This window comes from Danio rerio, chromosome 21 (assembly GCF_052040795.2).
Source record: "Danio rerio strain M-AB ecotype USA chromosome 21, GRCz13ab, whole genome shotgun sequence".
In the NCBI taxonomy this organism is placed as follows: Eukaryota; Metazoa; Chordata; class Actinopteri; order Cypriniformes; family Danionidae; genus Danio; species Danio rerio.
The window spans coordinates 45,150,600-45,290,000 of NC_141041.1; the positions used below are offsets into that span (position 1 = coordinate 45,150,600).

The 139,401-nt window shown below is 36.4% G+C and overlaps 6 protein-coding genes, 1 long non-coding RNA gene, 2 other non-coding genes and 1 pseudogene across 17 annotated transcripts in view; 6 read left to right on the top strand and 4 right to left on the bottom strand.

Moving 5' to 3' along the window:
* The first annotated feature begins 2,562 nt into the window (after positions 1–2,562).
* On the top strand, positions 2,563–4,073 carry or70a14 (olfactory receptor, family 70, subfamily A, member 14). The gene is made up of 2 exons (XM_087302019.1): positions 2,563–2,767; positions 3,120–4,073. The coding sequence occupies exon 2, from the start codon at positions 3,135–3,137 to the stop codon at positions 4,071–4,073; it is 939 nt and encodes a 312-aa protein (XP_087158145.1). The 5' UTR covers positions 2,563–2,767; positions 3,120–3,134.
* Positions 7,659–8,587, top strand: or115-3p (odorant receptor, family F, subfamily 115, member 3, pseudogene; annotated as a pseudogene).
* or6at1 (odorant receptor, family 6, subfamily AT, member 1) lies at positions 13,934–19,048 on the bottom strand. Of its 3 annotated transcripts, none has more exons than XM_087301828.1 (2): positions 15,951–16,365; positions 13,934–15,602 (listed from the first exon to the last, which is right to left on the bottom strand). In XM_087301828.1, the coding sequence occupies exon 2, from the start codon at positions 15,551–15,553 to the stop codon at positions 14,603–14,605; it is 951 nt and encodes a 316-aa protein (XP_087157954.1). In that variant the 5' UTR covers positions 15,554–15,602; positions 15,951–16,365; the 3' UTR covers positions 13,934–14,602. The 3 variants fall into 3 exon arrangements, with proteins under 3 accessions (XP_087157954.1, XP_087157955.1, XP_087157953.1); XM_087301829.1 differs by lacking the exon at positions 15,951–16,365 and adding an exon at positions 18,081–19,048 and having other exon boundaries at positions 13,937–15,602; XM_087301827.1 differs by having other exon boundaries at positions 13,937–15,602; positions 15,956–16,187.
* Positions 19,049–30,745: 11,697 nt separating this feature from the next.
* LOC101882637 (neuronal acetylcholine receptor subunit alpha-10) lies at positions 30,746–53,511 on the bottom strand. Of its 2 annotated transcripts, none has more exons than XM_087301808.1 (5): positions 53,075–53,511; positions 48,898–49,043; positions 44,720–44,874; positions 41,611–42,143; positions 30,746–36,659 (listed from the first exon to the last, which is right to left on the bottom strand). In XM_087301808.1, the coding sequence occupies exons 1-5, from the start codon at positions 53,133–53,135 to the stop codon at positions 35,992–35,994; spliced, it is 1,563 nt and encodes a 520-aa protein (XP_087157934.1). In that variant the 5' UTR covers positions 53,136–53,511; the 3' UTR covers positions 30,746–35,991. The 2 variants fall into 2 exon arrangements, with proteins under 2 accessions (XP_087157934.1, XP_087157935.1); XM_087301809.1 differs by lacking the exon at positions 53,075–53,511 and adding an exon at positions 51,394–51,516 and having other exon boundaries at positions 35,756–36,659.
* Positions 53,512–55,050: 1,539 nt separating this feature from the next.
* nup98 (nucleoporin 98 and 96 precursor) lies at positions 55,051–99,746 on the bottom strand. Of its 2 annotated transcripts, none has more exons than XM_087300331.1 (33): positions 99,609–99,746; positions 97,581–97,687; positions 97,389–97,487; positions 92,934–93,116; positions 92,690–92,829; positions 92,473–92,580; positions 90,935–91,121; positions 90,699–90,853; positions 89,467–89,601; positions 88,781–88,913; positions 88,515–88,607; positions 88,288–88,428; positions 88,013–88,146; positions 86,967–87,154; positions 86,588–86,707; positions 86,222–86,505; positions 82,515–82,628; positions 82,271–82,409; positions 81,403–81,580; positions 77,994–78,146; positions 76,923–77,147; positions 76,655–76,781; positions 73,197–73,614; positions 71,143–71,375; positions 69,270–69,539; positions 69,015–69,172; positions 68,769–68,909; positions 65,581–65,735; positions 65,257–65,478; positions 64,910–65,151; positions 60,330–60,484; positions 60,122–60,233; positions 55,051–56,433 (listed from the first exon to the last, which is right to left on the bottom strand). In XM_087300331.1, exons 2-33 carry the CDS (start codon positions 97,657–97,659, stop codon positions 56,231–56,233), a joined length of 5,424 nt encoding a protein of 1,807 aa, XP_087156457.1. In that variant the 5' UTR covers positions 97,660–97,687; positions 99,609–99,746; the 3' UTR covers positions 55,051–56,230.
* Positions 99,747–101,664: 1,918 nt separating this feature from the next.
* LOC100534731 (uncharacterized) lies at positions 101,665–102,307 on the top strand. Its single transcript, NR_170089.1, is given in 3 exon segments — positions 101,665–101,763; positions 101,953–101,987; positions 102,190–102,307. It is a non-coding gene; the product is annotated as an uncharacterized LOC100534731 (long non-coding RNA).
* LOC137488888 (small nucleolar RNA SNORD65) lies at positions 101,810–101,884 on the top strand. The gene has a single exon (XR_015520954.1). It is a non-coding gene; the product is annotated as a small nucleolar RNA SNORD65 (small nucleolar RNA).
* LOC137488889 (small nucleolar RNA SNORD65) lies at positions 102,034–102,108 on the top strand. Its single transcript, XR_015520955.1, has one exon. It is a non-coding gene; the product is annotated as a small nucleolar RNA SNORD65 (small nucleolar RNA).
* Positions 102,308–103,691: 1,384 nt separating the features above from the next.
* Positions 103,692–121,415, bottom strand: nsrp1 (nuclear speckle splicing regulatory protein 1). The gene is given in 7 exon segments (NM_001077430.2): positions 103,692–104,799; positions 107,620–107,722; positions 107,827–108,034; positions 110,727–110,855; positions 119,730–119,786; positions 119,868–119,955; positions 121,382–121,415. Coding segments are annotated over 7 exon segments (1,551 nt in total). The 5' UTR covers positions 121,402–121,415; the 3' UTR covers positions 103,692–103,853.
* Positions 121,416–125,779: 4,364 nt separating this feature from the next.
* The window catches only part of ssh2b (slingshot protein phosphatase 2b), a 65,309-nt gene continuing 51,687 nt past the window's right edge, over positions 125,780–139,401 (top strand). For 4 of the 5 annotated variants that reach the window (XR_015519628.1, XM_087299934.1, XM_087299935.1 and 1 more), the window contains exons 1-2: positions 125,780–125,968; positions 134,062–134,105. Coding sequence is in view for 4 of the 5 variants with exons in the window: in XM_087299934.1 (XP_087156060.1) it covers positions 125,906–125,968; positions 134,062–134,105 (107 nt within the window). In the remaining variant the exon portion in view is untranslated. 5 annotated transcript variants of the gene reach the window in all.

A 139,401-nucleotide genomic window follows, 5' to 3' on the forward strand; every position in this document is an offset into this window, starting at 1 on the left:
AACAGTGGAACATCTAAGTAAATTAATATTTCACTTTTTTTTTCTTTTTCATTTTTGCGGACTTTTTGATGACATTGTCTCAGATCGAGGACCTTTTCACCTCAAGGGTATTGACAGCTTTCTTACAAAATTCAAAGCAAACATCAATCTTACATCAGGTTACCATAGACAATCAAATGCTCAGACAGAAAGACCAAATCAGAGCTGCTTTCTAACGTGGGCAGAATATATTCAGAACTCATTGCGCAAGCCTTCTACAGGTCTCCCCCCTTTTCAGCGTGTGACTGCAAAGGAACGAAGCTAAATGGAATTCAGCTCATATTCACTTACAAAATTAATCCAGAATCCTCCCAAATGCAGAATACACTCCTGGTCAATGTGTTTGGTTGTCCTTTGCTTACAACTCCCTTGGAAGACACTCATCCCCAGGTTTGTGGCTTCATTCAAGATCCACAGGCAAACTATTTGCTGGTCCAGCCTGGGAGTTGGCAGCCTGCGTTTAGACCCCATAGCCCATTATCATCAACGGCAGGGAGGTGTATCAGTTTCACAACATTCTGAATTCCAGATGAAGGACAAGAACACTTGAATACTTAGTGGGCTGGGAGGGATCCTGAAGAACAATACTGGGTAAGTCAGATGGACATTCTTGACCTCTCCCTTATTAAAGAATTTCACTCACTGCATCCATAAAAATTGACCCCTTGGTTCTGAGGAAGACCCTTGCTTTTGGAGCTGCTCATATGGTGGTGGGGGCTCTGTCAACAGTTTGATCCCAGTTATTCACCAGCAGAGATCCATCTCCCATAAGTACTGACTCACCCCGCACTATAATAGACCCTTTGCACAATGATGTCCTTTCACTTCTGCCTTTCTGCAATGCAGTGTATTGTAGTTCCAATTTACATTGATGGACATTGCACATTGTGATTTAAGACTATTAAAGTATTGGGCATGTGTCCAAATGTTTCTCTTTCAATACTGAACTGCTTTCTGAGTTTGAAAATTATGTTTCAGTTATTAAGAACAGGTTTAATCTATTTTTATAACCGTACGTTCACACCGAAAGCGGCGAGAGCATCCAAGGTCGCTCTTGCCGCCCTGGCGACAACGCTGTCTGCCTTCAGCTCCTGCGGCGAGAGCGTCAAAACTCGCTACATTGATCTCATATTTAAAGGAGCCATTGCAGCATATCAGTTACATTCCTGCATAAAACATGTTTCTAGCGTGAAAATGTTGCGCACTTCTTATCAAATTCATACAACAATGGAAGATAAAGTTGCGTGTGGTGTGGCTTTGCTCTTTTTATCCAATATGTGTCCAAACGTCTGAAATATCCTGAAGCAGCAGTACTGTTTTGTACTGTCACATCGCGTGAGATTCCCGCTTTTTTAAGATAAATATATAACATTAATGAACATCAGTAACTCGCCAGTAACTTATTTAATGTATGTTCCTGTAGGAAAAAATTGTAAATAATTGTAAATCCGGCGACCGCAATAATCAAACCCTTGGGAACAACTGTGGTCGGAACCAAAGTTCACAGGTCTGTGTTCTCTGAACTGCTATCAAGTCTTCATTCTGATTGCTTGCCGCCGAACCGCGTCATAGCTCATTACCATAAAGTTGACTTCATTTCAACTCTCCTCGACGCTCACGCCGGCGAAAACGCGTCGCGCTGCTCATCGCCGCGTATCGCCGCCGGCTCTCATTGAAAATGAATGACTTCCGGCTACTTTGACGCTCTCGCCGCTTTCGGTGTGAACGTACGGTAAGGGAAAAAAAAAAAATAATTAAAAAAAATAATAATAATATATATATATATATATATTCACTTTTTTATTTAGTTTATTTCAGCAATAATGAATTTATTTTTACGTTGATGGTACTATGAGTATACATTTACAATATATGTTATATGTAAACTGAATAGCGAATGTTCCAGCACAAGTAAAATTATTTATTAAATCTTCTCACACTACCTGCAAAGTATGTTGTCTAATAAATGCAGTTAGTTTAGTTATAAATACAATTAGTACATTAATGGCTTCTTTTTGTCTGTTTGAATGAACAATATGAATGTGTTTGTGAATCAGCTGTCCAATGTAAACAGCCTCAGTAAAACTCTGGTATTGGACATCCCAACTGTTTTATTTATTTTATTACATCATCTCTGACATTCTGTATTCAGTGAGTGCCTACTGTTTATCTCAGCCTCTTGCCTGTCTGAAATGGCTTTACATCAGGCCCATTATTACAATTATACTCACCACTACACTTGCCCATTGCATTCAGCAACTGTTTGTTATCTTGCTTGCTGCTATCGTGTCTATGCAGCAATGTCACTAAATAAATCTTCAGCACCCTCTGCTCTTTAAAACACGTATTGCAATTGATGCCTGAACCAGCTTGAATCATCACATATTCACGTACATTTTCAGCTGACGTGTCACTTTAAATCCCTAATATTCCTATTTTGAATTAGAATTTGTAAAATATGTCTACATTTGTTTTGACAACAAACTGAAATGAGTAGTGAGAATTATGAGATTGTATGACTTTGAATTATCAAAATATTAATAACAGTCATTATCACAGTGTAATTTGCTGGTTGACCATGTAAATAAGAGCTGCCAGAGTTCTCCTCTGGGAAGAAAGCAACGTCACATAAACCCCTTAAAACTACTAAATAAAAGCTGGAGGACAGAAAACGTCGTTGAAAAACTAGAAACTTGAGTCATCAGCCTTTATAGTAACAGCGTGTAAAGTAAGTATTGTTTTTACAAATCATCAATTTTGCTGCAATAATTAAAATGTTTTTTTTATTTATTCTTTTGCTGCTCAGTTTACTGTGTAGTGATAATACAAGTTATTTTTGTATTTATGAACAATCTATAAAGATTTACATACAGAAAAACAAACTAAAAATATATTTTAAAAATGCAAGCACTCATATATATATATATATATATATATATATATATATATATATATATATATATATATATATATATATATATATATATATAAACATTTGATGTACTTTGATGCAGTAATATTAAATTATACGTTGTTAATGACAATGTGATTAATAGTCTGTATGTTTTTCTACCCAAAAGTGTACATAGCAGCCAATGGATAATCTGACAATTACAAACAACATTCTTCTTGTGGAGGGACTGAAAGTTGCACCTCAGTCTTCCTATCCTGTTTTCATCCTTCTCCTTCTGGTTTATGTGTTTATAATGGTCTCCAACATTGGACTTATAGTTCTCATCTCAACTGAGAAGAATCTACATCATCCTATGCATTTTCTGTTTTGTAATTTGCCACTGAATGATATAATTGGTACAAATGTCATTTTGCCACGCTTAATGCAAGACATGTTAAGGGAGAGCTCAGAGCGTTATATATCATATGCGGAGTGTGTTGTTCAAGCTTATTTTGTCCATGTATTTGCTGTAGCATGTCATTATGTGCTGATGATCATGGCCTTTGACAGATATGTGGCTATATGTAATCCACTGCGATACACGGCTATAATGACCAATAAAATGGTGGTCAAACTTTCAGCATCAGCCTGGGGACTGTCAATATTTATAGTGTCCATTCTGTTAGGTCTCACTATACGCTTGTCTCGCTGCAGATCTTACATTGAAAACCCTTTTTGTGACAACGCCTCACTGTTTAAACTGTCCTGTGAAAGTGTGATTATCAATAATATCTTTGGAATGGTTTATACTGTGATTGTTTTTACCTTGTCGCTTGGTTCATTATTTGTAACGTATGGCAAGATTGCTTCTGTATGCATAACCAGTAAAAACAAATCACTCAACAGCAAAGCCATAAAAACATGCAGCACTCATATAGCTGTTTATTTAATCATGTTTATTTCTTGTGCCAGTTTTATATTTCTCCATCGTGTTCCTGAATATTCTGACACCAGAAAGCTAGCTAGTATAATGTTTCATATCGTACCCCCAGGTTTAAATCCTTTAGTATATGGTTTACAAACCAAAGAGATAAGACAGAAGTTTGTAAAATTTTGGGGTAGAAAAAAGGTGAATCCTTAATATTATAAAACTTATAAAATTGAAACAACATGAAAGATCATCTTAAATATACCTTACTGTATTGTGTAGATATATATTTTAAATACACATATTTCTCTCTTGAAAAATGTATTTTGTTTGTGATATATATATATATATATATATATTGTCTTCATTTTATATTTATATGTTTTTGTAGATTATGTTTGTGTATCAACTAGGGTACAAGTTAAGTCTTTATATTATCTTTCAAATTTTTAAGCAGCAATCTTATTTTTATGCACATAATAATATAATAAAATAATAAAATAGTTTTTTTTGTACACTTACTGATGAGCTTTAAATATATATATATATATATATATATATATATATATATATATATATATATATATATATATATATATATATAATAAGACTCATTTAGACCTATTAAGTAAAATTTTATAGCCTCATTGCTATATATTAGGTTCTCAAAATCTGAGTATATTAAAAACCTAATCAAATACTTAAAATATACCAAAATATGAATGTAAAACTTATTCCTTTTGATTCATCTATTTCTTCTCTTTTCCACCCCAATTTGTTCTTGATGTATTAATTTATCTTCCATCTCTCTCGTCCCCTCACCTCTTCTTCCTCTCTCTACAGTCTGCTTTTTTCTTACCCATCTTTTCTTCAATCTTATCACATTATTATTATTAATATTAATATTATTATTAATACTATGATTATTATTATTACCACCATTGATATTTCCCTCTTTTATTATACCGGTTTGTTTTTTATGTTGTACTTTACTGTATGTTCCACTAGTTATATTCTTCCTTAGCAAAAATTATGCACACATGTGCACTCTCATACACAGCTCTGGTTCTAGTTGGCTGACTTGAATGTTACGTTTGACCTTACATTTGTTTCATTGTGTTTTTGTACATTAATTGTCTCCTGTAATTTGTGTAATCCGTTTGTATAAAAAAAAGATCTGAGTAAATACTCTCATTGCCCAGGAACAGGACAGATGGTAGAACTAATAAATGCAAAACTTAAGCCATGTAAACTATTCTACTGCACTTATGGACAACATTATTACCTTTTTGTGAATTATTTACAATGGTACACTGGCCAATAACCAACACCTTATTTGAGATAAAGAGGTACATTTTAACTTGTGTCACGTTCTCTTGTCTTTTATTTTGTAGTTTAATCTCATCTTCCTGTTTCCAGCTTTGTTAACAGTTTTGTTCGATTGTCATATTTTTAAAAGATGATTTAGCCTCGTGTCTTGTTCCTCATTGGTTGTCCTAGTCATGTGTCTTTTTTCTCATTGGTTGTGTCTTTTCGTGCACTTTTAGGGCGTACTCACACTATGCTATCCGAACTGTGCCCAGACCCGTTTCCCGGATCGTTTGAGAAGTGTGAGTGCGCTGAATCGGGCTCAGGCACGGTTTACTTGGCCGGCCCTGACCCGGTTGAAAGAGGTGGGACTGAGCGCGGTTCACTTGGGCTTTGGCGCGGTACGCTTGTAGTATGAGTGCAAAATGCACCAAAGCCCGAAACTGAAACCAAGACGTGACTTTTGAGGGACTGTTTCATATGGATTTATTAATCAATTTTACTGTTCAATGAATACAAGTTTATTAAATACGCAAACCCTTCACTGCATGACAGCTGTGCACCTTCAGCAAACCTCCTCATTCCTGCAGCACGAGGGCTTTATGATTGTTTATGAGCGGCAAAAGTGGCGGATCTGTTCTGCAAAATATCTGACTGCGTGTCCCCGCATCCCTAAGGACTGTTTGGCGAAATATTTGACTGCATGTCACTGCATATCAAACGACTGAAACGATATAACTAGAGAAATCTCCACTGTGCTGATCGATGACGTAAGCTTGCCCAGGCCCGATTGTAATGTGAGTGCGGGCCGTCGGGGGAGACAGGAGGGGGGACAAGCGTGCTTTGGCCCAGTTCGAGGCAACTGTACATAGTGTGAGTACCCCCTTAGTTCGAGATATGTATACCCCTTATTTTTCATATGTTTCTCCTGTAGCATTGTTTGTGTAACCATACTTTATGTAAGTTTTCTTGTTTTGACAAGCCAAGCCATGCCAGGAGTAATGTTTACAGCATGTGTTTGTTATTTGTGTTTCAAAGCTTGCCTTCAGTTGGACATTTGTTACATGGATGAGCGCACAAATGTATAGTTTTATACAGTACTGTGGGCATAAATCTGGGGTTCGATATTAAGTTGATTTTGAAAAAAAAACTTGGTCACACTTTACAAAAAGGTTCATTAGTTAATGTTAATTAATGCATTTACTAACATAAACAGACAATGAACAATACATTTACAACATTATTTATTCATGATAATAAACGTTAGTTAATGAAAATACAGTAGTTCATTGTTAGATCATGTTAACTCATGGTGCATTAACTAATGTTAACAAGCATGGACTTGAATGTTAATAATGCATTAGTAAATGTTCAATTATGATTAATAAATGCTGTACATGTGTTGTTCATGATTAGTTCATGTTAGTAAATGCATTAACTAATGAATCTTATTGTAAAGTGTTACCAAAAACTTTAATTCAGCCATCTCTCATGAAGTCCTTAAAATTTTGCTAAGTCTGTCATTTTGTTACTAGGGTCTAACCAGGATGCCTTGGATTGAAATATGAGTGGTTTAATAATTCAACAGGTTATATACCCTGCAAACAAGCCTGTGCTAGTCCTAAATGGGTCCTATTAAGGCTAGCCTAAGATCTCCCAGTGGGTGGCGAGTGCAGGCTCTTATTAGCAAATTAGCAAAAGTGTATTCTGACACGAGAATATTCTGAGCCCAGAGTTGGAAACATATTAAAATTAATTTTAACAAATGAAAATATTTCTTTTCATATGTGCTAAAAAGGCTTACATGCATTTCACCATCAGCCATGCTGTTAGTTCCGTCATAGGACTAATAGATGGAGCTTACATTCGTAATTTTCCTGTTGATATGTTTCACAGAGTATCTGTGTTTCATACTTGTGAAATGGAAACAAACGTATTTTTTTAAAGTGAACTCGCTACTTTATAAATGGCTCTAAAGATAAGTGTTCATATCAAAATATACTTTCCTATATATGCCACCAATATTTGTATCAAGCTTCCAAAATACTTAAATATTATTCAAATTGCAGCAGCGATAAGTCCTCCTTAGAAGTATGCTATAATAATAATAATATTAGAAAAGAGTAAGGTAGGTTTTAGCATGCTGTTTACTGTATAATGTCATGTAAAAGGTTTATACTGACAGTAACCATGTTCCAAGTGGATGGGGGTCCTTTGGGATGATTAGGATCATAGCAACACACTTGAACCACTTATTTAAAGGTGAGGGCAAGCACATTTTTCTTCAAAGAAGTATGTTTTGCTGTAGACTATTATCCCTTTTTTTACATTGAAAACAGCATAGTTGAACTGGTGAACGCGATCAGTTGTAAGTACAAGTATGTATACACATGTGGTTAGTTAATCATGATATGCTTTTGATTGTGTTCAAATGCTTTTTTTATTAAATGCAATTTTTACCCTTCTGTCAGGTTTTGTGAAGAATTGATCATGGACTTAAACGAGACATTCAGACACAGCATTCTTCTAGTAGAGGGATTCAGAGTTACACCTCAATCCACCTATCCTGTCTTCATTCTTCTTCTCTTGGCTTATGTTTTTACAATGGTCTCCAACATTGGACTTATAGTTCTAATATCGACTGAGAAGAATCTTCATCATCCTATGCATTTTCTATTCTGTAATTTGCCTTTAAATGATATAATAGGCACTACCGTCATCATGCCTCGCTTAATGCTAGACATTTTAAAGGATACTTCAGAACGTTATATCACATACATGGAGTGTGTCACTCAAGCATATTTTGTACATATATTCATAGCAGCATGCCATTATGTGCTGATAATTATGGCCTTCGACAGATATGTGGCTATATGTAATCCACTTAGATATTCGGCTATAATGACCAATAAGATGGTTATTAAGCTCTCAGCATCAGCCTGGGGGCTGGCTATTCTTCTTGTGACAATTATGTTAGGCCTGACAATACGTCTCTCTCACTGCAGATCTTACATTGAAAACCCTTTCTGTGACAATGCCTCTCTTTTTAAACTGTCCTGTGAAAGTGTGGTCATAAATAATATTTATGGAATTGTTTACACTGTGGCTGTGCTCTGCTTTTCAGCAGTTTCTATATTTATAACATACGTCAAAATTGCTGCGGTATGCAAAACAAGCAAAAGCAAAGCACTCAACAGCAAAGCTGTAAAAACTTGCAGCACTCATTTAGCTGTTTATTTAATCATGTTCTTTTCTGGAGCCACCATGACTTTTCTCCATCGTTTTCCTGAATACTCAGACAACAGGAAACTAGCTAGTATAATGTTTCATATTATACCACCTGGATTAAATCCTTTAGTGTATGGTTTACAGACCAAAGAGATTAGACAAAAAATGACTAATCTGTGGTGGAGAAAAAAAGTTAATTCTGTATAGATTTGTATTGCTTTTCTAATTAAAGTTTGTAAGAGAAAAAATGTTTTCTGTTTAAAAGAAATCTGTAAATTTAATCTAATCTAGCTGTTGAAATTCTTGTAGGATACAAAGATTATTATTTGATGTATTATGAAAATTGCTATATCTATTTGTAAATAAACATTATTCTCTCTTTTTTTTTTTGCAATGCAACTATTAATAACATATTTTCCCTGCTATGTTTAATATGATTTTCTAAGATTAATGATTTAGTTCATTTTAATTTTATTTTAATCATTCTAATTTCATCAAAACTGTACTAATATTATTGGTAACACTTTACAATAAGGTTCATTAGTTAATGCATTTACTAACATGAACTAATCATGAACAACACATGTACAGCATTTATTAATCATAATTGAACATTTACTAATGCATTATTACCATTCAAGTCCATGCTTGATAACATTAGTTAATGCACCATGAGTTAACATGAACTAACAATGAACAACTGTATTTTCTTTAACGAACGTTAACTAACATGAACAAATACAGTAGTAAATGTATTGATTATTGTTTGTTCATGTTAGTAAATGCATTAACAATAACTAATGAACCTTATTGTAAAGTGTGACCCAGTTTTTTTGTTTAAACACAGTTACTTGTACTTCATACACAATGACTACAACATGTAACTGATGCACCAACCCCCTGAACCAATCCTGTTAAATTACAAGCACAATTCCTGCTTTACACTCAAATTGCAGGTTTAAAACACTTTATTTCAAAGAGTTACACACAATTAATTCTCTGTTTTTGGCACAATTTTCATGCAGAAAATCTTTTGTGTTTCACAAGGAACTTGTATGTCAAAATTGTAAAATCAGTTGCCCTACTTTGCATACTAGCTCATCACATAGGTAAACAGCTGTCACACAGAATTGCAATTTAGAAATCAGAGCTCATCTGGTTCATAACTGGTTCACTGCCCACCCACGTTTTTTAGTTGTTTACCTTTCTCTATATTCTCCATTCCTTAAACCTATTAAGGATTTTTTTTTCTGCCTGTGTATGGAAAGTGTATGACCGAAATACGCTTTCTTTTTTCATTTTTTAAGTTTTTTCCAATTGTTTACACACATTTATTGAAAGCATGTCTCATATTGTCAGAACTCTACACACAAATCAAAACACACACACACACATACACACACACATTGGGCAAAACCCTTCAATTCTCCTGCAAAATGAATCTTTAGATTTTAAACCATGTGATTCTTCTCAAAATGGTATTTTGTTTTCAAATGACACACACAGGCCATCACATGAATAGAGTATTAGAAGATTAAGAAGAACCAGTTGATCACTCATGTGCTTAATGTAAAACACTGACCACTTCTTCTGACCATTCATCATAATGACTTACTGTAAGCCTTTTTTGTTCAGTGTTACACTTACTACAGACAGTACAGGCCTACATAAGTGCATTGTAAAATTTTCAGAATATTGTTTTTACACAGAACACACAAATACACGGTACCAAATATATTTTACTGTATTTTTCCCACAAAAACAGTGTACACAGTGTTCATCCCAACCAACACGAAATTGCACTTAACGTGATCAACACATACCATCAACAGAAGGTTTTACAGAATACAGTTTTACTTGGTTTTACTTTCTTTAAACACGTACAGTAGAAGTTATTTTTGACCCTTTCAGAAGATTTATTGCTTGTAATAATACCTAAATATTTAATGGTTTGCTTGAACTTAATTCCACAAACATCTGAGACATTAGAAAGATGAATTGTCATAATTTTTTTCAGCATTCGAAAATAATTATAATGCCTGTGATATTTGAGGGACTTGTTTTATTTTTATTATGTAAAAAGATACATGCATCAGATATTATTAAAAAGTGTGGTCCAAAATCCTCAAATTAAAATACAGTAATTTACTGTAAATATTTTTCTTCAATATTTGTGCACTGTGAAATTATGAATTAAAATATGGGTAAAATCTTACTTGTAGTGAGTCAGTGAGGTCTCTGTGATTGTACTACACCCTTTAAAATCATAAAATTACAGTAAGGTGATTTACTGTAAATATTTTTCAAAAATATTTGTGTACTGTAAAATATGAATTAAAATATTGGTAAAATCTTACCTTTAGTAAGTCAGTCTTGTTTAAATCAATGTACTACACCCTTTAAAATCATAAAATTACTGTAGGGTGATTTACTGTAATTATTTTTTTTGTATTTGTGTACTGTAAAAATATGAATGAAAATATGGGTAAAATTTCACCTGTAGTAAGTCAGTCTGGTCTAAATGATTGTTCTACACCCTTTAAAATATTAAAAATACAATACAGTATATTACTGTAAATATTTTTTTTCAATATTTGTGTACTTTAATAGTATGAATTAATATATGGGTAAAATCTCACCTGTAGTAAATCAGTCTGGCCTGTATAAATCTACTACACACTTAAAATTCATAAAATTACTCTAGGGTAATTTACTGTAAATGTTTTTCTTCAATATTTGCGTAATGTAAAATTATGAATGAAAATATGGCTAAAATTTCACCTGTAGTAAGTTGGTTTGGCCTGTATGAATGTACTACACCCTTTAAAGTCATAGAATTACAGTAGGGTAATTTACTGTAAGCATTTTTCTTCAATATTTGTGTACTGTAAAATTATGAATGAAAATATGGGTAAACTCTCATTTGTAGTAAGTCAGTCTAGCCAACATGAATGTACTAGACCCTTTAAAATCATAACATTACAGTAGGGTGATTTACTGTACATATTTTTATTCATTATTTGTGTACTGTAAAGATATGAATGAAAATATGGGTAAAGTTTCACCTGTAGCACATTAGTCTGGCCTGTATGCATGTACTACACCGTTAAAAATCTTAAAATTACAGTAAGGTGATTTACTGTAAATATTTTTCTCCAATAATTATGTACTGTAAAAATATGAATGAAAATATGGGTAAACTCTCACCCGTAGTAAGTCGGTTTAGCCTATATGAATGTACTACACCCTTCAAAATCATAAAAGTACAGTAGAGTGATTTACTGTAAAAATGTCTTCAATAATTGTGTACTGTAATAATATGAATGAAAATATGGCTAAATTTTCACCTGTATTAAGTCAGTCTAGCCTATATGATTGCACTACACCTTTTAAAATCATAACATTACAATAGGGTGATTTACTGTAAACATTTTTCTTGAACAATTGTGTACTGTAATATCATAGATAAAAAATATGGGTAATTTTTCACCTTTAGTAAGTCCGTCCGGCCTTTATGAATGTACTACACCCTTTAAAGTCATAAAATTACAGTAGGGTGATTTACTATAAACATTTTTCCTCAATATCTGTGTATTGTGAATTTATGGATGAAAATATGAGTAAAATGTCCCCTGTAGTAAGTCAGTTTGGCCTGTGTGAATGTACTACACCCTTTAAAATCATGAAATTACAGTAGGGTGGCTTACTGTAAACATTTGTTTTCAATATTTGCATACTGTATATTTATATGAATAGAAATATGAATAAAACTGAAGTGTAGTAAAGTCTGTCTGGCCTTTGGTAATGTGCTACATCCTTTAAAATCGTAATATTACAGTAGGATGATTTACTGTACATTTACTGTTAAATGTTTTTCTAGATTATTTGCATACATATTTGCATATTTATATAAATATAAAATATGATTAAATCTCACTTGTAAGCCAGTCTGGCATGTGGAGATATTTTTTTCCAAAGTAGTAATGTACTGAACATATATTAATGGAAATATTTGGAACATCTCTCCTGTAGTAAGTCAATTTAGTCTCAAGGAATGTGAGCACACTTTAGAATGAGAATCTTACATCTAGGTGAAATACTGTAAATATTTTATATGCTCCCTTATAAAAGTATTTTGTATTTTTAAAATATAGTATTTTATTTTGATGCATTTCTGGCTGCTGTATTTTGTAGTTTGTGACTCTCTGGTCATTAAAAATCCCACTAAACTTTATGTAACGAGTGGGAATGTAACCCCAGTGTCCTGCCCAAATTTTTCTATCATGACCTGTTAATAACTGCAAATCCTCTGACTGTCATCACATGCTTTTTTTTCTTCTTTTTTTTAACAACTGGTGATTCGCTGGAATTTTGCCATTATGCACTATAAGTGGTCAGTTTATCTTTACGCTGATTCCACATCAATTATTGCCAGCATCTTACTGCTTAAGAAATGTGTCAACCTATAAGAAACAGTTTTAAGTGTCTATTTAAGAAGTCGACATTTATGTTCTAATATGGTCAATAAAAACAAATATTTGATTAGTTGTGTTGCTTTGAAAATGTGTGCGTGTGTGTGTGTGTGTGTGTGTGTGTGGGCGGGAGGATATGATGGGGTCTGAGTAAAAGAAGCATACAGAATTAAATTGTATGCAGAGTTTATTTTGTACAACATTTTCTACATGAAAACAAAGCATATATATATATATAGTTGAAGTCAGAATTATTAGCTCCCCTAAAGTGCTTGTTTATTTTTTTCCCAATTTTTGTTAAACGTAGAGCAGATTTGTTTAACACATTTCTAAATAAAATAGTTTTAATAACTCATTTCTAATAACTGATTTATTTTATCTTTTCCATGATGACAGTAAATAATATTTGACTAGATATTTTTCAAGACACTTTTATACAGCTTAAAGTGACATTTAAAGGCTTAACTAGGTTATTTAGGTTAACTAGGCAGGTTAGGTTTATTAGGCAAGTCATTGCACAACGATGGTTTGTTCTGGACTATCGAGAGAAAAAAATAGCGTGAAGAGGCTAATAATTTTGCTCTAAAAATGTTGTTTAAAAAAAAATAAAAACTGCTTTTATTCTAGTCGATATAAAACAAAAAAGACTTTCTCCAAAAGAAAAAATATTGTCAGACATAATGTGAACATTTCCTTGCTCTGCTCATCATTTGGAAAATATTTTAAAAAGAAGAAAAAAAATCAATTGGGGCTAATATTTCTGACTTCAACTGTATATATATATATATATATATATATATATATATATATATATATATATATATATTAGACATTTTACAATTCTGGCAAACATACACTGGATATAATAATTAATAACAAATCAAAACTTTGAATTTACACCGTATAACAGCACCGTATATAATGTGTATTGTATATTTTACAAGTGTGCTCTGACAATCCATATATGTGTATATATTTGCAACATTGTTATATTTGTACAACACTTGCATAACTAATCACAATAATAATATTCATAATAATAATAATAATAATAATAATGCAAAAGTAACCAGTGCATTTTTTATTAAACGCAAAACATTTCCTTCAGCTTTAAGACATGACAACAAATTATGTGTAATACATAATTCAAAACATGGGTGAAACACATGTAAAAATTATGAAGTATTCCTTATTAGTACCACAGTATGTTGGGCCATGGGTTTTCCTATGGCCTGGTTTAAACTTTCTCATGTGTGTTCGTCAGATTGTGGAAGACAGTGCTAGACATGCTTCATTATTATTCCTCAGCTGAATGTTTCTCATGTTCCCAGTGAAAGCACAATATGTTTAACAGTATCGTTTTTAGATGCTTGTCATGTGCATATTACAAAACAGCTGCATCTGTGTAATAACTGACGCATATTTCCAAATTAAGCATACAGTTCTGACATTATATTTTTGTAGTGAAAGAATAATGTATTACACATGTCCTATTTTTCTATTAGATGCATGTTAATTGTATATAATAGTCCAAACCATTTGGATTACATCATTTTAACATAGATCAAATGAATGTGATGCACGTTTGTCACATAGCAATGATGGTGTGTTTGCAACAGTGCTCATCTGAAAGGTTTCGAAGTTTCTTTCATACACTGCAACTATCCAATTGTCCTTGTTCAATAAGTTTTCAGCTGACAAAATTTCATTGCAATTTCCAGATTGATGTTTACTCTAAGCGACAGAAGGAACTGTTTTCCTAGCGACTTCTGAACGAACGGCACATTTACAAAATGCTCTCTTCATTGCATCTTGCAGCTCTTTATTCCTCAAGCTGTAAATGATGGGGTTCAGCAGGGGTGTCAGGACGGAATACAGCAAAGCAATCATTATGCGGACTTCAGGGTCAAATTTAGACACTCTGTATGAGATGTACACAAAGAAGGCAGAACAGTATGAGATAAACACCACTATCAAGTGTGACACACAAGTCGCCCCGGCTTTAAGCTTCTGTGCCATGCTCATCCTTCTCATAGCTTTCCCAATATACACATATGAAATTAAGATGAGAAGGAATGTGAGGAGAAGTCCAATTAGGGCAAGTGCAAGAGCGAAAAAGCTATTTCTGGTGGTGTCGACACAGGCGAGGGTCAGAACTGAAGAGTGATCGCAGAACATGTGCTTAACAACATTAGGTCCGCAGTACGGCAGCTGAGTTGCCCAAATAACTGGGGGCAGAACTATAAGTGCCCCATAAGTCCATGAAGCAAATATCAGCAGAACACACAGCTTTCTGGTCATGATAGTCGTGTAGCGTAGAGGGTTACAGATTGCTACGTAGCGGTCAAACGCCATCGCGGTCAGCATACCGCGGCCTGTCAGTCCCATCCAGAGAACAAATTGTATCTGCATAAAACATCCGGTTTTGGAAATGGTCTTGTCCCCTGTAAGGAAAACTGACAGCATTTTAGGAATGGTTACTGACGTGTACACAATATCAGAAAAGGACAAGTTGTGAAGGAAAAAATACATAGGAGTGTCGAGTTTCGGGTCAGTTCTAACAAGGTATATGATCATGCTGTTTCCACTCAGAACAGAAACGTAGACGGTGAAGAAGATGGGAAGCACGATTTTATCCTTGAGCCCATCCAGGATGAAATATTCCACCGAGCCGCTGGTGTTCATCCTGGTGATACACAGCCGTGCAGATCCTGACCTGGACAACTTATGTGCACTGTAAAAAAAAAAAAACAAGAGTTGAACATGTTATTACAAAGAAAGAGCAAGTAATGTAATCGCATTACATGTGTTTATCAGTCAAATGTATTTAAATATTGTTTAGTTAAATACAGTTTGAAAACTAAATGCTTTTTTTTTCCTTAAGGTTCCATAATTTACTACATGTTTAGTGATACATGCAATTCTCCTGATACATCTTTTTCCTTTACATATTAATATATTAAATACTTCAAATAACACATAATATTATGCTTCAGACATAATTTAAACACACACCATCAAGGTTCAGATTCTTAAATGCATAGAAAGGCATTTCAATGGTATGTGGAAGCATTCAACTGACCTTACATTAAAATATGAAGTGAAATGTCAATACTGTACATAACAGTCATTCATAACACAAGTCAATTCTGTTGTTTCTTGAGTCTCGAACAGCGTAGAGTCAGTCGGTGTTGTCACTCCTGTGTGTGATGAAAGTTATTCAGAAGACCCCTTAAATACAGTCTGTGTCACGAAGGAAACGACGTATAGTATGTGTGTGTGTGTGTGTGTGTGTGTGTGTGTGTGTGTGTGTGTGTGCATGTGTGTTTGTGTGTGTGTCTTAACTTATATATCTGACGACTATGATGTTGTGCAGGCGATTTCCCTGGTAACATCTCTCAAAGTGCATCATTAAGAGAAGAAACTGGCAAGCGAAATTCATGACAATTTCTAATTTAAAACACAAATATGGCTGTTGTAAGGTTCAGGTAATTACTGAAATAGATAAGTTGTGTGTTTTTATTAGCAAACCCAATAAGCAAAACTAATTTGCAAAAAAATAAATTTGCATTGTCTATTACCAGTCACAGTCACGCAAAATCATTACTGTGACTATCTGCAGCTTCCTGCCCCCACAATCTCAAACGAGCACCCAGTCTGATCTCTCTGCTCTTTCCTTTCCCCAGTAGCTCTTTATCAGATTTCTTCTCGATAATTAATAATAATGTGCTATTATTTACATTTGATCTAAAGTCTGACTCATATGTGCAATTTTCATTTATTCATTTCTTTTGCTTTGGCTTAGACCCTTTACTTTTACAGGGCTTGTCACAGCGGAATAAACCACCAACTTATCCAGCATATGTTTTACATGCTTCACGACACCACCGCAGAAAGTCTAGCATCAATTTGTGAACACTGTGAATGTTCTCTTCACAATGGGGTCCGTTACGTGGGGGACACTGTGCAATATAGGAGCACATCATTTCTCGTTTATATCAGTAGGTGCTGCCATTAATCTGTGGGTCACGTAATCAAAAAATTGGCTGCATGTTTACTTTTGGGTGGGTCACGGGTGGATAAAATCATTCGTTGATTATGCAAATTTTGACTACTTTTTCGAAAATATCAAGGGGTTTTAAGCTATTATATCTGACAGACTGGAACAAATACTCAGACATCATTCTCACAACAAGTTTCTGAGTACTTTCTGAGTAGATCCTTTTAACAGAGTTTGTTCTTCCGAGGTAATCTCATGTTCAGCACTGTGAATACATTGTAAAAGCATGTTCTGTTTGTTCAAAGTTTTAGTAACGGACTTATTTTAAAACCAGACATGTTATTTCGGTATCCTTGTTTATCTAGTAAATAACCGACCAACAAAAATACAATAAAATTGAGATACAAATTAAACTAAACAAAATTTGTTTTTAAAAAAAATTCCAAGACAAATATATAAAATATATTTTTGTTTGAAATCAAAATTGCATCGTGTGAGTTGGACACCTCTCATTTCCTGTCTCTGACCCCCACCAAGTGTACTGCAAAAAAATGCTTGTTTGTTTTTTTGAGTTTTTGTCTTGTTTATAGTCCAAAAATCTAAAAATTCTTATTTCAAGAAGCAATTTTAAGCAAGCTAATTTCATTTTTTAGAAATAATACGCCCAAATTAACTGCGTTTTTCATTAAAAAAAAAAACACCAAAAAAAAGTGAAAACGTCTTCTGTATATAAGGTCAAATTGATTGCCATGTTTGTGTGCGGGGGTGGTGCTAAGCTGGTCGAGGTTGAATGGTGCAAAGTTTCTAGAGAGAGCAGCCGGAGTGGCTGAATCCTGGGGGGACGAATCCAGGTCTCAGTCAAAGCCAGTATGTGAAGTGTAGACTTTTGCAAAAGCTGGAATGAAGTCTGCTTCATTGACAGCTGACTGATAATTCCACAGAGTGTAAATTGCTTGTGTCTTGGTGCCATCTGTGTGTGATGTGTTGCTCTGCAATAACACTACCGAAAATCTAGCTGGCAGTAGGTGTTTATGTTCGTCTGTGTTGAGTTTCTTCGCTGGTGTTTTGTTTTTTTGAAGCACTACCTTGATGTACAAGTGTCTCAAACTCACTCATTCAGAGGTTGGAATCGGCAGACGTGCAACAACTTAAATCATACGTTAAACACAAAACAACAGTTTCCATCCAGAGCTTTTTCACGGGACTTCACACCTGTAAACACTCGCTGCATCGGGCTTGCGCAGCTCTCACCTCCACCCACACTCGTCAGCACTACCAAGCTGACAATGACTAAGGCGAGGGCTATGCATCCATGCGTAGGCTGCGCCGTAGCATACGCAAGCGCTTGACGCAGAAGTATAAATCAGCCTTAAATAGACAGAAGCCTATGGAAAGTGCCGTGAGGGTGTCCCTGCTCAGTGGAGTCTTGTAGGTCGAGTAGATAGTCTTAATCCTTGTCAGTCTGCACAGAAGGAGGGTCAACACTGCCGCTGGAAGCATTGCTACCTAGGTATATATACACCTACTCTCGCTCTAGTGAATGAAGCTGAGATCAGCTCACCCTGTTTAGAGGCATGTACAGAAGCAGGGCTCAAGCTGATGACATTCTCTCTTCCTAAACCTTCTGGTCCATCCAACTCTGGAACAGTTCACAATCCTGCTGCTGTACCTGGAGGAGTACCTTATATATGTGCTCCTGATTGATTCTTGTCTCCTGTAGTGGATGGTTTTGTTCTTCATGGAGGCCTGAGAGCAACCTTTACAAACATTGAGCTTGATAGGAGCTGCATAACAGCGGCAGCAAAACTTCTTGTTTACTCGTGTGATGGTGTCAAATAATGAAACGAAAAACAGAGTAACAAACTTCTTTGTGGATATGTCATCCCTAGAAGGTCCCAGAGGTACTGAACTCAATTGCTGTTCACTTGTAGGCAGGCTGTCAGCAAACAAAAGCAACTTCATTGAGTTCTGACAGATGCAAGGCAAGCTGAATTCCACCTGATATAACCTCAAGGATTTCTCTGGATGGTTGCAAGGTAAAGCCCAACAGCAGCACATTAGACTAGTCAAACGCTATTACAAGGGGACATCCTCATCCACTTTTCAAGTTAAAGCTGTGATTCAGTTTACCATGGTCTCGAGGCATTAGAGCTTCTAAACACAAAAACCTCAGCTCTCTCAATGGTTTAAATCCAAAGTGTACTATCTGATCTACCAAAGCAAAGAGCAATGTTGGAAGTGAGGTCATTCTCATACTCCAGAAGACTGTAATCTTAAGGAACCCTGTGGTGTGATTAATCTAAGCAGATTTTGCCTGGCAAGGCAAAAGCAGATCTAGGCACTATTTTTCAAGTGGCTGACAGGAAACTCAAATATCTTTTAAGGATTTGGTTCGCTCCATTAAGAGTGGACTTCGAGTCACAGTGGGAATTTAATCTCTGTCAGAGGATATGCTTATCTCCATCCTAATTGAAATGGAAAGTATCCTTATTTCCAAGTTTCTTGGATGCATTTTAGTTGATGTTACCAGCCCTGATCCTCTAACCTTGAATTTGCCTGCCAACACATTAATCAAAATGGAGCAAGGAGCATTGTAATGATAATGACCCTAGTCTACCATGAGTCCATTGGCCTGTGGGTCAAGTCCTGAAGCTCATACCAAATAGAGTACAAACTTGAAATTAGATCCTCAACCATGAAGAATTCTACTAATGTACACATTTGCTGCTCAGATGTGGGGGCAGCTGTTCAGAATTCTCTAGCCTGCCCAAATGGCAGAGAAGGCACATATAACAGGTGATTTGTGGCATGAGGTGACACCACTTTCCTGGATGGAGAAATTCGATAAGCATTAAGTAGTGTTGCATCAGCCAATCTGATTGGAAAGTTAGCTTGTATTATTTGAATTTTGAGTGGTACACCGTGTAAGCTGTAATACCAGCTGGTTTTCCTTTTTCAGTCAGGTCAGGCTGGTGATGTTCAAATTATTAGGTACCACCTATAGCATGCAACCAGTCCCTGAAACTGTCTCATTTACTTTTTAGTACTGGGTCTCAGAGAGGATACAATTGCTATAATACGGACAAACCAGAAGCTCCCACCAGGTTAGCCTTGTCTTCACTCAGCTTGGCTCCACATTTGTTGCTCTGTTGGTGAACTTGGATTAAATTGCAAGTCTGAAAAGTTCCTATATTTGCTATTACATTATACTCCACATGTTGTTATTGAAATCAAATTACAAAATGTGAGTGTTAAATGGATGCTCAGCATTTTAAAACAGTGTCTTAAAGTCTTAAATCACTTTTCTGTAATTGAGGGCGCTTTCACACCTAAACTTTTGTTTCTGTCCCGTTTGCCCAGTTAGCGCGGTTCGTTTGGCATATGTGAAACCACCAATCGCTCTCAGATCCGCGCCAAATCAATCGCTCCGAGATCGCTTGATTGAGGTGGTCTCGGCTCGATTGAAACGAACTCTGGAGCAGATCGATTACAGTGAGAAAGCAAACGATCCGAGCGCGGTTATATCACCGTGTTTTATGGATATGTAATTGGTATACGGCTATAAGAAGAGAGAATTATGAGTAGGGCGGGAAGTTTTGCAAGTCTCCGGATGCCCGCAAACCTCGCGACTCCCTCCCGGTCCTTAAATTCGTTGCGCACTCTTCTCACCCCTCCCCACTGCATCTCTCCTCACTTTTCAGACAAGTCGGGCACACCTTTTCAAACACCACCAAACCACCAAATCCTGACACTCTGACCAATGTAAAGAGAGTTTACTCACACGTGACTTGTTTTAGCTCTTTTGGTCCGATTAGAAACTTTGCAGTGTGAAAGCGAACCGCTCCAAGAGCAAAGAGCAACAATGTAACATTTGTAATCTCTGTTTCGGAACAACTGAATCGATTCACAGGTGTGAAAGCACCCTAAGCCTAAGGTTTTCAAAAGGTCTTAAATCAGAGTGCCATACCTTGAATCCGTATGATCCTGGCATACATTTTTATGAGGAGTTGTTTCCTTGTGTTTCATATAAAAGAAATCAAAGGTGTTATTTCTTTGCTAGAGATGGTTAATTACAACAACAATATTGCTGTAAATTGATCGAAGCTGCTTCCCAGAGATGGAAGGGCATCCGCTGTGTAAAACATGTGCTGGATAAGTTGGTGAATCAATCATTGTGGCGACCCCAGATTAATGAAGGGACTAAGCCGAAAAGAAAATGAATGAATAAATGATCAAAGTTGCACTGTCATGATCATCAAGAAAACAGCCAATAACATGCCAACAACAAGTGTCAAGAATGTGTCCACACTAGGTAGGGGACAAAAACCAGTTTTAAAGTTTACTGCGATTTGGAAAGGTCAAGGTTTTCAAGCCACAAAAATGAAGGTAACCTAAAGTATATGTTTTTTGGATGTTTTTTTTTATGTCTTGTAATGAAATCTGTGTTTTTGAAACTAATAAAGAGAACAGAAGTCAATAATCAATTGTAAGTACTTAGCCTGACATGGTTACTGTTCCTAAATATTATAAACGTTTTCTAAAATAAAATGTATTTTGTTGAATGGGGGAATTTTTTTTGTTTGTTTTTTTACCCAGACATTAAAAAAGAACTCATTTTAGAGCAGTAATCACTATACTGTGATTCCATGGTATTATTATCCAAGATTATCATACCGTCAGAAACTTATACTAGCCCAAGCCTATAGTCCACACTTTTTTACTTGCATTTTCATTTTTAAATTCTTCATGTAAGTAAATATTTTAATATTTTACAAGAGAACACATTTGCCTTTAAAAGGTTTAATGGTTTGAAACCATTCAAAGGATAGACAGGCTAGTAGTAGGCCTATACAATGAATCATGTTGAATAAACTGATTGAAAGTAGAGGCATGCTGCAATTTATTACTCTATTTACCATCACTATAAGGCAGATTTTCACAAGTAAAAACCTGTTTAAAAAATAATTTAGGCAAACTTTAAACTGCTAAACATTTGAATTGAGACAAACAAAATACTTTGTGAAGTTCAGTTGAAGGTGTGTGGTCAAATATTCAAATTAAGAAGACAGTTTCCTTGAACTTTTTTTAGTTTTATCCTAAAAAAGGTCTTAAATTTACCCGCATAAAACTTGCAGAAACACTGCTAAACCTTTACTGATTACAAATTGTTGTTTTTATTAAATTAGCAAAGACAACATACAAACATTTCATGTTTTAATGTGTTTGTTCATCATTGAATCAGTCCTCTGCTCCACAATATCTGTTTGGTTTAGCTCAGCTACCAAATCTGGCCTCCGAAGACTATGCTGAATGGTTTGCACTGCTGAGCGAATCACTGCTACAACCCTCCCTACTCTCCAAAAACTGTACCTATTTAGAGCGAGCAGAAGAGCTGCCAAAATCACTCAGGACCCCTCACATCCATCACACTGCCTCACAGAACTTTTACCTTTCTGTTCGACTTTAGAGCACTGTGCACCAGAACAGCCCAACACAGAAACCCTACCCTCAGGCAATCTATCTCATAAACACTGTCTGGATCCAGCCCTGACTCCCCTGTCTGTGTTTAATGTCTCTTTGTTTGTTTTGTGTATTAGCACATGGTTGTCCCTTTTGTTGTGTTGGCCATGTGCTCCCCTTGTCCTGCCTCCTTGTTTTCCTATGCCTCGCCCCCTTGTTCAGTCCTTGTTTGTCTAATTATGTTCACCTGTTCCTCGTGCTCTCTACTCCCTTTATTCACCTTATTCTCAGCTGACAAGCGGGCGCTGCCATTTGAATCTTTTTGTCTCGCGACTTCCGGTCACATTCACTTCCATTCATTTTTTGACGTTAACAACTGCTCGTTACGCTGCTTGATGTTGCAATTTAATATTTTCTTATTATATTATGCTACTTGGTCTGTATAGTCATGCAAACATTTGTTTGTTGAGCAAGTAGTTTGGCCATTTTCTGCCGTTTATTATTCCTAGTCATTTCTCCCATAGGCGACTGAATCGGAAGTTCTAAGACAATCGCGAAAACAGGCGCAATTCCGCATTTTAGAATAAGGTCAATATTGAGTTCATTTTCCACTTGCCGGTTCGTCATACTATGTTTCGTGTGCGTGTCTAGCTTATCTTGTTTAGTGCATGATAGAGGCTTTTTTTTCATATAGTCTAGTTCTGTTTCTTTTGTCTAGTCCTAGTCAAGTCTTTTGATCTTTATCGTGAATTAATTTATCCTTTTGATTCGGTTTATTTATTTATTTTTTCTTCTTTCAGCAAGGTTGCTGTCATTTTCTATTTTTTTTCTGTTTGCAGCTCAAGACTAATTTCAAGTTTTCATTTTGCCATTTTTGTAATCCTTAGCCCCAGTCTAGCCCTAGTCTTTTATTAGTTCTTTATTTTTTAATTCCTGTTCCTGTGTTTTGCTTAGTTTTATTTTTTAGTTACAGCTTATTTCCCTCAGCCTTTTTAGTTTCCGTTTATTCATTTTATTTTTGAGCTCTATTTTCCCCCCTCTTAATTATTTCTTATATTTACTTAATTCAAATATTTATTTATTTATTTATTTATTTATTTTGCTTGCTCTTCTTTTTTTAAATTTCTTGTTTCCCCAGCCGTCGACTCCTGTTGTGTTGCTTGTGTCACTTGCCTCCTGAGTTGTCACTGGATGTGGATCCCCTGTCCTTGATGATCCATCTGTTTGCCACCCCAGTCCCTAACCAGAGGTTCGGCTAGCTGCCGATTGACTGCTTGGCCTGAAATTTGGAATTCCCCTTTCCTGACCAGCCTGTGGTACCCCCTAAGACACTCCCCTCTGTATTGTCCTGAGTCTCCTCTTCTCACCAGCCTGTTCTCCTGCCATCACCCTGCACTTTTGACTGTCCTTCTGCGTTGCCCTGTTTACCTCCTGTAAATAAACCTTTTGTTCGCCTGTCAATTCTGCGTTTGGGTCCCCCTTGCCAACCGTGACAGAAAACCTGATGATAAAATTTGTGAAACAAACAACACTTATTTACCAACATGCTTTACATGCCAATTTGCACAAAACAGCTGCACATATTACATTGTATAAAGTAATATACCTGTACATACACTTGTCAATTTGTATATTTGCTTGCTTCTATTTTCAAAATATATTATCTGTTGTTTGTCCTGTCTTTGTCATGAAAACAAATTCCTCGTATGTGTGAACATAATTGGCAATAAAGCTCTTTCTGATTGTTTCTGAAACCAGTTTCTCTGATAAACCAGTTTCATTTTGAAAACCTTTTGTAACCATCATACAACTCTTACAAGTGTCTGTAAATACATATTGTTATACAAATTGGTATATTTTTATTATATGAGTTAAGCACATGTATTTGCAGAAATAATTTCATCCTCCTTTTTTTCTGTGGAAGATGGAAAGAGAGGATATGCACTGTAGGTGTGTAGACAGTGAGTACAGGGGGTGTGTGACATGATCTTAGCACCATCTAGTGTTGAAGAAAGTAACTGTACTAATCTTTACAGTAGTGTTCAAAAGTTATATCTGGCCTAGGAAATCTGCTCATGTCAAAATGTGGAATGTTCAAGCATATTGGCTAATTGTGATTGCAGAGTGTAAAACCTTTGCATGTCCGATGCAATTTAATTATTTCAGTTGTTATTGCACAATGGATAATACTATCAATGGATTACACTGTAGTCAGCATACAGCAGGGATCACCAAACTTGTTCCTGGAGGGCCGGTGTCCTGCAGATTTGAGCTCCAACACTAATCAAACCCACTTGAATAAGCTAATCAAGGTCAGGGGTGTCCAAACTGGGTCCTGGAGGGCCGGTGTCCTGGAGAGTTTATCTCCAACTCGCTTCAACACACCTGCCAGGAAGTTTCTAGCATATCTAGGAAGAGCTTGATTAGCTGGTTCAGGTGTGTTTGATTAGGGTTGGAGCTAAACTCTCCAGGACACCGGCCCTCCAGAACCAGGTTTGGACATCCCCACAAGGTATAATTGAAACACCCAGGCAGGTGTGTTGAGGCAAGTTGGAGCTAAACCCTGCTGGGACCTCCAGGAACGAGATTGGTGACCCCTGGTATACAGTATACTTCATTTTTATGAGTTTTTTTCTCTTTTTCGCATCACAAAATAAAACCCATTTTCCGTGATCAGCATTAGTTGGCCTCTTTTGAAAATATTTTGACCAAATACACTAAAAAACAATGATTAATTAGATTTACTAAACTTTTTATAATAAGTGGTTGCAAGCTATTTAAATGGGCTGAATTTAACCCTCTACCGCACACATTATGATAAACCTGTAAAACAATTTTTTAACTGTTTTTATTTTCGGTAACACTTTACAATAAGGTTCATTAGTTAATGAATTTACTAACATGAACTAATCATGAACAACACATGTACAGCATTTATTAATCATAACTGAACATTTACTAATACATTATTAACATTCAAGTCCATGCTTGATAACATTAGTTAATGCACCATGAGTTAACATGAACTAACAATGAACTACTGTATTTTCATTAACTACTAGCATGAATAAATACTGTAGTAAATGTATTGTTCATTGTTTGTTCCTGTTAGTAAATGCATTATTTAACATTAACTAATGAACCTTATTGTAAAGTGTGACCTTGTTTTCTTAAAATGGCTTAACTTGAAGTGTTGAAAAAAATGTCTAAATTATTTTTATAAGGTACTTTATGAAATGTTGCCATCTGGCAACAACGTCCAACAGTGGATCTACCTGAGAAATTTCAAATTTAAAACTTTCCTTATAATTAATAATTGTTTTGTTTGAAATAATTTATTTGCTGTTGCAGCATTATGAGCTTTAACACAGAACTTATAAATTACACCTTATACATACTTTACCACAACTCATATTCCTACAGCTTTCATTCATTCCATTCTTTTTTTGCTGAATATTATTGAAAACAATCATAATATTGTATTATCATATATACAACATACGGTAAATATAAATATTTTCTCCAGTAAATATTATAACAAATAAATAACAAGTATATCCAGATGCATCAGAACAATGTAGCTACTAGCTAACAATGTTTATATATATATTATACTATATGCTATACTATGCCTGTCTTATCTGCATCTGAGCTAACTTACCTGAACTGTCTCTATCAACTGTCCAGTCTGCATCCTTCTCATGGTCACTAAAACCCATCTCACCCTTACTTTCATCTGCAGGAAGAGCCAGTTCTGTCCTTTTCTTCTTTAAATTACCATATAACATGGTGGTGCTCGCTAATACACTGTTCCCTGTATTGATTTCTGTTCAAAAGTAGTATTGTCATTAAAACTAGATTTTATCCATATGCAAATGTCATTAACATACAACTAATCAACATTATATTACTAGCATTCATGTTGTTATTGTTACAACTTAAAAGTTCAGAGCTGACCTTGCTAGCTAGCTAACCCATTGCAATATTGCATGCTCCACTATAGCACCGTGTTTCCATTTGGTAACACATTTGATCGATTTACAAAAAACTAATTTGATTCAAAAAAAATTTGAGTTGTGAATATCTCATCATAACTTACTGGAGGTGATGTTTCAGATTTTTTTTGTGGATCTGACATTTTTTTTATTGACGTTTACATTTGCTTTTAGCAACTACTCACAATAAACGCCAGTCTGTCAGAAATCGCGCTACAGAAAAACACTGCATGTCATGTGACCTAACCAAAGCACATCATTGGCTACTCTAAGGTCTTCTCTTTCCAACAACAAAAAATGATGTTGGTCTTAAAGAAACAGTGGCAGGGAAATGAACATGAGTGTCATGTTACCATATGGTTACGCCGTGCAGTAGAGGGTTAAACGTTAAACATTACTAAATTTAAATTGTTAGTTTAAATTCAGCCTATATAAATAGTTTGCAACCAGTTACTTTTAAAATTTTGTAAATGAATCATGTTTTCAGTGTAAAAACCTTAAGCAAGTATAATGTTTGTTCTTCGTGTTGCTCATATTGTGTGGTTTCAATCAATCTTAATAAAAGTAGTGCTACTTAGTGCTACTGTCACCACAGCATTTGGAGAACGGCACGCAAAGTCTTGCAAAGAAATTGAAGAGGTCTAGAACTGCATGTGCTAAAGCTGCTGAACCTGAAAGTGCTTTACCACAATGGATGCCAGCAGTGATTCATGCTTGACTCCAGGTTTGACCCTTTGAGTGACATATTGTAAATATAGCTGTCAGTTTGACTGCTTATTGAGAGGAATCCTCCATCTGACCTTCCACCAAATGATCCATAATGACACGCATGAACACTCTTGATTAGCTGAATCAAAGCTTCTCCTGAGTCAGCGAGAGCCGCAGCACAGCAATCAAGTCAAACTGCAAGGCCAGATATCAGCTTCCCCTGAAAAGCTTGGAGATTAGAAAACTCGCAAGGTGAAATTAAAGTCTTACCATTTAAATTAAATGCAAAGTGAGTCTTTCAGTGATTCGGAACTGCATATGCATTGTTAAAGGCACAATAGGGAATTTGTTTCATTAAAATGTCCAAAAAAAAAAAGTACAATCCTGAGGTTTTATGCTGGTTTAACTAAGATAACAACGTCAAGATGACAAAGTACAAGTAACATTTAAATCATTGTTATTTTTTTCACATAAGTCTTATCAGTGTTGTGTAAAAGGATTTGTGTATGACTAGAATGAGACTAAGGCCGTACTCACACTATGTACAGTTGCCTCGAACCGGGCCAAAGCACGCTTGTCCCCCCTCCCGTCTCCCCCGACGGCCCGCGCTCACACCACAAACGGGCTTCGGCACGCTTACGTCATCACTGCTGCGCTTTTCAGTGAGAAGCGCTCTCTCACTCAGCAGCACAGTGGAGATTTCTCTAGTTATATCGTTTCAGTTGTTTGATATGCCGTCAAACATTTTGCCAAACAGTCCTTAGGGATGCGGGGACACGCAGTCAGATATTTCGGCGAACAGATCTGCCAATTTTGGCGCTCATAAACAATCATAAAGCTCTCGTGCTGCAGGAATAAGGAGGTCTGCTGGAGGCGCGCAGCTGTCGTGCAGTAAGGGGTTTGCGTCTTTAATGGACTACGGCAGTTTGCGTTCAATGAACAGTAAGAATGATTAATAAATCCATATGAAACAGTGCCTTAAAAGTCAAGTCTCGCTTTCAGTTTTGGGCTTTGGCGCGTTTTGCACTCACACACAAGCGTACCGTGTCAATGCCCAAGTAAACCGGGCTCTACTATGAGTATTCCATTACAGTTACTATTTTTAAACAGGGTATTTGGAATACAGTTACTTTCCAAATACCATTGGAATACTTCGGGCGATGCGTGTCTGGTCCATATTAATATTACTGAATTGCCGCCAAAAATATAGAAACAGAAGCTACACCCCGGACTGCAATTACCAGCGTTAACTCAGTGAGACTCATGCAAATGACCCTGTTTTCATGCTCTGACGCCACACCTCCATTTGCTCACGCAGCAAAAAGGACGATCGCAAACACCACACAACCAGACAACTATGATTTTCAAATAAACTGCTGTTTTTGCCGTTATTGTTCGTGAATTCGCTGCTTGATGTTTCGTTTGCTCTTTCAGAGGCTTTGTTTACCTCTTAAATTTACGTTCGCTTTTCTGCCACAAATGTGGGCGGGACTTATGCCTAGTTCAGACAGCGTGATTTTAGCCCCGATTTTGGCTCGCCGACAGGTTTTGAGAAATCGCCGACAAATGCCTGAAATCACGGGCAAATCGCTGCTCGTGCACGCGAGTGACAATCACACAGTATGAACTTTCAAAGACGCGATCTGAGAGAATCGCCGATGAGTCGCCGATGCCTGTGAGATATTTGGCGTGCTAAATATCTGGAGCTGTCGGCGATTCAAATCATGCCGTGTGAATTGAGTTTTGACTGAAAATAACATCAGCGATCGCCTACAGCCAATGAGAGAGCAGCTTTCACTTGTGTGTGCGTGTGTGTATACCGGCTGCAGGCTAGCGGGAGGCTGGGGGAGGCATGATCATATTGTATTTTGCTAAAATAAGCCTAATCTAGAAGCATTTACCTTTCTTACAGCCACTTCTGATACCAAATAATCAACTAGAAGACAAGCTAATATTTGTCGTCCCTAAAACTTGGAAAGGCAACTTCTGTCAGGTGGACTAGGTTTAAATTAGTTCTTATGTCCAGTCATATTTATGACTATGATTTTTTTTATAGCACCATTGATATTCTACTGTATGTAAGTGAAATTACAAAAAAGATTGTGCCACCAGTAGGAGAATGTGACATGTTTTACACTGAATTTTGGAATTTCAACACTTGTTACTTGTGCATTCATTCATTCATTTTCTTGTCGGCTTAGTCCCTTTATTAATACGGGGTCGCCACAGCGGAATGAACCGCCAACTTATCCAGCAAGTTTTTACGCAGTGGATGCCCTTCCAGCTTCAACCCATCTCTGGGAAACATTCACACACACACTCATACACCACGGACAATTTAGCCTACCCAATTCACCTGTACCGCATGTCTTTGGACTGTGGGGGAAACCGGAGCACCCGGAGGAAACCCACGCGAAGGCAGGGAGAACATGCAAACTCCACACAGAAACACCCGAGGTTCGAACCAGCGACCCAGTGACCTTCTTGCTGTGAGGTGACAGCACTACCTAATGCGCCACTGCCTCGCCACTTGGCATTCAGCTTCACATAACTCATTCATTTATTTTCTTGTCGGCTCAATCCCTTTATCAATCCACAGCGGAATGAACCGCCAACTTATCCAGCACATGTTTTACACAACAGAAGCTCTTCCAGCTCCTACCCATCACTGGGAAACAACCATACACACTTATTCACACTCATAGACTACGGACAATTTAGCCTACCCAATTCACCTTTACTGCATGTCTTTGGACTGTGGGGAAAACCCGAGCACCCAGAGGAAACCCACGTGAATGCAGGGAGAACATGCAAACTCTACACAGAAACGCCAACTGAACTAGCTGAAGCTCGAACCAGCGACCTTCTTTCTGTGAGGCGTCAGCACTACTTTCTGCGCCGACCGCAAGAAGGTCGCTGGTTCAAGCCTTGGCTGGCTCAGTTGGCGTTTCTGTGTGGAGTTTGCATGTTCTCCCTGCATTCGCGTGGGTTTCCTTCGGGTGCTCCGGTTTCCCCCACAAGTCCAAAGACATGCGGTACAGGTAAATTGGGTGTGTTAAAATTGACCATAGTATATGAATGTGTGTGTGTGAATGAGTGTGTATGGGTTGCAGCTGGAAAAGCATGCGTAAAAACGTGCTGGATAATTTGTCAGATCAATCCGCTGTGGCGACCCTAGATTAATAAAGGGACTAAGCCGACAAGAAAATGAATGAATGAATATTTTCAATACAGAAAGCATGAAACAAACAGTCATTCATTTAATTACAACAAAATGACATCGACCCCAAAACTTTAAACTACAATATAGGGAGAAAATAGGGTTATGGGGTTACTTTCGATTCTTAAAGCATATTTGAAAAAGTTCACATCAGGTTGGATCTGTACTCAGAGTTATAGTTCAATAAGCTAAAATTTATTTGATGAATGTAGTTTTAATAGCTCTACCATCTCTCCTGAGGTCTGTTCTGAAGCCAAGAGCTAATTAACCCAACCGTTGCTGTGAAAGCACACAGAGCAAAAGGTTAAGTGGTGGGGTGCAAGAAATAATGAATATTTAATGCTGTGATTTGATCATTTATGGTAAAATTGGCCTCTACACAAAACCCATTATTTCTGACTTATCAATGGCATTACCACCTTAAAAAGGATTAAAATTGAGCCGAAGTGGTTCATTTCATAAATCACACTGTTAGCAAACCACTGGAGACGATGAAGGTTTAATTCAGTCCTTTATTGTGGTATGACATGAAATGTCCATGTCCATAAATCACAAGCGTTGGCTTCTGCTATTCATTTAATGGATTTACTTGTGTGAAGGTTACATTTTGCAGATTGAACTTTTGTAAAACACCACAAAAAGTTTGTGCTTCTGATTACATTTATATACATATTGTTATTGTATGTACTTAAATCAGGCACTCATACTATGGCTTACATGCAGTAACAGGCAAAACATTACAGCCTACATCTGAAACAGACGGGGTTACTTTGTTTTGGGTTCCATTTTTTTTAATTCTGCTCTCAATTTTGTACATTTCCATTTCTCCATGTCATTACCCATTATAAAAAGCAATCTATCTTTTATGTATCACACAATGTGATAGATTAGTTAAGATGATATGTCTGCAGAAATCTTTGTTAATATTAGAGCAGAAAAATAACACATTAAATTGGCACTGCATTCAACAAAGAAGAAAAATATTGTTTGAGCTTTTTAAACAAGCAAGATTGGATGGATGGATGGATGGATGGATGGATGGATGATTTAGTGTGTGGTGAAATGCTGCCTGAGCTTTTAAAATAAAAAATAAATAACCAAATAAATAAAGTACATACTTTACATTTTGCTTTTTGGCACAATGAATGTGATGCCCTAAGCAGGTAAAACAAGAGTAAATTCTGGTCGCCATACAAACATGAATATCTTAAGCTGAAATGTTTGTTATTATTTATTACGTGAACTATTTTAAGTAACTGCATTTCAAATCGATGCTAAAAAACACTTTTAATCATTTACAAGTAGCAAAACTGCTGTGCATTATAAATATCTGCATTGAAATACAGCCAGGCTTGTGCATTCTTGGCCGTGAAAAAAGCAATTATTGCATTCCTCTGATTTTGAGTATATCAGAGATTTGTTGAATGAATTTTAAATTACCGTGGCCACACAGTAGCTCATAATCAATAATCTGAATTCATCTACAACAATATAACAACAAAAGACACCCAGTATTTGTCATCACAATTACGGCCTGGTATACTTCAGACGAAATTGAAGAACGAACTGAAATTACGTCATTTTCAACAAAAGAGGGTTTCCATATTTTACAATAGCTCCTCAAAGCTAATCTTTTAGGGAGTTTGTTGTAACTTTCAAACACTTTTGAGCATACCTGTCAACCCTCCCGTTTTTCCCGGGATTCTCCTGTATTTTACTGTTTTATCCCGCTATCACCCAGTAAAGGTATTTTCCCGTATTTCTCCCGAATTTTCTGTCTTTCTTTGAACAGCCGAGCCTCACTTTACGCAACACATACCGCCGAACCACCAGGGGGCGCCCCATGCTCTAAAACAGGACTCTTCTCTGCTTTAGCTTTGTTTATGAACACACATTTACACACATTTAAGTAAATCAATAGACTCAATGATGGGCTAAAAAATATGCGGAAATTGCAGATTTTTGCATGCGCAGATTGCAAATGAGAGCACAGCAAAAACACGGTGTTCAAAATGGCAAAAATGTTGTCAAAGTGCCCTACGAAGGGAACGCAATTGTCAATATGAAGATCGCTAACACAGACCTGAAATTTTGAAATCAAATTACACCTCATAGAGATGACTTTAAAGAGCCCATATTAAACATGAAATAGGGTCATATTTTGGTTGTGTCTCCAACAACAGTCTAATATGCATGCAAGGTCAACAAACAATTTCATTATCTTGTAATCTGCATTTATTTTTTCCTAATTATCCCAGCGACTCCCATATGCATCGTTTAGTGATTCATTTGTTTCCAAACCCCTCCTTAGCGCGAAGCTAATCTGCGCTGATTGGACTGATGACAGCCTGTTGTGATAGAACGACACTGACTGCCTTTAGTGCGAGACAGAGTGAAATGCCCAGCAGCTAATCAACAATATAAAATTAGTCACAGTGCATACACGCTACATAGTGGTGGCGCGGATTATGGGTGTGGATTTGGCTGCCAGTGGGTGAATGTAAAAACTGACGATGGACTTGAAAATACAGACGACTAACTATTTTATTGAGCAAAAACTCCAAGAACTGGCGAGGAGATCTCCTAGTTTAGCTCACTCTGCTCTTTTCACACACACACTTTTTCTGTGTTAGAGGGCAGGGCCGCAAGTTTCAAATCTCCCGGGTTTGCACACGCAACTACTTGGTTCACTTAGAGCTGTACTACACACTACATGGAAGGGCATTTTCCAAAACCCATAATATGGGCTCTTTAATGCTTTTTTTAAATGTTGGAACATTCTAAAAGAAAAGGCATAGGGGGGATTACTGGAAATAGAACACAATCAGGAACTATGCATCTAACTACAGCTCTAGAGGTGTAGTTGTAAGCTTACAAGTTTGCTGTGCAGTGTGCGAATATTCGTTGGAACTACGGATTTGGGAAACGCCAAATCAACAAACTATCTTTGTTACGACGGAACTTGCGATCTTAGTACGCTAACAATGGTTTTTGGAAACCAGTACGATCACTTGCGGAGAAATTTGATAGATTCTGAGGGGGGTCACAAGATGGACAAGAAGCTCACCTCATTGCGCCATGTCTTTTATATAAGTTTGTGCATACTGGTGTCACCATTCCGTATGACACGTGTCGCAGTGGCAGATCTGGTGGAGAAGGTTATTTGCCAGATGTTTGTGAAATGATTCTTCTCTCATGTGCTATTGTTGTGTTTAGGGGTACACTCCAACGGCATGGCACATTTACAGCCCTGCCTAGATCGAGTGTGTTGGACTGTCAAAAAACTGTATACCGTTACTCAACTTTTTTTAAAGGGCACCCATGGTGATCTACTTTTTAAGCTGTTTGGACATACATGTGTGTAAGTATAGTGTATATACTGTCATATTGGGGTGAAATAAACACACCCAGTCCTTTTTTTTTTCAAATTTAACAACATAAAAACGGTGGATCAATTGGAGCGGTTTTCAGACCGACCGCAACTTTACGTAGGAGTGCGGTCCCCCCGCCCACCAATATCGGTTGACAGCTGCGCGCATTAACATGTCTCCGTAGTAATGCATATACTCATGTCGACAAGACAGGACGAGCGCAAAGCAACCGGGAATAAAAGGTCTGTTAAGTTTGCGAGGATCAGCAATCATCATCAGACGTGATCAAGACTGAGTTTTACAAGTTTAACATGTTTTAAAACGTGTGCACGTGTGTAATGAAGTACAGCCATTCACTTCAGATTCACTTCATCAGCACAGCAGCGTGTCTCTCTCACTGTCTCTCTGTGTGTGTGTGTGTCTGCCTGTGTCTCTACACTATGTATGTGCGTTTTTGTCTGCGCTACTTGTCTGTGTGTGTGTGTGTCTGCCTGCGTCTCTATACTATGTATGTGCGTGTGTGTCTGTGCTAGCCTACTTGTCTGTGCTATGTGTGTGTGTCTGCCTGCGTCTCTACGCTTTGTATCTGCGTGTGTGTCTTGCTTATTGTCTGTGCTATGTGTGTGTGTCTGCGTGTCTGCGCTGTGTGTGCGTAAACTCATTGTATCAACTCCACAAAAAAATGCATCAAATATTGATTGGTAAAGTTCTTAGGGTTCTTTCACACCTGTGAATCGATTCAGTTGTTCCGAAACAGAGATTAAAATTGTTACATTGTTGCTCTTTGCTCTTGGAGCGGTTCACTTTTACACTGTAAAGTTTCTAATCGGACCAAAAGAGCTAAAACAAGTCACGTGCGAGTAAACTCTCCTTACATTGGTCAGAGTGTCAGGGTTTATTTTGCAGCGTCCCGCTCAGCTGTCAGGAGAGGTGGTGGTTTGGTGGTGATTGACAGGGTGCACGCGCGTGACGTGTCTGAGGAGAGACGCGGTGGGGAGGGGTGGGGAGGGGTGAGAAGGGTGCGCGACGATGCCTATTTGAGGACTGGGAGAGAGACGCTGAGATTACCGGGAGATCATCACTCGTTTGCGGGCATCCGGAGACTCGTGAAACTTCCCGCCCTACTCATAATTCTCTCTTCATATAGCCGTAAGCCTATTACATATCCATAAAACACTGTGATATAACCGCGCTCGGATCGGATTGCTTTCTCACTGCAATCAAACCGCTCCAGGGTTCGTTTCAATCGAGCCGAGACCACCTCATTCAAGCGATCTCGGAGCGATTACTTTGGCGCGTAACAGAGCGCGATTGCCCTGTTCACATATGCCAATCGAACTGCGCTAACTGGGCAAACGAGATACGTTCCGAAACAAAAGTGTAGGTGTGAAAGCACCCTTACTGTAGTATTTCTCACAAACGTTACGTGAGATCTGCTTCCTGAGGCAGCCGAGGGCGGCGATTGAGGCATGCTGCTGACAAGCACGTGGGAACGGTGGGCGGGGATGACTCGCCTTAAAGGCCCAGTGCAAAAAAACAGCAACCTTTTCCCAGCTATAATACAGACACTTCAAACAGCTATAATAAATACTCTGATGCAGGGCCGGAGTGGGACTCCTTTTCAGCCCTGGAGTTTCAAGCCTCAGACCGGCCCACCTCAGTTCACGACTGACTATATTAAAATAAGGTCATTTCCAATTAAGTTGCTAATGACACTATCACGTCTTTTTTTGAGAAAACAGCTGCTTTAGAACTTCAAATGTTCAACAACACTAACAGTATTATATGTCTTAACAATAAAAATGAAAATAATAAATTACTCTAACGAGGATCCAACCCAGGTCTGCGGAGTCTTAACCTGACGTGCTAACCGCTGGACCACAACAGCTGTGTACAGTAAGGAGACACAACTAAGTTTTATCATCATTAAAATAGGTAAAAAGAGAAGAGTTGCGATAAAATAATGAATAAAAAGGCTGTGGTCAAGTAAATAAATAAATTTAAAAAGTGTGACTGCTGAGAGCAACAGATTCTGGAGCTAGGGACACCGGCCCTCGCGGCCATAAAACAGACCGGCCCACCGGGAATTCTCCCGGTCCTCCCGATTAGCCAATCCGGGCCTGCTCTGATGGGTGTTTTGAGCTGAAACTTTACAGACACATTCTGGGGACACAAAAGACTTATATTAAATATGAAAAAAGGGGTAACCTATGTGCCCTTTAACTCTCAAACAAAGAATTTTGTTTAAAGTATACTAGAGCCTTTAGAGTCCATGACATTATCTCAGTTTGTTTTCCATTTTAATACTCACAAATGTAGTATGCAGATGTTTATGCACAACACCCCCAGTTGTCTTTCATATCAAACATTCAGACAGCTTTCCCTATAATAAGCAAACTCATGAGGAAGACCATGATGAAGAATATCCACATAAAGAAGCGATCCATGACTTTAGCAACCTTCCGCCACTCCGCGTTTCGTCTTTGTGTGGCCTTTTGCTCTTGGTAAAAGTTGGCAATGTACTCAACGTTCCTCAGAAGGGCTTGCTGATGGCACAAACACTGACTTTCAACAAGTATCTCCCTCTTTTTCACTGATTCTTTCCTTGATGCTCCTGTCTCTCCTGTAGCTCCTGCAGACTCTCCATGCTCAATTTCCACAAAGGTACCAATTCTCCAGCCTGACTGGTGCTCTTTTCTTTGTTGTGGAGATAACGTTGGACTGGCATCTTCATTAAATTGATCTTTCACCTTTTGTGAACACCCTTCATGTAGCCGCAAAGCAAAGTCCTCCCCTCTAGCTTGGCCATTTATGGTGCAGTTGTTTCCCTTCTTCGCTGGTTGATCTGTGTGAACGGACACACAGCTCTGTCCCATATCGTAGACGAAGCAAAACCGAGCCAGGTAGTTAAGGATAAATCGGCGCGCCCATGAGGGAACTGGTTGGGCTTCTGGTCCACAGTGGTGGATGTTCATAATGAAGATGGTCAGGGCTGTAGAGGCTGTTATCATGGTCATTGTGGCGATGTAATATTTCCCTGTGGAAACATTAGGATTGATGAACGCATCCAGCAGAATTCATTACACAGCTATCACCAATGAATGCCTAAGCTTGAAAGTTATAATATTCTCGACTTCACTATTGTGATGTAAAGTCGAGTGAAGTGTCTTCACAGATGAGGGCAGAACTTGATTTTGGTAATTGGGGATGGACTCTTTTCACAAGACTGTTATGACGCATTTAACGGTCATCATAATCTGTAAATCTTGAAAGTTTTTTATATTTAGATTTTTTATTTAGAACGTACGAACATTTATATATGTCTTTATGTATGCATTATATCATCTTTGCTTCAAATTACAAAAAAACGAATTGCCGCTTATGTGAGGCGTTTCTAATGCAGCATTTATTGGGCTGAAAATAAATCTGACATTATTCTCTTGTTTGACTGCTGTCATAATTTTTTTCCTTTTTCTAAAAGTCTTGATAACACCATCGAGTTGTTGTTTTTTATTATTATTTCAGCAAATAGGACTGTAAAATATGATTTGTTGAATTCTCCTATCCTACACTGCAAAAAAAGCTTTTCTTTGCTTAGATTGTTTGTCTTGTTCTAGTCTAAATATCTAAAATTTCTTTATATCAAGAGGCATTTTCTAGACAAGCAAAACACACTGTCTTGTTTTGAGAAATAATATGCCAATAATAAGTGAGTTTTTCCTTAAAACAAGCAAAATAATCTGCCAATGGGGTAAGCAAAATAATCTTGTTTTTTCTTTTGACGTAAGATTATTTTGCTTACCCCATTGGCAGATTATTTTGCTTGTTTTAAGGAAAAACTCACTTATTATTGGCATATTATTTCTCAAAACAAGACAATATGTTTTGCTTGTCTGGAAAATTCTTCTTGGTTTAGGAATTTTCAGATATTTGGACTAGAAACAAGACAAAAAATCTAAGTAAGAAAAGCATTTTTTGCAGTGTAATCACTGCGCTCTAAATTTACCCAACTACTGTATGACGACTTCGGCTACTGAGAAACTCGTAAATGTGAAAAGAGTCTATTGGCTGCAATGTTGGTGGTTATTATTTATGGATGATAAATTTACACAGTAATAATAATAATAATAATAACAGCAATAATAATAATAATAATTCCTTCTGTAAATTATTATTATTTTTCTTAATATATTTAATCATGTATTATGTTGTGTCCGACTGTTGTTCACTAGACACTAGTGACTAGTGAACCTGTTCAACATATAAAGTGATCATGTTTCCTCTGAAGATTAATTTTTACAAATGTTTTGAAATGTCAAAGTTTTTGGTCAACAGATTTAATTGTTTGATATCAGATTTCTTGTCTTAATCTGTATTCTGAAGATAAATCAAAGTCTAAAATGTTTGCAATAATGTACTGTATTGTAATATTATTATACATCATTAATCCATTAAACTGTCAGTTTAGATTTGATGATAGCTTTAAAGCTCTGTGTGACGTGAGTATCATTGATTAACAGACCTCAAGCGGAAAGACTCTGTGAATAATTCCAGTGTTAAACACTGATTAGGCTATTCAGCTCCAATAATAAGTTAGCAATAAAAAGGCACAGTTGCAGATTCATTAGGAAGGCTCATTAAGATTATTGACCCATGGCGCATTGGTTATTGCTCTAGCAGCTTATTTGCATCTGATAACTCTTTTAGACCTTGTGGGTGGAGATGTTTTCTCTTTGGTGAATCTCCTAAATGCACACCAAGGACACCCAAGGAAATGATGTGCTAAATAAAGAAGATTAAACATTCATACAGCATGCACCCACTTTAATGGGTAGAAAATAAAAACCCCAGAACTGATTTACCGAACCGAAGGTGCTCTGGAAGTCCATGTGGAAAATTATAGTTGTAATTATAGATTAATTTAATGTTAACTGAAATGTCATGTTCCTGCAACACAGTAGTTAAAGCATGGGTACAGCTAAAATGCAGAGCGTCTCATCATTTACTCACCCTCATGTTGTTCCATTCTGTATAATGTACTGTAAAATATTTTAAGAGAGGTTTCAGTTGATTGTCGATACACTGAAAGTCCATTTTAGATACCCTAGACATCAATATATTTCGTTAATTTTCTCCATCATCAAATTAAATCAAAATGTATACTTATTATACTTATACTTAGTATATTTAATATATACTTACAGTACTTATTTTAATATATATACACTGTAAAATATAAACGTTATTTTACAGGTAATTGTCTGTAATTGTTTTACAGAATTTTTCAGTTTTTTCATTATACAGTGTATATGTATATGTTCTGTAATAAAAAATTCTAACATTCAATTTACAGTTGTTGCTGGTTATTTTGGATTACGTTATTTTTCAGCTTTTTTAAAAGAAATTTTATGTATTTTAACACAGTAACACGTAATGTTATGTTAATATTTACAGATTAGGGAATAGAAAAATTAAGTCAAATTGTTTTTAGTGAAATTGTTTTAGTTTATGGAGTTTAACCTACATATTCTTAAAATAACTGTTAAACTATATTAGAGTTTATAGTTATATTTACAGTGTTTTCTGACAACAACAATTATTTGTACCTAAGCTTTTTTTCCAATCATTCTTTAAAAGTTTTTTTCCAGTTTTAAAGGGATGTTAAAGTGGAAGATTTTATGAAATACTTGGAGATTTCATGCATAATTACATAAATCAATCTTTATAATTACATTAATAACCTGCAGGGTGAAGCAGTGGCGCAGTAGGTAGTGCTGTCGCCTCACAGAAAGAAGGCCGCTGGGTCACTGGTTCGAGCCTCGGCATTTTTGAGTTTGCATGTTCTCCCTGCGTTTGCGTGGGTTTCCTCCGGGTGCTCCGGTTTCCCCCACAGTCCAAAGACATGCGGTACAGGTGAATCAGGTAGGCTTAAATTGTCCGTAGTGTATGAGTGTGTGTGTGTGGATGTTTCCCAGAGTTGGGTTGCGGCTGGAAGGGCACCAGCTTTGTAAAAACTTGCTGGATATGTTGGCAGTTCATTCCGCTGTGCCGACCCCGGATTAATAAAGGGACTAAGCTGACAAGAAAATGAATGAATGAATGAATGAAAAATTTGTGAAATGCGAGGTCCTGGAACAGATCGGGGTAACGGATCTAGCATGTTACCCGAGGATGGAGAGGTGTCGGGCATGAAAATGAAGAGCAGGGCTGGAGCGGGGTCGTTGGATGGTGGAGGGGACTCCCAGAAGAAGGAAGAAAGTGAAGAGCGGGGGGTTGTCGCCGGACGAAAGTGAAGAGGGTTGGGGAGTTGTAGAAGAAAGTAAAAGTGAACAGCAGATGGGGGAGGAGGGCGGTTGAGGTGGGGGATCGGTAAAAATAGGTGCCGGATCAGATTTCAGAGGTGCCGGATCCGGCGTGTTCCCGCACAAATTAAGCCCTGACTTTATAATGTTGTGTCTTTTAATATAAAAACTACTTTTATTCCAGTAACATAAAGATTGGTAACACTTTATAATAACTACACACTATAAATCATTTAACAAGCATTAGCAAATAGTGAATTCATTGTCTGTTAAGCATTAACTCTACATTAATAAACGTTAGTAAGCAGTTTATAACTGCAGCTACAAATGCTCTATTTTTGACTTATAAGCACCTATATAATGTGTTTAATAATTGTATTTTCATACTTAGTTAATGATTTATTTTTCATTACTAAATTAAGTATCGAATTATTATAAACCATTTGTATTTAAGAGTAGTTGAGGGTTTTTAGGATCATTCAGAATGAGTTAGTAAATGATTAATAAACTATTGAAATCAAAGTTTATATATCTTATTATTCAGGCATATACTAATAGTTAACTAATATGTTAATAAATGCTTTATTAACTCAACATTATGCAGTTTTGTGACTTAATCTAAAGTGAGGACTATTTATGCTTTATAAATCCCTTATAAATGACAAATAAAGGCTCAGTATCAAATGAACGATAATCTGTGCAATCTTTCTAAAATGTAAAATTACTGTAAAGTTTAAACATAAAATAACAAATAACAAATAACAGGAGTGTCAAAATATGACATCCAACTGGATAAAACAACAACAATATAATAATTTAACAATATAATAAGATGCAATGTTTTAACTCTATAGTAATTTTATTTTAGATAAGGTTGCAAAGATTTATTTTTCATTTGAAGTACAGTTTCATTTGTGTATCTTTTAATGAAGAGGAGTGAATAATGTCATTCTTCCTGTTTAGAATTCAACTGAACCTTTATTTGTCATTTATTAGTGATTTATAAAGCATGAATAGTCCTCACTTTAGATTAGGTCACAAAACTGCATAATGTTGAGTTAATAAAGCATTCATTAAAATATATAGTAACCATTACTATATGCCTGAATAATAAGATACATAAACTTTGATTTCAATAGTTTATTAATCATTTACCAACTCATTCTGAATAATCCTAAAAACCCTCTACTACTCTTAAATACAAACGGTTTATAATAATTCGATACTTAATTTAGTAATGAAAAATAAATCATTAACTAAGTATGAAAATACAATTATTAAACACATTATATAGGTGCTTATAAGTCAAGAATAGAGCATTTGTAGCTGCAGTTATAAACTGCTTACTAATGTTTATTAATGTAGAGTTAATGCCTAACAAATAATGAATTCACTATTTGCTAATGCTTAATAAATGATTTATAGTGTGTAGTTATTATAAAGGGTTACCAAAAGATTTCTCCAAAATAAAAATATTATAGGAAACACTGTGCAACATTCCTTGCTCTGTTAAACATCAATTGGGAAATATTTGAAAAAGAAATTCTCAATTTTGCCCTCAACTGTTTATCACTGCTGCAACAGCATTGCATATGTCCCCAGTAACATACAGTTCTAAATAAAATATAAAGCTGCTTTGCATTTTAGAAAATTGATTTATAATTAGTATAAATCAAAGTGACTGACCTATAAGCGGCACATTCTCTGAAGGAGGCATGCTCTCTGCAACCAGAAGCTGGAAGACTGTAAGGGCCAGTAGCACTGTGACCCCTAAAGACACCTTCTCTCCAGAGTCTGCCGGCAAGTAGAAACCCAGCGGAGCCAAGAAGGAGATCATCATGCAGGGAATGAGCAGATTGAAGATGTAGAAGGAAGCTCTTCTCTTCAGATGAAGTGTGTAGGTGATGTCTGGATAGGGGTCCGAGCAGCAGCCATATAGAATCACGTTCTTTTTAGCAGGCATTCCCTGAACCTCCCACTCCACGTTCTCCACAAAATCAGCCAAGTCCGCACTGTCCAGGGCGTTATGAAGGTCCATCTGGTTACCGTTGTGAGTCCAAGAGCCGAAGGTGAGGCGGCAGTGTTGGACATCAAAGGGGAAAAACGAAACGTCCACTTTGCAGGAGCTCTTGGTTATTGCGGGCTGGTCCCACATAATCTGGCCATCATGGCGGATCACAACATTAGTCTCCATAGAGCTGGAGAACTGGTCATCTGCACTGAAGGTGGAAATCAGTTAAATTATTATTACTTATAGTACTTTTCTACAACCAAACATTAATCATTTTTATATTCTGAACAGAGAAGCACTTTACAATATTTGTAGCAGAAACTGAGTAGATAAAAGTGCAATACTTGTACATTTTTAAACATCATAATAGTTATGGCTCACCCCAAAATGAAAACATACTCAATATTTAATTTATTTATAAATAAATAATATTCTCTATATTTTAAAAAATGTCGAAAAGCAATTGACATCCATAGTAGGAAAAAATAAATATTATGGAAGTCAATAGATACCAATTTACAACATTCCTCAAATCAGCAATTTTTAATATTTAACAGAACAAACAGGTTTGGAACAAGTGGAGGTGAGCAAATAAAGAGAGAATCTTCATTTTTGGGTGAACTCTTCCTTTGATAAAGATTTTAAATTTGTTTGGAAACATATAATTCATGTTAACTATACTGTAAAAAAAAAACCCTAATTTTAAAGAAAATATCCCTAAATTTTTGACAGTAATTTTTTGTCATTTAAAATTATATGTAGAACTTAGTAAAATGACAAACAATCTCTCTAAATTCACAGTTTGACTTTCATTTTAGGTACTTTATTATTAAAGACAAATTACTGACATTTGTGTTTTTTATACAGGGAAATTACAGTATTATTTATACAGTGTTTTTTCTGTTATTTTAAATTATATTCAAAAATACGTAAAAATTACAAACAATATCTGTAAATTAACAGCTTGACTGTAATTTTATGTACTATATAATTAATGACAAATTACAGCAATGTGTCTGTTTTATACAATACAATTGTCATATTATTCACACACTGTTTTTTCCTGTTTTTTATGAAGTACATTTAAAATTACGAAAAATGAAAGTAATAAATTGTAATTACTTGCTTTGTAAAAAAAAATTAAAAATTGTAAAAAAAAAAAGTCAAATGACTGGCAGCTACGGCTGCCAAACAAAAAACATAAAATTACGGTAAAATGTCTTTGTTAAAATAAAGTGCAAAAAATAATAAATCTACAGATATTTTCATTAAAATGTTTACAGAGAAACACTGTTAATTTACAGACTTTTCCTAGATTATTACGATCAAATTCGTTCAATAAAGTTACACACTAAGTGCGCTCACATACACCTGTTCCGGATTCCGCTGATTGTACACACACAGTCGGAGGATCATTATGAACTGATTACATGCACTTTCAAAGCAGCATAGACCAATTGCTTAGTCTTGTTATACTGTTACTGTGAACATTATGACGCGTTTCTCTTCTTTTGCCTTGCTTTGTTTGTTAATTTTTTTACGTTGTTTGCTGCCGGGACTGACCATTTGCCTGTTATTTGACCATGACTCTGGATTCCCTGCATAATGTTACATCTGTTTGCCCCTGTGTGACTGTTGTTTGCCTGACCATCTCTGTGTAATAAACCTGCATTTGGATCTGCACTCCTTTGTCAACATCCCCTTCACGTTACAGTTCCATTTCATTTAAGATCTGTAACTGAATCATTCCATATAACTTAAACCTCTACATGTTTTACATAAACGCTATTCAATAAAATGTAACAACTGTAATTTTAAAGTTGTAAGAATTTTAATCCGTTATATCTCGTTTGTTGTTTTTTCCAAATTTTTTTGATCCAAAATAAAACTGTTAAATTACGATCATGAGCATGTCTTGGCATTTTATTAAAGGTGTTTAATCGTAATGATTTAGGGAAAATTCTTTTAAATAACATTGTTTTCTCTTGAACTTTTAGTGCAGTCACTTGGTGATGGTGTTTGATCATAATAATCTAGGAGAAGTCTGTATAATAAGTGTTTCTTTGTAAGACTCTTAGTGTGTAACTATATTGAACGAATTTGATCGTAATAATCTGGGAAAAGTTTGTAAAACCACAGTGTTTTTCTGTAAACATTTTAATGAAAATATCTGTAGATTTATTATTTTTTGCACTTTATTTCAACAAAGACATTTTACCGTAATTTTATGGTTTTTGTTTGGCAGCCGTAGCTGCCAGTCATTTGACCTTTTTTTAACGTTTTTTTTTCTTACAGTGAACATTGATGAGGATTAATAACCACTGTAGCAAATGTCTAATGTCAAATAATTAGTGTAAAACTCAGGCCATCTGTCATGCATTAAAATCAAAGCTTTTAAGACTTTAACTTTGAAAATGCTGCAATGTTATGGTTAAATATGGATCAGAAATATAGAACAATAACATAAATATAACTTATTAAAGGGTTGGTTCACCCCAAAAAAAATTTTAAATTGGAACAACGCAAGAGTGAATAATAAACAGAATATAGTTTTTTATGTGAACTAACCCTTTAACAGCAAATAATTAAATGTTAAGGCTTGGTATTACATAATAAATGATATAGTCAGGATGATTTGTTATGAGAAGAACTGGCTTTGCACTCTTATGAACAAGCCCTTCAGAAGAATCCACAGCCTGTGTTCTTTGCAACAACAAAGTGATGAGAGGACATGACATTCAATCGGTGGTTGAACTGATGAAACCCAATACCAATCCAACCTACTTGTTATATAGGACAACATCGGGTCTCCATACATAACTACTAGGTATGCGGATGGTATCAAGCCCATCGTAGTCTGTCGTATTCCAGGTGAGGTAGGCATCAAACCAGACCTGGCGAATCCACAGGTATGTTGTGAGGATCTGGTTTCGTTCATCCTAGGAAGCAAAAAAGATGGAACTTACAGCACTTATTAATCAATCTATGACACTTAGAGACATATAAATACCAAATTCACAAAAACAATTAGCATTGAATGATAATAAAAATCACATGCAGACATGAATCAATGTCAGTTTTTTAAATTAAATGTTAATTCTAGTTTATCACATGTCTAATTGTATGAGTACATGATAAAAATTTTGTCAAAACTGAACAATTTTTCTGTCCTTCACATAAAGGACATGAAATCCTTCACATTTATAAACAGTTTTGCACACAGACATGTCATCAAAAAGAGGCCAGCAAAAATGCTGGCTTGTATTTGGCAATGGCACATTATATATATATATATATATATATATATATATATATATATATATATATATATATATATATATATATATATATAGTTGAAGTTAGAATTATTAGCCCCCCTTTGAATTTTTTTTCTCTTTTTTAAATATTTCTCAAATGATGTTTAACAGAGCAAGGAAATTTTCACAGTATGTCTGATAATATTTTTTCTTCTGAAGAAAGTTTCATTTGTTTTATTTCGACTAGAATAAAAGCAGTTTGAAATTTTTTAAAAACAATTTTAAGGTCAAAATTATCAGCCCCTTTAAACTATATATTTTTTGGATAGTCAACAGAACAAACCATCATTATACAACCTACCTAGTTAACCTAATTTAGCCTTTAAATCCCACTATAAGCTGTATAGAAGCGTCTTGAAAAATATCTAGTCAAATAACATTTACTGTCGTCATGGCAAAGATAAAATAAATCAGTTAATAGAAATGAGTTATAAAAATATTATATTTAGAAATGTGTTAAAAAAAAAATTCTTCTCTTCGTTATACAGAAATTGGTGAAAAAATAAACAGGGGGCTAATAATTCAGGGGGACTAATAATTCTAACTGTGTGTGTATGTGTGTATATATATATATATATATATATATATATATATATATATATATATATATATATATATATATATATACACACACCACACACACACACACACACACACATACATACATACATGTACATGTGTGTGTGTGTGTGTGTGTGCGTGCGTGCGTGCGTGCGTGCGTGCGTGCGTGCGTGCGTGCGTGCGTATGTATGTATGTATGTATGTATGTATGTATGTATGTATGTATGTATATATATACACACATACATATACATATATATATATAGATATACATATATAATCATTTTTTGATTTTCAGTGGATTTTTAAATTCCAGATATTTGTTTAATGAATAATGGAAACTATTGGCTTTTTAAGACGAGTAGAAAGAATGCATTCAAAAAATATTGAATTTATTTAAGCATTTATTTATTTATTTTAATTGATTTATTTTGTTACGATCTGTTTGCGTCTGTGTTTGCGTCCTGTAGTAACCCCCAGTAACACTCCAGATGTGTATTTAATGCCTAATAAAGGGTTAAATCTCTATTTCTTAATCCATATCTTTATTTCAGTACCACTTGCAAATTCCAAATCTAATGATTTTATTCAAATGTTCTGATTGTAACAGAGTGCTTGTCTCAATTCATCCACATAAACATTTTATTCATTCAGAAATAGAAAAAGGTGCACTTTTTCATTTATAAAATGACATAAAGGAATATCCCAAATTGCTTTTGTAAAAAACCTTACATTCTAATACACATAAAATGCCTTATTTGCATATATAAACACAACATATCGTCACCTTAGAATTATAAGGTTCTATCTGCGTTCTAAATAATTTTGACATATTGAGCTTCAAAGTTTTTGCATTCCATATAACAAACAATATGCGTGTAACAGTTCTCTTTCTAATTGGAGCAAATAAACCATGGTAAATGCAGATAGAACCTTCTCATTCTGAAAAGTCATTTTTCACTTGGAATTATAAGGTTCTATCTGGCAGATCATTAATTGAAGCGTTACTTTTCAGTAAATACAATAAAAAATATACATAGTTTGGTGTTGTAATAATATGTTGAGGCTTGAAGAAGTAACATTTGTGCTTTCTATAACATTTATTTAATGCTGTATGATGAATTTTTTTTACTTGTTCAAGTTTACCATACAAGGCTATGCTAAATATTTTATCCAGTGCATATGTAAATTTTATGTAATTAATATGGTCATAATTATTAAACTTTATGCAGTATATAAATTATTGAAATATATTTATTGAATTATATGCCCCATGAATTAAATTAAGTATTAGCCCTTTAAGGTTTAATATTAAATTTAAAGACTTTAAAAGCAAACAGACTATGAGCAAATGAGTTTAATAAACACTGAAAAGTGTTTCACTGACTATATATACACAAATAAAAATATTTCACATTTAATATATCATTTTTAAAAATATTTTGTTTCTTTTTTAACAATGTATATTTTAAAATTTAATCTCAATGTCAAAAAATGCTTCTAAATCATCACATTTACACACATCTCAGTTTTGTGTGGTGTGGCATTGTTTTGATTTTGTGTGATTCTGTCTTTCTGGGGTCCGTTCTTCGTACGTGAATTACTCAGTTAGCTGGATTTGGATGTTGACGATTTGACACGATCCAGGATCGTTTCGTTCTTCAAAGCTGATCCGAGAGTTGTTGTCATAGCAACAGTTCTGCTAGGTCAAACCTGATCGGGAGCTGGTTTAATTCATATAAACAGGATTAGATCGGCTTAGTTCAAGCAAAGATAATACAGAAAGTATGTTCCGAATTCTGATATTTCTTACAGTAGTAGTTATATACACTTGGGAAAATGGTACATATTTTTTAACTATATATATAAAGTTATAGTCATTAATAAAATAAATAAAGTTATACATATTAATAAAACTTATGCAATCTGCACCCTCGAAATGAAAGTACAAAGACTGCCACCTGGTGGTGCAAAGAGAAAACTTATTTATATTTTAGATCGCTTTAGTACAAATTGTGTATGATAGAAATGCTCAATATGTCACTTTTTTTAAAGCAATAATACATTTATGCAGTCATAAACATGTTTTGATTGTTAATATGCCAGTGATCTGATGCTTCACAAAAGTTGCAGACGCCTTTACCAATATCAAAATGATTTTGTAAACATCCAGTTATTCTTTACACCGATATAAAAAAACGGCTACAATAATAAAGAAAATCTTTTCTAAATATAAAACTAAATACATTGATTTGCATTGAAATACATGATGAATACTCTTGACACATGAAGAGTTATCGCGTGTCATATTTAACAAGCCGTTTACTGCTAATTTGATGTAATTTTGCTCACATGGATAATTGAATATTAATCAGATGATGTCATTACGCTGTTGTGCCGTCAGCCAATCGCTGCATTACTGATCATGATTTCAAGGATCGATAGATCTGTCCTTCACAACACACGAGGCGATCTCAGATCAGTTTATCCAGACATTCTAATCTGATTCGCAAACTTGTTTGAAGAACCAAATTAGCGAGAGATCAGTTATCAAGATTAAAAGATCCAGGATCTGCCAAATCATCTTAGATCATTTAAGCGAGGTACGAAGAACGGACCCCTGGTGTTTCCTGCTGTCAATGGAGCAGTCCGGTAAATGACAAAGAAAGCTGATCCTGATTGGTCCTCGTGCGTGCATTAAAAATGCTGATTGGCCCACAGAAAGAACCTTATAGAGCCAAGCTAGAGTTCAACTTTCTAGATAAATCGTTTTTGTTTTTTTAAATAAAAAGGCTTAAAATATAAACATCCTATTCAATTAAAAAAAAGCACAATGTAAATAACTTGTTATTTAATAAGAATATGTCAATAACTCAATTTTGGCAAAAATGTCTGATAGAACCTTATAATTCTAAGGTGACGATATGTTGCCATATTCACTAGTAGTGTCTTGATTTAAAAGCAAAAAAGGCTGCATGCTTACACAGCGCATTTCAAGAGCTTGACTAAAACTAAGCCCAGAAACCATCAAAGAAAGAGAATGATAAAGTGACAAAGACAGTGCGATTGACCGTGAGTTATTACCATATCGATGATCTGCGAGAGGGTGATCTGCAGGGTGACGTTAATGATGTTGTTTGTGTCCTCCACAGGCCTCAGCGCACTGGTGTAGTTCACGAATAAATCCTTAAGCAGCTTGAATGCATATCTGCCCTGGGCACATAAACACACTGGCAAACAGGAAGAGGAACGTGAGAGAGTTTGCTTTATTTAGATTGATTAATCAATTAAGAGGCACAGTTAGGGAGAGGTTGCTTGAGTAAAATTGATATCCTCGTATTGCTTATTAAGCTTGTTTACAAGCCAGAGTTAACAAGGAATAACACTCGAGGCATCAGTGCTTTATTTGTTCATTTTTCTTTGGAAATAAAATCATCAGTCGTTCAACACTAACAGTAACAGGGAAAATACAAATAAAACCTAATTCACTGAAGAGTTTCTTTAGAACTTTTTCCTTCGCTTTTCTTTTTGTTTGGAATTCAACTTTTTTTATTGTTCAACAGCCAAGAACAAAGAACACACTTCACACTACACATACATACGATACAGGAGCAATATCACATGAGTAGCAGTGCGATATGGCTGTATATCGGCACTGGTGGGTGCACGCCTCCCACCAGTGCCGATATACAGCCATATCGCACTGCTACAAATGTGATATTGCTTTTATACAACAGTTTGACGACATAATTGTGTATATAAAAACAAGATCAAACATGGAGCGTTTCAAAAACCCTTTTGAATGTGGAACTACTTTCTTCCACATTGGATTCAAATCATAAGCTGACAGTTATGCCCCATTCACACGGGCGTCAGTGTCAACGTTTCCCATTCACTTTGAATGGGTGACGTCAGGCGTTGTGGATGCGTGGGCGCCGCTTCAGAGGCGTTGCTCGCTGCAGAAATTGGGACTAGCTCAACTTTTCAAGTGCTGACGGAAGCGTCAGCCAATCATATCGCTGTATGCAAATACACCAGCTACACAGTGGCCTATTGACCTTATTCTAAAATGCGGAAGTGCGCCTGTTTTCGCGATTGTCTTAGAACTTCCGATTCAGTCGCCTATGGAAGAAATGACTAGGAATAATAAACGGCAGAAAATGGTCAAACTATTTGCTCTACAAACAAATGTTTGCCTGACTATACAGACCAAGTAGAATAATATAAGAAGAAAATATCAAATTGCAACATCAAGCAGCGTAACGAGCAGTTTTTAACATCAAAAAATGAATGGAAGTGAATGAGACCGGAAGTCTCGAGCCAAAAAGATTCAGATGGCAGCGCCCGCTCGTCGGCGGAGAATAAGGTGAATACGCTAATTTCACGCGGCCGCCATTTTAAAGAACCAAAGCGAGGCTGCGGTGGGAAGAAACCCGGAAGTATAGGACCAGCACTGTAAACATTGCAGTAACATGCCGTGTATTATAAACCTCCAGCTGTTGCAGAAATGATGTAACCATCACTTTAATATCATTCAGTAAGTTTATTTTAAACAATTAAAAGCAATTTAGCATCAAACAACATCACAATCTCAGTGATGCGCTTAAGTGTCCTCCTGGGCTTCAGTTCATGGCACCAGTTAAACACCGTGAGGACGCGTTTGGTTTGCACTCAGCTTACCGCTCTTCACCCAGTGCAAACAACGATACACGGAGACTGAAGCGCGAAGCAGCCGTCAAGATCAGTCGAGTCATCAAGCAGATCACTCCTCTGTCTGTGTTGTGTGTGTGCTCGGTAAACAGCGGTGAACTGATGACCTTCTCGGCCAATCACAATCATTTTTGTTGAACACGTGACCACAATGGCAAATCAGCGCTGTTTTAACAAAGCCATCAACAGTGCCTTAATGTTTGCGGGATATTTATGTTTTTTTCATTTAATTCAGTATAGTGACAAGTCTAATATAATGAAAGAATCAGTTTATTAAATCGAGTTTGATAAATAGCATCTAAAACGTGTGTTTGGGAAAGAAAACATTAGCTAACTAGTGCCATTTCCCTTAACTTAGCTGAAAATGAGCTCTGATATCCCTTATTATATTCACCATTCATTCAGAACGGACCTCCGGGTCACCCGGAAGGTGGAGAAATGAAAAAATTGTGTCACTTTCTCTTCGCTAGTAAGCTATATAGCCAGTTACACAACATTCCTATTTTACTGCCAATGATACTTCCGGGTTTCTTACCACCGCAGCCTCGATTTCGCTTTTGAAAATGGCGGCCGCATGAAATCAGTCTATTGCTGACTGAATTTCATTGGCTGACGCTTCTATGACGATCGATTCAGCCCCAACTTCAGACACGCCTTCAGTCAACCGTTGACGCTGAAGCCCCGCGTGAATGGGGCGTTAAACAGTTGAGCGAGCATCTTTTAAACTTGTAGTGTCTGCTTTTTGCTGGCTGTATGTGGGCGGAGTAATACACAAAGAGTGAAGAGGCTGTAGGAGCTCTGATATTGCACGATAACCCATCTCTGGGAAACAACCATACACACTCATATACTACCGACAATTTAGCTTACCCCAATAACCTATTTTCCCAGAGATGAGTTTGGAAATATTTGTATAAGAATTCAGATTTTACAGCAATGTAGAGTCTTGAGTGGGTCGACCTTGCGCACTCCATTTGTTTCAGCCCATAGAATAACTTTTGAGGCATATTTAGGCACAAAACTTAATAAAAAAATAAATAAAATAATAAAATAAAGCAATAAGATAAAAATATTATCTTACCTTTTTGTATAGTTGTTTGTTTTGCTTTTTTAGTAATCAGCTGGGTGTTGAACTGCAGTTCTAACCTATAAACTAAAGTTTTTTTGGCTGCCAGCTTATCTTAGGATGGCCTGATGCCCCAGTTATGATTTATGAGTGCGCTAAAGGACTTCACAAGTGCCAAAAACAGGAGATCCACAATAAACCTCCTCACTGCACCCCATATATTTGGAAGAACTACTGCCACACCAAGTGTAGGAGCTGAACTAGTGAACAAAGCGTGTTTCCTCAATTACTCTCTCCTGTAACCCCGAGGATGAGTGTGGTCAGCGCTTTCACCCCCGAATCAATTCACTCCAAGTGCCAGACAAAATAGCGCTCTAATGAAAGACTAAAATGGCCGTGGTGTGAAAAGGATGTGTGTGATCCAGCTGGCAGCGCTGCAGTCCTGCACCATGGGCGAGTGTGCAGAAAGTATCAGATTCTTGTGATCAAAATACTTGTGATAAAGATTTAGACAAAATGCAGAAATGCTTTGATGGACTTTCAAAGTACTGTAACTGGAAACCTGCCATACAGTCTTAAAATAATAATAAATTGAATATAAATTGATATTATTTTCAGATAAGGCAATTAAAAGTTAGCATTTTACATTTCCTATGATTGGATAATTACAAATCCTCCAAAAATTATATTCATATCATACAGTAAAGCAGCATTCACTGACAACAAATATGATTGACTGCTTGTGAGGGACCCCATCCTAAAATGTAAATGGCATATGTATAGTTTCTTTTGTAAATATCCAATTTATTCTGTATAAAATGCTATTATAAATGGGTTTAAATGTTATTGCGAAAATTATTAAGCTATATTTTCAAACTGTTCTCATAGTACTGTATATAATCATTTATTTACACAAACATCAACTTGTTTTATATTAATTATATTAATTACTTATAAGATGTACTTATTAGGTTATTTTAATTAATTAGTTCATCTTTCATTTATTGCATATTTATTTTGTCTGGATACAATGGCTGATTTATTTAATGATTATTATTATTTATCATTATTATTTCACAGAAGTTCCATTACTTATTAATATTAATTGAAAAACGCACATCCAATGGGACTTACAGAATAGCCTACTTAGAATTGGTTGTGTACACAAGTTGTGTAAATCTTTTGAAGGGAAAAAAAATCTGTGGTTTGCGGTAAATACACTTTTAATTCAGCATCTACTGTCTTTATCACAGTTTATTTGCGTAAGGGGTGATTTAAGAAAATCAAATTTCATATTTTATCAACAGCAAAATCAAACGCTGGGACAAAATATCGTCAAAAAGAAACAAAAAAAGTAAAAGTAAAACATATAGTCAATGCATTTAAGTGTAAAATGTTGTTTAACTCCAAGTTGTATTGTTTAAACTTGGATATAATCGACGAATGACACACACAAAATAATATTTAAGATGTGCTCGTTCTTACCTGGAATAAAACCAACGGTGGCAATCAAATAGAAAGAAGCCAAAAATACACGTGGATTCATTTTGTGGCGCCAGGAATAAAATCTCGTCTATGCTCGCTTGAATGCAGATGCAGCATTTCTCAGGTATTCCCATAGTTCAGTGTCGTCCTGTAACCGGGCTGTGTAACATCCATGCGTAACTCACGAGGAGAGAGAAGTGTGCTACAGTAGTGATGGTGACGTAGACGAGAAACTAATACAGAGAGAATTGATACTCAAACTTCAGCTCGAGGCAAAGTCCTAGTAAAGTACGACCGTTAAGTGTGTTTAGTACTGCAGACAAGAGTGTTGACAGGTCGTAAAATATTAAATATTACAATGGTAAGTGAACGTGTCAAACAAAATGTGTCGAAATAACGTTACCCAGAAATATAAACGAGTTATGCAAATAAGCGTTAGCTAATTTAAAGTAGTTTTTACACCAAATACTGGAAAATTAATAAATTTACATTTAAATTTTTAACATTGTCACCTCCATATGGCTATGCACATACATAAAATTAAGACAGCTTTATATATATATATATATATATATATATATATATATATATATATATATATATATATATATATATATTTAAAGTGTATTGTTCCATTTCTGGCAATTAAATTTCTTATTTTAGGATTATTTTTTTCTTTCTACCTGATATTTTGACATTTCGATTGAATTAGAATTATGTAATAGCTCAGCAGTGTATTAATCCTCCGTTCTTTTAAATTTTTTTTTTATTAAAATATGAGAAAAACAGACATTACATCTTTACTACTTAATTTCCATGAGTTTTCCATGACTTTTTCAGAACTTTCAAGTACATTTTCATGATGTAATGTTTTATATAATGTCTACATATACATGGGTAATAATAAAAAATAAATAAAAAAAACGTTCAAATGTATGACAGCATATCATAGAACACGCAACAATCTATTTTGTTTAAATTTTTTAATCTATGTAAAATTGATTTTGATAAAGCTTAGACAAGACAGCTAACCTATATCCAAGTTAGGGCTGCACAATATATGGTTTCAGCATCGATATCGCAATGTGTGCATCTGCAATACTCGTATCGCAGGATATGCAATGTTGGGATAGTTTAATATAATGGATAAAGGTTTATCATCTGTATGCATTTTTAAAGGGAAGGTTCACCCAAAAATAATGTATACCCAACGCATTACACCCTTCAAAAATGTTTCAAACATTGAGTTTTCTTTTTTAAAATGGACAGAAAAATAATCTAATTTATTACCTCCTATATAGTATTGAAACACGTGAAGTGAGCGTAAACAGTGAGTACATTTTAATCTTTGAGTAAACTGTCCCTTTAAGGTCTGTGACTGTGTGAACACTTCAATATTTCAGAGTTTAAAACATCGGGCCACAAGAAATTTCTTTGTAACTTTAATAAAGATTAAATAATCTACAATGAAGACTATGCAGTGTTGGTTATTCACTATCTGTACCCGAACAGTGAATACCTGAAAACTAAAATTCATTTTTATCTTTTATTTATATTTCATTTTTCTATGCTTGTAATGTTATATTTTGTTCGAGATTTGAGATCCTCTACAAAATCCCCCAATCAATCCAAATAAACCCTGTTAAGTCTCCTGGTGATATTGAATTCACATCGCAATATGCATTATAGAAATACAAAACATGGTAATGTCAGATTTCTCTAATATCGCGCAGCCCTAATTCAAGTACACAGATATTTGATAAACTAATTTCCAAAACTTCTGTTTTTCAAAAACTTTTCCAGGCCTGGAAAATGCCATGTCAAAATTCCATGACTTTACCAGGTTTTCCATGACTGTATGAACCCTGTAAAATGCAATAGTTAAATTAAAGGATAAGACTGGTAATTCCTTCATTCTGCATCTATAAAAAAAAAGAAAAAAATTGAAAGCATTTTACAATATACACTGAGACTTCTTAGAAATTAAAGTACTTTATTCATGGTTTATAAAAGAATTGAGCACATTCATGCACAGCAATAATCAGACAGCCACAAACACGCATCCATTCATAGAGCGAAACCTTAATCATCTGAAGCACAATCTGTCATAAACCAAGTTTAATGTTTACAATGTTTTCAGAAAATAAACATTACAAGAAACAAGCACGTTACTAATGGCCAAAGCATTTGTAGCACTTACCAAAAAAAAAAAAAAACCTGAGAGGATGAAGGCTTCACACAATGCTGTAATGTAATTACATCAGCGAAACCCAATCCTACTCAGAAGAGCTGTCAGGTTGACTTTGATTAAAGGTTTATAAGAATTGCCAGTCTCATATTTAACACTTTAGAAAGCTCAAAATAGATTTCTGTCAATGTCTTTGACCAATAGCACTAAATTTATTTAGTTTTACACTGGGCAAACCTTCTGCAATAAGGTTTTCCAGAAAACCCTACAAAAATAGAGATACGCCCACACGTTTACATTTTAACGTTGTCATATATTTTTGGTGTCATTTTAAATAAACGCTTAATCTCCTCAAAAAAAAAGATCAAACCTTCTAACAAGCCAAGTTGAGTAATCTTTATCATTACACCCACAGAAGCACGCTAGCAACTTATAGACCGAGGCAGTCCATGGGAACAATAAAAATACTGTACTTACAAAAGATGTACACACGCTTACTTTAAGATTTAAAACACTATGAGTGACAGGACTGGTCAAAGGAACCCATTCCCATTTGTTATGTCTATATGAAATGTTTTGTGGCCGGAGTACAAAGTAGGGTCGGAACACAAGTTACATAGACCAAGTTGAACAGACCAAATTGATACTTCACAATTGAACTTTGTAACATAGCAGACAAAAATGTAAAGTTCTCAATGTCCCCAGGTAGACTAAATGAACAGGTGTATTCAAAAAGATACTTTAATTATTAAAGACATTCATACAGATCATGTCTATGACTACAAAACAAAATTTGGAGGAAAAAAAAACACAAGGGAATGCTTTATTCACATGTTTTGTGCCTAAATATGCCTCAAAAGTTCAACCACGGCCTGAAACAGCCATATATAACAGGAGGGCGCAAGGTCGACTCACTCAAGACTCGTGTTACTTCAGCGCAACTGATTGAGAAACTCTTATCTTGCTATTCAGTGACTGATCACATACTCTTGCATGTATGAGTTAGTAAGGCTGCGCAGCTCCTCCAAAGCATAGTCCTCAGGCATGGGCAGACGTCCAATGTGTGAAGCAAGCTGACAAAGAGGGATGTATCGGGAATCTGGGGTGCCTTCACCACCCTGCTGGAGACTCAGGACCACCCGGAGGATGTTAGCCACACGTTTGGCCATCTCTAAAAGTAGAAGGCAAAATAGACCATTGGTTAAAAATGGTTTAAAATTGTGTAGATTCATATTCTTACGCCAAGGTTTAAAGCATTGAGAAATTGTATCACTGGTGCCATTCATTTATGAAATTTGTATAAATTAACTTTGCCGCAACATTTTGCTTTTTATACTGGAGGAGTTGTTCTATGCTTGTTTCTGATAGTTTGACAAACTTTCTAAGAGGTGTATGAATTTTTCAGGTCTTGAATACATCACAAGTCCATTATTTCAGTCATTTAACCCTTAAAGACAGAGACAGCAGTCCGCAGCTAAAAATAAGTATTGCTCTTAAATGTTTAATAACTTTTGATCCGCTGATCCGATCCATACAATCCAAAGATTGGCATAAAGAAGAAAATCTCAGCTTTCCAGCGATGTAACACATTACATTCACGGACTCATTCACAGTCATTACATTCAGAGGCTGCGGAATCAGTGTGGTTACGTCATCAAATTTTGACAAAGGAACGCTCGTCACTTGTCTCTCCGGACAAACCAGACATGATACATTGATGCATTGTCCCTCCTCCATGCCCAGATTGGTTCAAACTCGCTCTCTCTCAACCAATAAGCATAGGTTTCGCTAAGTGTACCAACAATCAGCTTTTTGAACAACACGGAATGAGAGATAGGCTGTACATTTACGCGCGGCTAAATAAAACGCAAAAAAAAAAAAAGTTTTGCATGAAATAATTCTCATACTAAGTACTTTTGCATGCACAGCAGCACAGAAACATGACAAAACAGTGACACAGCAAAGACGAAGTGCTGCTCTTGCCGTTTTCAAAGGACGCAAATGAAGGTGGGGCTGTTTGTCTGCATTGCAGACAACCATATCCATATCCACAGACAACCATATCCATGCTGGCACATAAAACCTAAGGGTGGTCCATATTGAATCTAGTTTCGTTATGTAACTATTTATAGTATAGTAAATATTTATATCTATTTTTTTACTGAGGATTTGCACCATCTTTATTTGGACTTTGACGCATTATTTATTATTTTCTTATTTTTTATTTGTTTATTGTAAGTGGTGTTGTTTATGGTAACTAAAAATATATTATTTGGAAAAAGTCAAATTTGCTTCAGTGTTCTGTTATTTTGTAAAAACTAATTTCTGTTTAGTTCATTCCCAGAACTTTTGGGCAAATACATTGTCGGTTCCCATTGAAAAACGCCTTGGAATAACATTGAAATAAATTGCTATAACTTGCTCAGGGAATGGTGGATGTAGACAAAATTTATTTTGGAAGTATAAAACATCATAACATGTATTTCTAAAGTAAGAAAAACAAACTTCATAAGGTTTCGTTTGTAATAACTAGAAAATGCCACTTTTTTTAAAATCGTTTCTTAAACATTCTGGAAAATTTTCTGTCTGTTCATGTTTTTGGACCAAAAAATTTTTTAGACTGGACCTTGCATTTTGTCAGTAAAGCAGCCAATAAAGTTCCAGCGTGTGCTTTCGGATAGAGCAGCATTTACCACACAATCCACTTGTTAAGCTTGACGTCACGCGAAGTGGCTTCCGGGTCCAAGCGCCATATTAAACTGTATGAGACCCATCAAATAGTCTAAATAAATAATATTTAAAATATAATCTAATCTAAACAATCTAATAAAATATAATAATAATAATAATAATAATAATAATAATAATATGTTTAGAAAGAGATGTAATACTTTCGAAAATCTTGACAGACAGACAGACAGACACACACACCAAGTATCAGATGACCAGAAAGTAATTCATTTTTAATAAATTGTTGCAATTTTGATATTTGTGATGCAGTAAGCCCAGAGGATGTTGTGTACGCTATGAATTTATATGAAAATCACTTTAATGTGTGATTAGACTAAAAAGTGATCTGAAACTAATATTTCCTCACTTAAAATGAGTGGCAGCTTGGACCTGGAAACAGTATTCTACACATCACTGACATGTCAAGACTTAACAAGCGGATAGGGCTACACGATCAATGTTGCCAGATATAGCGGCCTTTTTCCATCCCAAAAGCGGTCCAAAACCCAGACAAATGCAGAAATAAAAGCGCATAAAATATTAGATTAATATTTTATTTAAACTTTATTAATTTACCAAATTACTTTAAATGTCATAATTGTTAACCATACAGCAAACAACACCAGCAATCACAGAACCACAACACAACCGAATCGCATCGAAACACTGTCCCCCTCTCACCCACACACTGCACTTATAGTTGTGTAGATTACTATTAGAGTATGTTTTACTTTCAAATGGGCGGAAAATTGTCCAATCGAGCAACATGGTGCAACATACTGGAAAAATATGAGATAAATTATATTGTAAAGTATTGTGATTTCCCTGGAAGATTAATATTTTTATAAGCTAGGATTTTAAACCATTTATTTACTTTATGATATTAAAATAATTCAATCCAATTCAGCTTTATTTGTATAGCGCTTTTACAATGTAGATTGTGTCAAAGCAGCTTCACATAAATGGTCATAGTAAATTGGAACAGAGTAGTTCAGTTTTTAGTGTTTAAGTTCAGTTCAGTTTAGCTCAGTTCAGTGTGCTTTAAAATCACTACTGAGAGTCCAAACACTGAAGAGCAAAACAACCAGGTGAAAGAAGTTCTTACAGGTCTAATTAATTCTAATTCAGACTAATACACTGTCAAGGTGCCAACGATATTCTGAGCAGATGTTATGACTCTGATTGGCTGTTGTCCCTTTCCTCTCATCTCGAATCCCACTGCAAGTATTAATTTTCAGCTCTGGGTTTACCTTTGAGCCCCTCTAGCCAATAGCAGCACATCATATACAGGAGGGATGGGGATAAAGATAGTAAAGCCCAATTTGATTGGTCAAATTGAGATAATCAATAAAATCAATTACTTGTTTTTATTCATAACTTTAGTGGAGTGTTTGAAATAAATCCTTGTGCAGATAATCCTGTAGTCGTATGATAATTAGTCATGCTGAATAAATGAAAGCACTTCTGTTTTCAATGCAACCTCTAAGGGGATTTCCTGAGGTTTATCATGTTTAGAGTTTTAGCACTAAAAACCTCTGTCTTTTGGAGATATACTACTGAAAACACAACAGTGCTTCCCTGACAAGATGTGCATGACAATTACAGGTATAAACCATTATGTTTACGATGTCATTTCAACAATCAACCAGCCCTAGGCTACAAACGCCAAATAATACAAAACTCACATTGACCAAGACAAATAAATAACTGATATTGACTTATTCACACACTAAATGAATATTTGCATGTCAATAAAGTATATAAAACTTAATAACCAAAACAACTATAACCCCTTTATTAAGCATTTCAGGCCAGTAGGTGCCACCTTGTAAAGAAACACTAAGCCTCTGCAATTAGACTTGTAGTATGCCACTGGTTGTTTTTGTTAGCAGGTACTCACACCTGCCTATAATGCATAATACACATGTACATGAGGTCACCTTCTCTCTCAAAAAAACAAAAATAAATAAATAAATTCACAATTTTGTAGTTAACACAGATGATCAATGTATAATTTTCAAAAGCTGATCAATGATGTGACAACATTGAAGTAAAAGTGTGCGCATCATACTCCAAAAATGCATCAGTTAACACTTAAATTCTCAAAGTGCAGTTAAAAATATTGATACCTGATTGGGCAAGTTTGTCTTTAGCTTTGGAACAGGGGAGAAGCACTATTCTATTGCAGAGAGATGTCACCTCTGTATGCAGTCGCTCCAGCTCATAACCTGGGCTTTCCATCTATAGAAAGAAGCAAAAAGCAATTATGTTAGGACTTTTTTTGTTTTAAATATTCCAGTTCCAATTAAGATGAATATTTTCAGTGCCACAGGATACCTGCTGGATGTCTTGCAGCGTTTGAATAACATGGATGTAATCAAGGAAGACCCTTCCAGACGTATCCCAGCCCTGAATCTGAACACTGCGCTCTGGCACTGCCAAACCCTCTAGGAAATCCAGGAGGTACTTATGATTATCGTTAATGATGCAGTCTGATGGAGGAAAAACACTCAAGGTTAGGTAAGATTCATCCCACACATGCTATTAATGTTTAAAGATGGATTCAAGCAGAAAAATTAATACATTCCTTCTAAGTTCCAGCTTAGTCATAAATTCTATTTCAAATGACTTTTAAAAAGTACACACAAGTCAAACCTCTTAACATAGAAACAACCAGTTTTAAGAATCAAACAATACAAACCGTTGCAGATTTAGGACTTTTATTATGTCCACATTATTTTAAAAAATGGCAAAACATTAAACTGAAAGAAAGGTTTACAGTTCATTTTCATGTTTGTCTTTAGTGTGGAACATAGCTAAAATAATTAATAATAAATTAATAATTAAATATTAAAACGTATGGGTTTACAAAGAAATCAGTGCGTGTATTTGGCAGTGCAATAGAAAAGCAGACTCATTTAATCATTTGTGCGCACTAACAGTATGTTCACACCGAAAGCGGCAAGAGCGTCAAAGTAGCCGGAAGTCATTCATTTTCAATGAGAGCCGGCAGCGATAATCGGCAAGGAGCAAGTAGGCGCGTCTTCGCCGGTGTGGGCATCGAGGAGAGTTGAAATCAATTCAACTTTATGGTAATGAGCTATGACGCGGTTTGGCAGCAAGCAATCAAAATGAAGAAGTCCACCGCTTCAGAGGAGTTCAGCGAACAAAGTCCTGTGAACTTTGGTTTTGACCACAGTTGTTCTCAAGTGTTTGATAATTGCAGTCGCCGGATTTTCAATTATTTACAACGTTTTCTTAGAGGAATTTATATTAACTGATACGTTACTGATGTGCATTAATGCTATATATATTTAAAAAGGCAGAAATCTCATGCGATAGTAAGAAACAGTATTGCAGCTTCACAATTATTTCAGACACATGGACACATTGGATAATTAAGTGGAGCAAAGTCACACCACGTGCAACTTGATCTTCCATTGTTAACTGAATTTGATAAGAAGCGTGCAACATTTTCACACTAGAAAGCATGTTTTATGAAGGAATGTTACTGATATGCTGCAACAGCTCCTTTAAATACGAGATCAATGCAGGGCTCAACAATAAGGACTGCCCGGTGGCCCAAGGCCAGCGTGACAGACAATTGGGACAGTAGACCGGATCATTACTGGCCCGACTGGGACAGTGCTGCCTTGTCACTAACATTTAATTTGTCTGTGACTATTTATCAATTGCGTGCATTTTAAGTTTGTGCTTTTAAGTCTTTAAACACTACCTTCTCTGTGATGTCGTAAACACCATATTGCTTTCCGGTTCCTCTTTTCTGACTGAGAATTCTATTTTTTTCCGTAACCTGGTAACAACCAGTACAGCGAAGAAATGGCAACCTGGTGGCAACATCAAATTCTAAGGCTAAAAGAAAATATCTGTTTCTAACATCTTGGAAGCAGAAATTTACATGTGAACAACGCAACAACAAAAAAAAAAAACACAGTTGCACAGTTTACCGTCAGTTTGACAAGTCAGCCACCCTTTGTTAAATAATTTCAAACCGCAATAAAATACCTCCACATTTTCCATACTGCTATTTTTGTTTGCATAACAATTTTATTTACGTATTAAAATTCTAGATTGACAGGCTTTATTTTTGACACATTATTTAAAATATGTATCTAAAAAATAGCTATTAACTTCCCTTTCTTTTTTTGGTGGGACCAGTGAAAATTTTGGCAGGGCAAGTAAAAATCTGAACCACTGGCCCGATCAGACCAGTAGAAAAAATCTTTAGCGTTGAACCCTGCAATGTAACGAATTTTGACGCTCTCACCACCGGAGCTGAAGGCAGACAGCGTTGTCGCCAGAGTGGCCAGAGCGACCTTGGACGCTCTCACCGCTTTCTGTGTGAACGCACAGTTAGACTACATTTACAAGACAAGAATGCAGCCAAGAACAAAAACGTTTTTCCCTTGTGTTTTGAAAAAGATTCCAGCCTACAGGACTACATTTGAAAAAGAATCTGTGTTACACAAATGGTCAAAAATGCTCAATCATGTATGCTAGCAAAATAGTTGGCGCCATCACCTTGTTATTAAACAGTACCTGTAGGGGAGAGTGGTGGCTTGGTACCAGCGTATATGTATGATTTTCTGTGTGTGTAAGAAGGGTCTCAGCTTTTGCTTGTATTGAAGTAATCCACACTTTGGTGGCGAAGTGTCAGGAAATACACGTGTAGTGCGTGTTTGTGCTTTACTTTAATCTACACTCCCCTAAATTCATACTACAGACTTGTATGATCATTTTTAAAGACATTTTGGGTTCTTACATGGACACAACATTGACAGCGCTTTCAAAAACGTCTGATTTAAAAGTGCTTTTCAGTTTTTCCATCTCAAAAACAACATTTTTGTGTAAACAAACAAGCATAATGTATATAGTTTCATAATTTTGGTTGAAAACACTCTTGCACAAATGCACAGTGCAGAACAAAAACTGAATTAAGTGTTTAGCAGCTGATGCGTGTAAATAGTCACATTTGGACAGCTTTGAAACAATAGTTTTAATCTATTTTACCTGCTTTTATCCTCGTTAAACTAATACTGTTGTCCATTAGCACCATCTCCTGGACTGATCATTTAAAGAAATGCAATCTAATAGGATGGAAAACAGCTGCTGTGAGGCATTGTGAGGCAGCCAGTACTGTGCCACTGACACACTGATTTAATAACTGTGACAAAGTGAAAATATAAGCAAGTGTCATTTCGAAATGACAGAAAAACACAAACCGTGGTAAAAACAACACACGAAATAAAGCAAACAGCTCGCGGTTAGAATGAACAGCAAATCAGCCAGCAGAGTATCAATAACAGACTTTTATTGGTAATTTTTGTAAATTGCACGACTTTCATACCTGTTAAGTTTCATGCCAGTACTCTGTAAGGGTGTCACGGTCCTCCAAATCCTCGATTCGATTACATTTTCGATTCTAAAGGCACGATTCGATTCGATTATGAATAATTAATTATTTAATGACCAAATAATTATTTGTAGCCTACCGTTTAAACTACCTGACCTGCATGGTCTTTGTTTTACCCATAAACAAATCATACAGTAAATGAATAAAGGTAAGTTACACACATAATTACCACCTGTCAATCACTTTTTCTGCGGGACTCGTGAATAGGCAGTGATCTGTGTCGTTATAATGGCGTCGGTAAAAAAGACGCACAACCAACAGGAACCAGCCAACAGTATCTGAGGTGTTCGCTAAAATGACTAAGTACAAGTGAGTGAAAGATTGAAGCAGTCCTCTGACTGCCTGGACCTGCTGTCTCGAGCACATGGCTGTGTGCGTCTGTGTCTGTGTGGTCACGTGATGTGCATTTTCAGAGGTAGAGAGGAAGGAGGGCTGCTCAGAAATGCTACACGCCACTGTGGATGTCAAATCGTTGTCGTTCTAAAATGCCATTTAAAGACAAAGACAGTGTAAACAGAGCCTGAGTGTGTAATTTTCGCAAGCGGATTTGCAACGGGGGCGGGCGGAGGATCGCTATGCCGGTGTTGTCTATCGGACTAACAGTACGTAATACGTACATAGCAGAGCTTGGAAAACTGTGTTTTTTTTGTCGACAACACGAACGTTGTCAACATAACTCACTGGAAATCCAAAATGCTTACACACCGGCGACTTTATTGAAAGGGAAGAGGGTTTAAGTTCTGTCGACGGGTCTCCTGTATCTGCAGTTCAGCAAGCACTTCAACAAGCCTGTTATTTTCCCGCTTGGCAAGCCAAGCTGACGTGACATGGGGGCGTGGCAGCATCGACGATTCTATTTTTTGATTCGATAATTGAAATTGAGCATAAATTTCGATCGATTTAGATTAAAAATAGAAATCGTGACACCCCTAGTACTCTGGTTTGCTCTCTCTCTCTCTGTGTGTGTGCGTGTGTGTGTATGTGTTAAAAAGCCGCTGAGCTAACAGCTGACAGGCCGGGAACGCACACACACACACACTGTATTTCTGACGGCAGACACGTGAACAAGGAGAACGTTTTTCTCGTATTTCTGACGCGCTTGAACCACGTGACTGTTTATAACGGCATTACTAAGTTGTGTGTCACAAAAACACTCTGTTATCCATTAAAAACGTAATTGAAACCCATTTTCGGAGCGCAAATTACCAGTTGTACACGCTGTAAACAGAAGTTTTTAGCATTCTACCTGAAGACGCTGGTCGCTATGGCGCCCTCCATGCAGCAGCAATGAAAAAGGTCTATAATATTCTATTATTATGTTCGAAACCAACGAACCATCTTCACATCTTGCACATTCATATGCATGCAAACTGAATTCAATGTGATATAAAAAGCGCATTGTGACCATATAGCCAAAATTAAAATGTTGTTGACATACATTTTGGAGAAATTAAAAGCATGCGTGTTATTAGCTCATTCAAACCTGAGGCGAGGTGCTGGATGACCAGTCGATGGCAGTGGTTCCAGTGGCCAGCCTTGTAAAGGTGCAAGGCTTCTCTATGTTTATCTCCCTCTCTGCAGGCACGGATGGCCTTGGCTTGATGGATCCACTGGATGGGGATCAGCAGCTTTTCTGTAAGAAACTGCTCCTTCTCCATCGACTCTTCCGTCTCCTCGAGGGAGCAATGTAAGCTAAGCATTTCCCTTACTGCACTCTCTCTACGTCTGCAAAAACGGTCACAAAAAAACCCCAACCCCACATATAAATTTACATAATACACCATGATATAAAACCCAACTAACGGAGTACTCTGATAAGAACACACTTACCCAGAGTCTGTGATGTGCAGCAACACAAAGATGGCCATTTCCCATAATCCCGCACTCTCTAGCTGAGCAGCATAGCTGGCATGCAGCAGGCCCTGGCATGAGGTGGCCAGGTGGTTGTAGTTGAGAGCCTGCAGCACACTCCAGAGGTGCCAGCTCAGCCGATAGTCCAAATGATCGGCGGTCACTGTGCTGGGATCAAGCAGCTGTTGAAGGCTGTAGTGCCTGAGGGGAACAGGGTCAAGAGGACACAATTACAGTCATGTAATTACAGTCATGTTGATGCAAACATATGGTGAACAAAAAAAAGAATCAACAGTTACAAACCTGTCGCTGTAAAGTTTGAGCAGGTGGAAGCAGATGTCGTAGAGTGGCTTTTTGGATTCGATCTCATCCATGTCTTCATCCAAACCCAACAACTCCAGTTCATCTATATACGGAGGTAAAGGAGGGCCAGCATACCTTTTCACTTCCTCTGAACCCTAGAAAAACACAAGTTCAGTTAATATGGCATTTATGTATTTATAATTTATTTTCAAGATAATTACACATTTGATAAAAATCAGAAGAATCTCTCAAGAAAGTTCTGAAAATGAGCTTTGGCACATTTAATCTGCTCTGGCATGCTGTAATGGTACATAATTCTATTACAAGTAGACCAATTTCTTCAAAAACAATAATCCAATTTGATATTTTTTTCCTCTTTTAGTCTCTAAAAGCCCTTAATTTCAGTGACTGAAAGAAACTAATTATTTTTTTAGGAAAACATTCCATTTATCAACAACAAAAATGAATTTTAAAAGTTAAAAAAGCCTAATCATTCCATCTGAAATCTATTATTTTTAACTTCGATTCATTTGTTTTAAATGTATTTTTTTAAAAAACCGAATAAAAAAATGCATAAATAAAACTCGAATAAAATTATTACGGAGACTTTTCATTACTTGCGTATCTAATTAGGGCCTACTCACACTAAGGTATTCAAACTGTGCCCAGGCCCGTTTCCCGGATCGCCTGAGCGCAGTTCACTTGGGCTTTGGCGCGGTACGCTTGTAGTGTGAGTGCAAAACGCGCTAAAGCCCGAAACTGAAAGCTTGACGTGACTTTTAAGGGACTGTTTCATATGGATTTATTAATCAATCTTACTGTTCAATGAACACAAACTGTCCTAGTTTATTAAATACGCAAAACCCTCACCGCACAACAGCTGCGCACCTTCAGCAAACCTCCTCATTCCTGCAGCAAGAGGACTTTATGATTGTTTATGAGCGCCAAAAGTGGCGGATCTGTTCGGCAAAATATCTGACTGTCACCGCATCCCTAAGGACTGTTTGGCAAAATATTTGACTGCATGTCACTGCATATCAAACGACTTAAACTATATAACTAGAAAAATGTCAACTGTGCTGAGCGAGAGCACTTACTGAACAGCGCAGCATTGATGATGTAAGCGTGCCCAGGCCCGATTGTAGTGTAAGTGCGGGCCGTCGGGGGAGACGGGAGGGGGGACAAGGGTGCTTTGGCCTGGTTCGAGGCAACGGTACATAGTGTGAGTACCCCCTTAGTTGGGGGTATTTTTTGTAACTTAGAGGTGCTGCACGGATAAACCAGTGCTTTTCATTTCTGCTTCATGCATTTTATGCACGAGTGTGCATAACAGCCCTCAGACAGAAAAGGCAGGTTTATGATGAGCCACAGAGCAAAGTGTGGATGTGTGGCTCTTGAAGGATGTTCAACTAGTTTCACACACCTTAAATGTAAATCGTCAGTCAAAGTTTTATTTTATTCTGATTGTAGAGGGGCAGTTAAGTACTTTTTTAGAAGTTGAAAAAAAATTCCAAAAAGGACGCAATAAAGAAAAACCATGGTTTTCCTCATTTATTATAATTTTATTCATACATGCAATGGACTTATTTAGGCCCAGCCAGATCTTACGCTCTATAAACAATGAGAAATCTAGTATAATCATGAACAGGCACATTATATAATTATATCACTGTTCTGCTCAAAGAGCATCACTGTTGCATATCTGTGATCAATTCTCATTTCACAGATACAGCAAACTTAACTTTGATATGAATATTGCGTATACTACTAAAAAGATAATTTTTTTATATATTGCACAGCTTTTATTATGTCTGTGACAGCAACCTTTTTCAAAACCAAAATTATGCCACTGGGTCAAAAAGCCCCAAGATGTTGTCTTTTAAGGAGCTCATGGCCTCAGTTTTTACAATGTCAGGTCTTGATGATGCCCAATTCCGATTTGTTGCCTATATCTGATTTGTTTGCCTGTTTGTTTACACGTTGTTTTAATTGTGACCCATATCCAATTCATGCATTTACATTTGCCATACAATTTACGATGTCATGCATGCATAAAGGCGGGTTCCAGCATCTGTGCCACACTAGCCATGATGGAAGAAATGGTCTTGTTTTTAGCTCCGCGAAATATGCAAAGTGTAGTATAAGCAGTGAATGGTTTAGTCCAGATTTACCCCACGTAGTTTATGTAATGGTAAGGCCCTGATGCGTGTGTGTAGTTGATGTAGCCTTTGTGTGCGCACTGGTGTTGGACAGAATAAAGTTATTCTATGTGTATTAATAGTGACAAAAAGCAAAAGTTACAACACGAAGTTCGCCCAACTTTAAAAAAATTTTAAGGCGAAGGAGGTGGGAAAGGGCCGTCACTGTAGCTTGGGCTTATGGTTTATATGCTTTATGATGTCCTTTACCATTCAGAGGAATTTGTGGGTATCAGAGAGATCTCAGGTCTGGTCAGTCACATTGTCACATATCCGATCAATATCTGATTTATTTCCACATATGAAGAAGGCCGGGCGAGGCAGTGGCGCAGTAGGTAGTGCTGTCGCCTCACAGCAAGAAGGTTGCTGGTTCGAACCTTGGCTCAGTTGGCTTTTCTGTGTGGAGTTTGTATGTTCTCCCTGCCTTCGCGTGGGTTTCCCTCTGGGTGCTCCGGTTTCCCCCACAGTCCAAAGACATGCGGTACAGGTGAATTGGGTAGGCTAAATTGTCTGTAGTGTATGAGTGCATGTGTGAATGTTTCCCAGAAATGGGTTGCGGCTGGAAGGGCATCCGCTGCGTAAAAAAAAAACTTGCTGGATAAAGTTGGCGGTTCATTCCGCTGTGGTGACCCCGGATTAATAAAGGGAGTGAGCCGACAAGAAAATGAATGAATGAAGGAGGCCTGAAACCGATCTCTGAATATCTGAAAGCATGTGTTTTTTTCGTGTTTACACGGTCATAGAACAGATCCAATCTGTGTCACATACAAGCAAAAAATCGGAATTGGGTCACATTTAGCTGGTAGTGTAAACGGGGCCAAAGTGAAGAATGTGTCACTTTATGTAAAGTCTGTAAAGTTTTCCGACATTGTTGATGCATTTGTTCTGACTTTTTGTGATTTGCAAAAGTAAATATGTGATGCATTTCACCCACATCAGTGATGTAATTAAATACCTAAAAAGTTCAAACCTGCTATAACAGAAACGCACCTGAAACGCTGTTTCGTATTTGGTGAGAGCATCAGCTACAGAGGCAGTGGGAGGCAGCATGTACCACAGATGAACAGCAACACACCGCTTCCAGTCCAGCTCTGAGCACACGTTTATACAACAGTCTGTAGACTGCCACACCTTCATTAAAAACAAAAGTATATACAAAAAAATGCATAACAATAGTCAACAAACACATTACATCTAAAACATACATCTACATCATCTGGTATTTGATGTACTTACTGGTTTGCCTGCAAGCAAAGCAAATATTCGTAGCCTCTCCTCCTCGATGAAGGAGTCTGTCTGCATCCTGTTCCAGTCTGTGAGCTGCAGAGCTAACAGATCACGACAAAACTGAGAGCCCACAGCCTGGGACAGCATCAGAGAAAGCCGATGGTCCCCTATACACGCACAGAAACACAACCAACCTTTATTACAAACTGTTGTACAAATCACTACGACGCATTAGGCATCACTGGAAACAAAGTGTGCACTCACCACTCTTCTGGGACAATTTGCAGGCCTTGCTGATGCAGTGGCCAGTGAGGTAACTGAATACGGCCTCTGCATGGCTGCGCTGAAGCGCTCGGCCCACCTCCTCCTCGATGCAGTTGGCCGCGCAATCAGACAGCCAGTGTGAGAAGCTCCTCCGCCTCTCGAGCTGCTGCTGGTAGTCTGAATATTGCTCAGTGTCCAGGTCACGGTCACCCAATCGACCCCAAAGAGCAGCACACAAAGTCCAGACTTGCTTCCAATGCGCCAGGCCAGCTGATGTGAGAAATAGTCAAATAAGAATCAGGTGTTTAAACTATCAATCTACACACAAGTCCATACACATACATACATACATACATGTATAACACATACATAAATGATTACAACACTAATATCATTAATAGTCAAGACAATAACAAAATGAATAACAACACAAAATAAAACACACAAGTTAGTATATTTTACATGTTAAAATCGCTGCATTTTAAGCATCCTTAAAGGGACACGAAACACCAAAACACGTTTTTTGAGCTGTTGACAGTCGTATATGTGTCCCACACAGCTAAAAACACTATTAGGACACCTATATTTCACTAAAAAGTGTAAATTGGTTGTTTTTTCGTTATTTCAAGCAAATTCGTACTAACGGTTTGAAATGAATTTTTGAAGCTGCGTCACGGCTATGAGATAATAGCGTGTATTCCAGCGTGCAGACTGGACGTTTGTGCCAGAGTGAGTCTTATTACGTCTCAGAGTGTGCTGCATTAATGCATGAGTAAAGCTTGGTTCAAACCAATCAGCGCGCTCTATTGTGCAACTTCATTAATATTCATTACTGTCACAGTGTATAGACGACAGAGACGCCACGTTGTATTGGCAAAACAAGCGTGAAGTGTTGCTTTTATAGTTAAGTTTCGTTTTCATTTTCTCTCTGTGAGAGCGCAGCTGGAGTCACGTGTGGATTAACAGTGTACGCGACGCTCGACAACAATAACTTGCATGTCTAAGGAGGAACAATGTTTACCCGAGAGCTGTTCTCATCTGCAAACGCTGAGATCCGCATTCGGTTGTAGTCTCCTCTTAATAAAGACGCGGCTCTAGTTGCTGGTGATTGTCCTGTCTCTACAGATTTGGTAAGTGAGCGACCAGTGCTCTTTGTTTATTCAGTTTGTTCGTATCGAACTAAGTTAACTATTGCACCGAGTGTAAACATGTTAGCACTACAACCTAACTTTAACCTCGTGTAGGATTTTCACCGCATTTTGTGACCTGAATAACACACGCGGCTTTCTGACGCTACCTGCCGTGTGTGTCTAAGTTTCCGGGAAATGCCGAGGGTTTTTTCTCTCATTCGCCGTGCGGTATCAAACATTGCATGAAAAATACACGCTTGGAGCAGTTCCTCAGCGCGTGCCTAAATAGACACTCCCACACCATCCCTCTTTAGTTCCTCCGATACTCCCCCCTAAACAGAGCTGGACACGCCCACTTTTCTGACTTTTTCCAAAGTAGAGGTGTGCTGAAACGAGGGGGTTTCATGGCCCTTTAAGTCTTTACGGTCACATGATCTTTCAGAAAAATCATTCTAACATGGATGATTTGGTGAAAAACAAACAAGATTTTTTACATGATTCTTTTTATGAGGTTTAATAGAACAGCATTTACATTAATCTAAAATCTTCTGTAACATTTACAATGAGAAGTATTGCCATTTAACTATGGTCATAATAAAAATACCAATTTCCCTCTCAAAACAAACTTTTGCACCTAAAGCTTTAAAATGGCAACACACACACACACATAAAATCATTTTTCTTACGATTTATCGGTCGTCCTAAGAAAAGCACAAAAAAAACAACAATAAAAAAATGCATACCATCACTTCCTCCAATATCTTTGTTGACCTCTACAATCCACTCTGCGTAGCCATGCAGAGCGTCCACTCCTCCTGCTGGCTGGATGAAGGGACAGGGCTCCTCTGTGTTGATGGTGCTGTGCTTCAGACCGATCTCCAGTGGCCTGAGGTACAAAGAAAGGCTCTCTGATGACTGCTTGGGCTCCAGACCGACCACCTGCTCCACACGCACTTTAAAGGGACTTTCAGTGATCCTGGTGTGATACAAAAATATTAAAAAAAATTACTTCTGCCATGTTAAAAGAAATATTTTACACAAAAAAAGTTCAATTCTGTCATCCTTTACTCACCCTTAATTTGTGTAAAACCTATTTAAGTATAATTTTTCTGTTGAACACAACAGACGATACTTTGAAAAATGCTGGTAGCTGGTACACATTGACTTCCATAGATTTTGTTTGTGCTGATATGGAAGTCAATGAGTACCACCAGGGGTTTACATTAACTTTTTTTAATCACCGGCAACAATTTTGTTGTTGGGAAAATATATTTTTTATGCATTAATTTGATGTTGACATGCTAAAATTACTTGATTTAAATTTTGTGTTAAGTCTCCATCCCTCATTTATTTCACTTTTTGTGTGTTAAGTAAAAGAGTATGAGCAAATAGATCATGGTTTCATAGTGTTATATTGCAATTAGTTTTTAGAACTCAAAATTAACAATGTTCCAAATCTATCTCTATAACCACACGAAACAATAATTATTTCTTAGCCCCAAATTTTTAATGTTTCAAAACAAGCAAAAATTAGCTGTATACTATACTTTTTATTTAACAAAACATTTCTTAAAAAAGAAAGAAAAGCAATTGACTTTTAAAATATAACTATTGTCATGTATCAAAAATATGCACAGTAATCTGTCCTGGATAAAGATCTCTCGGATCACCAGTTGACTGCACATAAATGGAGAGTTCATCTCCCATTAAATAAATGTTGTAAAAAAAAATAATAATAATTAAACCATTTTAACAAAAATAAAAGCAAATAAAACTGTAAGCAAATGAAAGCAGGTGAAACATACCGTGTGTGATAATGAAAGGATGATCACATGCACACGGTTAACTTTAGGCCATTTAATAATCTGTTCAAAGTGAAAGCAACCGGTGCTGAATACAAAAATAAACATTGAGCTCCTAAAAGCATCAGGACTGTGAGGATGCATGTTCATCACTTTTTGTCTAGTTTATTTGAAAGAGAACCGATTGCGTTTCCAGAACCTGTTCCAGACGGTTGCTTCACGGTTCGAGAGGGCGCACGCGTTTTAAAAAGTCGCACGCATCACATCAGCTGTTAGCGCGAGTGATCATCCTCTCATTCAGTATTCTAGTGCTTTCTTCTGCTCGCGTGATCACAATTATTTTACTTCTCGATTCTAAGATCACATTTGCACGCATATTGGGTCATCCTTATATTGTCGAACCCTGCTTTTAAGAAAACTATAATTTAAAAATAACTTTCAACCAGTCAAAGTGGTTAGTGGGATTGACTGTCTAACCTGCCAAAGCTGAAATCTACCCGCATTTGGCGGGTGTTAATATAAAGCCCTGAGTTCCACCAACCAGCATTCTTCAAAATATCTTCTTTTTGTTTTAAAAGGAAGGATCTCATAAATGCTGAAAAAAAAACACTCATGAGGGAGAGTACATTAGGTAATATACATTTTTGGGCTAAAATAAACCTTAAATGCAAAACACTGCAAATCAATAGTTTATATTATAATATTATATTATAATTTATATCCTTTACATTTTATAAGTTGATTGATTTTGTACACATCAAGAAAAAAGTGAATATTTGTACATTACAATATTTCTAAAACGTTGTGTTTAAACATGGAAATGATCATTTGCATTCAATTATTGAATTAGCATATATCAGAATAGATTAGAATATTAAGTTAATGCATGATTTAATTTAATATGCACTAGTTTGCAAACAAAATAAAAAAATTTAAACAAATGGATGAAGTCAGGTTCAAAATAGGTACATAAAGTATGGAGCAGCTAAACTTACGGTTTGGTTTTGGTTGGTTTGGGTAAGAATCCAAACCCCAGGTTCTCTGCTGCCGGCTCCTTCACGGGGTGTGTGACACTGAGTTGATCTCCACTGTGCACAAGAGTCCAGTTGGGGCCCCAGCCCACTCTGAAAGACCGGCCTCTGAACAGAGCTGCGTCCATAAGCAGGCGACCTTTGCCTAGAGTTATAGAGGCCTCCAGAGGCACAGGTCCCCCAAGCCTGCGGGCCCCTACAGTGCGAAGAGTAGGTTCTGGAGGAGGGGGCGGGAGAAGAAAAGATGGACCCAATGATGGCCATGGAGCTTCTGATGCCAGTGACTTGTTCAACTTCTGAGATATTCCACTAAAAGGAACCTCTGGCAACTGGGAAAAGAGGCCTCCTCCTGAAGTAAATTTGTTTTGCAAAAGGGCTCCAACTATAATGGAAAAAGCATAATTTCAGACAGGTTTTACACCATCATGAGGAAAATGATTCAAACTAAATTATGACAATAAATTATAATACATATTGATATAGTTTAACAAGTAATATATATCTGTGTTGCCAGTTGAACTACTTCAACATTCAGTGTCACATAGTACTTTAGATATTATTCAAATCTGCAGATTAGCCATTTTAAGGCATTTCTTTTAGTAACACTTTATTTTGATGGTCCTTTTGAGTATTAGTAGACAGTCTGCTTAACATCTGCTAATACTGCTTCTTCAACAGACACTTAACTGACTATAAGAGACTTTGCAAGTACATGACAACTTACACTAACCCTTACCTAATAGTTTACTTATAATCTAATGAGAATTAGTTGCGATGTAACCTAAATTCAACAAACGGACCATCAAAATAAAGCGTGACATTTCTTTTTATCAGTTGAAACCTAATTGTCGAAATAGTGATATATTACTATTTAATACTGTGGGTTAAGATTTTAGGTGGTTGAAAATGTTTATAGCATGGATGCATTAAATTGATCAATAGTAGCGATAGAGGCCTGAAAGAGATTTTAAATGAATGCCATTGTTTTAATTTTACTACTCATCCAAAAAGAAACTACAAAAATATTAAGCAGTGGACCCTTTCAACAATAAGAACCTTTAATGGTAAAAGAGTGCCCATATTTTAACAATATTAATGATTAAGCACCAAATCAGCAAATTAGACCTTCAATAATTCAATATATTGTGATAATGGGCGTGCACTGTACTGATATTAACCAAAGCTTTGCTTAAAGATTTAGAGATTCTGCCACTGAAGAATGCTCCGATTGTTGTATTTGCAGTGGATGTTCATCACTGCACTAAATGTTTAAAGATTAAATAAATAGGTCATTGATTTTCAAACATTAACATATTCACATGTTAATCTGGATCATTTAGTTTAGTTAAATTAACTATAGGGCATTTATTATTCATTCATTTTCTTTTCAACTTAGTCCCTTTTTTTAATCTGGGGTTGCCACAGAGGAAAGAACCACCAACTAAAGCTGCGATCACACTAGAGTTTGAGCTTGCGAAATTCTGTCGTACGGCAGCAGCGAAAAGGGGCGGGATTAAACAAGACGATGCGTGGTCTCACGCAGTCAAGTGATGTGATTTCGCAGGTCAGAGTTCACCAAGCTTGAACTTGCCAACACAGCGATCTGCGAAACTTGCGTGCGTATGAATGGAAGTCTATGGGGAGAAAAGTCCAGTGATCGCAACTTTATCCAGCATGTGTTTTACGCAGCGGATGCCCTTCCAGCTGCAACCCATCACTGGGAAACATCCACAGACATTCACTACGGACAATTTAGCCTTCCCAATTCACCTATACTGCATGTCTTTGGACTTGTGGGGGAAAGCGGAGCACCCGGAGGAAACCCACGTGAACAGGGAGAACATGCAAACTCCACAAAGAAACACCAACTGACTCAGCGACCTTCTTGCTGTGAGGTAATGGTGCTACCCACTGCGCCAGCGTGCAGCCCGGCCATTTATTAGTCTTAGGTAAAGTTTATTTCTTTGTTAATGTCCAAAAAAGGTTTTGTTAAACGCAGAAAGTCTGTTGTATTTGTTTAGTTTGACAACTATAATAGGACCATTTTTCACTGTTAACTTTAATGCATTAAATAATGTTTACGAATGAGACTTTATTTTAAGTAACATTTGCTCACTCTGAACATGTATATACAATAAAAGCAATACATCAAATATTTTCAGGTTATTATAGACATTAACCACTTAAACTCTGCTGCTATTTGGGGATTTCCGCCTGGATTTTGCCTACCCAAATTTAAAAGCTTCCCAAATCCACATAAAGAGGTGTAAATGCAAAAATTTGGTATCATTTTAAAGAAAACCCTTTGAATTTTCATAAAACACTATTGAACGTGTTTAAAATAACTGTATATGTTGTCTGTGTTATAATAAACACTTTTTAAAAAAAAAAAGAGGCGCTTTTTGTATTTTTTTTATAAACTCAAATTTGAAAGTGTACCTTTTAGGTTCTGTGTGGTCTAGCGTGCTGTAATTAATTTTGGTGGTTCCTGCACACGTCTGTAATCATGGGGGGGTCTCTACCATAATCTATGCAAAAGTTATTGCATTCCAACTGATGAGAGGTGCTGTACAAGCCACAGAGACCGATCCTTGTTTTCATATTTCACTATTTTGTTTGATCAAACATAATTCACTGTGTTTGGACCACATCAGACATATAAAAGGTTTACTTATGCACATCACCTCAAAAACAGAGGAGAATGGCCCTGAAGGGCACATCATAAGGTAAGAGATGACAGCTGTCTGTGCTATCTGGGGCTGCTTAGTGATCATAAATGTATTGTTTACATTTCTGCGCCATGAAAACACCACAATTCATTCAACAACTGTTTGGCATGTGAATAATTTAGTAAAAAGAATGGTAGAACTGTATGAGCACCGGCAAGAGCTTTCATTTGAGCTATAACTTGTACATGTGCCATATGAAAAATATGAAAATGAACCAATGTAAAATACCGAGCTCAGGTATCCAAAATACTGTGTATTTAAGTGTTAATAACTTTTATACAGTAGAATAAAAACAAAAGTGATGCATATGTGCATAAAATATAGATTCTAAACTTTCAAACGACACCACTTACGGGGGTCTGATGCAACGCTAGCCCTTTAAATCTGAAAGTGAAAGTCGATGACGTCACGGACCCGGCACCGGGTCGCAGAGTTTAATGTGATCTTTTATGCAGGTTAAGGTCTTTTATCCTGAAAATACCATATATCATGATAAAAGCTTCAACAAAATTTGATACTGGCAGAATCCTACAGCAAGATCATTTTCTAAAAATCTTATGACTCCTATAAAAAAAAAAATTCATAAAGCGATTTAAATCAGATGGCTTTAAGCTGTAACAGTTGACAAATATTGTTACTTGTTTGTTCCAAACTTCTACCCAATATAATGCATAAACTGAAGCACTGTCATACTTGATGGCCGACCAGCTCCAGAAAGCAAAAGTTTGGTTGAAGCCACATCTTGAATGAGCTTTGAAGAAACATGCTCTTGAAACATGTCACACTCATCATCGTCTGCAAACAGAGAGGCCTTCATAATCTGTATGAAACACAAATCAACATTTTAATAAATGACAAGACATGCAACTTCTTTTTTTGCAATCAGTGACCTGATTACACACACACACACACACACACACACACACACACACACACACACACACACACACATGCACGCTACCTGTAAAGTATGAGGGTTGATGCCCATAGAGGAAGCGATTTGGCTGGATGCAGACACGGGCTCGTTCTCAGCAGGGGTCTCGGATCTCAGTTTGTTCTCTTCGAAAGAAGTTCTTTCTCCATCCTCATCGTCCAAAATACTCTCGACCGGGTGCTCTTGAGTAATGTCAGCCATGTCACTGTCCAACTCCGACACACGGCTGAGGAGCTCAAGAACCGCAGTACTCTATACATGCACACAAAGAGATCAAGTCAGCTGTTCATTCTTGATCTGAGTGCAGAGTACAGTGCTGCATCATCTTACAACTGATGCTTTTCCCATCTGTATCAGACATGAGAACTACTTTTGAATAGTAATAAAGTATCAAAAACACTGCTATGGAAGCATCATGTACCCATAAAACGTCCTGACAAACATTTCAGCTTTATTATAATTTTATTTGTCAAAGAAATACATGGAAATCTCAAATAAATTCACACACATTCATACAATTTTCCACTATCACACTTCGAAGTAAAACATTCTCGTATAATCTCTCAATCACCTGTAAAAAATAAAACTAGAATACACCTGGTCACGCAAACCCCTATATAAATATACAAATATGCTTCATAATTTGGCTAATATAAAGAAACATTGCTTATCTGCATTCCATTCAAAGTATTTCATTAAAACACATTAAGAAACACCCTTTATCATTCTTTCAACCCAAAGTATTTTTCTGGAAGAAAATCTGAACAATATTCCACTGCAAGTTAAAGATCAAGCCTTTAAAATCAAAGCAGCTGCCAATTCCAACTGCAAAGAACAAGCTGTTTAAACTATAAATATTAGATAAAAGCCTGCTCTCCTTTTTTTTATGTAAACTTTCAATATTTAAAATGTGTGCACAGCATTTCAGTAACTCCCAATCCCTTGGCATCACAGCTGAGAAGCATTTGAACCACTAAATCTTTGCTCTTCCCCTGCTGCTAGTGTTGATCTGCACTGTGGGAAAGCACAGCAGGTAAGAGTGAACTGGAAAAGCCCCTGGAAACCAATGTGTGTCAGACTCAGTGCTCCTCAGTCTACCTGAGCCTGTGGCGCCCCCTGCTGCTGGGTCAGAGGAAGCTGCGCAAGCCCTGGAGGAACCGCTGTCTTCAGCTTCTTCAGGTCGAGTTTAGCTGGAGGAATTTCCTCCTCTTCATCAGATTCCTGCAAGCCATACTTTGAGAAGTGGGCCACCTGTAGAAGAGATTTCAGGTTACATTTAAACAGACAATACATGAGAAGAGCACAGTATAAAAATCGGTCCGATGATAAAACATGGAAAGAGATTGAGAGATTTTAAAAGCAGCACTTCTTTAGGAAATGGTCTCATTTTACAAGTTGAGTTAAACAGTTGAGTTTGACCACAATTGAATCCATCTCCAAGTCTAGAAAGAGCACTTTTAGCATAGCTTAGTATTAGGGATGTAACGGTATTGTATATACCGTCATACCGCAATATTAATTTTTTTCGATATTACCGAAGTCGCATGACTCGGTAAAACTATAGGTCTTCTGAGAAAATTTGCTCAGGCGAATGAAGCGAACGGGAGGTAGCGAAAACTACAATTCCCATCAGCCCATGCTTGACCATCATCCCTTGCGGTCTGTTGTCGTTACAGATCCAGTAATGCGGAAATAGAGTGTGCTGCTAGAAGCGGGGATGAATACGAGTTCTTATCCGCTGTGTTGTCGCGCGCGTACTGAATAGCGGTGTTGTCGCGCGCGTACTGAATAGCGGTGTTGTCGCGCGCGTACTGAATAGCGGTGTTGTCGCGCGAGTTCTTATCAGCTGTGTTGTCGCGCGAGATCTTATCAGCTGTGTTGTCGCGCGAGATCTTATCAGCTGTGTTGTCGCGCGAGTTCTTATCAGCTGTGTTGTCGCGCGAGTTCTTATCAGCTGTGTTGTCGCGCGAGTTCTTATCAGCTGTGTTGTCGCGCGAGTTCTTATCAGCTGTGTTGTCGCGCGAGTTCTTATCAGCTGTGTTGTCGCGCGAGTTCTTATCAGCTGTGTTGTCGCGCGAGTTCTTATCAGCTGTGTTGTCGCGCGAGTTCTTATCAGCTGTGTTGTCGCGCGAGTTCTTATCAGCTGTGTTGTCGCGCGAGTTCTTATCAGCTGTGTTGTCGCGCGAGTTCTTATCAGCTGTGTTGTCGCGCGAGTTCTTATCAGCTGTGTTGTCGCGCGAGTTCTTATCAGCTGTGTTGTCGCGCGAGTTCTTATCAGCTGTGTTGTCGCGCGAGTTCTTATCAGCTGTGTTGTCGCGCGAGTTCTTATCAGCTGTGTTGTCGCGCGAGTTCTTATCAGCTGTGTTGTCGCGCGAGTTCTTATCAGCTGTGTTGTCGCGCGAGTTCTTATCAGCTGTGTTGTCGCGCGAGTTCTTATCAGCTGTGTTGTCACGCGCGTACTGAATAGCGGTGTTGTCAGCACACTGTTCAGATTGATGCAGACATGAGATCTCTATCTTACTCATGGTTTGTCCTCTCAAATGGGGGAAAGACAATGCACAACGTTACCCACTGCTGTCAACCTGGGCCAAGTCATATCTCTCTGTCCCAGAAACCTCAGTCCCAAATGAGAGGGTTTTTTTCTGTTGCAGGGGACATTGTAAATGCCCAGAGATACCAGCTTTTACCAGATTATAGTTATATGATAATTTTCCTTTAAACCCATCTCTATCTAAGTGAGTGAGTGATTAATGTTGAATGTGATGAGTTTTCAACAATACTAAATTGAAACTTTATTTTTTTTACATGGTTTAATATTTTTTTGTTATTAAATTGATGTTCCTGTTTCAAAGCTTACAGATAGATGGCTAATTTGTATGTCATTAACACTTTTGGCACTTTTTTGGAGTATTTTCATAAGTTTTGTTTTTTCCTGTAAATGATTCAATAAATACCATACCGTGACATTCATACCGAGGTATTACCGTACCGTGAAATTCTGATACATTTACATCCCTACTTAGTATACATCATTATATCAAATTAGACCATTAGCATCTCGTTAAAAAAAAACAACATTGATAACTTTCTTTTTTTAAAGTATGACTTCTCTATATTGTGCATCAAGACCAATGAAAAGTTACTACTTCCTAGGTTGATATGGCTCCCACATGGCTGTGATATTATACAGCACCTGAAAACAGTCCCTAGCTTGGTAACTAAATAACAGTGCAGTGAGTATCATGGCACGGTAGCAAAATATCTTGATCATTAAGCCAGAGTGAGTATAGTTCTTATAGTCTAGTATAGAATAGCCTAGAAAACAGCAACTTTTAATTTTACAATGCTCTTAGTACACACCAAAACTAGAGAAGAGTCATGGTTTAAAGGGCACCTATGGTAAAAAATCTACTTTTCAAGCTGTTTGAACAGATCTGCGTGTTGGTATAGTGTATAGACCGTCATACTGGGGTGATATGAACACACCCAGTCCTTTTTTTTCAATTTAACTACAAAAAAAGGGTCGGCCAATTGGAGCTGTTTTCAAATCGATCGCACCATTACGTGGGTGTGCGATTCCCCCTGCCCACCGAATTGATTGACAGCTGCGCGCATTAACATGTTCCGGTAGTCCCGTGTATATGTCAAACAAGACCAGGCAGAAATACGCAAAGCAACCGGGAATAAAAGCTCTGTTCTGTTCGCTAGGATCAGCAATCATCATCAAATGTGATTAAGAGTAAGTTTCACATGTTTAAAGTGTTTTAAAACAGAGTATGTGTGTAATTAATTACAGCGATTTACTTTAGCTTTACTTCATCAGCACAGCCGCGTGTCAGAACAATTATAAAAGACGCTTCAATCCTGGTTTGTGGAAGTTAAATCAGGTTTATTTTGTACATTAGCATATCAGATATCCACACTTGAGGTTAGCCTTAACTAGACTAAGCGCGCTCTGTCTGTCTGTCTGCCTGCCTGCGTGTGTGTGTGTGCGCGCGTGCGCGTGTTAACTTTGTAACGATATTGTGTGTGACTCAATGCAACTTCACAATACTGATTAGTAAAGGTTAGTTCTTACTGTAGTATCTCACAAACGCTACGTGAGACCTTCTTCCTTTAAGTCTGTCTGTTGTCTAACGCAGCTAAGGGAGGAGGCATGTAGAAACAGTGGGCGGGAAAGAAAAAGCTTAAAGGCGCAGTACGACAAAACCACCCCCTGCTGGAAATCAGTATAAAACAGCATTTTGTAAAAGGTATAATGAAAAATCTGATGGGTATTTTGATCTGAAACTTTATATACACATTCTAGAGACGCAAAAGACTTATATTAAATCTGAAAAAAGGGGTAACCTAGGTGCCCTTTAAATAGGAAAATTATGGAAACTCTTTTGAAATTTGAGCAAGATGCTGAGGGTCTAATCTAGTTCAATGATTTATGCTAAGCTAACGTAAAAGTGCTCTGACAGAGCTTTAACAGAATGTCTTCAGTTCAGTAAAATGTTCATACCTCAAAGACCCAAGAGCCAGTTTCAGGCCGGTACTCCAAGAAGCGGGCGCCCTGTTTGCGTGAAGCTGCTTCAAGCCGACCCTCATAGTTCATCTCAGTCAGCCTATCTGGACTCTTGATCTGACAGCAAGTTGTCTTGTCATTGGGCCACACTCCATCTAGAGTCACCTCAGCGCGTCTGCAAATGTTAAGAATCGATGTGATGTTGATGAAGAGAATAAGGAGAAGCACAATTAAGCAGAGGTATTTCAAAAACTGTTTAACAGAGGGATCCAAACAGGGATAGATCACCGACTAGTGCAATGGTGCAAAGTGCGAACCAGTAACCACTGACCATAGCATTTGTCTTTCCTACTACACATGTCAATGGTCACAGGTTTCCGCTATTCCTGAAAATATCTTCAGTTGTTGATTTTATAATTTATAGGGCTACATTAAACTGCATTAATTGTTTAGAACAGGACTTTTAACTTTATACAAACTCAAAATTCAAATACCTTTGCTTTACTATTGGCAGCTGCTCATTCAGACATATGCAATAAAGGATTTCCATTTACAACTTTTTACACAACATTATTTTTACCTTATTTGCACGAATTTATTAAACAATAAATAAATAAAAATTAGAGATTCTATTTTTTTAATTCCGAAATGTTATCTCTATTAAAATTACAATTAAGGAATGGCATATACCATTTTGAAAGACCACCAGTTTCATAACACAAGTTTTAGACCAAGTCTTTTTTTCCAATAAGCTCCTAAATACAGTACACACAAGTCGTACAGATTCATTTGTGACTCTTCAGCACAAAACTGTCATAATCACAAGTGCGAGTGAAAATCTAGCACTGTTGAGCATTTACAATACCTGTTTAGTCCCTCTCCAACAGGGGGCTTGTCTTTGTCATCAGGGTACACGATTATCTCCTTGCGTCTGAAGTGTACAATCTCATCCAGGATCATGTTGGTAAGATTAACTTCCCCAGAGAAGAAAACTGACCCATAGCCTGAAAAAAAAAAAACAGGACCAAGTCACATCATTGCATCGTGCTCCACTGCTGGGCTACTTGAAACATCATTCGTTCTTTTGTTCTTGCAATAGTTTATTTTACCTTTTCTGCCGATGGTGAAGTTCTCAACAATACACTCCCCATTCTCATTCAGCATCTTTCCCAGCTCTTCCATTGAAGGGATGGTGTAGTAGCCAACACGGCTAAGAACTATACCTGAAAGCAGACGATAATCAATAATTCAATATAATGTGATAATGAACATGCAAAGTAAATACAGTGAACATTTATTAAAGGCTTTTAGTAATATTTAGACTGTTGTTTTTCAGTGGTTTTTAAAATCACAAAAGACGTAATAAGTTGTAAGTTGTAAGTTTAAGACATAATAGTTGATTTATTTAAACATTAACATTTCCATGTTAATCTAATCTAGTGAACAACATTGAAAATTCTGTGACTATTTACAGACCTTACATTTGTTCGCTGTAGTGTTAAGGCCCGTGCACACCGAGATGTTTTTTGCTCACGTTTTCCGTCGACGTTTAACGCCTCGTAACTAAACAAAGGGCGTCAATGTGATTGTGCACACCAACGCGCAAAACGCCAGGCGCAAAAGTGTCATTTAAAAAAAAAAAACGCCTCTTGCTCGTTTTTTAGTTGACGCACGCGTCAAAACCTTCTCCACCAATCAGATCGGCACTTTTGTTCATGTGCACGGACCTGCTGAAGTTACAGTAAGCAGCACTTGGAGGCGATCAAGCGCAAAACTGTCAATGCGAGTGCACATTGAAGAAGATGCCCAGAGGCCATATGAACATTTAGCTGCTTATTGCTCTGTGAACAATAATCATTTCTTTATCGCTAGAGCTGGTGCTTAAACCCTCCATGCTTGTTCGAGTCACCAGTAACTTTACAAACGTACAAACGTGTTTCACAAACGTGTGAACTTCCTCTCCTCCTCTTCTTCTTTGTTATAAGCGGATATCAGAAGCTTAAAATTGTGCAGCGCCATCTAACGTCAAAAGAGTGATTTAGCATACTTCTCTGCTTGACGCCAGTGAAAAGCGCTTGGGTTTGAACACTGAAAAACATCTCGTAAAACGCTGCCGATTAACGCAAACTAAAAACGTCCCAGTGTGTAGTAGCCTTAAGGTTACATAGTCCTGATAAAAAACTACAAACATTTATTAATCTTAGCTGACGTTAATTTCTTAGTTAATGCCTTATACCCTTAAAAACAAGTCATAATTGTCTAATTAAATAGTTAACTAATACATTTCTGTTAACAAAAATAGTATCATTGATGATTTTATGACATTATCATCATCATCAGCAGCAGCATCATAAAATCATTTTTGACAATAACATTTGTTAATTATTAGGGATGTAACGGTATTGTAAATACCGTCATACCGCAATATAAATTTTTTTCGATATTACCATAGTCGCATGACTCGGTAAAACTATAGGTCTTCTGAGAAAATTTGCTCAGGCGAATGAAGCGAACGGGAGGTACCGGAAACTACAATTCCCATCAGCCCAGGCTTGGCCATAATCCCTTGCGGTCTGTTGTCGCTACAGATCCAGTAATGCGGAAATGGAGTGTGCTGCTAGAAGCGGGGATGAAAAAGAGCTGGGTGTTGTCGCATCGCGGGGGCACTTTTGATCATTTTGGAAGGGAACTTTCTATCCAAGACTAAAAAGGGCATGTGCACTGCACAGGTTGAGCCCTGTGTGTGCACGTGCCTGCAAGTTGGGGAATAGGACTAATAATCAGTCATGGGGACTGCAGAAACACAGCACACTGTTCAGATTGATGCAGACATGAGATCTCTATCTCACTCATGGTTTGTCCTCTCAAGTGGGGGAAAGACAATGCACAACGTCACCCACTGCTGTCAACCTGGGCCAAGTCATATCTCTCTGTCCCAGAAACCTCAGTCCCAAATGAGAGGGGTTTTTTTCTGTTGCAGGGGACATTGTAAATGCCCAGAGATACCAGCTTTTACCAGATTATAGTTATATGATAATTTTCCTTTAAACCCATCTCTATCTAAGTGAGTGAGTGATTAAATGTTGAATGTGATGAGTTTTCAACAATACTAAATTGAAACTTTATTTTTTTTTTACATGGTTTAATAATTTTTTGTTATTAAAATTGAAGTTCCTGTTTCAAAGCTTACAGATAGATGGCTAATTTGTATGTCATTGACACTTTTGGCACTTTTTTGGAGTGTTTTCATAAGTTTTGTTTTTTCCTGTAAATGATTCAATAAATACCGTACCGTGACATTCTTACCGAGGTATTACCGTACCGTGAAACTCTGATACCGTTACAACCCTATTAATTATACTTTATTGTAAAGTCTTCCCAGTTTGTCATGCTTTTGCAACAAAATAGTTTAAAACATGCATTATTTTCATAAATCGTTTATTTGGGCGATTATTATCATTTCCCCCAGCATTATTTCAGACAGCTTTCTCTTACTTCCACAGTTTAGTCCTGTTGGATGTAGGTTGTCTCTCTTGGTGATATGCTGACATGACCCTGAATAACATGGTTCTTGATACGTCAAAGACTTGCTGCCTTGATCACAAATGTGAACCATAGGGGTGTCAAAATTAATTGTTTCTTAGGTGCACCGCGATGCAGATGCGGACAATTCTGTATCGGTTCAGTAATAATCATAACCGGTAATTTTGTACTGACGTCATTTATCTCCTATGCGCTCTGTCGCGAGGGAGGTGAGAGCGAGTATTTACAACACTCAGCCAACTCAGGGCCGGCCCGTGGAATAGGCACCATAGGCAAATGCTAAGGGCGCTGTATATCCAGAGGGGCGACAGAAATGAGCGCGGTTCAGTTGGTTTTGTTTTCGATTTTCCTGAAACGCATACAGTTATAGACGGCATTAACTCAAAAATTCTTACCCTAAAAAGATTTAAAGTGTGTTTCCTACAAAAAGACAAAGCTGGTTATGTTTCACAGCTGTCTTGTGTTATTTTTTTTCTTTTTCTTTCTTTTTTTTTAAATTTGTTTTCGCTTGACATTACGATCACTTCTCCGTTTAGCCCTCGCAGTATTTGTTTAGCCGGGAGAGCTCGCGCTGAGAGGAGCACTCAGTAAGGGACTGTCGGAAAAGTGCTTCTTTTTCTTCGTTTTTTTTTTCGTTTTTCTGCTCCGCTCAGCGCGAGCTCTCCCTGTTGCGAGGGCTTAAGTGTGTGTGTGTGTGTTTGTTTGGTGCTGTCTATGTTTGTGTATGTGTTTGAATGAGAGACAGTGTGGTGCTGTGTGTCTGTGTGTTTATACAGACAGCATGTTATAGTCTCCCCCCTAAAATATAACACTGTAAATAGAAAGCATCGTCAATGCACCGTGATGCACCGAGATATTGAATTGAACCGAAGGCATGATAATCGTAACCGAACCGTGAGACCAGTATAGGTTCACACCTCTAGTGAACCAACACTTTGTTCTCTTGTGACCTCTGATACATCACCCATAACATTGTGTGCATTGCAGTAGTTTAGGCAAAACTCTGATAATTAAACCTTTACACTCTGATGTTATTGGTAAAAATGTGCAATCAATAAAGATTGGCCACCAGGCTGGTCATATTTACCCATGAAACTTCAAACCATAAATTGTACATACAACCCCTGTATATACAATTAAGCAATACAACAAGTAGTGTATGGTTATTATCGCTGTAAAAGTAACCTTTTTGCAGTTTACGTAAATAATATAATACCGTATATTATGATAAAAGCTTCAGTAATTAAATCAAAACAAGAAAATTCCATCGTACCAGCTGGGTGAGGAGGTTTCTGAGCCTCCAGCTCCTCATCTCTCTCCTCCTGAATGGAGTCCTCTGCTAGAGAGAGGTCTTCACTGCTGGCCTCCAGCCCGTTGCGATGACTGCCAGATCCCCGCATGTTAAACTCGGAGATGGTGTCCTGAAGCAAGGGGCTCAGCTGGGCATGAGGAATGGGTTTGGTGATTGGGTTGGTGTAAAACTTTGAGACCTCCAGATCATCCTCCCCTCTTCTCTCCATATTTGCTTCTCTGGGTTCTCCTTCATCCAAACTCAGACTGAAGAGAGAGAAAGTGTGAAGATGTATTAACATTTGCAGTTTCATCCTGATGAACTGTTTAAGAATGGGTGAGCACTAACCTGAGCCCATTCTGTGGGTACTCTGAAGGAGAGGCCAAATCATCAGCCTCTCGGTTTAATGAGTTGTTGTACAGACTGCTGTTGTTCAGATTCTTCAACACAAGCTTCTTTATGCTCTTCCTGAAATATAATATGCAGACAGAAACACTTTAGTTATCACACATGTACTAGCTTGAGTTATAAGGTCAGGTTCTTATTTAGATAACCATTTATTTTAAAGCTACGACTATAACGTTCAATGTTGACATGGCAAAACAAGTTAGAGTACTACAAAAAGTACATAAAGCAAAAATCAAACAAGCAGCTTAACATATGTAATTTGATTTAAATAATATTTTTCAATTGAACGTGATAAAAATGACAGAAGTCAGGATCCTACCTAGGCATGAAAGCCCCGTTGTTAAGAGAGAGTTCATCATCATCAAGCCCATCAAAGAGCTGAGATTTGGAAGAGCCTGAGGAGGAGAGTGCTTTGGGACGCACGCGGGTGGCAGGACGAGGTGTGAGTTTGTATTGAGTAGGGGTAGTCAAGGCCTTCTGGGCAGCTGGATTTGTGGGTTTCAGACGCTAAGAAAGGGAAAATAAAGGTTTCTTTTTTTTTTTGGAGCCTCACACGAATTTAAATCAAACCTCAAATTTGGGCTACACAATTTAAACACATCAAAAGGCACAGCACTGTTGTCTATTGGGTACAGCTTGAGTGAGTTACACAGCAGTTTGGAACAACTTCTTCCAAAACTTGCAATAGGAAGAGCTTATCAATTATAGAGGCTTTAGGTCAGTGGTCACCAAACTTGTTCCTGGAGGGCCGGTGTCCTGCAGATTTTAGCTCCAACCCTAATCAAACACACCTGAACAAGCTAATCAAGGTCTTACTAGGTATACTTGAAACATCCAGGCAGGTGTGTTGAGGCAAGTTAGAGCTAAACCCTGCAGGGACACCGGCCCTCCAGGACCAGGATTGGTGACCCCTGCTTTAGGTGATCCCTGTAGTTTTCTATCAAAATAATAACACAAGTATTAATTTTTTTGGACAAATTATTTTAGACAAATACTCTTATTATATTACCATAAAATATAGCACAAATTTTATTTTATTTTTTTTTTTAAGATTTCTCTATTTTTTTGCCTTATTATATATATCTATATATCTATCTATCTATCTATCTATCTATCTATCTATCTATATATATATATATATTATATATATATATATATATATATATATATATATATAAGTTTAACAAATTTAATTTAACTATGAAATTAAACAAAAGAAAAATAAATAAATAAATAAATAAATAAATAAATAAATAAATAAATAAACTACATAAAAATCAATTGCAAGTTCTACACTTTTTCTCTCACAAAAATCACGCTGCCCTAATGAAAACATGGGTGATGTAATGTAAAAAGAAATCAAACCTCCTCCTTCTTTTTGGGGTCTGACAGTGGGTTTCTAAAGAGAGGTGAGTCTCCAAAAGGCGAATAGGCCAGCGCACTGATCTGCTGCTGGAGCACAGCCTGCTGAGCAGCTCCTGCACTGGGGTCAGTCAGAGCTGTGTACAAAACACAGTCAGTTTACTGATTATTTACTTCACAAAGCCTCAACGTAATCTTCCACACATGAAGTATTCAACTTATCAACATGATTTAAATCAGCTCTGGCAATTGATTCCTTCTGAAGAATTTGCACACACCAATAGGCTGTTGAGGAGCGCCAAAATTCAGTGTGCTGGCACCAGTGTTAAAGCCTCCAGCGCCAAAAGTGCCCACTGAGCCCAAGGTGGAGCCCAGTTTCTGGTTGTTCCCAAACAATGACGTCTGGCCAGTTCCTACACCTGAAAGTATGAATAAATATTTTGAAGGCATGTTTAACTCTAGCAGTAGCAAAAATGATAAAAACAATCTACATCCTAAAACATACCTGCTCCAAAGCCAGCACCCAATACTGGTCCAAGACCTGTTGCAGCAGTTTTGTTCCCAAAAAGGCCACCACCAGCACCAGTACCACTGAACCCTTAAAAAAAAAAAAAGAGAGACCAATATTTCAACCAAGATTAGGAATTTCTAGATCAAATAATTGGTACGCCACAGTGTAAAGGAGCCCACCATTTTTAATCATCAATGACGTGATGAAAAAGAATTAATTTGTCCAGTGTTGACATCACACATACTGTTGTTAATACTCACCAAACGTTGAGGTGTTTGTGTTAGTCCCAAGAGTGAGCGTAGGCTTATTTGCAAAAAGACCAGGGCCTGAGCCAAAAGAGGGTGCGCTAGTAGTGGTGGTGCCAAATCCTGCAGGCTTATTACCGAAAAGATTCTGCGAAATAAATACGGAGAACAACCACTCAGAAAATAATGCACATATATTTTTTTATTTCTATTTGAGCATAAACTAGGATATTGGAAATTACATTAAAAAAAAATGAAAATTGAATATAAAATATAAAGTAAATACATTAACTACACACACACACACACACACACACACACACACACACACATATATATATATATATATATATATATATATATATATATATATATATATATATATATATAAAATATAAAATATATAAAATATAAATATATATATATATATATATATATATATATATATATATATATATATATATATAATATAAATATATAAAATATAAATATATATATATATATATATATATATATATATATATATATATATATAAATATATATATATATAAATATATAAAATATAAATATATAAAATATAAATATATAAAATATATATATATAAAATATATATATATATAATATATATATATATATATATATATATATATATATATATATATATATATATATAAATAATTGCTGCCTATTGAGAAATTACCTGTGTGCCTACATTCCCAAAGCCAGTGTTAGTCTGACCAAAGATTCCTGTGCCAAAGCCAGTGGCAGTACTTGTGTTAGTGTTTCCAAACAGTCCTCCAGCCTGAGAGGCAGCAGTGTTGGCAAACAGCCCCTGCTGCAAGATGTAGAATTTTTTTTTATCAAACACAGAATTAATCTGATGTTATACAAATAAGATAGACAAGTGCAGACAAACTAAATAAATAATAAATTATAATATAAAAAATAATTCTAATATAATAATTAATATTATTTATATAAATATTTGATATTGGCAGCACAATTAAATTTTAGTTTTAACAGTTTAATAGTGACCCAAGTAATACTTAATTGGTTTACAGCCCACTTTGTACCTCAATGTCGGGACCGATCCACACACCGCCGCTAGATGGCGCCACTACCTCAGTTAGTTGTGTCTACTGAATATAACTTTTCCTGTAATTTAGTCGACTCTTCATTCCTCATGACAAATATCCTACTGGTCAGTCAACAATTCGAATTGTAAAAATATTAGATCCACTTAAATTGAGCTGCCTAATATACATTAACATTCCACTCTGAAAAAATATGATAGTCCCTGCTTTTGAAAAGTCTTAATTAATTATAATATATATTTTTAGAAACTTGTAATTCATCTAAACTTACAAAATAAAGCTATTACATTTCAGGTGTTAGGCATAAGGATAGGTGACTTGTATAGGACAATAATAAATGTGCTTCCTGCAGCTTTATTAATAATATGCATCGAGATCTCACATGCTCATGCAAATAAGAAAGTAGAATAAGTGAACAGAGGTCACCCCATTGGGCTCAGAAAATACAGAAATCTGTATTTTTACGGAAGAATCACATGCCTGTTAAATAATGTTTAAAATTATATTCAAAATGTAATGGGTGAGTTTCTTGTCACTGAATAACATTGTGGAGGGAAAACACTAGATATAAATAAAATACTCTATAATTACAAAAATAATAATCTGTGGAAAACGCTGGTCTGTGTAGGACTACAGCATCCTGAAAGAAAATCATGTGAGCCCTACTGACTCGCTACAATCGCATTTAATTTGCATTAAGTTGAAAGATTCTTAATTTTGTTGGGTCACTTGTCCAGAAGTTGCTAACTCTCCATTGAAATAAATGGTTGCCTGGTGTTCTGTCACTGCATGTCACTGGTAATGTGAACGTGGCTTTAGTGCACCAACTGGAACTTACCATGCTGCTGGTGTTGCCAAAGGAGAAAGTATTGTTTTGGGTGGTGGTGGCTGAGCCGAATGGTTTGAAGAGACTGGAATTTTGCTGCTGTTGTTGCTGCTGCTGCTGTGGCTGGGCAAACAAACTTCCTGTTGTTGTACCAAAGGCGCCTGTACCTGCAGCGGTAAAAGTTAACATGCGTAAATAAGAGAAAAAAATTATTAAAATAAGCTATTCTAAAAGGTACAACCACTTACTGGTGCCAAATGTGGTTTTGTTTTGGCCGAAGTTAAAGCCAGTGTTTGGAGCAGAGGAGCCAAAAAGTCCAGTGCCAGTACTAGGAGTAGCTGGGGCTGCTGCTCCAAAGAGGCCACCTGTGCCAGCTGCCATGGGGAGGTTGGAAGGACCCTTCCTTCCTGCTTGGTAATCCTCAAGCCTCAATTCCTTAAAGGAAAGACAACAAGATATTTCGTCATTGCTTCAAAATCTAGTCAACAAGGTTGGTACAAAAGTAACAAAGCATCTGACAAGATCAATACATAATCCTCTAAATCAGTGGTTCCCAGCCCCCGGACCGGTACGTGGATCAATCAGTACCGGGCCGCACAAGAATTAATTATCTTTAAGTTGGCAGATAAAGTCGCTCCATTTAAAGCCAAACTGGATTTGTGGGGATGGCGCGTGAACAGAGGCATATTGGACTTGCATGATATGTGTGTGCAGGCGCTTGAAGGTAAACAAACAACTTGAAGGTAAACAAACAACGGCTTATCATAAGCATCTTATCGACAATTATTTAAACGGTTGGTATTAAGATGAACATATAAACGTTATCTGATTAATTTCTAGCAGCTAAATGTGTCTGGAAAAATATTCAAAGGCTTTTATTCTCATAAACCGCGAAGACGTGTATGTGTCTGACTGTTCTGAGTGGCTAAAGCGGACGTCTCACGGCAGCACGTTCTAGACGTGCAAGCGCTTTTTCAGGCAATTTTCCATCTGCGTTTACACAGCACAGCGTTTCGGCAAATTACCAGTAATGTTACAACTTCTCTTTCCGGGAAATAAATAGCCAGAATGAATTTACCAGTATTTTTAAAAAGGCCCTGTTCACACATACACACCTTTCCGGAAAATTGCCGGTAATTTTCCGGAAAGGTCTGTATGGTTGAAAGGGGCTTTTGACTTGGGACCATCTCGTTGCAAAGAAACAAGCTCAGGGCTCCCATTGATTTAGTGTTACAGACAGTTTTTTTTTTTGTTTTATACTTTATTTTTATTTCTTTTAAGGAGAGAAGAAAAAATAAATAAATAAAACGAGGGGGGAAAAAAAAAAGTAGGTTAAAAAAATAAATAAATAAATAAATAAAATTAAGTAAAAAATACAATACAACACCAGAACTTAAATGATCGGTTGACAGGTCACATATTTTCTTACAGGTGACATGAACAAATGTATATATAAATCAGATTACACTCTGTAAAGGCATAAGTACAATCCATTTCTCCCAATATTGCAGGTATTTGTTACAGACAGTTTTTGATGTTATAATATGGTATATTGTTGGAGCAATGTGTTAATAAAGTTATTACTTCCTAATGTTATAATAGCATTGTAATGTTGGAGCAATGTGCTAATAAAGTTCCATAAGAGTACAATGGATTCAAGTTTATTATTATTATTATTATTATTATTATTCAAACCCCCCGGTGCGCAGTACAATTGTCAAGCGTTGACCGGTCCGCAGTTAGAAAAAGGTTGGGGACCACTGCTCTAAATGAAAATCCATCTTACCTCTAAAGATTTGTTTTCATATTCCTTCATGGCAGTGATGCACTGGTGTTTGGTGTTGATGCTGGTTGTCACACCTCCTTTTACCATTGTATCACTCCCTGTAGGTGGCTGTAACAAAACAACAAAAAGAGATTCAATATGAAGAATAAAAAAACCAAGTAGGTCTATAAAGAGTCTGAAGAGAACAAAAAAACATTTGAATCAGGTCTAGACGAACATTGAATTTAATGGTTGTGCCAGGAGGTGCAGCGGTGAAACTTGATGACCCAAACAAAGATCCTGATGTTCCTCCAAAAGGGTTGGATGCTGTGTTGGTTGTTCCAAACAATCCACCACTACTGGTGCTGGTTCCAAAATCTGTAAGGCAATTCAAACAGTTATTCAGGTTGGATGCATCCCAGACCCTTTTCCCCACAAGTCAAAAATGTTCTATCTGCACTGACATGCTGCAGGAAACTTACTGCCAAAAGCGGCTGGTTTGTTAGCTCCAAATGCATTATTCTGCTGGGAAAACAGTCCTCCACCTCCAGTGTTGGTGCTTCCGAAAAGGCTGTTTGATGTTCCACTGGTGGCACCAAACCCAAAGCCACTACTGGTAGAGGATGTAACAGGCTGACTGAACGTGCTTGACCCAAAGAGACCACCTTCAAGACAAAAAGTAATATTTCAAGAAAAATGCAAGCTTTTTTTGGGACCACTCTGATCTTATATGGTGTTCTACAAGAATGTTATATACAAGAGATGAAAACCACCCTTGAATCACTAATTCTTAGCCTTTTCAGTGAGTCACATTTTTGATTTGCTCATCATCCACAAACTCACTTCTGAGATGACTCACTCTACAGCAAACATTCATTTTGTTCCAATACAGTCAACACCTCTCCACTCAAGTTGAATTGCAAAAAGTAAAGCCCAATTCACATGACAATAACAAACATAGACAATCCTCAGCATTCAGCACCTCATTTCTCAGTAATTCTTCAACAAATCAAGTGACAACTCAGCATGTTCAATTAGCAAAAATGATGCTGAACAGATGCCAACAACCTCCAAAAAAACTAGCGGCCTATAATTCCTCAGCACAGAGTGCTGAAACATTACAACTGATAAGAATCAGAATATCTGATCAAATCTGTCATTAATAGCGTTTTGAAGTCTACAGCAATAATCGCAGGTGTTGTCATCTGTCCGCATCTGTTGTTCCAAGGAGTATTTTCCTTAAAGAAACTAGTGTCGTCTAAAACAGGGGTTCTCAACTGGTTTGGCCATGGGACACACATTTTTACATGGTCATCAAGCCGCGAAACAAATTTTTAGAAACTATAATATATATTTTAGGAATTATAATTCATTTGTATTTATTTGTTAACATACACAAGTAGTGGCAGGTAAATCATAGGAAAATCACCAAGACTTACAAATAAACAATATTTTACTGCTGTCATTAGAGCTCCACAATTAATCGTTAAAAGATCACGATCTCGATTCGACCCCCTAGACGATCTTAATCCAGCATTTCTACGATTCTGCCAAACATATTTCAGTTCAGGAGAGAAGAAAAGACGGCTGCACGAGTCTTTTCATTGTTTCACACACGTTGCTCAGTGACATTGACCACTCCAAATGATGTTGAATGAGTCACTTAGTGTACTTACAAGGTATAATTCACCTAAAAATGTCATTTTTGTCTTCATATAATGATGTTTTCGTGATCTGGAAATCACACGTGACGTGAGCTTCTGAACGTTAGCTGTTATCACAGAGAGGGCGCGCGCGCGCGCTCTACCTAATGACAGACGCACGCACGTCTACTTTAGTGAACAGAACCTGCATATGTTGCAAGTAACAGGTAATGTTGTAAATAATATTCTGTTTGTGGCACAGAGTGATCGTTTGGGAGCCGCGCACGAAGTATGAACAAGCAATAAGCAGTCAAAATGAAACTGAAAGTGTGCACTTCATTTAAATGAGCATAACACATTTTAGGGTTATCATTAGGACAAGCATTTGAAGTTTTTTCTTTTGTTGCGAACCCACAGTTGCGCATGAAAATAAATGTTTACAATGTCATTGTAACTACTCTAGCCTATATATTGTTGAATATAATCTGATAAATGGCAAATGTCTGATTTTACCAGTGAAAAAAAATTGTCTAAAATAACAGATTGCAAGCATATATCTCAAACATAATAATTCAACATCAGAATTATTATAATAATAGATAAATATAGAATAGAATTATTTATAGAAACCAGTAGACCTACACATAATATTATTATCAATGTTGTGCCATATGTTTGTTTTTACCATACCTTTAATTTACATCTACAGAATCGTGAGAAAATCGTGATCTTTATTTTAAGCAAAAAAAAAAAAAAAGCGATTTTCATTTTAGCCAGAATCGTGCAGCTCTAGCTGTCATTTAACAAAATGTATCAAATTATAGAAATATTACAAAGTAAAAACGTCAAATACTGTAAACAGTGGTTATGGTGAGGAAAAGTTAAGTTACCATTAAACTGAACTGTTTCTAAAACATTAACACTGATCCGGTTGAACTGAACAAACCAGCAAATTAAAGTAAAATGATTAAAATAATCATAACCACTTTTATAATAAATCACCAGTTATTTGCTCTTTTGCTTTTGTGTGGGCTCCTTGGCCTTGGCTACACGGTGAGCACAGTAAGATGCGCAGAATGCCTGTACTTGTTTAAAACATGAAGATGTTCGGCACTTTTGTGATGCCCTCAACTGTTGGAGTCGTCTTTGAAAATAGTCCACAGGTTTGTCCTTGCAACTGGGATGTTTGCTTTCTTAATGTTGTTTTAATTTAGAAGGTTTCGTGCTCTCTTGTGAGAGCACCTCACTACATATAACACACTGAGGTTTTAAGCCTTTTTTGTCGTCAATACATGTAAATCCACAATTTTCATATTCGGGGTTGTACTTGCGCTGAAATTTCACATGTCAAACAGTACGGTTGTCGCACCCGCATTTCAAAATAAAAGTCCGATATTAGCAAAATAAGTTAAAAATTAAACTTATGATCACACACTCCGCGACCCACTGAGAATGTTCCCACGACCCACTTTTAGGTTGCGAACGACCAGTTGAGAAACACTGGTCTAAAATATTCATATTTGGACAAGTATCCATACTGGCTCATTGAAAATGATTCAATCTTGCTCTTGGTTAGTATCGATACACGCTGTCTCGCACTCTCTCTCAACAGTTCACACAAACTGCAAGTAAGGGCACTGCACTCTGCGCTTCGATTGCTGGATGACAGTGAGATGCAGCCATGCATTGAATGAGGTCTCATGTTGAATATTGGCTTATTTAAATTGGCTTTTCATTCAGGTAAAGGCCACAATTTTGCCACACTGATGATGTAACTTTCAGTTTCAGTTCAGAAAATAAGACGACTATTTAAGGGTGCTTTCACACCTACACTTTTGTTTCGAAACGTGTCTCGATTGCCCAGTTAGCGCGGTTCGTTTGGCATATGTGAACAGGGCAATCGCGCTCTGTTCCGCGCCAAAGTAATCGCTCCGAGATCGCTTGAATGAGGTGGTCTCGTTTTGATTGAAACGAACTCTGGAGCGGTTCGATTGCAGTGAGAAAGCGATCCCATCCGAGCACGGTTATATCACAGTGTTTTATGGATATGTAATAGGCTTACGGCTATATGAAGAGAGAATTATGAGTATGGCAGGAAGTTTCGCGAGTCTCCGGATGCCCGCAAACGAGTGATGATCTCCCGGTAATCTCGCGTCTCTCTCTCGGTCTTCAAATAGGCATCGTCGCGCACCCTTCTTACCCCTCCCCACCGCATCTCTCCTCAGACACGTCGCGCGCGCACCCTGTCAATCACCACCAAACCACCACCTCTTCTGACAGCTGAGCGGGACGCTGCAAAATAAACCCTGACACTCTGACCAATGTGAGGAGAGTTCACTCGCACGTGACTTGTTTCAGCTCTTTTGGTCCGATTAGAAACTTTGCAGTGTGAAAGCGAACCGCATCAAGAGCAAAGAGCAACAATGTAACAATTGTAATCTCTGTTTCGGAACAACTGAATCGATTCACAGGTGTGAAAGCACCCTAAGATTGCACCAATTGTACTAGATTTGTTACTAGTTATTTAATGCCTTTTGGACTTGAGGGCTGCTTAATACGTCTAGTATAAAGTTTCACTTTATTTGTGTTTGAAGGCAATTTATTGCATCTTGAATGTTACAATCACAATTTTCACAAAGTGCACTACTACAAGATGTTTGGTTGATGTAAAAATAACAAACCTAACTCTCATATTCCAGCCTTATTTATCTTTAAAAATATACTATTCATTTTGTGGAGGAAGGGTGGCTTCCTCACAGTGTTGAAAATGGTATAGAGTATTTTCAAGTTAAGTTAGAAATTCTTGTATTGTTGCAACATTATAGGATATTTAGGGGTCCAAGCCTCTATTCGTCTCTCTGATTTTATTAAATAAAAGAAACACTGCTTGGCCAACATTTTTGGTAGTATTACAACATATTGGGAGTGTAGATGAGAACTGTTTGTAATTTAATTTTGGATCAGGAAAAGTAAACTGTGAAATGAGTTTTAACATTTTATGCAAAGCAAACTATTTCTGCTTTCTCAACTCGGCTCTAAAACATGCGAGAAAACTGGTTTTATAACATACCAATGCATTTATGCAGGCTGCCTTTGCGTACAAACTGAACAAATGAATGAATCATCTTATAATAGTATCAATAAATTAATTAATAGTAAAACATCTTAAATCTAAACTATGATCATGTGTTCTTCAATGAAAATCTGTTGATATTTTAAACACAAACGTGACAAATTCCATGAGCATCCAATGAGTCTGCATACATCTACTGCCACATAAAAAACACTGCATACCAGGCTTGTTCTGGGTGTTCCCGAACAGTCCTCCTGTGTTGTTTGTTGTCCCAAATGCTGAAGATCCAAAGCCCCCTGGTGTTGCACCAAACCCGGAATCTGATGACAGATAAAACACGATTCATACTTTTATTTCTCTAAATGTCTCAAAGCGAAACACACCACTGGGATGAGAGATCATTATTAACTTACTCGGTTGCCCAAAAGTTGATGACGTCCCAAATCCTCCTGTACCTCCCCCAAAGGGAGCACCAAAAGATTTGTTGAACATCTTGCACTGCTATAGAGCCTGCATATGTCTGCACAGAAGAAGAGCACTTTCAGAACGTCCATGAACAGCGCGATTCACAAACTATTAATCTACTCAATATACTTAAATAGGCATGGGCCCGTATAAGATTCTGACGGTATGATAACCTTGGATAAAATGTATGATGATTTTAAATGTCTGGGTAAAAAACAAAAACAATTTCCCCCTCTTAACACAATATACTTTATTTTGAAAAGCTTTTAAAATGTTTTGGAGCAATAAAATGTCAGGTAAATAATTCAAATGAATTATTAACTTCTGTCGTCTTCATTAGTTTCAAAAACACAGATTTCTTCACAATTTACAATGGCATTTTTGGATATCATTTCTGCTGGAGATACTGTTGTCCTAAAAAAAAAAAAACTTAAAACAAAATACAAAAAAATATTAATTAAAAAAAGTGCATATACCGCAGGAATGATATGGCGGAATTTTTTTTAAAGGGTTTAAAACCTTGACTTATCCAAACTGCGGTATACCTTGAAAACAGTTATCATCCCATGCCTATACCTATATGGCTATTATTATTACTAGCTTTGTTTACTGTCATTCCTTATGCTATTGGTCTATAATCTTAGACTTTGATGCCCTAGTGCAAAAATATACAGTAGAAAAAATGTCAGAACTAGTGAACAAACCTAATAAAGCAAACAAACACATTTATTTAATAAATTTAAGGCCTCTACGCTGTCAAAAATTTGCTGTCCACATAAAGTTGAGTTTTTTTTTAAGATGTTTATAAATAAAATTATTTTTTTAAATAGAAGATAATAATATATCATATTATTTTATAAAATACAACAAATTACTGGTGTATTATATTGATATACATTCATTATTTCAAAATGCATTTATTTGATAACCATTTTTTACGAAACGTTTCAATATATCCATCAACCCATCACCATTGGACTGCATGTATTATGTTTTATCCCTCAATATGAAAACTACAAAAGCCTTAATCATAAACTTAAACATTTAAATAACACTATATTAACAATTTAATAAGAAACAGAGATAAGTGATATTTTTATAATTGTTTATGAAAGCAGTCTGTTATAAAGATCGTGACTGATTAACTTATTTAACATTCCACTAAACAAAGTATTACTTTTGTTTTAAGTTATAAATAGCAGTAAATGCATACGTTTTATACAGTTTTATCCTTTTAAAAGTTCTGCATGTAGAATAAAAGTCAAAATTCTCACAATAACAACTCGACAATAGACAAAACAACCCGATGTATCCAATGAGATACAAAGTATAACACATAAGCAGTCCTTCAATTTGCATAATTGACATTTCCATACTTAATAAAATTAGCTTTCGTGAGAAACAGGAAAGCTCAAATGCAGAAACATACTTATCATATGTCGTTACATAGTGTTAACAAAGGAGCCAAGTTTCAGATAAAAATAACTTGTCATGTTTTTATGGTTCATGTTTATCATTTGATGTTTATTGGCAACGTGAGGGCGCCAGAAATGTCGTGTGCCATTGGACATACGGCCTATGACAATGTTAGTCCGTATTTTATGGCTTTATGATGAATATCCAAATGCCACAGCACTGCTCACTACATAAATATTTTGGTTTGTGCCGGATTAAACCTGAGAGAACCAGTCAACGCGGACAAGTGCAGCTAGAAGCGCAAAACGAAAGGTGGCCGTCATGCGCTTACATAAAAGTTTTAGCACTCAAATAATAATTTAAAGCTTCAACGAGCTGACTTTAATCAATTCAGAATGTAACATCTTTAAAACAACTCTGTTTTAAATACACCACAAAGACGTGAAAAAGACAAGCGCAAAGTTTCTGATTTTAAATTCACATGGCTCGCTACAAAAAAGCTAACTTGCTAACAATCGGGTTTGAAACACAATCCAACAAAAAGCCAAAATTAGCCTTACCGTTTATTTTTCGTGGATCACTCGATCAAACGTCCTGTAAAAGAGTTATTCGCTGGGTATTTGTGGCAAACGTGAATCCGGTGTTGCTAACTTTCCGTCTCTGCTCAGTGTTGATGGAGGGAAACAACGTAGCAAGCTAACAGATAGCAATTCGCGTCGTATTTTAGACCTCTGTGGCGTCATCACGCATCACGTGTTTATCCCTTTCGCGTCGTCTTTTCCTGTAATGCATTCACATGGCGGATGTTTTTGTGCAAATGCTTGGTAATTAAAATCTTTTATTGTTTGTATTTGTACCTTTATTTCATTACTAACGACGACGTCTTCGTAATGCCAAAATTCCAACATGGAAACGTATTTTGAACAGAGTTGTGTTGGTATGACTTCAGTGCATGCATATGGTAAAAATATATTTTCAAAAATACTTCGCAAAATTTTGCAAAACATTGAAAAATGGCCATATTGCATAGGTATATTTAAAAATACATATCATTTAGCAAGTTATTGCCCATTTTTGTATATTTTGCATATTTAGAATTTCTGCAAACACGTTTTAGACAATTTCTAAAACATATTTTAAAATAATAAAACAATATACTTTACCCTCCATATCTTTCGATTCATAAAATTACATTCACGTGTTAATATTTTAAGAAAATATTTATTTTCTATTTCAATCAATCAGCATGCTTAAAATAACACTCTTTTAGACACTCTGAAACACACACACTGTGCTGGAATACCTTATTTAATACCCTAATTAAATAAATTACCAGTATCCATAAACACAATGCATCACATAACGGTAGGATGAATGAGTATGCTTCACTTAGGTGAGCTGGCTTGACAACCACCTGTAAAACACAGTCCTGTCATAATTCACCAGACATTTTGTCTATATAACTACTACTTTCATTTATAGCACTTCATTGCAGCTTGGCTAATAATTTTCTTTATTCTCTTTTCCACCTGGGGATTCTCATCCCGAGGCCCCTAGCGATTATGCTGCGCCATTGATGCATTCCAAGACCTGTGGGGAAATCATGCCAAGGTCTCCATGATCCCCCTGCTGAAAATTCCAGCTTAAACCAGCCTAGGCTGGTTGGCTGGTTTTAGCTGGTCGACCAGCCTGGTTTTAGAGGGGTTTTGGCCATTTCCAGGCTGGTTTCCAGCCATTTCCAGCCTGGTCTTAGCTGGTCAGGCTGGAAAATGACCAGCTAAAACCAGCTTGACCAGCCTGGTTTAGGCTGGATATAGCTGGTTTTGGCTGGAATCCCAGCTTGGCTGAGCTAAGACCAGGCTGGAAATGGTTGGAAACCAGCCTGGAAGTGGCCAAAACCCCTCTAAAACCAGCCAACCTGCCAAAGCTGGTTTAAGCTGTTTTTTTCGGTAAAGTAACTAATACAATGTACATACTTTAAAAGAGAGATCTGTGGGGTGTACTCATTTATGGTTAGCTGAGTGTGTGTGTGTATGTGTTTTGTGCCCTCCAGAAAGGCAGTCACTCGCTGTCTTCAAGAAACGACTAAAAACTCAACTATTTAGTCTCCACTTTCCTTCCAAATCTGCAATTGCCTCTCTGGCTATACCGCTAACTGTACTAAAAAAAAAAAAACACCTACATTACTAATGCTTTGCTTCTTTACACACCTGAAACTTGCCTACAGCACTTATTCATTGTTGCTCTTATAGTTGTGTAAATGGCTTCCTTGTCCTCATTTGTAAGTCGCTTTGGATAAAAGCGTCTGCTAAATGACTAAATGTAAATATATAGGTACAGGTAACAGCATCATACACACACACACATAAGTAATATTAGTATTTTTGTGTTTTTGTGTGGCTGTATGGCTCATGTTGCTTATGGTTATATGAAAGCCACTGCCTCATTGCATAACACACATCGCTACATAAATATTATGGTGTGTGCTGGATTAAACCTGAGGGAACCAGTGTAGAGTTGTATGTTTTCGGTGAATCCAGTAGTGGGCAGAAATGAGCCGATCGCGCGGAGTGCTCAAATACAAGAAGAACACGACATGATTACGTCACTGAGCGACGAGTACATAAACCGCTAGGCGCACGCGGAGAAGTCCTTTCTGTTCAGTAAAAACACGAGGGGAACACGTCTTGACAGGATTCAGAAACAAAAGCTCCGGTAAGCCATAAAGAGCCATACAACAATACAGTCGTTCTGTGATGTGTTGTGATGAAACTTAAACTGAAAATAGCTGGAATTACCGTCAGATGGTTCAGTGGTGATGATCGGTTTTCTGAGCACGCTTAATGTAGAAGAAGTGCCAACGACATTTTGGGCAGTTCCTTAACAATCTTGTTTCTTTTGTAGGTATTTCTCGAGGGCTTCACGAATTAACGTTAATGGTGAGTTGCAAAGAAATAACTACTTATTTTGAGCTCCGTTGATTAAATATGATGAAACCTAAACTGATAATAGCTGGAATTACCGTCAGATTGATCAGTGGTGATAATCGGTTTTCTGACATGAATCAAAAACTGATTAACTTGAGTGGAAAAACGGCCTGCAAAACGTGTACATCGAGTCTTTTTTTTTTTTGCTCCACAGACGGAGATCAACCGCATTTACCTTGGACGTCCGAAGCTGCCGCCTCTTCAGTGAACCTCCGTTTTCATGATACTTGCACTTTTTAAACCTCTTAAACCCAATAAAATTTTTGATTGAATCCAATAGTGTCCTTATTTACACTTTAATGCTATTAAACGTTTTCATGTGGTATAATGTTAAACAATTTAAAGTGATTTATTCCTAAATTGTCATATTTTGGGTTTTTGTATGTGGAACTATATGTTGAAGTATTTAGGGGGAGAGAAGCAGCCTGTAAAAATCATAGGTGAAACTAATACCATGGATCACAATGTTTGTTTCCCCTCAACATCCATCTTTAATAGAGAATGAGTTAATACCTGACATGTACTTTGCTGTTTGCATGATGTTCAGTGTGCATATTTAAAATTAAGTAACTCGAATCAGGCTTCGAGCAGGGGTGTTGAACTATTCTAAAAGGGCCGCAGCCCTGCTTAAACAATAACCTGAAGGTTTAAAACCAGCCTCAAGGACTTAATCATATTGAGTGGTTATGTTTAATTAGGGTTTAAGCTAAACTACAGAGCTGTGGCCCTCAAGGAACTGAGCTTGACACCTGTGACTCATGCAAGTCTGACCAAACTACTGAAATCTTGTATTTGTATGTGTGTGGGTATATATATCTATATATATTCATATATATATAATATATATATATATATATATATATATATATATATATATATATACATATATCCATATATATATATATATCCAAATAAATATATATATCCATATATATCTATCTCTGTGTGTGTATATATGTGTGTATATGTATGTGTATATATGTGTGTGTATTTATATATGTGTGTGTGTGTATATATGTATGTGTATATATGTGTGTGTATTTATATATGTGTGTGTGTGTGTGTATACACACACATGCATATATATATATATATTATACACATATATATATATATATATATATTATACATATATGAACAATTCCAGCATTATGGATGACGTTTGCAATAATCTTCAAACATCAATTAACATAGAAAGTTTATGTTAACATATTGAAATGACTATTTTTTCCAATATCAATTTTTTTTTATATTTTGGGAAAACCTAACTTTTTTTTTCATGGCAAGGATGACATTTGCATGGAATTGCTCATTCATTCATTTTCTTGTCGGCTTAGTCCCTTTATTAATCTGGGGTCGCCACAGCGGAATGAACCGCCAACTTATCCAGCTAGTTTTTAAGCAGCGGATGCCCTTCCAGCCGCAACCAATCTCTGGGAAACATCCACACACACACTACGGACAATTTGGCCTACCCAATTCACCTGTACCGTATGTCTTTGGACTGTGCGGGAAACCCACGCGAAGGCAGGGAGAACATGCAAACTCCACACAGAAACGACCCAGCGACCTTCTTGCTGTGAGGCGACAGCACTACCTACTGCGCCACTGCCTTGCCAGGAATTGCTCCTATATACAAAAATAAATGATCCCAACTTTGCCATGATTGACATGGATTTATTTAATTCACACAGATGGACAATAATTGAAATTTACAATAAGCTCCATTCACCAACACTTTAAATTGGCTTTGTAAAACATTTGACATCGCAAATCAAATCATTGTGATGTGAGGGGAAAAATAGGTATATCTGAAGGCTAATCCTCTTCCTTTTCAACATATGACTTCGAAGCAAAACGTGCAAGCTGTCGTGCCAGGTACCTCTCTCTGGCTGAACTTACAGTCTGATCACTGCTGCGTTTAGCAAATTTACTAATTTCCTGTTGTGCACCACTACTGTTTTCAGTTTCTTCTACTAGCTTTTCCTCTTTACCATGTTCAGTCTTGCTCTTGCTTGATTTTTCATCCTCCTGGTTCTTCCTCTGACTGTCCACTTTATTGTCTTCTCTTTCCCTGATATCCCGCTCTCCTTTACGTTCCGGTTCTCTGTCCTTCGGGCTTTTGTCTCGTCTCTCTCGATCTCTGTCTTTTGGACTTTTGTCTCTTCTGTCTTTCGGGCTTTTGTCTCGTGTCTCTCGTTCTCTGTCTTTTGGGCTGTTATCTCTTCTGTCTCGTTCTCCTTTGCGGTCTCTTTCTCTGTCTTTCGGGCTGTTATCTCTTCTGTCTCGTTCTCCTTTGCGGTCTCTTTCTCTGTCTTTCGGGCTGCTGTTTCTTCGGTCTCTTATACCATGTCTGTCGTTTCTGTCCCGGTCCCTCCTGTCTCGTGCTCTGTCCTCTTCTCTGTCTCGTTCTCTCCTGCGATCACCACCTCTGTCCTCCTTTCTATGACTGTGCTTGTCTTTGTCCCTCATCCTCTCTCTTTCTTTTTCCTTTGCTCTGTCCCGGTCTCTGTCTTTATGACTCTTTTCTTTAATCTCCTTTCTCTCTCGTTCCCTCTCATCACCATCATCACTGTCTGAAAGGGGGGATTTTTGTCTGTATTGGCGTTTTGCATGGTTGTTGGCGGTGGTTTTAGAGAACGCAGGTTTGACATCCACCTGATCATCATCGCTGTGGGATTCGGCCTCACTCTCTCTACGGTTCGCTGTAGACTCGGGGCTCGGTGACCGTTCTGCTGCTGCACTACTTGTGGCTTTCTCCTCACTAAAACGAAAAAAGTGTGTTCAATTAGTATTTAGAGCTGTAATACTTATATATAAAATAACAGTGGCTATATTTAAAGTGTGATGGATATCGAGGAAAAAAAGTACACTTCACTAGATATCGGAGTCATTACCAAATAAGAAAAGCTCATAGGAATATTGCTGGGAAGGGTTATATGTAGGCAGTTGTGGCCTACTTTTTAGGGAGTCTGCCAGAGGTTTGATTCTCATCACCAGCAGGAACACATTAGGCCTGTCATGATATCTATTTTTTGTATCAGTGATTAATTTGTAAATTTCGAGGTCCCAGAACAGATCGGGGTAAAGGATGAGGTGCCTAAATTAAGCCCTGCGAATTAGGGTTGGGTCGACAGACATCACAATGCTGAGCCGGCATCGCAATCCTCCGCCCCGTCGCAGCAGCCACCCGCTCACGAAAAACACACTTAGACCACATTTACACTAATACATCTTAGTTTTAAAATGACATTTTAGGATTAAATTGATCCACGTCCACACTGGCATTTAAAAAAAGCTCTACTTCCACACTCTACAGCTGAAAACCCACATCACATGACCACACACACAAAAACAGTCATTCGCTGCAGCAGTCAGTGGGTGCCTTAAGCCTGGTTTATACCTCTGCGTCAAGTGACTGGCGTAACCCACGGAGCATGCAACGCGTGTAGCTGTGCATTTATACTTCTGCACGCTGACTCTGTTGGTCTGCATTAACACTTCCGAAACGCTAGTTGGCAGTGAGGTGTAAATGTTCCTCTGTGTCGAGTTTCTTCACTGCTGTTTTGTTTTTCTGAACACTTCCGGGATGTACAAGTGGCTTAAACTCGCTCATCTTGAGGCAGGAACCGGCGAACGTGCAACAACTTTAACTATGAGGTAAACACAAAACATAACTTTCCATCCGGAGCTCCTTCACGGGACTCCACACTTGTAAACAATCGCTCCATCAGGCTCGCACCATTTATGCGGCTCTCGGTCCCGCCCAGACTCGTCAGCGATACCAAGCCGACCAATCACAAAGCTTGCGCTATGCGTTGTTGCGACGTGTAGTTACATTTTTTGACAGGTGCACGTCAGCGACGCCGACGGCCACGGCGAAGGGCTATGCGTCATCGCCATAGCATACGTCGGCGTTTGACGCAGAAGTATAAATCAGCCTTTAGGCACAAAACCCCAAAGAGAGTGCACGTCGGACAGTTTATTAAGGATGTGCTGCTGGATCGCATCTCATTATAGTTGTTAAACGTGATATTTAATTCATCTTGTCTCTATCTAACGACTCTTAGGGCTTTTAAATCTATCGGGTACTGTGTCACAGCGTCAGTACACTGCTTCAATCTTTCGCTTTCACGCTTGTACTTAGTAATTTTAGCGAAAACCTCAGATACTGTTGGTTGTGCACCTTTTTACCAACCAAGCTTGTGGACACCATTATAATAACACAGATCACTCTGCCTATTCATGCCAGAGTTCCACGAAAAAAAGAGATTGACAGGTGGTAATTTGTTTGTAACTTTAATTATTTATGATTTGGTTATGAGTAAAACAAAGACCATGCAGGTAAGAGTAGCTGAAACGGTAGGTTACAACTAATTAATTCGCTATGAACTAATTAATTATTCATAAATAATTCACCCCATCGTCCATCGCGATGTTTCACATTAAACATTGTACGATGCCAAATTGGTCGATATTGCCCAACCTTACTGCGTATGATATATTGGTGTGGCACATAGATATATACACTAGATATCGCATAGGGACACGGACCATGCGTCAATGGCGCGGCCATATTTGTACAGTGCTCCCAGGACACGTGCCATTCAACCGCAGTAGTCAAGACAGTGTTATTACGTGAAGATGCTGAACTTTAGCGGTGTCCATGGGTGTAGTAACAGGCAACACAAAGAAAACAAAGCACAAAGGCAGAACATTTCATGGGTAAGATTTAGTTTTTTATGTTTTAGTATGTTCTGAACTTTTGTGCTAAACAGGAAACGTGATGTTAATACAGTCACTTACTGCATTCACCCAAAGGCAAAGCAGCAGCAACTCACACTAAACACTCGGCTTATGCTAGTTTTGTTGAATAAAATCAGCAAACAATGCAAAAGAAATATGACAACGAGATGCTGCTGTGCCAGAAACTTGTATTATTATCGGCTAAGTGAAGGAGTCGTTCATAAAGGAGATTCATTCACAAACGAATCTTTTCCTCCGTCAGTATGAGAAGTGAAAGCAGTTAGAGGATGTGTGTTTCAGGACACAGATTAAACCAAATCTAACAGGGAGGGTGGATAGTACATTTCCATACACACAAAGGCAAACTTTTTGTCAGGAATGCCTGTGCGATCACTTATCCATCAATGCAGAAAAGTGATGTAAAATGATGCGTCTCGTAATTTAAAAAAAAATTGCATACTGACCTCCGGGAAAACAACTGATCATAGATATGTGTATATGTGTAATTCTCTGGCTCTAGATGGCCACAGTCCTCCACTGCAGCTTGGTCCCGCATTCATTTCAAAGGAGCGCTACCCTGTACTAAAATGGCGGCTCCATTGACGCATTCCTTCCAATAGACAACAACAGAGTAGACGACATCTAATGTATATATCTAAGGGTGTGGCACAACATTTAGCGGCTTTCTGTGTTGCGTAGCGTATTAATTGAAATGGGGCAGAAACAGAAATCAGTGTAGTTTGGTAGTTAATTTTTAATATAAACAGTTTTTTATAGTCACGGTAAAAATCATACTTTAGGTGGATGTAATGATCATTAAATCACTACCAGAATATACCTTTGAGCACTGCGATCAGGAACCACCTCTTCTCCAACTGTCTGGTTGAGAAAATGTCTATAAAATCCACTGAGATCCTTCTGCTTCTTAACATCCAGAGCAGCTGAAAATGACAGAGAAAACTGTGAAGAACGTCCATTTAAATGCTTAAATTGCTTATTTTAATATCTAGGAAGGATGACATTTTAGTACCATAAAACAACTCACCTTCCAACTCTGCTTCCCTCTTCTCTCTCTCCAACTCCTCCTGTCTTTCTTTAAGCTTTTGGCGATAAGCTGATGTGACAAAGGCTTCTTTATCAGCAAACTTCTCACCCTCTGCTTCCCTCTCCTTCTGGATCTTCCTCTCGTCACGACGCTCTTGCTCCTTCTTTCTCTCCTCCACAGCACGGAGCAGCTGGTTAATATACTTGGGCTATAAAGAATAAAAATAATAAATTGTTAACTGGTTAAGTGACCAATTAGTAGTGACAATATACTACTACAAAAAACCCACAAGTACAAAACCACAATAATAATCTAATATAACAGCTATATAAGGGTCAAAAATAAAGCAGCATCATACATATTTACTATTATTCAGAAAAGTGCTGCCAAAATACTGGCAAAACTTTAGTTTTAGTAACACTTTTCAGTATTAACTAGTGGCTGTTGATTATTTGTATTAAAAAATGCATATTCCACAGGATATATATCCTTGATTTTACCTAAAACCTAACCCAACTAATACCTTAATAACTATTAATAAACAGAAAATCAGGAGTTTACTGAAGCAAAAGTCATAATTGGTGGTTAATTAATATTGAGAATTTCACCTTTATGTAAAGTGTGAGCAAAAAAAAAACTATTTGTCAAAGTCAAACTTTTATAACCTATACTGTCCTTTAAATCAGGGGTTTTCAAACTGTGGGTCGCGACTTTACAGTCTATGGTCGCGACCCACTAGTGGGTCGCACAATGTCACATGGCTGCATCTATATTTACACTGCAATGAATCAAAACCCGTACGATTGACGGCAATAACTCAAAAACTTCTAACCCTAAAATGATCTAAAGTGTGTTTCCTACAAAAAGACAAAGCTGCTTATGTTTCACAGCTGTCTTTTTCTCTTTTTTCGCTCGACATTACGACCACTGCTCTGTTTGAGCCCTCGCAATGTGCGTTTAGCCAGGAGAGCTCGCACTGAGCTGAGCTCTCAGTAAGGGACCGTCGGAAAATGCTTATTTCTTTCATTTTTTTGCTCCACCCGGCGTGTTTTATTTTAAACACAACAAATTTTCTCTTAAATGAGCACAAACAGTTACTAAAGTAGTCAAATGCTTCATTATAGATCTGTCCATTGTTAAAGTGACACCTCTGTTATCGAACAAAAAACAATGGGAGATTAATTTGCTGCTCTTTACTAAATAACTATAGTAACTTTAATCAATATGCAAATACAATTAAAAGTGAAGTAGATTTTATAGCTTTATTTAATTTCTGGATAGGCCATTGATTTTAATAGACTAAATCTTTTATTTTATTGTCAATATTTTCTAATGTTTGCTATGTATTCTATCATTTATAGCTATTTGTTGTCATATATTTTTTACATCCCATTGTTGACAGATTGCTAATCAATAAATAGCTATAGTGCTATCTGTTAGTTTTAACGTCAGCTAATGTTATGGAAGGGCATAGATGCTATAGAAAATAGTAATAGTAATGAAACCACCCCATCATTCCTTCCTCAAGCAAATGTGTAAATATTAGATCTATTCAGCAATAATTCATTACATTGGCATATTTATCTGACGTTTTCCCAGCTTGTAGTAGTCGATTAAAAAGCTATTCAGTTGTTTCATGAAACCCTTAAAACTTAAACGACACCTGACAACAAAACATTCTGAATATTTCAACAAAGGTTGATCATATTCTCTTCTGAAAAAACAAGAGTATCTTCATCAACAAAAAAATGATCACAGTTACAGCCAGCATCCTACAAAAAGCACTTCGAGCCTCATTTTGTGCATATCAAATCGCAAAATCCAAACAGCCACACACCATATATTTTTGACTGCTTTGAATGGATAATTATTTTTTTTTTTACCTTTTTTTCCCATATTAAAATATTATGGTGGGTCTTGAGATTGAATTACTTGCCTAGGTGGGTCCCGAAATAAAAAAGTTTGGGAATCCCTGCTTTAAAATCACTATAATTTAAAATGTAAACAGTATCACTTACAATTTTATAAGATTTATTTAGGCCCAACCAGAATACTTGTGCACATATGTTAAGCTGAAGGTTGATGGAGCATTCATTCATTCCTTCATTTTCTTGTCGGATTAGTCCCTTTATTAATCCGGGTCGCCACAGCGGAATGAACCGCCAACTTATCCAGCAAGTTTTTACGCAGCATGGATACACACATCCACACACACATTCACACACACACTCATACACTACGGACAATTTTAGCCTACCCAATTCACCTGTACCGCATGTCTTTGGACTGTGGGGGAAACCGGAGCATATTAGATCTATTCAGCAATGTTATATTGGACATGTTATGTTATATGTTATGTTATTGGACATGTTATGTTATATGTTATGTTATTGGACATGTTATGTTATGTTATATGTTATGTTATTGGACATGTTATGTTATTTGACATAAATTATTTAAAACATTACAGTACACTAACATTTAATATGCTTTCTATAAAACCCTTTTAGTGCATTTTATTTGACATGGACACCTAGATGGGATGAGATACCGGAGCACCCGGAGGCAACCCACGCGAAGCCAGGGAGAACATGCAAACTCCACACAGAAATACCAACTGAGCCGAGGTTCGAACCCGCGACCAAGTGACCTTCTTGCTGTGAGGCGACAGCACTACCTACTGCGCCACTGCCTCGCCTTGATGGAGCATTATTTCACTAATATTTGGGCATGTTATGCTATCTGACATAAATTATTTTAAACATTACAGTACACTAACATTTAACATGCTTTCTATAAAACCCTTTTAGTGCATTTTATTTGACATGGACACCTAGATGGGACATCTCATCTTTGACCCACATACATGGCTTAAAGCAGGTTAAAATGAATAAATATACCTTTTTATCTTCTCCACCTAGCAATTTCTTATTGCTTTCCAGTCTCTGTTTCTGAATATCATCATACACGTTGTCATACTCGTATACGGTGCTGTCTTCTTCAAGAGCCTTTTGCATCTCAAGACGAGTCTGAAGCGGGAAATGGAACAAAACATTTGTTTTTATGCCTTAAACTTCAGAATTACAGAAATGTTCTGTATCACTTTATTTTGATGGTCACTTAACACATAAATTACATTGCATCTACATGCCAACTAATTCTCATTAGATTACAAGTAGACTGATAAATTGGGATTAGGATTAGTGTAAATTGACATGTGCTTGCAAAGTTTCTTATAGTCAGTTAAATGTCTGTTGAAGGAGCTTAATTGTTCCTTAATATCAGCAGATATTAGTCTACTAATACTCATATGAGAAGTAATTGGCATGTACAGATGTTACTACTTCAATGTGTTCCTTGTACCGCCATTCATGCCGCGGCGACGGCGGTGCTTGATGCGCCAGCAGCATTTGACCGCTGGGTGGCACTTTAACCACAGATATTCAGCTTTGCCTTTTCACAATGCTAAACAGACTGTTCTGTAGGCGTAGCTTACTGTATGTGATGTGATGTGTTCAATTAAAATATAATTTTAATTTAGTTTTTCTGGTAATAGACATGCTCTTACACTATACTATGCTGTAGAAAAGATACATGGTGAGAAGTCAAAAAGCTAATATAAGAATTAAGTTATTAGCCTTCAGTGCCCGATTAAATTGCGTTGGGGTGAAAATAATGTTTTGATTTCTTTGACTATCATGGCAATGTTATAATCTCAAATCTTAAACGTGCGCATATGAAAAACAGCAAAATAATATAGATTATCCTGCCGATAGAGCACATCACCTCACAGTTGTGAACTTGCGATCACCTCAACTTACATTTAATTTTTTTTTTACCTGGTTTATTGTAAACTTATTAAGTGCAAAGAGGATTCGTTTTGGAAAATAGAATTGAAGAAATGAAAGACAACTAAAATGAAAGCACAAACATTCAGTACAAATAATTAGTCTTAAATAAATAAATAAATAAAGCAGTCTTTTAGTCTAAATATAGAGAGATGTAGTGTTTGCTATTTTGATAGAACTAAGACTAGACATGTTCATTTATATTTTTAATTTACGTTTTTATTTACATTTTCGTTGTTGATTATATTTACGATCTCATTTTATGTTTCAATTATAGTACATAATAATAAACGAATAATGAAAATAAATGAATAATGAAAATATTACATAAATTAAGTCTGGCAGGTTTATTTTTAATAATTTAGTTTCAGTTCCGTTTTTCTGTTTCAAAACGTCAATGTTCTGCTTTAAAGTATAACTGTTGTTTTGTTTTGTTTTTTTACTTAATGGCTCAGTATGTTTTGTATTTTATTTTCATATTCAGTCACCTTGCATATGCGTGTGAAATATAATGCCGCATAACCGCGGAAAAAGAAGAAAAGGCTGTCAGTTAAAGCTAATTAATCAAAATAAGCTATATTAAAATACAGCATTTATGTTAATACAGGCAGAGTGTGAACAAACGGCTAAGATATGTGCTTGCCTTGTCCCGCAAGTTTATTTTTAATAATTTAGTTTCAGTACTATTAATTTTTTTCTCAAAACGTCAATAGCACCTTCAATAATCTAAACATTAAAGATGGACCGCAAGATGTGTTGAGTGGCTATATGTGAAGAACAATGGCAAAGCTAAGTGTGATTATTGTAATAAACTAATAAGTTATAAAGCAGAGTCCCGACCAACAGGACTGACTAAGCATATGCGGTTGGCTCATTCTTCACGAATATAGAATTAAAATTATGGCGCGTTAGGTTCATTGTGCATCCTGCAGGTGCAACCAACAAGGGTTGTGCATTTGAGTTTAACTTTTTGAGCGTTATAAGCAGCTCGTTGTTAGTTTTTATTTAAATATATCGAGCCGAAACTAAGCAGCGCATTCTCTCCGCCTCCTCGTTTATAACCAGCGGGACACGCCACTGAAGCAGTGGAGGACACTCCGTCGTTCATAATCTTTGCTGATGTGTCGGAGTCGAAAGAATATATCAAAGAGGAATGTTCTTTTGACAGTCCCGATATGTTCAATCTTTTTTTCCCTGTCATTTCTCTTCAGCAAATTATATTTTTAAAGCTGCTTGATTCTTTTAAAACCGAAAGCAGAGCCCGTCAATTTGTGTTTTTTCATAAGATACTCCTCTATCAAGGTTTTATTTTATGAGTATTCTTTAATGTGCTTTTTAATAGTTTTATTTTATTCAAAGCAGCACCTAAAAGCGAATTTATCCTCAAAACGTGGCATGAGAGCGATGCATGTCATGTGTCGCATATTGCCTTTTTTTCTGATCTTTTTGCATAAAGGTTTTAATCAAAAGACAGGTAATTTAATTACTTTCGATGTGCTAAAATATTTGTTAAATAAATGTTATTTCAAAAAAAGCATATGCAATGTGCTCTGACAGGTAAAATCCGATTCTTTCTCTCTTTCAAGTTCAAAGCAAATTTGAATGCCAAAGGATTTTAGATATGCATATACAAGACTATGTAGTATATTAACATCAACAAATTAATAAAATAAGTAGCAAATGAGAAATAAATGACAGACAAGTTGAACAGACATTATCTCTAATTATCAGAATTGCAAGATTAAAACAGCTGAATATAGGCCTAAATAATCTAGAAAGCAACTACTGCGCGCTGATATTTCTTCTTCTTTTTTTCGGAATAACGAACAATTTCAACCGCGGGGAGATACCGACAGCTTGATTTGCAGTATTTTCTAACATGTTAGAAGCGGGCAGCGGACATCAGCTAGCCGTAAAGACGGGCCCGCACAAAAAAAAACATGGCTGCCGGTGGAGAAGCGGCTGTGCCCTCAGCAGCTGATTGAGACTGAGCTGCATATCCCGAGTGCACTAAATACTCCGAGATCCGGGAGAAATTCTACCCGATAATCCAACACATACAAAACAACTTTGAGTCCCTGTCGAACAGAACCCATCTTACTGGGGGAGTGTGTGTGCTGCTGTGTGTTCACCCAACAATACCCGCTCCTGTCTCCAACACACAAATACTGGAACTCTTTATGTGGACTTACTTTTGATAATAGGCTACTATTATTACCTTTATCCTGTTTAATGTTATCAAAAATCTATTTTTATTTTTATTATTATATTTTTATTTTTTATTCTATTTTTATTTTTATTAATCATTTTTTTATTAGCCTATATGTTATTTTCATATTTGTTTGCACTACTGCCCTTTTTGCACTGTCTTGTTTGTGAGACGCGCACTGCTTTGGCAAAACGAATGTACAGTTACTTGTCATGCCAATAAAGCACCTCAAATGTGAAAATAGCCTAGGCAACAAATAACAAATAGTAGTGTAATAATAACAAAAAATGCCCTTTTCATTTTCATACAATAGGCCTATGTGTGGGTTTTGACAATATGTGTTTAATTAAGCTATAAAGATCAGATGAAATGCATAGTGAAATATGAAATAAATGTCTCTTTTGCTGAAAATTTAATTAATCTATATATTTATTATTTTAAAAATCAACTAATTTTTGCCCAGAGAAAGAGGCGCGCGGCACTAGCGGACATGGGGTGCTTTTCCAAAAAAAGACGTACAGTAACTTGCAGCTGAACTATGCACAGTTTGGGGAAAAAAAGGATATAGTGATGCATGTCCCCCAAAACCCCTAGTTTCTCTGTCGCAGATCCATCATTTAAATCAGGTTAGTTATAAGTAAAACGCACATAATGATAAAGCACACCATCATCACGAGGGCAATTAAATAGACAACCTAAACATATTTTTAATTGTTTATTTATGTAATGTGAGTTTTTATAACTTTGTTCTTTAAATTATTTATAACTTAGGCTATTCTATCGAGATGACACCATAAAAGGCCTTCAATGCATTGATATAGGTAATAGGGATACAATGAAAAGCCGATTTTCACTATTGACCCTGTTTTTATTCATTGACGGCTTCCCAACGCCGCTTTTCTGTTGCGCGAAAAAAAGCTGCTGCAAATAAGCAAATTTATGACAAAACAATTTTAATAGTTTCATAGTAGTAGCTGGTGTGCTTCATCTGCGTGATTCTGATTTGACATTCTTCCGCTAAACTTGCACTGTGTTGATGTGTAAATGGACTATGTGTTGATGTGTTAATGGGCTATGATCTTTGCTATTGAGTTCTCTTTGCAACTTTCAATTTCGAGGTGGGGGAAGTGGGAAGAGGCAATTCAAATGTACCATCTCTAAAAAAAAGGCCGCTTACGCGGCATTTGTGTTTATTATTACCTTATTTTTATTTTATTATTATTAATTTATTCATTCATTCTTCATTCATTTTCTTTTCGGTTTAGTCCCTTTATTAGTCTGTGATCGCCACAGCGGAATGAACCGTCAACTTATCCAGCATATGTTTTACGCAGTGGATGGCAGGAGGGCCAGCTGGGGCTTCGGGGGACGGAGTGAAAGGAATTTGCCCCGAGTCTGGGAAAGATGGCTTGCCGTAATTACACTATAGTTTTCCTATCGCACACATGCGCCAAACAAATAAACAAATAAATAAAAAGGAAAAGAAAACATCTAGACTTATAGGCTGAGGTCTTTTTGCTTAAAATCGCCCTTATGTTTCCGTTTTAAATGTAAGGCTGTTGCATAGAATAATACAATTTTAATTTATAAGTGATTTTGCTGCGTCCCCCTTGATGTTTCAATAACGCATAATAATCTACACACCATATTAAAGACACAGCAGACATAAAGGTTGTGTGTGAGAGACCGAGCAAAAGAGCGCTCTCTTCACAGCTCTGTGTATGCTGCTAGCGGCTTCTTTCTTTTTGTTATTTATTTTGCAGATAATACACCATATGAATACAACAGAAAGACATAACACTTTACAAATTACCTTTTGTAGACTCAAAACAAGTGTCATATCTTGATAAGCCTAAGCCACATTGAAATATAATTTAAAGAATTACATTATCGGATATAATAAAATCGCAATAAATAAATAAACCAATATAGGCCTAAAACAAGCAAAAGCAAGCTATAACAGTTTAGGTAGGCCTATACATAAATAAAACCGTTAAAGCCAAATCAAACTTTTATTTTACAAGATATTTTCTTTTAAAAGATTTTAGATATTTTCTAAAAACAATAAACACCAGAGAAGGTTTAGAATATTATTTATAAAGTATTTGGATATGATGATAATAATCAAATCGTGCAAACAGAGCATTTTTGGGAACACGTTTCAGGTCTCTCCAGTGCATTTGGGCTGAATGTTTGACTGTGTCTAAATGAGGATGTTATAAAATACATTTTCTACCGAGTTATTAACGGATGCACGATGCCAACACTCGGGGGACGTTCTGGGGGCTGGGTTTGCGTTACGCGCTGCGAGCTATAGGCCGACAGTGGAAATGCGACATGACTTCGGTCTCGATGCCCATTAACACCTGAAAGACAAGCTTTTGGTTATGAGACGGGGGAAGGGGTATGTCTCCACCCTCAAGTGTTTTCCACAAACATGGTTACACAAAATCCAAAACTCCCGAGGACGGATGGCGTAACCGTAGCAAAACCTATGCGTTTTAAAACCAAACCGCAAATGGGGCCTTATGAAAATGAATGTTTCTATGCACAGCAACTTCTGGACTGAACTATACTTGTTATTTAAAATATCTCTATTACGCTCTAGCATTCGCCAAAACGAATTTGTACATACAAACACCGAACATAGCCTAGCTGAATAGGGTGTTGCCTGCTGAGCCATGACAGCAGCAGACAATTCCGCACGACCATAAAGCCTTCACCCGACAGTTATTTTCTAATATTCACAACGCGAGCCACAACAATAGATGAATATTGAATAAATGAATATTCAACATGAATAAATGTTTTGCGTATACCCAGTACCGAGAACAAACAAACAAAAGCACATTGTTAATCAATTTAATCAAGCTCTAGCCATGAATAAAATAATAGACTATTTTATTATTTTAATATTTTAGACGACGGGTTAGTAATTATATTATAAATGGTTATGTTCAGATCAATGAAATAATAACTTTAATAATTCTGCTTTGCATTTTTCTATGCATTACTAACATCACTAAACCATACATTTGTTTTATAAGTTAACCAAATATTTGCAGAGATTCAGCGGTTTTTTTTTTCTGACGCGTCAAATTCAAATACAAAACATACTGAGCCATTAAGTAAAAAAACAAAACAAAACAACAGTTATAGCTACTTTAAAGGAGAACATTGACGTTTTGAAAAAAAAAACTGAACTGAAACTAAAGTATTAAAAAAACAAACCTGCTAGACTTAATTTATGTCCTGCGGCAAAAATATTTTTATTATAATCTGCTTAAAATAGGTCAAATTATTTTATTTTTTTCTGCTTTTGATGAAGCTGCATTCAACTTAAGCTCAATGTCGGCAATGTCTTTAAATAAATAATATATCTAGGCCTATTTTCATTATTCATTAATTTTCATTATTCGTTTATTATTATCTATAATTGTTGAGACATAAAATGAGATAGTAAACTATAATCAACAACGAAAATGTAAGTAAAAACAGAAATAAAAACATAAATGAAAATGTCTTGTCTTAGTCCTGTCAAAATAGCAAACACTGAACATCTCTCTATATTTAGGTTAAAAGACTGCTTTATTTATTTATTTATTTATTTATTTATTTATTTATTTATTTATTTAAGACTACTTATTTGTACTGAATGTTTATGCTTTCATTTTAGTTGCAAAAAGATCAGAAATTGATCTCGCACGCGCAGGGAAAAAAGGCAATTATGCCACACATGACTTGCATCGCTCTCATGCCAAGTTTTGAGGATAAATTCGCATTTAGATGCTGCTTGAAATAAAATAAAACTATCAAAAAGCACATTAAAAACTTTAATAAAAAAATTAAAACATTCATAAAGGTATCTTATGGAAAAACACTATGGGCCCTGCTTTCGGTTTTAAAAGAATCAAGCAGCTTTAAAAAATATCTAATTTGCTGAAGAGAAATGACACGAAAAAAAAATAAAATAAAAAGATTAAACATATCGGGACTGTTAAAAGAAAATTCCTCTTTGATATATTCTTTCGACTCCGACATCAGCTAAGATTATGAATGACGGAGTGTCTCTCCTGCTTCAGCAGCGTGTCCCGCTGGTTAAACGATGAGGCGGAGAGAATGCGCTGCTTAGTGAACCTAACGCGCCATTATTTTAATTCTATATTCGTGAAGAATGAGCCAACCGCATATGCTTAGTCCTGTTGGTCGGGACTCTGCTTTATAACTTAGTTTATTACAATAATCACACTTAGCTTTGCCATCGTTCTTCACATGTTGCCACTCGGCACATCTTGCGCTCCATCTTTAAACAAATGTTTACATTATTGAGGTGCTCTCCGGCGGCGAAGTTTCTGGCAGAGTAGCGAGTGAAAAAATGTGCTTGCAGAAATTGGAATCAAAATTTAAATTATATATAACAAGCATCGTATTCTTTCTAGTCCTCGCCCAGTTTTAATACAAGTTGTTTTTATATTTGTGGCTGTGAAGTTTATTAAGAATATATATATATAGCCTACTTTATTTTTTTATACTTTAAGTGATCTGCTTGAGGTAGGTCACGTTTATCAATGGTAAGTTTTAGCCTAAGTTTACATCAATAACATAATGTGTATTGTCCTTTACCATACAAAAAAAAACAAGAAAAAAAAAACATTATTATACATAGTTGCCTGTAGCCTAAAGGCCGCAAATGCATTAAAAGGCAAGCGCATATCTTAGCCTTGAGTTTGTTCACACTCTGCCTGTATTAACATAAATGTTGTATTTTAATATAGCTTATTTTGATGAATTAGCTCTAACCTTCGACAGTTTTTTCTTCTTTTTCCGCGGTTATGCGGCATTATATTTTACACACATTTGCAAGGTGACTGAATATGAAGTTAAAATACAAAACATACTGAGCCATAAGTAAAAAAAAAAAACAAAAAAAACAAAACAACAGTTATAGCTACTTTAAAGGAGAACATTGACGTTTTGAAAAAAAAATGAACAGAACTGAAACTAAATTATTAAAAATAAACCTGCAAGACTTAATTTATGTCCTGCGGCAAAAATAATTTTATTATACTTTTAGTGATCTGCTTAAGGTAGGTCAATTTATTTTTCTCAGTGTTTCACGTACTGTACGGCAATGTCTTTAAATAAATAATTTATTTAGGCCTATTTTCATTATTCATTTATTTTCATTATTCGTTTATTATTCGTTTATGTACAATTGTTGAGACATAAATAAGATAGTAAAATATAATCAACAACGAAAATGGAAATAAAAACAGAAATAAAACATAAATGAAAATGTCTTGTCTTAGTCCTATCAAAATAGCAAACACTGAACATCTTTCTATATTTAGGCTGCTTTATTTATTTATTTATTTATTTATTTATTTATTTATTTATTTATTTAAGACTACTTATTTGTACTAAATGTTTGTGCTTTCATTTTAGTTGTCTTTTACTTCTTCAATTCTATTTTCCAAAACGAATCCTCTTTGCACTTAAAAAGTTTACAATAAAGCGTGTTAACAAATTTTAAATGATTAATGAAGGAATTATAATGCTTTGACTTATTGTTTAATATCATTTACAAGCACAGTAGCTGTATGATCTATTTCTGTCCGTTCGCATCCCGTCCCTTTGCGCCCCCTGGCGGCTCATTCACAAACTGCGGTCATACACTAAAAACAGAGCGGCACCTATTTCAAACGGCGGCGGTACCAGCCGCGGCGTTAATAGCCACTTTGAACTCTCACCTACTGTAGTTGCAATGCAACTTTTAGTCAACAAAATGTGCAATAGGAACCATCAAAACAGTGTTACCCAACGTTCTAGATGTTTCCGACCCACACCTGCTTCATCATCTTCTTTTTTATGGCCTCCTTCTGCAAGCTCTCCCCAACAGAGGTCTACAATATAAGATGAGTTTTATTACAGTGCACTGATTAGATGTGAAATTATAGGACATGTAGATTTACAGGAGCCTTCACCTCATCATCAGAATCATCTCCAAACACAGAGGGGCGAGCAAGAGGGGCAGATTTTGATGCACGCTTCTGGGGCAAAATAAGCCCATACCTGAAATGCACAAAAAAGCAGGAATAAGGTGAGACACTACAAGCAAAAACACTGTTTTTTAGGCTCCTTTCCATTTTCCTTCAAGTGTTTTTCAGTCTAATAGATAGAAAATATCCAAAATACACTTCTAAGTGTAAAGCATTTCACCTAAATGTGTTTGTAAATTCAATTACATATTTCTTTAGGCTGTTCTCAAAATTTTTTTATTTTCTCTGAACTGTAAATCTCTACTGTAGTAGTACTTACATACACTAAACTACAGTATTTATTCATATTCGATGTTCTGAATGTTTGTCTTTTATTGTGGGACATGTTCATTCATAATTTGCCTGATTATGTACAACTACAACATCTTATTCCTAATATTCCCCACTAAAAACCCTTTTGTAAAAACAAACAAACTAAAAAAAAAGGTTTTGAACCTGACTTCATCCAGCATTCAGGTTTTTGAGCAAGAACAATGGTGATGATAATAATTAGTTTATTTGTTACCCTATTCATCTGCAAAGTCTTAATAATACAGCTATTAATACTACTAAGTAGAGTCACATAAAGGTGTTTTCTTTTTACCACAATTGTTTCTGCTGAAAATAAATGCTAACTAGGATTTTGCCGCTCATTTTGGTATTATGCAATTTTAAGGACTTATTTTTTCATTAAATTGCATAAAAAAAGGGACATGGCGTTTTAACAATAAAAGCTGCAAGCTATTTGGTTTCTTTGTTTGTATTTTTTGTAACGCATTTTAAAAATAATTGGAAGAATTATAGAATTACAGCCTTTTAATTATTGTGTTGTTAATATTTTTCTGCTTTGGGACAATTCATTTTTATATAGTTAATAAATCAAATCAAATAAATATTTGCCTTACAGACAGTGGTTTCGATTAAATAATTGACATATTATGGGCTCATTTTGATAATGCATAGTTAATAATAGCTCAAATTTATTATAATAATTTAATGATTTTAGGCTGGAGTTACATATTCGTATAGTAGGAAGGTAGACCAGCAGCTGACTAAGCAGTAAAACCCATATAAACCCCAGTTTAGCCAGACTGGGAAACCAGATCTAACCACCTACATCCAGCGTAATTCAGCAACATCCCGAATAAACCAGCTAAAACCACGTCATCAGTGCAGACTTTCATGCAATTAGCAACATGGTGTTATTTAAATGTTTTATTAAATACAGTTCATTTATGATATATGATGTGGTTAGTGTGACTGAATTACATGTGTTTTTGTTATTAGTAGCATTAGCTTGTTCATTCGGGCAATTTGTTTAGCTTATTCGTCTCATGACACTCGTTTACATTATGCAAACAGAACCATCGTGTTATGCCTGTCGTTACAGACTACACAATTTCCAACTACTTCTTGTGTAAGCAAGTAAAATAACTATAATTTAGCATTATCGCACTTACTGTTTACCCGAGGTCGCCATCTTGCTTCGAGAAATATCTAGCGTAAGCAGATTCGATAGTTTAAGAGAATTTCAACGTTAACAAAACAGATAATATTTGTGTTTAATCACAACGTGTAAACAAAATACATATATGTAAATATAATTTTATACTATATTTATTTCAAAATGACGCATATTGATTACATTTGCATTATTATGAAAGTGCCGTATGTGAATAGAATGATTTTTCTTTCATAGATGGAGTTGACCCATTTCATGAGCCATTTTTAACAGAAATCCGTATACAGTGGATAATAATAATAATAATAATAATAATAATAATAATAATAATAATAATAATAATAATAATAACAATAATAATAATAATAAATTTCCTATTTTCTTAGCAAAAGGTTTCTACAGCACCATCATTGTTAATTTTAGCTAAAATTATTTAAAAGTTCAAAGAAATTCACCAGTTGTAGCCTAGAAATAAATGTAAAGGTGAACAATTGCAGAATACATTACAGTTACTTATTAATTAAGATAAACAACACAATAGTGCACTGAAAAACAAAATTATACGATCAATTAGTCATGACAGCATGTTTTTAGTTCATTGTAACTTATTAAACTAACCATGTTAGCCATATTCTAACTTTAATTTAGAAGTTATGCAAGCTACGTTATTTTATTTAAAAATAAATAAACATCAAAGCAATGAAACGAATACAAATCTGATTAAAATAACTATAATTACATCATTAAATAAATGAGTGAATAATTTAACAAATAAGTAGGAAACTATAATAATGTAACGGTACAATATATTTTCCCAAAACATTTTTCAGAGACAAATATATTACTATGTCTTTAGAATGTTCCCATGCTTTAGGACATCTCAAACTCAATTCCTGGAGGGCCACAGATCTACACAGTTTTGATCCAACATTAACCAAACACAACTGATCAAACTAATCAAGGTGTTCAAGACTACTAAAGACTATAAAGCATGTGTGAGTTGGAGCCCCGAGACCACTGCTTAAGGAAATATTTTAGGGGCCAGAAAAGAAAGAGCTACCACTAGATGGTGATAGTTCCTATATTACTGCACTAAATCACCAAACACCACACCCCAGGCAAGTTTAGTTTCATTCATGCATAGAAAGTGCACAGTTTTGTTTTGTTTACAGCAACATTCTTATACATACAATATTATGAATATCTGAATTGCTTGTGTTGTTCTCTCATGTGTATGGCCATGTGTAAGCCTACTGTCAGTCCATGATGTCTATAGTCCATTACATGATGCATTTGGTATGATTCTATAGTATGTATCGTACCATTTGCCTTGTTTGAATGTTTTACTGGATTGAAGCATCTTTATACGTCATAAGGGATTCCTTCTATTGTATCTGAGCATTAACCCACAGTCTGCAGTAATCCTAATCTTATTTTCTACTCTCGCTGTTAATGGCATTCACTGAGACTTGAGTAAACAGTGCATGTGTGGATGTGCTTGAATGGCCAGAGGCAAATAGAGCAAAATAAGGTATGAGGAAGTTTCCACTAACATACTGGATGAAGTCGTGTGTGTCAAATGCTTTGCATGGTCAAAGAAAAAAAAAATGTATTCTATCTATTCATCGCTGAGGGTATCACATGTCTCACAAAAAGAGAAATCATCTGCTTTGGCATGTGTGAAGTTTGTGTGAGGTTACCAGCAGAAGAACAGTCACAGCTTGTCTGTAAAACCACTTCCTGTCTGTGCATCGTTTTAGAAAACAGTGAGAATGTTTTGTGTGTATGTATATATTCTGTTCTACCATCCCCTAAAATAAAAGAAAAGAGTATTTCTTCATTTAAAAGGTTTTAAAAGATAAATCATGTAAAACACAGCTTTTGTCTTTGGTTATTGAATCAGTTCTGAATTATTAGGCCACCCTTTGAATTTTTTTTTCATTTAAATATTTTTCCCAAATGATGTTTAACAGAGCAAGGAAATTTTCACAGTATTTTAGATAATATTTTTTCTTCTGAAGAAAGCCTTATTTGCCTAATTTTGGCTAGAATAAAAGCAGTTTTAATTTTTTTAAAACCCATTTTAAGGTCAAAATTATTAGTGTTTTTTAGCATTTTTTGATTGTCTACAGAACAAACTACTGTTGTACAATGATTTAAATAATTGTCCTAAACTAATTAACCTAGTTAAGATTTAAATTGCCTTTTAATCTAAATAATAGTGTCTTGAAAAATATCTAGTCAATTATTATTTACTGTCATCATGGCACAGATAAAAGAAATCATCTACTTTAAATGAGTTATTAAACCTATTATGTTTAGAAATGTGTTGATAAAAATCTTATTTTTGTTAACCAGAAATAGAGGAAAATTAAACAGGGGGTCTAATAATTCTGACCTCAACTGTCAGTTAGAGCATTTTTGCATAAAATGACTAAAAAAGTGACATTTTTACGTGCATTAAAACTAATATTAAAGGTTCAGGACACCCTGGAGAACTTTTTTTTTTAACAGATTTGTGTGTGTTGAGCATCAGTTAAGACAATGTTAGCAGCTGTCAGCTTTAATTGTGGGGAAAACTGGATAATTTTGAGCTTTTGTCAGCTAATTTCAGCTTCTGGGTTTAAAATGATTTTTGGGGCGGGATCAAAATCGGCGACGTAGCGCAGTACTGTAAGTGCAATGATGACGCGTTGGTTTCTCATTATTATTCATAGCGGAGTTTCTTATCTTATGAGAAGAGCCGGCTGCTTAATTATTCATGAGACCTGCCAGACCTGCCAGAGTCAAGCCCGAGCTGAGAGACACGCCACGGACCCACGTACGGCACGGGCACACAGTATTTAGCCGTTCATGAAGGCTCATAAGCGTTTGTTTCCATCATCCACGGGGTTTATTGCATGTTTTCCCCCGCGATCTTGTCAGGGCCGATCATACAGCAAAGCTGTGTGTGTGCTGTTAGCATTTTTGTCGGGAGAGCAGCACGAGAATTAGAGAATGGCGGACGCTGTCTTTTATCAGGAGTTCATTCACATTCAGACACATCACTGTGCTGCTGTGTTTGCCTAAATCCTCCAGATTACCAGCAGGGTTAATGGTTAAAATAGACAGGTCAGGAGACCTGCTGCACTGAGTCTGCTGGATACGGGGATTGAGGGAGAAGTCCTCATTTATAGGGTTTACATGAACACACTTATCTTTATAATTATATAAATTGTGGTTATGTGTATATGAAATTACGAATAACAAATGTTGCAGGGCATTAAATCACTGTTCATTTCTTTGCATTTTAACTTTGTAAACTATAAACTCATGCGTCTCCTCACGGTTTGTCTCATTTTGTGAGCTAGCTTCGTTCGCTCACGTTCTCCCCTGCTGGCCACACCCACTCCTGCCCGATGCTCGCTGAGCTCCATGCCCATTAATCATGCATCTTTTGAAAAAATTCTGAAGTAGACTTTAACCGAAAGTGGGGGTGTCATGGCCCTTTAAGTAGTTAATGTTTAGAGGAATAACCCTGATTTTCAATTAAGACCAAAGAAAACGTGTTATTCTGATCAACTGTCATTGCCTTATGTTGCTAAAAGCTTGTATTCATTTCTTTCTTCTGAGGAATATTCATTTATTCTTTTTCTTTTCCGCTTAGTCCCTTTATTAATCCGGGGTCGCCACAGCGGAATGATCCGCCAACTTAACCAGCATATGTTTTACGCTTCGGATGCCCTTTCAGCTGCAACCCATCACTGGGAAACACCCATACACTCTCATTCACACTCATACACCACGGACAATTTTAGCTTACCCAATTCACCTGTACCGCATGTCTTTGGACTTGTGGGGAAACCAGAGCACCTGGAGGAAACCCATGCGAACACTGTGAGAACATACAAACTCCACACAGAAATGTCAAGTGACCCAGCCGAGGCTCGAACCAGCAAGCTTCTTGCAGAGAGGCAACAGCACAACCCACTGCGCCACCACGTCACCCTCTGTGGAATATAAAAGAAGATAGTTTGAAGAATGTTGGTTTATGAGACGGGCGATTCCTTCTCACTGACTTTTCCTGTATTTTGGTGACACAAAATCAATGGAAAGAGAAATGTGTTTACGCTCCACAGAAGAAACACAAATGCACACAATGATAGGAGTTGGAGTAAAATAACTAATGTCTAATTTTTAGGTAAACCATCTCTTTGTCTTCTTTTGTTTAATTCAATGTTTTGTTTTATTATTGTGGAATCTTTGAAGACGCCTATTTATTAAGAAAAACTCACGGTGAGCCTTTTAAACCAGTTTTTTAATTGCTAAATGCACTTGCTTGTTCAGTACACAGACAGTTAACCATGGCTTGAGGCCACTGAATCTTGACAGCTGCGGGTTTCGGCGCATGCGCACTGCAGTCTCAGAGAGGAAGCGCGACACAGCAGTAGCAACGGACGAGCTGCGGCTGATATCCCTTGACACAATTATGTCTGTCTCGCCACCGCCAGTTTCTCTCAGGTATCCGTTTACCGGAGCCTGAATGGCGTTGGTAACTGTGCAGCGGTCGCCTACTCCAAGCGCAACATCCAGCCCGTGCGTTTCGGTGAGTGACTAGCATCTTTTTTCCCCCTCTCCGACACCTTCCACCGCCTCGGTATAGTTTTGGGTTCATTTCCGCTGTTTCATTTAGTCCGTTTGTCCTCAGACGCTATAGAAGCACGCATGCGTCAAATATACAGTCAAAATTACTACGTTGCCCTTATGGCTTATCAAACATCTCTGCGAGCGTAAGACATATGTTGTGTAAGTCTGTTTTGTAGAGATTTTCTGCTTAATCTAACGTTACCGGTTGTTTGCAGGGGCTTGTTAAAGACAGGAAGTGTTTGGTGATAATTGCTCAAATGTCTCTAAGCGTCTTTTTAGATAATGTATCAGATAGTTCATAATCATATGCAAATCTGCCGATGACGATGCGATTGGTCTTCAAACGAAAGTCGTGTTGGAACCAGGAAGTAAACACAGCTGCCCCCTGAAATACTGTCATAATAAACAGACTGTCTGCATGGTGTGAAATGGTGGGGTTATAAATGTGTTACTGACTAACAGTAGGCAGCGTTTTTGCGTAAAAAAAAGCTTATTTATGATAACATTTTATAATCACCATGTCTGGGACTACTTCACAATATAGTTATTTATATTAATAAAATTATATATTAATTTATAGAAAGTACTGTGCATTGTGATTTTTATTTTTTGTTCAAATGAAACATAACAGCTCAATGGTTACTTTCAAGAAACTATTCTTATAAATATGAGTATCTATTATTTATCGGCTATCGGCTTAGTCCCTTTATTAATCTGGGGTCGCCACAGTGGAATGAACTGCCAACTTATCCAGCATATGTTTTACGCAGCGGATGCCCTTCCAGCTGCAACCCATCACTGGGAAACATCCATACACACCCATGCACACACACACACTATGGCCAATCTAGCTTACCCAATATACCTATAGCGCATGTCTTTGGACTTGTGAGGGAAACCGGAGCACCCAGAGGAAACCCACTCCAACACAGAGAGTATGCAAACTCCACACAAAAACGCCAACTGACCCAGCCGAGACTCAAACCAGCGATATTCTTGCTGTGAGGCGATCGTGCTATAGGAAATGTCTTTAAATAGAATGAAATGTATTGGGATGAACCCCAATAAACACAACAGATAAGTTCTGGAAGACTTTATTGTCTACATAGAGAACTAACAGATAACCCCCTAAATACAGATTAACTTGTACTCCCTGAATAATTCTTTAATAAAATAAATAATTTTTATGATGACAGAAATGTCATGCAAATTCCAGTTATTAAACAAAAGCACAGAAACTCCGATTCTGGTTAAAATTGTTGTAAAGATGTAAACGTACAGCAGAAGAAATAGGGAAAATGTAGGTTAAGAATCATTTTGAGATTGAATCGTGACTCACAGAATCATAATCGGATTGTGAAGTTTCTAAATATTACCATCCCTGCACTAAATAGAGGCTGTATCCAAATCACATACTGTACTTCCATACTATATAGTATGTTAAAAGCTAGAGGTGCAGAATATATAGTTTCAGCATAGATATCTCAATGTGCTCAATGGATATCAATGTGCTTAATAGTCACATCGCTGGATCTGCAAGGTCAAGCATTGCTTTTTTTTTGACCAGGAGCTTGGAGATTATTAGCAAAGTTTCTTATTGCATTTGTTTAATTTTTTTTTCCTTTTAAAAATATCCAGTGAGCATGCAGACACAGAAAACATAGCATTTGTAGCTTTAAGACTAGTTTAATTAAAAAAAAAATTGTGAAGACAGTCAAGTGTCATTTTACATTTGATTTTTAAATATTTGTGTTCAGCTGCCATTAAGACTTGCTGGACAAATATGAGGCACTTTTTCCGCTCTCATTTGTATGTTTCCCCCTTAAAAATCCCGAGTTCATTTTAATAATTTATGCAGATGCACTCCTCTATACAAATTACCCCAAACATTGTGTAATAGGGAATTCTTCTCAAAAAGAGTCATTCAATCCATCTGGTGAAAGATATTTCATATTGCAATGAAAATCGCTGAAAAACAAAATATTGCAATGTCAATCTTTTTCCAATATCGTGCAGCCCTATTTAAAAAAGTATGCGAGCTGAGTATCATGTCTCAATTCATACAGTGTTTGAAAATAGTATTTGAGAACTACACAGCTGACCTACTACTTCCTGCAAGATTCTGAAGTGTACTATGCTATTCCATGATGCTGTGCGAGAGCGGCGCAACTGATTGTAGGTCACAAGATAATGACAAATGGTGGATGTAGCACGTACAAATTTCATTCATACTGCTCACATTCACAGAACATGTTTTTCTAATGGTCGTGAAGTAACATCAAATTCAAATGTAGTACCTGCTCGAGTAGTATGCGGTTTTGAACGCAGCCAGAGAGCCACAGGGAGCAAAGTGCACTAGAAGAAATCAATAGCTCCACCCACTCCTTTGAAGCTCCACCAGTGATGTCATCAAGATGGTCTGTCTACGTTCTCAAAAATTTGAGATGAGTTCATTCATTCATTTTTTTTTCGGCTTGAATGTACCGGCAACTATTCCAGCATGTTTTACACAACGGATACCCTTCCAGCTGCAACCCAATACTGGAAAACACACATACACTGTCACATTCACACTCTCTCATACACTACGGCCAATGTTTGTTTACCCAATTCATTTAAATCGTGGAGGAAACCCTCACGAACACAAGGAGAACATGCAAAAACACCAACTGATCCAAACTAGCGACCTTCTTGCTGTGAGGTGACAGTGCTTACCATTGAGCCACCGTGCCGCTAAATTTGAAATATTTTTATGTAGATATTTTGCAATAAATGTTCATTCATTCATTCATTCATTCATTTTTTTTGTCGGCTTAGTCCCTTTATTAATCCGGGGTCGCCACAGTGGAATGAACCGCCAACTTATATAGCAAGTTTTTACGCAGCGAATGCCCTTCCAGCCGCAACCCATCTCTGGGAAACATCCACACACATACTCATACACTACGGACAATTTAGCCTACCCAATTCACATGTACCGCATGTCTTTGGACTGTGGGGGAAACCGGAGCACCCGGAGGAAACCCACGCAAAGGCAGGGAGAACATGCAAACTCCGAACAGAAACGCCAACTGAGCTGAGGTTCGAACCAGCAACCTTCTTGCTGTGAGCCGACAGCACTCTACCTACTGCGCCACTGCCTCGCCTCCGCAGTAAATGTTATTCATTTAATAATTTTAATTTTTTTTTGCGGTGCTTAATAGGATTGCAGTTCTTTCCTTGATTAAACCCATCACAGTCCTTTTTGAGTGATTTTCACATACTAAGTTGGTAGCTGCTTGGTGAAAGATCATTGTTTAAGTTTTTTTATGATCTTCTTTTTCTTTCTGGCAATGTTGCACTTTGTTTTTTCTTAAGTCTTTAGACGGAAGAATGAATATAGTACAATTTAATTTAAAAAATCATATCACACATATTTAGTAAGCACAGCCCCTGAAACTACATTTAGAAAACCTTTTTTTCTCAAAATGTCAAAGCATCCCCCTTGAAACCCTTCCTGTTAAAGTCCAGTTTAAAATCATTCAACTGGGAAGATTGTTTGCCTTTACCGGTCATTTTGTATGTCAGGATAAAAGCTTAGACCTGCGTTGAAGCAATTAGCTTTTACCACCAGTGAGTCATATGATATCTCAGTGTTGTCAATATAGTGGCTGGAAATGCAGTCATGATGGTGCTTGTAAAATCTGGGTCATTATTACATGGTTGGAAGTTGAACATTTGGGGTGGAGTTGATACCATTGAGGAACCAGTATACACTTTAACTATTATCTCTTTGAGTATAGATTCTTGACCTCATATTACTTTCAGGGGATTTTTAATAAGTGTGTTAAAAACTGTTATGGAACTATTGGACATGTAATATGTTATTTAAGATCTTTCATAATTTGACATCTGTAAGAAATTTCATGAGAGAGGAAATTTATTTATCAAGCACAATAAAAACAACCGTAGTTGACCACTGTGCTGTACAACATTTCTGCTAAAACATAAAATAGAACTAAATGACCACAGTATATTTAAAAAATAGACCAAGAGGGTAGAAAAAAAACTCTGATTAATGCCAATTTTGCATACTTTGTGGACAGTTAAAATTTGTTTTCTCTGATGAACTAATTTAACAAATTATGCAGTCTGTTTTGTGCATTAAAAAAGTCTGCATGATTATATAATCGATTTGAACATATTAATTGCATAGTCAAATATTTAGAGGTCTGGGAGTCATTTGCTGCTCAGAAACCAATTGATTTGAACACAGATTTCATGGAGTTAAGCATTTCCATAATGCAAAGCACTGAGCTTTCGTTTGGGTTTATGCAAAACCATGGCCATCTTGGGTCATATCTGCCTTGAGTTCCTTTGAGATGAATTAGTTCTGTGATAACCAGTTTTTGTTTTGTTGCTGCTGCTGCATTCGATTGTTTTCAGAATATGGCAAGTCTCAAGCTTACTGATACAATGCAATTCAAATGAGGTCTAATGATGTAAGAATCGCTTTGAAAGCAAGTGTTCACCATGTTTCTAGTCATCATCGTCACCCAATTGCACTGGTAAAGATTTATTCCGCGTGGTGTCATTTGTTTGAAAATAGGAAGTTTCTAAATGTCCTGTCAGCCTTTATCACAATATGTCTAAATTAGAGCTGCACTGTACATAGTTTCAGCATTGGTATTGTAATGTGCGAGACTACAATAGTGGCATCGCATATATAATGAATAATATAAGATATAAGAAGAATAGTTTAACCCTAATAAACTAAATAATATTTAAGTCCTGTGACTAAGATTTCAATGCAATTTAAACCATTTGGGAACAAGAATTATACAATGTGTAGCTTTAACATCATAGTCAGCTTTTGAAGTAGTTTAAAAAAAGTGTTTCAACATTGCCCTAAGACAACAATGGGTGTTCCTTGAGTAGTTTTGGACAACTTTTATTAAAGGTTTTGATCCACGTCTGATGTTTACTACTTTATTGATTATTGAATTCCTGTATGTAAATGCTGCTAGACTGTCCAAAAAAAAACATAAATAACTTTATTTAATTGGTTCCTCTGCTCTATTCTATTAATTAAGTTATTTATTACTTGTTTTATTTCATGCAGATGCACTCTCTGTCAGTGAAAAGTGATTTTTTCCCCAAATATGTCTTAATCATATTGTTAAATTATATTTAAATTGCAAAATATATCACAAAAGTACAGAATATTGCCATGACTATTTTTTACAATATTGTGCAGCCTAGTCTGAATATAATTGTTACGTGCCACCCCTATCTAGGCCCAGGGAAACTTGCAACAAAATAACATAAATGGGAAAAAAAAGAATTAAATTTTGCCAAATAAAAAAATTAGAGGCCAATTATTCATTCATTCGTTTTCTTGTCAACTTAGTCTCTTTATTATTCTGGGTTCACCACAACGGAATGAACCGCCAACTTATCCAGCAAGTTTTTATGCAGCGGATGCCCTTCCAGCCACAACCCATCTCTGGGAAACATACACACACACACACACACACACATACACTACGGACAATTTAGCCTACTCAATTCACCTGTACTTCATGTCTCTGGACTGTGGGGGAAACCGGAGGAAACCAATGCGAACGCAGGGAGAATATGCAAACTCCACACCAACTGAGCTGAGGCTCGAACCAGTGACCTTCTTGCTGTGAGGCGACAGCACTACTGTGCCACTGCTTCAACCAAGGCCAATTATAATAATAGAAAAATATTTAACTAAATAATCAAACACTAAAGGGCAGGGCAGCCAACAATCATCACTCTCCTCCTGTCCTAGCACTCCAACAATCACTTACACCTAATACAATGTCCAGAAATACATTTATTTAAAGATTAGGTAAAAAATGACCTAGGGTAATTGTAGGTTTCAAAAATACAAACAAACAACAAACTAACAAAATGTCTAACTGATTTAGGAAGCAACTGTCTAAACTTTCAAAATAAAATTAAAAAGAAAAAACAAAGATCTTACCTTGCTCCCTCTCTACCAGAAACAGGAGAAAAATAATGTATCAAAATAATGTATCAGAATGCAAAAAGTGGCATCCACCTCCATACTGCTCCAAAAAGCTGAACCAAAACCAAAAAATGTAATACAAAAATAAATAATAATATAGAATTGTGACTACCTTTTGTCAATTTACCTCCTTTCTGGAATAGCAACACTGACACGACTCTTTCTTTAAAACTTTTTTTAAATTTTTTTTACAAGTTTTAAACTCTCTTTAACACATTCACCTTTAGCATGACATCATCAGACGCTGACATGAGAGGTCTAATAGGCTGAATCGGATAGATGAAATTTATTGATTAGTGGCAAGAAAGCTAGCATGAATTCTTGGACAGATCAATAGTGGGAGGACAGAGCGGGACATTACCCAAACAAAATATATAGGAATCAATTAATGCCTTTGTTGAAGTTATGTGATTAAATGGCATGGCACTGCAGGACAGCAGTGCTTTTCTCCTTTTCTAGATTTCAAAAGCATACAGCTGTTGTTTTAATAAGTTTAATATTTAAAGTGCAGGGGTCTTCGGCAGAGGTCACTGCAGTACTGCAGGGGACGTGTCAATAAACAGTTGAAGTCAGAATTATTAGCCCCCCTGTATTATTAGCGCCCCTGTTTATTTGTTTCCCCAATTACTGTTTAATGGAGGGAAGATCGTTTCAGCACATTTCTAAGCATAATAGTTTTAAAAACTTATTTCTAATAACAGATTTATTTTATTTTTGTCATGATGACAGTAAATAATATTTTACTTGATATTTTTCAAGACACTTCTATACAGCTTAAAGTGACATTTAAAGGCTTAACTAGGTTAATTAGGTTAACTAGGCAGGTTAGGGTAATTAGGCAAGTTATTGTATGATGATGGTTTGTTCTGTAGTGTATCGAAAAAAATAGCTTAAAGGGGCTAATAATTTTATCCCAAAAATGTTTTTTTAAAAATTAATAACTACTTTTATTCTAGCTGAAACAAAACAAATAAGACTTTCTCCAGAAGACAAAATATTATTATATTATTAGACATACTGTAAAAATGTCATTGCTCTGTTAAACATAATTTGGGAAATATATAAAAAATAAAATAAAAATAAAAAGGGGGCTAATAATTCTGACTTTAACTGTATATATTTTAAATATCTTAGGTAGGCATTTTCTAGGTATGCCGTGGTTTGGAAAAGTCAAGGTTTTAAAACTGTCAAAATTTTCTGCAACACTGCTCCTAAGGTGTGTACATTTTTTATTTACTATTTTTTTCTTTAGGACAACAAAATCTCCAGCAGAAAAGATGGTGTTTAAAATTGTAAAAACCTGTTTTTAAAACAAATGAAGACAGCAGAAGTCAATATTTCATTTAACCTGACACTTGTACTGTTCCAAAATATTTTAAATGTTTCTCAACATAAAATATAGTGTTCAAAAGGGAAAAAAAGCTTTTATTTTTTTATCCAGACATTTTAAAAGGATATATTTTAGAGCAGTGATCACAATACTGTGAAACCTTGATGTTTTTACCGTCAGAATCTTACACCGGCCCATGCCTAAGAATAAATTCACACCTAGATGTTTGTTTCAGAACCTAGAGTATTTGCCCTCTTAGCTTGGTTCATTTGGGCAAATGTGAACACGGCATTTGTGCTCAGATCCATGTCAAAACTAAAAATAAACCATGAAACTTTGACCAATGCGAGGACAGTCTACTGTGTGGAAGTGAATGGCACCAACAACAAAAAGCAATAATGAAACAATTTTATTCTCTGTTTTGAGACAAAACAATCAATCTACAGGTGTTAAATTATGTTTAGTGGGCACTGAAAATATGTTAATACTGTGTAAAAAACACAATAACCTCAACTGAATCTTTGCATTTGCATGCACAGTGTTGATTTAATGAATTTCTTGTTTAGCTTTATGCTAAACTTTGCAATGTATTTCATTCTTTCTTGGCCTCATATTTACAATCAGAGGCAATATTTACATATCACTACAGATGAATGAATAAATTTCTTTCTTCTTTTTTTATCAGGAGTCTGGCAGTGGGGAAGATGATCGCCGATCTCAACCCAGAAGGTAAGAGCCTATTTCTGAAATGTTAATGTCTTAAGAGCCAGTAGTTGGTACTAGAACGGGTCATACAAAGTCATTATGTTTAAAGGATGTTTGGGTTGTTAAATATGCAAGATATGCAAAGTAAAACATAATGAAGGAATAGTTCACCCACAAATTAAAATTGTCATCATTTACTCACTCTTAACTTGTTTCAGACTTATATGAGTTTCTTCTATACTAAACAAGATATTTTGAAGAATGCTGGAAACCTGTAACCATTCAATCATTCATTCATTCATTTTCTTGTCGGTTTAGTCCCTTTATCAATCTTGGGTCACCACAGCGGAATGAACCGCCAACTTATCCAGCACGTTTTTATGCAGCGGATGCCCTTCCAGCCGCAACCTTTCTCTGGGAAACATCCCCAAACACTCATTCACACACACACACACACTCATACACTACGGACAATTTAGCCTACCCAATTCACCTGTACCGCATGTCTTTGGACTTGTGGGGGAAATCGGATCACCCGGAGGAAACCCACACGAACACGAGGAGAACATGCAAACTCCACACAGAAATGCCAACTGACCCAGCCGAGGCTTGTACTAGCGACCTTCTTGCTGTGAGGCGACAACACTTCCTACTGCGCCACTGCTTCGCCTGAAACCATTCACTTACATAGTGTTTGTTTTTCCTATTATGGAAGTCAATGGTTACAGGTTTTGAGCTTTCTTTACATTATTTTCTTTCGCGTTTAACAAAAAAAAAAAAGAAACTTGTGAAGGTTGGAACCACTTGAGGCTGAGTAAATGTTGAGTAATTGCGAACTGAGCATATCTTTTATGTTTTGAAATAACATAAAATAAGGAAACGTGAAATATGCCTTAGATATAAAGTTGAGATTTAGGTATCGAGGTCAGCCCAAATAGTCATAGAACTTCAAATTCAAAATCAACATAAATATGACACTAGTTACAAGCTATTAATGGTATTATTATTATACTAGTGTAAAAACACAGATAATAACAGCCTCTTTCAGCTCGTCACTATTATGCAAACAAACTCTCAAAGTAGAGCAGTAGTTGCAGGATTTTGCATTCCACACCGTCCTGCTTTTTCCATTGTTGTTTCTATGTAAGCATCCTCTTGACAGGTGTATTCAAACTTTCTGTTTTCTGGTGTCTTTTGCAGCACCTCACACATGAAATTCAATTCTACAAGCATGTCAGAAGTTCTGTCTCGTCCTGTGTGAATAGCTGTTAAGAACTGGCAGTTTTTTCTCAATTATGGTCCTTAATAGAGCGGTTTGCTTATGATCAGGACCATCAGGAGGTCAATCATTAATTTATCATTATCATTTTCATATTGCTCACATGCTTAATAGGGACATTTGCCTGTAGCCAGCCTGGTAAAAAATTCTGTTTTTTTTTTTTTTTTTTAAAGTGGATCGTTTTGCAATTGTACGCCTTATTTTCTAACAAATTATGAAATTTAAATATTGCATTTTTGTGACATTTTAAACACTGCCCTGAATTAGCTTGTTGGATGGTCATCATAACCACACTTTTTGACTATTTTTCCCAAAATAGTATTCAATTCAATTTTAATATGGGCCGCTTTTGGTGCTTGACACCTCTTTCAAGATTTAAAATGAAAGTTACTTGTAAAATGTTTTCTCAACAATACTGTAGAGAAAGATGACTTTTCGTATGCCAAAATTGTATGTTTTCTTGCACAGCTGGATGTTTTACTCATGAAAAATATTTGTTAGCGTTTGCCAAAACTGATTAGCTGAAGTCAGCAACAGCCAACTTCTGCTTTAAGATTCTGCTAGGTCTAAAAGCCTTTTTCAATGGATTATTTTCAACACGATGGCATAGCAGCCAAAATAGGACGAATGAGCTCATGTATGGAACAAATTCTGCACCTTTGTCAGTGAGGGGCGGGTCTTCTGAACAACCCGAACCCCCCCCCATTATTTATATAGTTGAAGTCAGAATTATTAGCCCCCTTTTCATTTTTATTTTCTTTTTTAAATATTTCCCAAATGATTTTTAACAGAGCAATTAAATTTTCACAGTATGTCTGATAATATTTTTTCTTCTGGAGAAAGTCTTATTTGTTTTATTTCGGCTAGAATAAAAGCAGTTATTAATTTTTTAAAAAACATTTTTGGGACAAAATTATTAGCCCCTTTAAGCTAATTTTTTTTGTATACAGAACAAACCATCATCATACAATAACTTGACTAATTACCCTAACCTGCCTAGTTTACCTTATTAACCTAGTTAAGCCTTTAAATGTCACTTTAATCTTTATAGAAGTGTCTTGAAAAATATCTAGTCAAATATTATTTACTGTCATCATGGAAAAGATAAAATTAGTTATTAGAAATAAGTTTTTTTAAACTATTATGTTTAGAAATGTGCTGAAACAATCTTCCCAGAACAGAACAGAAATTGGGGGGAAAAAATAAACAGTGGCGCTAATAATTCAGGGGGCTAATAATTCTGACTTCAACTGTGTATGTGTATATATATATATATATATATATATATATATATATATATATATATATATATATATATATATATATATATATATATATATATAAATAAAACTTCAGCATTTATGCTTATTTTGTTGACATTATTTGTATATTTTCTTATGAGATAAGTACATAACAGTTTTTATGTTATGTTGATAAATGTTTGTTGCGTTACTTTAATTTTAGATGTGTTGCCCTGATGGTGTTGAGTATTCGTGTGAATGACTGAGAGCACCCTTTATATATTAGTATGCTTCATCTTTGCTCGTGGGAAAAGTTGTGTTTTGATTGGATTGGTTCATCATATGACTTTCTCATCTCCACATGCTTATGGTTAGGATTTTGTCTTGGTAACAAAGCTACATTCTGTAGAGTACTTCAAAACATTGGTGAATAAATGAATGAAAAATGGTAATTGACTGTAAATTTTAATTCTGGTAACCACAGCTCAAATTTTTTTACCATAAATGTCTATGGAAAAAAAATCGGTGGTTGTCTTAAACTGAAGTCTTTGTAAAGCGATATTAAAATGTGTTTTTCACACAACAGAAAAATGTGTTAGTAACCACCCAGCCATGTTTGAATGGAGAAAAAAAGTCAAGTAGCTAAAAAAGTTCTTTGAAAAATAAGCAGGACTCTCTGCCTTCACTAGTTATGTTCACTAGTGGCACTGAAAGCAAAGCAATAGAGAGACAAAGTGGCGACAATGGAAGTTTAAAATGTATAATCGTCACATGATTTATGTAGACTGAAGTAGTTCCAGTAAGTGCTCCGTGGTTAATTAAAATAATGTTATATAACGTCAATTTTGTGAGAATACTACGGTAAGAAATTTACCAATGATTATTTACTATATAATTGTTGTGGAGTTAGTTCAAGCCGATGAGTCACACACAATGGCGTGACAAAGTTCCCATACAGACATGGACATAGACACACACACACACACACACACAGCAGGGACACACACAGCAAGCGTTTGAAGCTCAATAATTTCATCAGAAAAAAATGTAACGGTGCTTTAAATGAGTGGACGAAGTTAAAAATCATTAATAATGATCTTAAAGGGATTTTACATGGATTACACATGTTAAAGTCGTTCTTACTGAAATTGTTAAACCAACTTAAATGGCTTAAATTGACTCAACAACGCAAACCTAAATAAAACAGTTTATGTTAATTGTGTTAATAAGTTAAATAAACATAAAAACACATATTATCATGACTTATTGATCATCATTTTCTAAACTGGAAAAATAAAAAAAATCTGAAACCCAGCCCTACTTTTGCGCAATCAACACATGCATGATAGTCAATGTAATCTTTATAGAGATTTTAAGTTTCTTATCCCACAATACAGCAGTTCAGAGTTTGCTGTTGTTTTGCCCTGATTTTTCATCACCACTTTTATTTAATATATTAAATGTTAGATATATGTTTTTCAATTGAATGTGTTTGTTTAGATCAGGGGTGTGCAAACTGGGTCCTGGAAGGCTGCTGTCCTGCATAGTTTAGCTTTAACACACCCGCCTGGAAGTTTCTAGTATACCTAGAAAGAGCTTGATTTGCTGGTTCGGGTGTGTTTAATTCGGGTTGGATTTAAAATATGCAGGACACCGGCCATCCACTACAGAGTTTGGACACCCCTGGTTTAGATGGAATTGCATGAGTAGCTGCATTGATATAATTAAAAAGGCTTTCGTAAAGATCCTCCAAAAGTTAGTAATGTCTTAAAAGTGAATGATTTTTAACAGAGCAATGAAATTTTCACAGTATGTCTGATAATATTTTTTCTTCTGGAGAAAGTCTTATTTGTTTTATTCCGGCTAGAATAAAAGCAGTTATTAATTTTTCAAAAAACATTTTTGGGACAAAATTATTAGCCCCTTTAAGCTAATTTTTTTTTTCGATAGTCTACAAAACAAACCATCATCATACAATAACTTGCCTAATTACCCTAACCTGCCTAGTTAACCTAATTAACCTAGTTAAGCCTTTAAATGTCACTTTAAGCTGTATAGAAGTGTCTTGAAAAATATCTAGTAAAATATTATTTACTGTCATCATGGCAAAGATAAAATAATTCAGTTATTAGAAATTAGTTTTTAAAACTATTATGCTTAGAAATGTGCTGAAACAATCTTCCCAGAACAGAAAAAAATTTGGGGAAAAAAAATAAACAGGGGCGCTAATAATCCAGAGGGGCTAATAATTCTGACTTATATATATGATATATACAACCCAAAAGAAACAATGCTTATCAAACAGGTATGAGTCGGCTCACTATAGAATTATAATGATTGATTTTATTTTATTTGACATTTTTGCATTTATGAAGAAAAAGTGTCGTTATGGATGTGACAGCTGTGAAATAGCCACTTGTGTGATTTTGGCAAATTAAATATAATAGTTTGAAATACTGACAGAAACATTTACGAGTATTTTTACAGTACTGTAAAATACTTGCTAACACAAAAAATGTAGAAACGGTTTGTCTATTTTGGTGAAAACTAAATTATTTTTTATGGCAAGGTTGACATTTGCATGGAATTGCCCATATATATATATATATATATATATATATCTATCTATCTATCTATCTATCTATCTATCTATCTATCTATCTATCTATCTATCTATCTATCTATCTATCTATCTATCTATCTATCTATCTATCTATCTATCTATCTATCTATCTATCTATCTATCTATCTATCTATCTATCTATCTATCTATCTATCTATCTATCTATCTATCTATCTA

What these genes read in the sequence shown, in the direction of transcription:
- or70a14 (XM_087302019.1), top strand. Translation starts at nt 3,135, where the DNA reads ATGGATAATCTGACAATTACAAACAACATTCTTCTTGTGGAGGGACTG.
- or6at1 (XM_087301827.1), bottom strand. Translation starts at nt 15,999, where the DNA reads ATGACTGTTATGTACAGTATTGACATTTCACTTCATATTTTAAT. An exon ending in ATTTCACTTCATATTTTAAT is followed by an intron (nt 15,603 to 15,955) that starts GTAAGGTCAGTT and finishes TTTTTTTTACAG; the next exon opens with TGCACATAAGTTGTCCAGGT.
- LOC101882637 (XM_087301808.1), bottom strand. Translation starts at nt 53,135, where the DNA reads ATGAATCCACGTGTATTTTTGGCTTCTTTCTATTTGATTGCCACCGTT. An exon ending in CACCGTTGGTTTTATTCCAG is followed by an intron (nt 49,044 to 53,074) that starts GTAAGAACGAGC and finishes CCTGTTTGCCAG; the next exon opens with TGTGTTTATGTGCCCAGGGC. An exon ending in GATGTTGTCCTATATAACAA is followed by an intron (nt 42,144 to 44,719) that starts GTAGGTTGGATT and finishes TTCCACCTTCAG; the next exon opens with TGCAGATGACCAGTTCTCCA.
- nup98 (XM_087300331.1), bottom strand. Translation starts at nt 97,659, where the DNA reads ATGTTCAACAAATCTTTTGGTGCTCCCTTTGGGGGAGGTACAGGAGGA. An exon ending in GCACAACCATTAAATTCAAT is followed by an intron (nt 92,581 to 92,689) that starts GTTCGTCTAGAC and finishes GTTTTGTTACAG; the next exon opens with CCACCTACAGGGAGTGATAC. An exon ending in CGCTGCAAGACATCCAGCAG is followed by an intron (nt 60,234 to 60,329) that starts GTATCCTGTGGC and finishes TTCTTTCTATAG; the next exon opens with ATGGAAAGCCCAGGTTATGA.